This window comes from Phyllobates terribilis, unplaced genomic scaffold (assembly GCF_046119375.1).
Source record: "Phyllobates terribilis strain yellow unplaced genomic scaffold, ASM4611937v1 Scaffold_11__3_contigs__length_659146591, whole genome shotgun sequence".
In the NCBI taxonomy this organism is placed as follows: Eukaryota; Metazoa; Chordata; class Amphibia; order Anura; family Dendrobatidae; genus Phyllobates; species Phyllobates terribilis.
In genome coordinates, this window is record NW_027362771.1 from 523,078,612 (window position 1) to 523,222,790 (window position 144,179).

Here is a 144,179-nt window from a genome sequence, read left to right on the forward strand (position 1 = left end):
GTCTTATATTCTAGGTTCTTCAAAATAGCCACCTTTTGCTTTGATGACTGATTTGGACACTCTTGGCATTCTCTTGATGAGCTTCAAGTGGTAGTCACCGGAAATGGTCTTCCAACAATCTTGAAGGAGTTCCCAGAGATGCTTAGCACTTGTTGGCCCTTTTGCCTTCACTCTGCGGTCCAGCTCACCCCAAACCATCTCGATTGGGTTCAGGTCTGGTGACTGTGGAGGCCAGGTCATCTGGCGTAGCACGTCATGACTCTCCTTCTTGGTCAAATAGCCTTACACAGCCTGGAGGTCTGTTTGGGGTCATTGTCCTGTTGAAAAATAAATGATGGTCCAACTAAACTCAAACTGGATGGAATAGCATGCCGCTGCAAGATGCTGTGGTAGCCATGCAGGTTCAGTATGCCTTCAATTTTGAATAAATCCTCAACAGTGTCACCAGCAAAGCACCCCCACACCATCACACCTCCTCCTCCATGCTTCACAGTGGGAACCAGGCATGTAGAGTCCATCCGTTCACCTTTTCTGCGTCGCACAAAGACACGGTGATTGGAACCAAAGATCTCAAATTTGGACTCATCAGACCAAAGCACAGATTTCCACTGGTTTAATGTCCATTCCTTGTGTTCTTTAGCCCAAACAAGTCTCTTCTGCTTGTTGCCTGTCCTTAGCAGTGGTTTCCTAGCAGCTATTTTACCATGAAGGCCTGCTGCACAAAGTCTCCTCTTAACAGTTGTTGAAGAGATGTGTCTGCTGCTAGAACTCTGTGTGGCATTGACCTGCTCTCTAATCTGAGCTGCTGTTAACCTGCGATTTCTGAGGCTGGTGAATCGGATAAACTTATCCTCAGAAGCAGAGGTGACTCTTGGTCTTCCTTTCCTGAGGCGGTCCTCATGTGAGCCAGTTTCTTTTTAGCGCTTGATGGTTTTTGCAACTGCACTTGGGGACACTTTCAAAGTTTTCCCAATTTTTCGCACTGACTGACCTTCATTTCTTAAAGTAATGATGGCCACTCGTTTTTCTTTACTTAGCTGTTTTTTTCTTGCCATAATACAAATTCTAACAGTCTATTCAGTAGGACTATCAGCTGTGTATCCACCAGACTTCTGCACAACACAACTGATGGTCCCAACCCCATTTATAAGGCAAGAAATCCCACTTATTAAACCTGACAGGGCACACCTGTGAAGTGAAAACCATTTCCGGTGACTACCTCTTGAAGCTTATCAAGAGAATGCAAAAAGTGTGCAAAGCAGTCATCAAAGCAAAAGGTTGCTACTTTGAAGAACCTAGAATATAAGACATATTTTCAGTTGTTTCACACTTTTTTGTTAAGTATATAATTCCACATGTGTTAATTCATAGTTTTGATGCCTTCAGTGTGAATGTACAATTTTCATAGTCATGAAAATACAGAAAAATCTTCAAATGAGAAGGTGTGTCCAAACTTTTGGTCTGTACTGTATACGTTGTCAGTAAATACTGCCATTTCTGACCTCCATTAAAAATTTCCTTTAGATTGTCATTGAAGCAATTCACCGCAGTTTGCTGTTCAAGCTACTTACCTACAGGCCAGGTATTTAAAACTCTGTTTTCTCCATCACACGGATCACATATACGTTGTCAGAAAATACTGCAATTTCTGACCTCCATTAAAAATTTCTTTCAGTGTGTCAGTGAAGCAATTCACAGCAGTTTGCTGTTCAAACTAGTTACCTACAGGCCAGGTATTTAAAACTCTGTTTTCTCTATCACACGGATCACGTATAAGTTCGCTCCAAACTCAGTCATTTGTAGTGAGCGTGGAAGACACTGTCCTCTATTGAAAATGGGCAAGGCACGTGGCAAGGGATGGGGAACCGGATGTGATGTTAATTGTGCATGCAGAGGCCGAGGACAAGGCCATGGGCAAGCTGAAATTGTGCCAAACAAACACCCACATCTTCTCGCCTGACCTTCCTGTCCCAATTTCTAGGGGACCGCAGCACACCACTATTGAACCCAGAGCAGTGTCAAAAGGTTGTTGGTTGGATAGCAGATAATGCTTCCAGCCACCACGACCGCCACCACCCTGTCTTCGACATGGTCAAGTCTCAGTAGCTGTGAGTCTGGACCGCATATTCCTCACCCTGATCCTCCTTCCTCCCACCATGCCGAGTACCCAGAGACAACTGATCCCACACTTGGACACTCTGAAGAGCTGTTCACTTTTCAATTTATAGATTCGGGCCTCTCGCCCGGTCCACTTAAAGCGGGGCAGGAGGAGATCGCATGTAGCGATGCCCAAATATTGAAGCAGCCACAGTCACACAAAGGCGACAGTGGGAAAGTGTCACAAGAGGTGGACAATGATGAGACACGATTGCCAAAAGTCAGGAGGAGGACCAGTTTGCGAAAGTGGAAGAGGAGATGGTGGATGATATAGTAACTGACCCAACCTGGCAGGAGCACATGCAGAGCGAGGACAGCAGCACACAGGGCGAGGGAGGCAGAGCACCCCAACAGGCAGGAAGAAGCAGTGTGGTGGCCGCAGACAGAAGGCAGGCAACCGTTCCCCGTAACACCAACACGAAGGAAGTTGCCAGTACAACTGTTAGCTCTTCCCGAGTCTGGTTGTTTTTTAAAGACTCTGCCAATAACCCCAAAAAGGCCATTTGCACTACCTGCCAGGCCAGCATTAGCAGGGGTGGCAAAACGACCAGCCTGACCACCACCAGCATGATCAGGCACATGGCAGCAAAGCACCCGACTTTGAGGGCCGAACCCCTGGGTCCAGGAACAGTGTCTGCAGGTGGCACCATTGCGTCTTCCGCTGTTGTACATGAAAGCAATTCCACTGTCCATGGTGCATGCGAAGATGCCTCCTGCCCTGCACCTGTCGTTGCACATTCTCAGGTAACAGCATCAGGAAGCACGTCCATGTCCTTGTCCCAGCGCAGCGTTCTGTTGTCCATACCCCAGTCCTCGGAACGCAAGCGCAAATATGCAGCCAACGGCCCACAGGCCACACTACTAAATTCTCACATTTCACGACTGCTTGCGCTCAAAATGTTGCCTTTTAGGCTCGTGGAGACCGAAGCATTCCGCAACCTGATGGCGGGGCCATCCCTCGGTACTCAGTGCCCAGCCCCCACTATTTCTCCTAGTGTGCCATCCCCGCATTACACAAGCACGTGTCCCAAAACATTAGCCGTGCCCTCAACAACGCAGTTACAGCTAAAGTCCACCTAATCACGGACACGTGGACAAGTGCTTGTGGGCAGGGATGGTACATCTCGCTGACGGCACACTGGGTTAACATAGTGGAAGCCGTGACCCAGTCAGACCTTGGGATGGAACATGTCCTCCCGACACCAAGGATTGCGGGCCCTAGGTCAATCAGGGTTGCCCCCACGGTCTACAGCTCCTGCACCTCAGCCTCCTCCTCTTCAGCCTCCATCTCCGAAATGACCACATCAGTCACAAGCTGGAAGCACTGCAGCACTGCCTCGGCCAAGCGGCAACAGGCTGTGCTGAAGCTAATATGTTTAGGGGAAAAACCGCACAATGCTGAAGAGTTGTGGACAGCTCTGAAAGAGCAGGCAAATCTGTGGCTCACACCGCTGAACCTACAGCCAGGCATGGTCGTGTGTGACAATGGCCAGAACCTGGAGGCGGCTCTGAGGCGAGGCGAGCTCACACACGTACCATGCCTGGCCCATGTGCTTAACCTGGTAGTTCAGCGGTTTCTCAAAACCTACCCGGAGCTATCAGATCTGCTTGTTAAAGTACGCCGCCTGTGTGCCCATTTTAGACAGTCAGCTACAGCTTCCGCCGCCCTTGCAGTGTTTCAACAGCGTTTGCAGCTTCCGGCTCACAGACTGGTGTGTGATGTCCCCACGCGTTGGAACTCTAAACTGCAGATGTTGGGAAGGATTTGTGAGCAGAAGAGTGCAGTTGTTGAGTACCAGCATCAACAAGGCCATCGGTATTCAGTTCAGACTCCACACATAAGACCTCAGGAGTGGACATGGATGTCAGACATATGTACCATCCTCCAAAATGTTGAGGACTCCACCAAGATGGTGAGTGAAGATGACGCCATAATTAGCGTCACCATCCCGCTTCTCTGTCTTTTGAAACGCTCTCTGCTCACAATCAAAGAGGATTCATTGCAGGCGGAGCACGATGAGATGGAGTAAGGAACCATACAGGGTGATTACACACAGCCAAGCCTCATCTCATCCCAACGTGGATTGGGTGACAATGAGGAAGAGGAGGAGGAGGAAGGACAGGAGCTAGTTTCATGCACTATAGACAGTACTACCTGCACAGCTGTCATACCGTCTGTTCAGCCTGGATGGCCAGAGGACAGAGAGGAGGAGAAGAGCATGGTCAGTCATCCTCTTGGTGAGGACACGGAAGTCTTGCCTGTTAGTAGTCTGGCACGCATGGCTGAGTTTATGTTACGCTGCCTTTCCCATGACCCTCGCATTCTCAAAATTTTGGGTGACAGTCATTACTGGTTGGTGACACTTCTAGACCCACGCTACAAGGAGAACTTTATATTTCTTATTCCTGAGGCGAAGGCGGACAGGTCTACAAAAATGGGGCTGTACCAGAAGGCCCTTGTTGCGAAACTATTAAAAAAATTCCCATCTGAAAATGCTGGCGGCAGAGGGCACTCTTCATTGGACAACCAAGGAGTACAGGCGAGAGAGTCACAACTTCAATCCAGCAGAGGCAGGGGAACACTGTCAAAGTTCTGGGAGAGTTTTCTCAGACCCTCCCATCGCACAGGCACTGAGGCGCGGTGTACTCTGACAAGGAGTGCAAAGTTTGGGAAGATGCTGAGGGAGTACTTTGCCGACTGTACCAACGTCCTCCGTGATTCCGCTGTGCCTTATAATTATTGGGAATCCAAGCTGGATACGTGGAATGAACTGGCTCTCTATGCCTTGGAGGTCATGGCCTGCCCTGCCGCCAGCATTTTATCAGAGCGGTTTTTAGTGCCGCTGGTGGAATTATAACTGATAAGCACAATTCGCCTGTCAACTGAAAATGCTGACAGGCTGACTCTTATAAAAATGAACAAGGGCTGGATTGGGCCAGACTTCTCAACACCACCGAATGACAGCAGGGTAACATAAACTCAAAACCAGTGTCTTTTCTTGGGAGGTGTATTCCCATGCACCTTTTCACACCGACACATGGGTATACGCTTCCTGATTTTGTCTATTTTCTCTTGTCCTCCTCCTTCTCGTCATCCTCCACCACCATATCACCAGGGTGACCGTGGTCCGTGATGCAACACCCACATAATTTTTTTAACCAGTACAGGACCGCCCACTGTACATAAATGGCGGCGCTGCCTGGGCTCTGTGCTGCGCCGACGTTTAAAAACGGTGGGTGGTCTCGCAGCCCTCAGGACCCCCAGGGTCCTGCAAGTGCTGCGGTTCCGGCGCAGAGCGATAGCTCTGACAGGGGACATCATCGGGACCTGATTTGATCAGGTCCCAATGATGTTAACCCTTTCCTAACTTCTATATGCCGCGATCTATAGTGATCGCGACATATAGAAGATAGTGAGAGGAGAGGGAGTCGTCAACGTACCTCTCCGACGGCCCCCTGATGCCTTCCAGGACCTGCCGTTGTTATGGCAGCTGGAGGTCACATGACCGCCTCCAGATCTGCCATATATGGTGTCCTGCTAGGCTCAGCCTGCAGCTGAACTCTAGCAGGAGACAGACAGTGTAAAATTGTCAGCAAAGATCTCATCCAATGCAATACATGTCTTTTACATTGTATGAAATCAGTGATTAGAAAAATAAAAATGAATGTCCCATACAGGGACTAAGTAAAAATGTAAAAAAAAAAGTCAAAAAAATGTTTTCAAACTGTTAAAAAAAATCACTAAATAAATAAAAATAAATAAATAAATTATTAAACCAATAAATCCGTATATTTATGCAAAAACAAAAAAGTACACATATTTGGTATCGCCGCATCCGAAACAACCCGATCTATAAATCTGTCACACTAATTAACTGCTTCTGTGCACACTGTAATAAAAATAAATAAAAAACGGAGCAAAAAACTATGCTTTTTCATCATATCGCCAAACAAAAAGTGGAAAAAAATGCGATCAAAAAGCAAAATGGAAATAAAAATTGTACCGCTGAAAACGTCATCTTGTTCTGCGAAAAAAAGCCGCCAAACAGCTCCATCAGCCGAAAAATAAAAAAGTTATAGCTCTCAGAATAAAGCGATGCAAAAAAAATATTTTTTCTATAAAATTGTTTTATTGTGTAAAAGCGCCAAAACATAAAAAAAATACAGTAAGTGTAGTATCGCTGTAAACGTACTGACCCGAAGAGTAACGCTGCCCTATCACTTTTACCACACGCAGAACGGCATAAAAAAACCTCAAAAAACAATTCCTGAATTGTTGTTTTTTGTTAATTTTACCTCGCAAAATCCGGAATATAAAGCGATCAAAAAATGTCACGTACCCAAAAATGGTACCAATAAAAATGTCAACTCGTCCCGCAAAAAACAAGCCGTCACATGCCTCTGTCGGCCAAAATATGGAAAAATTATAGCTCTCAAAATGTGGCGATGCAAAAACTAGATTTTGCAAAAAAAAGCGTCTATTAGTGTGTGACAGCTGTCAATCATAAAAACCCGATATAAATCTGGTATCTCTGTAATCGCACCGACCCAAAGAATAAAGTAATCTCATCACTTAAACCGCACGAGGAACGACGTAAAAAATAAATAAAACCAATTCTTCACCTGCTACTGATTTGTTTATTATGTCTCCCAAAGATAGCAGTAAGGCTCTGCTCACATTTATCCTGCGCTCTGCGCTGAGCACTTACACCAGAGTTTCCGTGTAAATCTCTGAAATACTTGATTCAGACGGAACCCATGACGGAAGATTCCCTGTAATGAGGCAGATTTAGGCCACTGTGCATGCCGTCTGGCCTGTGATCCCACGGTGTCAGTTTTTTTAGGCGTGCATAAAAGTGCGGTTGGCCACAGTTTTGTGCACTTCTGAAAAAAAGGACACCGCTAAACAGAGGCCAGACGGAGTCCAGAGTAACTCTGCTGCCTCATTACAGTGAATGGATCCCGCAGGGGTTTCATCTGAATAACATCACTTGGAAATTTAGATGGAAACCCCGATGTAAGTGCTCAGCCTAGAGCGCCGGATAAATGTTAAGTAAAATGTTCCCAATAAAAGCTTCAACTCAGTCCTCAAAAAAAGCTAGTCCCCACTCAGGTCCGTCATCTGTTAAAAATATTCCAAGTTATTGGTAGCAGAAAGGCTCTGGAAAAGCGAAATGGCCCTTGCCCCCCAAAAGAAATACAGAAAATTTTGTGCTCCCAAATCCAAATGCCTATTCTACAATAATTTGTTCTCAAATAGCACTCCGTCCCCCCCAGATCTCGCCGTATGGCTGAGCGGTACGATACAGCCACATATGGGGTATTGCCACTTTTAGAAGAAATTGTGTGACACATTTCCGCACAATTTTTACCCATTGCCCTGTGTGAAAATGTAAAATCTGAGGGTAAAACATTTTTTGTGGTAAAAATATAATTATGTTTTCTTCACTGCCCAATGGTATAAATTTAAAAATTAAAAAATACTCACTACTTCCCTAGATGAATTCCTTGAGAGGTGTAGTTTACAAAATGGGGTCACTTGTGGGGGTTTCTGCTGTTTTGGCATGTCAGCGACTCTTCAAATGTGACATGGTTTCTGCAACCTATCCCAGCCAACATAGCGCTCCTTTCTCTTCCGAACCCTTCGGTACACCAAAGCAGTGGTTTTCCCCCACATATGGGGTATCGGCATACTCAGGAGAAATTGCACAGCAAATTTCATGGTGCAATTTATCCTGTTACCCTTATGATAATGCAAAATTAGGGAATGAAAAACATTTTTTGTGCAAAAAATGTGAAAATTTTATTCTTACGGCTCAATATTATAAACTTCTGTGAAGCACCTGGGGGTGCAAGGTGCTCACCACACATCTAGATAAGTTCCCTAAGGGGTCTAGTTTCCAAAATGGTGTCACTTGTAGGGGGTTTCCATTGTTTAGGCACATCAGGTTCTCCAAACGCAACATGGCGTCTGCTAATTATTCAAACAAATTTTGCATTCAAAAAGTCTAATGGCGCTCCTTCCCTTCTGAACCCTGCAGTGCGCCCAAACAGTGGTTTTCCCTCACATATGGGGTATCAGCGCGCTAATGAGAAATGGCACTACAAATTGTGTATTCTATTTTTTCCTGTTACCCTTGTGAAAATAAAAAAATTGGGTCTAAAGTAACATTTTTGTGAAAAAAAGTTAAATGTTCATTGTTTTCTTCCACATTCCAAAAATTCCTTGAAACACCTGAAGGGTTAATAAACTTCTTGAATGTGGTTTTGAGCACGTTGAGGGGTGCAGTTTTTAGAATGGTGTCACTTTTGGGTATTTTCTGTCATAAAGGCCCCTAAAAGTCACTTCAAATAAGATGTGGTCCCTAAAACAATGTTTTTGTAAATTTTGTTAGAAAAATGAGAAATCGCTGGTCAACTTTTAACCCTTATAGCTTCCTAACAAAAAAAAATTTTGGTTCCAAAATTGTGCTGATGTAAAGTAGACATGTGGGAAATGTTATTTATTAACTATTTTGTGTGACATATCTCTCTGATTTAAGGGCATGAAAATTCAAAGTTTGAAAATTGCAAAATTTTTGCCAAATTTCTGATTTTTTCACAAATAAACGCAAATGATATCGAAGAAATTTTACCACTATCATGAAGTACAATACGTCACGAAAAAACAGTCTGATAATCAGGGGAATCCGTTGAAGCATTCCAGAGTAATTACTTCATAAAGTGACAGTGGTCAGAATTGAAAACATTGGCCCGGTCACGAAGGCAAAAACAGGCTCTGGCGCGAAGTGGTTTAAAGGGTTTTTATGATGCCCGTAAAAAAATTTTTTATACAGTATGTTCATGTATACCCCCCAGGGGTAAATGTTTGTCAGCCCATACACCTAGTGCGTGGGCATTACAAGTATAGGAGGACGCTCCTTTTTAATGGGAACATTTTTTTATGAGGCCCTCCTCCACGTCTCTTCCAAGGGGCATTGAAGTGCATCCAAATTTTTGGCAGCCCTTGCATTCACTGCATAGGCCAACACTATAGTAACATAGTAACATAGTTTGTAAAGCCGAATAAAGACTTGCGTCCATCAAGTTCGACCTGTTAGTTCTGTAATTGCTAAAGTTGATCCAGAGGAGGGCAAAAACCCCAAATGATTTAGCCAATCTTCACCTGAGGAAAAATTCCCTCCCGACTCTGAAACCAGCAGTCAGAATAAATCCCTGTATCAACCTACTATTTTATTTTATTTTTAAGTATATGCTGAAATCTGCCTGGTATCTAGAAATGCATCCAGTCCCCGCTTGAACTGGTGTAGTAAATCTGACATTACCGTCTCCTCACTCAGTGAATTCCATATTCTCACTGCTCTTACCGTAAAGAACCCCTTCCTATGCTGGTGCTGAAACCTTTTCTCTTCCAGTCTTAGTGAGTGCCCTCTTGTTACCGTAATATCCCTCCTTTTGAAGAAATCCCGGGCAAGATCTCTATACTGTCCCCTAACATATTTGTACACATTTATTATGTCCCCCTCAACCTTCTCTTTTCCAGGCTGAATAGTCCTAGTTTTGCCAACCTCTCTGGGTATTGCAGTCCCTCCATTCCCTTTATTAATTTTGTTGCCCTCCTTTGTACCTTTTCAAGCTCATTTATATCCTTTCTATATATTGGGGCCCATAACTGAGCACAGTATTCCAAGTGTGGTCTGACCAGTGCTTTGTACAGTGGAAGAACAATGTTCTCATCCTTTGCAGCTATACCTCTTCTGATACATCCCATTACCCTGTTTGCCCTTACAGCAGCGGCCTGACTTTGGGCACTCCAATTTAGTTTGCTATCAATCAAGATGCCCAAGTCCTTCTCCATCTCTGAATTCCCCAATGATTTCCCATTCAGTGAGTACTGGTGACTTCCATTTTTCCTTCCCATATGTATGACCTTACATTTCTCCTCGTTAAACCTCATTTGCCATTTAATGCTCCACCTACCCAGCTTATCCAAATCCCTCTGTAGGTCTGCACTGTCCTCTTTTGTATTAATTGTTTTACATAACTTTGTGTCATCTGCAAATATTGATATTTTACTATTTATTCCGTTGACTATGTCGTTAATAAAGATATTAAATAACATTGGGCCTAGTACAGACCCCTGTGGTACCCCACTAGTGACGCTTACCCAATCTTAGAATATTCCATTTATAACCACCCTCTGCCTTCTTTCCTTTAGCCAGTTAGCTACTCACTTGCAGACATTTTCCCCCAGCCCCATCATTCTCATTTTGTATACCAACCTATTATGTGGCACGCTATCGAACGCTTTTGAGAAGTCGAGATACACGACATCCACTGGTTCCCCCTGATCTAATCGAGAGCTAACCTCCTCGTAGAAGTCAATCAGGTTTGTTTGGCAGGAGCGATTCCTCATGAATCCATGTTGATTCGGGATTAAAAGATTATTAGCATCAAGATGCTCCGTAATTGCCTCTTTAATGAAGCTTTCAAAAATTTTGCCCACAACGGACGTCAGACTCACCGGCCGATAGTTTCCGGCGTCACTTTTTGCTCCCTTTTTGAATATTAGCACTACATTCGCCTGTCGCCAATCAAGTGGTACAGACCCAGTCTCAACAGAGTCCTTAAATATAAGATATAACGGTCTGTCTATCACATTACTTAGTTCCCTTAGTACCCGTGGGTGTATGCCATCAGGTCCTGGTGATTTGTTTATTTTAATGTTACTGAGGCGTTTCTGTACCCCAGCTTGGGTTAGATTAGTCATACTTAGTGGAGGATTAAGCTTGTCACTTCTCATTTCTCCTGTTAGTTCTATTTCCTTTGTGAAAGTTGTCGAAAAAAAATTATTTAATAGATTAGCTTTATCCTCATCTTTCTCTATGATTTTGCCTTCCTCACTTTTTATCGGTCCAATATTATCCGATTTAATCCTTTTACTATTTATATACGTAAAGAACAGTTTGGGATTTGATCTACTTTCCCTAGCAATACGTTTCTCTGTTTCCTCCTTCGCTATTTTTATTTGTTTTTTACAGGTTCTCGTTTTTTCCTTGTAACACATTAGTGCCTCCTTACTGTTTTCCTGTTTTAATCTCTTGAATGCCTCTTTTTTGCTATTTAACGCCCCTTTTACGTTCTTGTTCAACCATATTGGTTTCCTCTTATTTCTGGCCCTTTTATTCCCATACGGTATATATCTCTTGCACTGAGTATTCAGAATTCTTTTGAAGGTTTCCCATTTACTATTCATATTCCTTTGATTAAGAACTTTGTCCCAGTCAATAAGTTGAAGGTTTTCTATCAGCTGATCAAACTTCGCCCTCCTAAAGTTTAATGTTTTTATTGTTCCCTTATTGATAACCCTACTGAAGGGCATTTTGAAGTCGATAATATTATGATCGCTATTACCTAGGTGCCCCCCTATCTGTACCTCAGTTATTCTATCAGGCCTATTAGTCAATATTAAGTCCAACACGGCCTTCCATCTCGTTGGTTCCTGCACTAGTTGGGAGAGATAATTATCCTTAATATTTGTCAAGAACCTTTTTCCTTTCTGAGATCTACAGGTTTCTGTTTCCCAGTCAATATCCGGGTAGTTGAAATCCCCCATTACAATCACTTCATTATGTTTTGCTACTTTGTCTATTTGTCTTAATAGCAGATTCTCATTCTCCTCTGTTATATTTGGTGGCTTATAGCAGACCCCCAGTAATATTTTATTATTATTTTTTGCCCCCTCTATCTCTACCCACATGGACTCGACCCCCTCTTCTCCCTATCCTATATCTTCCCTTAGTCTGGGTTTTAGACATGACTTTACATATAAGCAGACTCCTCCGCCTTTCCCCTGTTTCCGGTCCCTTCTAAATAAACTATAATCTAATAAATTTACCGCCCAGTCGTAGCTATCGTCTAGCCAAGTCTCTGTTATACCTACGATGTCATACCTCTCCTCCGATATAAGCGCCCGCAGCTCATCCGCCTTATTGGTCAGGCTTCTTGCGTTGGTCAGCATGCAAGATAAAACTTTGGGGTTATTTAGCATCCTATTCTTCTCTAACGATCTAACTGTACTATCTCCACCCCCCTCTCCACCCTCATTATATTCACTTCTCCCCTTCCCCTTTGCTTGCCTCACATCCCACCTATTTCCTTGGTTCCCCCCCCGTCTCTAGTTTAAAAACTCCTCCAACCTATTAGCCATCTTCTTCCCCAGCACCGCTGCACCCTCCCCATTGAGGTGCAGCCCGTCCCTACGGTAGAGCCTGTAGCCGACCGCGAATTCGGCCCAGTTCTCCATGAACCCAAACCCTTCTGCCTTGCACCAACTCTTTAGCCACTTATTCACCTCCCTAACTTCCCGTTGGCGCTCCTGTGTGGCTCGCGGGATTGGTAGTATTTCTGAGAAAACTACCTTGGAGGTCCTTGCCCTAAGCTTCCTACCTAGGTCCCTGAAATCATTTTTAAGGACCCTCCATCTACCACTCACTTTGTCATTGGTGCCGATGTGGACCATGACCGCTGGGTCTTCGCCAGCCCCACCCAGTAACCTGTCAACCCGATCCGCGATGTGCCGGACTCGAGCGCCAGGGAGGCAGCACACCGTTCGGCGATCCCGGTCTTTGTGACAGATTGCCCTGTCTGTCCCCCTAATAATAGAGTCACCCACTACCAGAACCTGTCTTGCCTGCCCTACACTTCCCCCCTCCCCCTCATTACTGGAGCATACACTCCCCTGGCGGTCAGAGGATCTGTCGTGCTCCAATAATGCCGGTTCTGAACCAGCCTTCCTATACTTCTTCCCTCTATCCCTCCTAACTGTTATCCAGCTCCCTGCCTGTTCAGCCTGCACTTCCCCTCTATGCTCCACCCCCAGTATTGACCCATTGAGTGTCTGCTCGGTGAGCAGCAAACTCCGTTCCATGTTGTCGATGCTCCTCAGTATCGCTATCTGAGCACTTAGATCCAGAATTTGGGCTTCCAAGTGCACGATATGCTCACTTTTCTCGCAGCAGTATGGATCCTCGAGCGGTTGCTCACGGAATGTATACATTGCGCAAGATGTACACTGCACGGCTCCGGCCAACATGGACGTCATTCTAAATATGGGGATACAGTCAGTATATATATACAAGTACAAAACACAATTATTTATATATAGGTGTATGGACGGGGATCAATTAGGGATGTGCAAGTGTATCAATTAGATATCGGCGGGGGATCAGTTAAGTATGGACGGGGGATCAATTAAATATCAAGTATGGACGGGGGAATCAGATAAGTGGGTCAGGTGGATTAATTAAGTGTAAAGTAAAGAAAGAATGAAATACAGTCAGCAATTCAGTCCTAAGTCCTCCCTTCCAAACTCCCTGAATCCAAAGTCACTGAAAAACAAGTCACATACTTACTTTCGTTCGCACTTACGCTCCGGACACACGCAGCTGGTTCACACTCGCAAACTAAGAGATTTAAAGAGTTTTTTTTTTTTTTTTTTTTCCCTTTTCCAGCAATATACCCTTCACCTCAATGCACTTCCAAAGAACTTGATGCCCAACCAGCTGCCCCTTATAAACCCTTAATTATGACCCCTTCCCCTTAATTAACCCCTTGTGAGTAAATCTACACCTCAGGATTTTAGTGCAATGTAGTTAACCCTTAAATACACAGGTAGTAAACTAAGAAACTAAAACTGTAGTGAGAAAATAGGTTTTAAAAAGCCCAATAAATCTAAACAGGTAGAAAAGCACTCAGCAGGTCACAATGCAGCACTCACCGCAATTCACACAGGTATTTTCTGCAGGATTCCCAATACCTCTTCACTGATAAACAAGTCACACATTTACTTTCGTTCGCACTTACGCTCCGGACACACGCAGCTCGTTCACACTCGCAAACTAAGAGATTTAAAGAGGTTTTTTTTTTTTTTTTCCCTTTTCCAGCAATGTACCCTTCACCTCAATGCACTTCCAACGAACTTGATGCCCAACCAGCTGCCCCTTATAAACCCTTAATTATGACCCCTTCCCCTTAATTAACCCCTTGTGAGTAAATCTACACCTCAGGATTTTAGTGCAATGTAGTTAACCCTTAAAGACACAGGTAGTAAACTAAGAAACTAAAACTGTAGTGAGAAAACTAAAACTATGGGAGACTCTCTCCATTCTAATGGGAATTTGTCATTACTGTGGCCCTGCTCTAAGTGTATTTAAATTCTTAGTAGGGTTTTTCCTAAAATTGGTCAGCCATTGGACTCACTGCATAACCTATAACTGTATAGCAGACCCTCTCCTTTCTAATGGGAACATATCGTACCCTGTTGCTGTGGCCCTGCTCTGTGTGTCTTTAAATTCATAGAGGGGTTTTTCCTAAAATTGGTCAGCCATTGGACTCACTGCATACCCTATAACTGTATAGCAGACTCTCTCCTTTGTAATGGGAACATGTCGTACTTGTTACTGTGGCCCTGCTCTGTGTGTCTTTAAATTCTTAGAGGGGTTTTTCCTAAAATTGGTCAGCCGTTGGACTCACTGCATACCCTATAACTGTATAGAAGACCCTCTCCTTTCTAATGGGAACATGTCGTACCTTGTTACTGTGGCCCTGCTCTATGTGTCTTTAAATTCTTAGTGGGGTTTTTCCTAAAATTGGTCAGCCGTTGGACTCACTGCATACCTTATAACTGTATATCAAACCCTCCCCTTTCTAATGGGAACATGTCGTACCTTGTTACTGTGGCCCTGCTCTAAGTGTCTTTAAATTCTTAGTGGGGTTTTTCCTAAAATTGGTCAGCCATTGGACTCACTGCCTACCCTATAACTGTATAGCAGACTCTCTCCTTTCTAATGGGAACACGTTCTACTTGATACTGTGGCCCTGCTCTGTGTGTCTTTAAATTCTTAGTGGGGTTTTTCCTAAAATTTGTCAGCCATTGGACTCACTGCATACTCTATAACTGTATAGCAGACCCTCTCCTTTCTAATGGGAACATGTCGTACCTTGTTACTGTGGCCCTGCTCTGTGTGTCTTTATATTCTTAGTAGGGTTTTTCCTACCTAAAATTGGTCAGCCGTTGGACTCACTGCATACCCTATAACTGTATAGCAGACTCTCTCCTTTCTAATGGGAACATGTCATACTTGTTACTGTGGCCCTGCTCTGTGTGTCTTTAAATTCTTAGTGGGTTTTTTTCTCAAATTCGTCAGCCGTTGGACTCACTGCATACCCTATAACTGTATAGCAGACCCTCTCCTTTCTAATGGGAACATGTTGTACCTTGTTACTGTGGCCCTGCTCTATGTGTCTTTAAATTCTTAGAGGATTTTTTCCTAAAATTGATCAGCCGGTGGACTCACTGCATACCCTATAACTGTATAGCAGACTCTCTCCTTTCTAATGGGAGCATGTCGTATTTGTTACTGTGGCTCTGCTCTGTGTGTCTGTAATTCTTAGTGGGGTTTTTCCCAAATTTTGGCAGCCCTTGCATTCACAGCATGGGCATTACCACTATAGGAGACCCGTTCCTTTATAATGGGAACATTTTTTTTTCTGAGACCCTCCTCTATGTCTCTTCAAAGGGGTATTGGGTTGCGTCCAAATTTTTGGCAGCCCTTGCAGTCACTGGATACGCAATAAAAGTATAGGAGACCCACTTGTTAATAATAGGAACAACAAAGCATAGCCGGCTGATGGCTCTCTAACAATAGAGAGGGCCGACTGCTTGCCTTTTAAGAATAGTAAGGGCCATCTGATGTCCCTATAACAATAGGCTTTATTACTTTCAGAGTCCCTCCATCATAAATAAAGCAGGATGTGTCTGATGATGTGTCACACACCACATTGCCAGATAAGGTTGTAAAATGTTAAAATGACATTTCCCGGTGAATGCATTTGTCTTAAAAAATAATGTAAAAAAAGCAAAACAATAGGATCTTTCTTTAGTATTAAAAACAGTGTCACCAATTTAACCTCAATGTAATCACATTGTTCAGCTCATGCACCTCCTCCTCCATCTCCGAAATGACCACATCAGTCACGAGCTGACAGCACTGCAGCACTGCCTTGGCCACGCGGCAACAGGCTGTGATGAAGATAACATGCTTAATGCTTAATTGACAAACCGCCCAGCGCTGCAGAGTTGTTGAAAGCTGTAACACAGCAGCCTGATCTGTGGCTCTCACCGCTGAACATACAGCCAGGCATAGTCGTGTGTGACAATGGGCGGAACCTGGCGACGGAGAAATGACTGCCGGAGTAGATACGGTTTCCCTCTATGCCAGTCCTTTCACCAAGCTAAATACAACTCTCAGAAAAAATGTTGTGGACTAGCTTTGTACCGTCCCTGGCCACATTCACCTGTCCACGTGTTTGTGGTTAGGCGGTCCTTCCCAGTAAGTGCACTGGGGAGGGCACGGGTAATTTTGTGGGACCCATGCTTGTGGAAGGCGGAGACGATACCGGGAAAAATAGTGGCGGCTGGGGACCGAGTATGGACACCTGGCCGCCGCCGGCATGAGGCTGTGAAAAGCTTCCGCCTCCACGAGCTTAAAAGGCCATATTTCAAGTGCAAGCAGCTGCCCAAAAATCTGGCAGTTTAGTGTGGCGGCCTGTGGGTGGGTGTCTGGCTGCAGACTTGCACTTGCATTCCAAGTAACAGAAATCTAAGCAGATGGTGGCCTCTTTCATCATCATGGCCTCACCTCGCACTATGAACTCTCCTAAAGGAGAAGCCAGGGCCTGCAGGAGGAGTCTCTGGTTCTCTGGTGGGCCCATCCAAACCTGCCGAGAAGCAGCCCTGGCTAAGAAAAGTGTGGCGAAAGGTTCCCGGACACTCTATGGCTGCTTTTTTAATGTGGATCGGCCATGCTTATGCGTGTTATTTCTTAAACCGCATTACAGATCAGGCCATTGTCCAACTCTGTATTCAAGAAATTAAATGCGCAAAGAAAGATGTGTGTGTGTCAAAGCACCACCAACAAGTGCGAGTTGATGTTGGACGGGCTGCCATTGCTTCTGCAACAAGCTGCATTAGAGGACTTCCTGGGAGAAATGACACCCAGTGTAGGTACGGTTTCCCTCTATGCCAGTCCTTTGACCGAGCTAAATACAACTCTCAGCAAAAAAAGTTGTGGACTGGCTCCGTACCGTCCCTGGCCACATTCACCTCTCCACGTGTTTGTGGTTAGGCGGTCCTTCCCAGTAAGTGCACTGGGGAGGGAACGGGTAATGTTGTGGGACCCGTGCTTGTAGAAGGCAGAGATGATACCGGTAGTATGGACACCCAGCCGCCGCCGGCATGATGTTATGAAAAGCTTCTGCCTCCACGAGTCTAAAAGGCCACATTTCAAGTGCAAGCAGCTGACAAAAATTTGGCAGTATAGTATTGCAGCCTGTGGGTGGGTGGCTGGCTGCATACTTGCGTTTGCATTCCAAGGAATAGGGTAGGGACAACTGAACGCTGCACTCGGACAAGGACGTGGATGGTGATTGTTGCAAGTCTGCAACGACAGGTGCATGGCTGGAGGCATCTTCGCATGTGCCAAGGATCACTTATGATGGGCACACTTTTAGGCAGTGACCTGGGAGTAGCTTCCAGAGGTCTTCCCCATGCTGTTCCCATGTCTTTTCAGGACTGTATGCATGTGTCTGATGATGTGTCACACACCACATGGCCAAATAAGGTTGTAAAATGTTAAAATTACATTTCCCAGTGAATGCATTTGTCTTTGTTGAAAGCAATGCAAAAGTGCAAAAACGCATCAAAAACACTACGTGTGAACATAGCCCAAGGTGTGGAGGAGTATTTTTCTTTTTGGTTATTTATTTTGCTTTATATACATTGTACATGTCGTGGAAAGGATGTTCCTTAACAAATTTCCCAGGAAAATCCATTTTGGTTTAGTTTTGGTATGTTTTATTGTGAGTCCGTAAAAGTGGCGTAATACTCTGACAATGTTGTTGACAGCAGTGACCTGGGAGTCAGAAATGCTTCCAGCGGTCTTCCCCATGCTGTCCCCATGTCATTTGAGCACTGTTCCCATCGATTTGGGCAATTTTTAGGCCCTCTGCAGACCGCCGGGGGGAGCCGCCTGAAAAATGCTCGAGTTTCCCATAGACTTACATTGGGCTCGTTGCTCGGGTCGATCATCCGAGTATTCTAATGTGCTCGACCCGAGCAATGAGTACCCGGGCATTTTAGTGCTCGCTCATCACTACTCTTAACACCTCATTTACATATTAATGAACACATTAATCACTTGGAAATGTAGCAACTGATAGAAGATATAAAGGTGTCAATTGATTTTCATGCCCATATATGTGGTTTGTGGGGGTTGAATTTACTAAAATATTCTCTTTGACAAATATTATTTGCCACGCAATAGAAGCCATGAAAAAATCCAAACAAAAGTGTTTCTTTTTTCCATTCTACACCACTTAGAATTTTGTTCCCTGTTAGTACATTGTATGGTAAATGAATTGGCACTATTAAATAATTCAAATTATCCAGTCTACAGATGGTTATGTAGATTGAAAAAAAATAAAGATATACTTCTTGTAGAGAAGGAATGAAAAAATAAAATTGAAAAGATAAAAAATCTTCAACATAGAATCTTTGTAGTTACCAATGATTAGCATTTAATCCCAAAAATTGCTCACCTTTGGCGCTCCTATTGTCAATTTATTGTACCTTTATCCATATTACAGCAATTTTATTTTTCATTTTTTCCATATCGCTATTGCTATAGAATCATGTATAAAATATTCCATGCATCTGGGTATCCCCGTACGTTAAATTTTCTTGACTCTTATTAGTAAATGAGCAATCAAAACATGTTTCATGAAATTTTTAATTGGCAAGGTACGATATAGTAATAACATAAAATAATCTGCAATAACATGTTCACAAATTATTGTTTGAAGCCACTAATATGATCCATAATATAATCACGATGATACCATTATTATTATAATTGTTGTGTACTGGTTACACATTTCACTTAAAACAGTCTCAATTCATCTCATAATTAATGGCTTCCTTGTAGATTCGTCGTGTCAAGTAAATTATAGGAATAGAATATGTATTTCTCCGGCTGGGGATATTAGTGCTTTTATACACAAGCTGTTGCCAGTTTTGATATTGATGTGGCCCATTGTTTAGTTACGTAGTGACTTAGTTATCGTTATGATAATTATCAAGATTCCAAGTATAGTGGAAGATAGGGATAATGATATTATGGAAAACATTTCGAAGCCTCTATGTGTTACCCGAGCATATGGTTGCATAATTGTATATGATAATGTGTAATAAAAATAAAGTATAAATGGAGCAATTATGTGAATTTATGTTGCTTACATTAAAATTCAGAGCAAAATATTAACTATGCAAAAAAAATGAGTTAAACCAGTAGACACCATTTTATCTAATCACTGCCAAACAAGATTGGTAAGAGCATCACTCATAGTAATCTTACTGTTTTCCTATGGAAATAAGCCAGAGCTTAGACCCAAGCATATGGATTGAGATTGTCCCCAAGATACAGAGGTATCACTACCATATGCAGCTCCAGTATGTCTCTCCTAATATCACGGTATGTTGGAAGTTTGTGACCATTAAAGTAGCAATCCCGACAAAGTTTTTATCCTCTTAATACATATTATATAGAATTTTATACTTACAATTGCTCATTTTGCCTTTCTACCCATTTATTTCCTCTCTTTTCCATTAGGTCTATAACATCACGTGATTTAAAACAGGCTCGTTGAATTCTTCTAAGCTCTATGTAGAAAAAGGGAAGTCTCTTTTCCCTGCATGAGTAGTAATTAGAATTACAATTCTATATCACTACAAAGTCACTGGCAGGTGGAGAAACAGAACAGCAGGATCAGGAGTTGAGGAGGGAGATTACTCATGCAAGGAAAAGACACTTACTGTTTCGACACTGAGCTAGTGTGATGCTGGATACCAAGACGGCTCGTAACAAATAAAGGGGTAAGGCAAAGGCATAATCAGGTCACAGTCAGAGGTCAGAATTCCAGGAAGATAGCAGATCAAGGCAAAGGGGCAAGGCAAAACCGATGATAAAAAGCAAGGTCCAAGGCCAGGCAACAAAGGTCAAAATACGGGAGCACAGAGTAAAGAGCAAGCACACATCACTACAACTGGCAGTAATTGGAGGTGGAGAGCCATCTAAATAGCCAGGTAATTACTCCTAACAGGAGACACATGGAGGAAGCTCTGACACGCGTTGGCCATGATTGGACTGTTGAAATGTCACTCAAAACATGGACAGCTCAGCACGCCCCAGTCTCTGATTGGATGGCTGAACTGTCCATCACCATACTGACAGCTCATCACATCCCTAGCCTAGATTTGATGACTGAACTGTCACTCACTGCGTCCAGACAGTCCAATAGGCGGAATCATGACAGCTGTCTTTAATCCTGTGATGTTATAGACCTAATGGAAAAGAGAAGAATTAGCTGGGTAGAAGGGCAAAATAAGCAATTGTAAGTACACAGTACTATATAATATGATGATTGCAATATATTAAGAAGTTGAAAACTATGGAAGTGCGTTTTTAAAAGTCCCCCTATCAACTTTGTATTTTAAGTACCTTGGAAAAAAGAATGCGAAGGGCAGAACAGATCAACCTCTTTTGTGTGAAGGTTAAGTGGATGTAGGAAAAGTTTTTGAGTTTGCCACAGTGAAAGTGAGGATGTGAACATACACCTCTCCTTAGTGAGAAATGCTAGAGAATGATGTCCCTCTACTTCAATCCCAGTTGAACAGTATTTTCTGAATTAATTCTTTAAATATCTGTACACTTATATATTCATTTCAATTTTAATGTTCACTATTAAATCAGCTCTGAGTTTTTCTTACTAATGATTTAGTAGACCTCAATTCTTAATCATTCTGCACTTACTGTAACAGAAATCAGTCCTCTATATAATAATGTCTCTGGTGAGCTTGGGCTGAGCTTGTGTTTTTTACACAAAAGTCATTCTGAGGAAATGGTGCTGCAGTGAGAGGAAGGAGCAGCAGCCTTAACTAATAATGACATGTTGTCAAGTCTAAGAATATCTTATATTCCCTGTAATCATAGAAAACAACTCTGCCCCATAGGGACAGAGCTAAAAATCTGTGAAACAGGAAATTTTGAAAAACATAACTAGCAGATAGGCATCACTAAATTCTAAGCTCATGACTGGATAGTCACTATAAGTATACAGTGAAATCTCTACAAAGATTAGCTCTATTGGAAACCATTTTTAATGTAGATCAGACTTCAACATTATTGTAAGAGCTGGTCATCTCCATTAGTGCTGAGCAAGCACTAAAATGCTCGGGTGCTCGAAGCTCGGGCCGAGCTCACCGTGATACTCGGGTGCTCGACCCGAGCAACGAGCCCAATGTTAGTCTATGGGAGACCCAAGCATTTTTGCAGTGGCTCCCCCGGTAGTCTGTAGAAAGCCTAATAAGTGCCCAAAACGATAGTGTGGCGCCCCTGAGGGTTCGACCGCCACAGGGATGCTGCACTTCTTTAATGGAGTGTAGTGTTCCTCCTCTGAGGTAAGAACAGTGTGATAGTCGTGACCCAATCTTTGCATCCAACACCACATTTCTCCTCTCCACCAGAGGGGGCTAGTATGCACTAGGTGCTGCTCCCCTGGTTACAGGGAGACTGGGGAACCAAGAGTTAGGGGAACCAGTTAGTGGGTGAGGGTGGAGGACTTACAAGTTAGTTACACTTTAAATTTCATATTTAATAAAAAGCCATCTTGGGTCTTGGTTCTTTGATTGCCTTCAATCGCTCTTTGACTGTCTCTATGCTGTCAATTGCTGAGTGGACTGTGATCTCCCACCCTAACGCGGATCCTGTGTGAGCCCGCATTGGATGGAGACACAGCCCTCGTGCCCTGGCCTTGGGACGAGGGGTAGGTTGTAGACAAGGAATGTCTCGACCCGGTCAAGGACCAGGACCAAGAAGGCCCGGAGCTTAAGAGGGTGGCTCCATAGCAAATGCATCCCGGGGAGGATGCAGACGGAGCGGTGTACGCCACCTGTCCTCACCACCTGATATATTCAGAGGGAGTCCGGCTGCAAGAGGGGTACCGGCCCCCAACACCCGATCTTGCTACTCCAAGTCCTAGTCGGGAAAGCTCGGTAGGCCCTGAGGATCCCACCGGGTATCGGACAGAGCGGATCTGCCACCTGTGCCCTTGTTCTGAGAGGAGCTCAGAGGGAGACCCGGCCTATTCGCACACACACGGACAGGAAAGGATTCGGTCTGTAGTTCAGGAACACTCTGGTGTAGGGTCCCGATTGAACGCTGGACTTACTCAGAGGTTGTCGGACCCCCGTTCCTGGTGACCCGTTCCTACATCATAGGACCCATCTCCGAGTCCCCCATCTCCCAGGGTAAAATAAAGGGCTTCCGAGAAGAGGCATCACAATACAGTAGTGACAGTGCTCAAATGACATGGGGACAGTATGGGGATCGCCCCAGGAAGCATTTATGACCCCCAGGTCACTGCTGTCAACAATGTGGTCAGAGGTATTAAGCCTCATGGGCTCACAATAAAACGTTCAAAAACAAAACTGAAAGTGAAAGGTTAATAAGACGGGTATTTGTACAGTCTGACTGAGGAAAAAAAAGAGGATTTAGATGAAAAAAAATGATTTTTCCTGGCCCCTGAGACATGGGGCTAAGTCTAGCAATTTGAGCAGCAGCAGCACACAGGACTGTAATGCTGTGTTTGTTGGTATAACGACTGCGTCTCCTATACAGCCTGCCTGCCTGCCTGATATCTGGGATGGATATTAGTCCTCAGAAGGACTGTTTGTTTGATTTTGCAGGCTTTAGAGACCCTACACTACCTATTTCGCAGTATAAACCTCTCCCTAGCTGAGCAGCACTCTCCCTACACTGTCTGATCCGGAGCGACTGTGTCCAAGATGGCAGCACCCGATTTTAAATACTCGAGGTGACGCTGTGCGGCCAGCCAATCACTGTAATGCCCACAACCAACATGGCGGCGGCATTACAGTGACTGGCTGGCACCTGCCCGAGTAACCCGAAAATGCTCGGTGCTCGCCGAACATCCCGAGTAGTGAGATGCTCGGGCTAGTACCGAGCAGTGTCGAGCATGCTCGCTCCAGCTTTATAATTCTCTTATTGGTTACAATTTCCATCTTCAGTGAAACTGCACCCTGCTGCCACTCCTAAATCTCTTGGAAAATTGGATGTTGAACATCAAATTCAGGGATATGGAAAATATCAATGAGTCAAAGCATGTACCACCACTCTACTTGTGACATTCTTGTAAGAGTCTGCACCCTCTCTTTCAGTTTCTGTTCCTGGGTGCCTTCACGGTGGAGACAATACTAGGTGATATAACGTTGAGTTTGTATACTCCCTTGCCATTCAAATAGGTTAAGCGTCACTCCTGTCTCTGGTTTGTATTTGCTCCCTGCTGATTAACCCTTGGCGGGGCAGATGCCATTTAAGTGTGTGTATCCGTCTTGTACACTTCCAGTTATTAAGTTCAGGTTACCTGGTACACAAAACTTGCTCCCTGCTCCTGTGTTGCTATTTAACTGGCTTTGTTTCTAACTTTGATCTCCTGGCAATAACCTTGTGTGACAACCCTTCTTGCTGCCAATTTGCTCCACTGGCTAGTAGCTTAATCCATAGCCCAACCCAGAGACCCCTATATAAATTTACATCTATGTACATGGGTAAAGGGTTAAGGCCAGGTTAAAAACCCTGGAATCTGATAGATGGTCCAAAATATGACATAAAAAGGCAGCAACATTTACCAACACCGTGTCACAACACTAATGTACTACAGGTTGCTGCTCAAATGGTAGGCGTATGAGTACTTATTTCTTCAGTATTTTGCCACTGTGTTGTCTTTGCATTTATTGTTGGGGCCTACTGCATAAATCCTGCAGTAAATAAATATTGTTATCTGGTGTTTTAGTGGAGTAGATGGAGTTACAAGTGCTAAGCCTGCCCACGAAAGCCCTATCATAAGCTGCCACGCTCCCAAAAACAGTGCCCATGTGACCATACCACACTACCATTGGGATAGCCTTTATGGAATGCATTTTATAATAGCCATCATCTACACAATGTTGTTAGAAGATGGGAGAGTTCTCTGGATTGCTATTAAGTTGAAAGACCACCTATATTATCTCTGCAACCAACCTCATCAGCTCCCACCTAATCTTCTGATAATATTGATTTTACCTGTGTCTTATACATGGATAGTCGGGACATCTAACCTTTAGTCAATGCTAATAAACATGCAATAGGTGAGAATTAAGAAGGGTACATATGAAAGAGGGAACAGCTGCAGGATCAGAGCTCCGAGGGTTTGTTTCTTCTCTCTGGGCTATTTAGAGCTGCATACACAAAACCATAGGAAATGTTTTTATTCAGATCATTTGCAAAGTTGATTCATTTTTTACATTAGTTCCACTGGACCAAAAATAGGATGGTAAAAGGCTTTACATTTAGCAATATACAAGGTTGTTCTATGACATCCTTTTAGAGAAATGCATTACATTTTCACTTTAAATGCATGTACCCATTTTGACTTGACCTGAATTACATTTTTTCTTTAGTTCTTCCCTTATATTCTCCTGCACTAAATATTTTAGAGCTGCATAAAATGACAGATACTTTATTATAAGTATCCATTGATTAAACGGTATAAAAATGTGCCATCAATTTGTCCTTATGTGGTCACTTTATAGCGTACGTGCTAACATTATATTCTTTTCATTTGCCCCATTTGCTGATATTCGGAAATATTCTTGATCTGGATTATAAGTTATGTAGAAATGAATCCGACACTCCAATATCAAAGGAAATCTTGATTTTATTATGTAAAGTCCAGTATTGTGCAAATATGTTGTGACGATTCGGTCAATCCGCCCTTCCTCAAACATGTCCTATACAAATTAACTAAAAGAAGACATACGGTCGAAAATTAACATAAATAGGTACATATCATGTATAATCATGTAGAATCACACAAGTAGTAATATATAGGATGAAAATTGAGATATAAAGAATAAATGGAAATCATTTAAGAGCACAGATTCTTAAGTAAGGGGAGTGCCTCTAGTGTATAAGAAATTAGAAATTTGTCAGTCATAAATGAGTGCATATACTGTACATAAACATACACTTGTAGACATGGTATAATAGTATAATCAGGATATAGAATGAAATATGACACAAGAAAAAAGACATATACAGTGGCATATAAGGCCAGAGTAAAGGGGTAAGGCAGGGGTGGGGAACGTCAGGCACCAGATCCATTTACGGCTCTCGATAACCTTTCCTCTGGCCCCCGGGCAGATTCCCGGGGACCGCAGTGCTTGGGCCGGCAACTGTGTTTTTAAAATTGCATTATTGTTGGAGCGCGAGTGCATTGGCTCCCATCTGCCACCCAGCCGAAATAGTGGCTAACTGATGAGTGTCCATGGCAGCCAGGAAGTGGCTGAATGCAACTGCCATCTTGGTTCTCCTGTGAAGCCAAGCCACAGGCTGATCTTCATTGGAGAGCCAAGATTTTGCTGGATGCTGCAATACTGTGGTTTTGAAGTATACAGTATATGTGATCAAATGATCGCTGCCAGGTTCAAGTCCCCTAAAGGGGACAAAAACAATTAAGTGAAAAAAAATATAAACTATCAAAAAAATAAGGAAATTAATTCCTCCCCTTTTCCCACTTAAAATAAAAAACATGTTTGGTGTTGCTGACCTGGAGCATCATATTCCCACGTTATTTTTGCAGCACACTGAAAAAGCTGTGAAAACAAAACCCAAAAAATCATTGTTGACTTGTGTTTTTTTTATTGTAATTTCACTTCACTTAGAATTTGTTTCCTGTTTTCCATTTCATTAAATGTAGTGATGAGCAAGCATGCTCGCTACTGCTCGAGATGCTCGGCGCTCGCCGAGTATTTCCGGGTTGCTCGGGCGGGAACTCGGGTCCCCTCCCTGCATGATTGGCACTCTTTAGAGAGCCAATGAACATGCAGGGATTGCCTGCCATGCACTGTAATGCCGTAGCCATGTTGGTTGTGGGCATTACAGTGATTGGCTGGCCGCACAGCGTCATCAGGTCTATATCAGACCTGGCGCCGCCATGCTCGTCACAGTCACTCCGGAATCAGACAGTGTAGGGAGAGGTGCTGCTGTGTCAGGGAGAGATTTGATCGTGTATTTGGTAGTGTAGGGAGAAAAAACGTACATTACACATATCCATCTTAACAAACAGTCCTTCTGAAGACTAATTCATCTGCAGAGATATCAGGCAGGCAGGGTGTATAGGCAGGCAGTGTACATAGCAGACTGCAGTGCATATAGCACAAGAGGCTCCATTCCAATTCTGCCTTCTGCTGCTGTTAGATATTTCTATACAAAGGCCCAGGTCTCAGGGGCCAGGAATACTTTTCTTTGGATCTTAATCCTCATTATTCACTTAAAAAGCAATCCAGAGAACACCATTTTTTCTGCGCCATTTGCTTGTAGGCACTGCAGAATACAGCCAGGTCCTTTCCATATTAGAGCGCTAGAAATCCAGCTATTTAAAACCGTGTTTTCTCTGTCAAACAGATCACATATACATTGTCAGAAAATACTGCCATTTCTGGCCTCCATTAAAAATTTCCTTTAGTGTGTCATTGAAGCAATTCACTGCAGTTTGCTGTTCAAACTACATACCTACAGGCCAGGTATTTAAAACTCTGTTTTCTCCGTCAAACGGGTCACATATACGTTGTCAGAAAATACTGCCATTTCTGGCCTCCATTAAATTTTCCTTTAGTGTGTCATTGAAGCAATTCACTGCAGTTTGCTGTTCAAACTACTTACCTACAGGCCAGATATTTAAAACTCTTTTTTCTCTATCACACGGATCACATATAAGTTCGCTCCAAACTCAGTCATTTGTAGTGAGCGTGGAAGATACTGTCCTCCATTGAAAATGGGCAAGGCACATGGCAAGGGATGGGGAACTGGACGTGATGGTAATGGTGCATGCAGAGGCCGAGGACAAGGCCGTGGGCAAGCCAAAATTGTGCCACAACAAAAACCCACATCTTCTCACCTGACCTTCCTGTCCCAATTTCTAGGGGACCGCAGCACACCACTATTGAACCCAGAGCAGTGTCAAAAGGTTGTTGGTTGGATAGTGGAAAATGCTTCCAGTCACTTAGCAACCACCACCACCCTGTCTTCCACACGGTCAAGTCTCAGTAGCCATGAGTCTGGAACGCATATTCCTCACCTTGATCCTCCTTCCTCCCACCATGCCGAGTACCCAGAGACAACTGATCCCACACTTGGACACTCTGAAGAGCTGTTCACTTTTCCATTTATAGATTCGGGCCTCACTTGTAAAGCTCCGAGTTTGTGTGTTGTAAGTAATCACCTAGGCAGATTAACGATGCAACAGTATTTTATTGATCACAGCCATGGTAATAAGCAATTCCAGGTAAATGGCCGAAAAACAGTTCTCTCAGTCCTCAAATTCCCAATCTGGGTTCAGTAGTTCCACTGGCTTTGTATAAGCCATACTCACTGTCTCCCAACTCTTGGTTGGCCCACAGATTTCGTATCTTCAGATAGTATAGTCTGTAGCCACAGTCCATGATCCTCTAGATGGCAGATAAAACGATGAAAGCACAGGTATCCAGTAGCAGCAGTTCTTTTAAGAAAGTGTAAATCCAAACGACATAATCCATAATGGTAACATGTTTATCTATTCATCCTTCCAAGTCCACGGTCTCCATCCTCTTCCTTCAATCCGTCCACACAACTCTCCTAAAACATGTCTGTCCTTTCTTCCACTGGGCTCAGTCCCCTCCCAGGTCAGAAGTGATCACACCCTCCCTCTTAAACATTCACTGTTCACTAAACAATGAAGAATATTCTAGAAGCCTTCATCTGAGACTGCATGTAAAACCCCCTGTTGTGACGGCTCCACTGTGTCTACAATCTACACACACATAACGAGATTATTGGCTATTGGAACAATGGTTAGATACTCCTGAGATACAGATTAGTGGAATGCTGGACATTTTACAAGTGAATCTAGTGCACATACTGACAAGTTAGCAGAACTATATAAAACATAACAAGTAAATCACTAATAAAACACAATAATAATATTAACAAAAATGGTGGTCCGTTGCTGGAAAAGTATCATAGTCTTTAGAAAGTGGGCCGCTCCTCACATACCTCCCCCACTTTTTCAGCACGGACACGAATGTAAGAGGTCTTGCCTTTATGAGAAAGAAACTTTGTATCATCCAGTTTCCTCAAAGCATATTCCATGTCGTCCTTGCGAATATACTCCACAGTCCTCATTCCACCCTGGTATACGTCAGTGTAATAGACATCTCCAGCTTCTCTCATATGGTCTTTCAGATCCTGCCAACTTCCTGATGGGGATGCCCGGAGACAAGGACTCTGTATTTAGTTCGCTGGATCAGGGGTCTGTCCTTTCCGCGGGGTCCTACATTCCCCCCCCCCCGATCCCCAGTTTGTCCTGGGAAACTCCAGACGTGCCCAATGAGAACAAAACTTGTATCCATTGCGACCAACCCCAGAGTGCTGACACCCAGTTAGGGGGATGGTCACTTGGCAGCCTGATAAATAGTGTTCTGGGGGGACAATACCTGGGCTGACCAGAGTGATAGTAGAACCAGTGTCCCGAAGTCCCTGGCCCTCCTCCATGATGTCATTTCCCTCCCCCAGGTCACATTCCTTCATGGTAGCAGTTATTGTATTTTGTGTATTACTCACCACAGGTGGGGGGTTAGTCTGCAGATAGTGCCGTTCCCTCTCGGCTGAAGCATTGAGAACCGGTCTTCGGCTTTGGGTTACGACATTTGCCCAGTGGCACACCAATCCTCGTCCTAGGTTGTGATGTGGGCTAGAACGTTCCCAGCATTCCCTGGCAAAATGCCCCATGCGTCCACAGTTAAGGCAGTTAAGCCTTCCTCGCCCCAACACAGGCCGTACTTGGGGGCTTGGGCAACCTCCCCCTCTTTGTGAAGTCCGAACTCCCTGACGTTCCTTCTCTAGCCAGTCCATGGGTTTCAATAGCCTCCCTGTAAGCTCCTGTTCCCGACTCACTGGGGCTGTACTTCCACGTTGCCCTGGTCGATTAGCAGACCAATCATCAGCCAATCTTGCAGCCTCATCCAGGCTGAGTGGTTTTCTATCTGCCACCCATTCTTTTAAATTAACTGGGAGCTTTGACATAAATTGTTCCAGCATGATTATATCCATTACATGTTCTGCTTCCCGAGCCCTCATTCCTTCTATCCACTGAGTACATGCCGTATGTAGTGTGTTGGCAAACTCCCGATGTGTGTGTGCTGCGGGCTTGTCAGTCTCCCGAAACTTCCTCCGGTAGGTTTCCGGTGTGACGGTATACCTCTCTAACAGTGCACTGCGAATGGTAGATTAACATCTCTAATCCACCGAAGACAAGTTATTAAAAGCTTCTCTTGCTTTTCCGGTCAGGCCAACACTCAAATATCTGGGCCAGTCACTGACTGACACCTCATGCAGCAGGCAGAGATTCTCAAATAACTGGAGATGTTCATCAATATCCAAGGTGTCCTAATTGAACTGTGGTATTTCCCGGTACCTTAAAGATGTAGGCCCTTCTCTCCTGTTATCCATTGTCCTCTGCACTGGGGCAGGTGGGGGTATCGCTACATGCACACCCAGAAATTTGTTTAACACTGCCGCCCGCTCCATCTCCGTGGCCCGCTCTCCTAGCGCGTCCAGCATCCTCCTCAACTCAGTCGGTCCATCCTCCGTCATCTCTTCTGCCAAGTCACCGCTCGGTAACTTTCCCTGGTATGTTCTCCAGAGACAGGTGCTCCCACCGCTGCCACCACTTGTAAAGATCCGAGGTTGTGGCCTGTAAGTAATCACCTGGACAGATTAACGATGCAACAATATTTTATTGATCACAGCCATAGTAATAAGCAATTCCAGGTAAATGGCCAACAAACAGTTCTCTCAGTCCTCAAATTCCCAATCTGGGTTCAGTAGTTCAACTGGCTTTGTATAATGCCATACTCACTGTCTCCCAACTTTTGGTTGGCCCACAGATTTCGTATCTCCAGCCAGTACAGACTGTAGCCACAGTCCATAATCCTGTAGACGGCAGATAAAACGATGAAAGCACAGGTATCCAGTAGCAGCAGTCCTTTTAAGAAAGTCTAAATCCAAACGACATAATCCATAATGGTAACATGTTTATCCATTCATCCTTCCAAGTCCACAGTCTCCATCCTTTTCCTTCAATCCGTCCACACAACTCTCCTAAAACATATCTGTCCTTTCTTCCACTGGGCTCAGTCCCCTCCCAGGTCAGAAGTGATCACACCCTCCCCCTTAAACATTCACTGTTCGCTAAACAATGAAGAATATTCAAGAAGCCTTCATCTGAGACTGCATGTAAGACTCCCTGTGTTGACGGCTCCACTGTGTCTACAACCTACACACACATACCGAGATTATTGGCTATAGGAACAATGGTTAGATCCTCCTGAGATACAGATTAGTGGAATGCTGGACATTTTACAAGTGAATCTAGTGCACATACTGACAAGTTAGCAGAACTATATAAAACATAACAAGTAAATCACTAATAAAACACAATAATAATAGCAAAAATGGTGGTCCGTTGCTGTAAAAGTATTATAGTCTTTAGAAAGTGGGCAGCTGCTCACAGGGCCTCTCATCCAGTCCACTTGAAGCGGGGCAAGAGGAGATCGCGTGTAGCAATGCCCAAATATTTGAGCAGCCACGGTCACACGAAGGCGACGGTGGGAAAGTGTCACAAGAGGTGGACGATGATGAGACAATTGCCAAAAGTCAGGAGGAGGACCAGTTTGCGAAAGTGGAAGAGGAGATGGTGGATGATATAGTAACTGACCCAACCTGGCTGGAGGACATGGAGAGCGAGGACAGCAGCACACAGGGGGAGGGAGGAAGAGCACCCCAACAGGCAGGAAGAAGCAGTGCTGTGGCCGCAGACAGAAGGCAGGCAACCGTTCCCCGTAACACCAACACGAAGGAAGTTGCCAGTACAACTGTTAGGTCTTCCCGAGTTTGGTTGTTTTTTAAAGACTCTGCCGATAACCCCAAAAAGGCCATTTGCACCACCTGCCAGGCCAGCATCAGCAGGGGTGGCAAAAAGACCAGCCTGACCACCACCAGCATGATCAGGCACATGGCAGCAAAGCACCCGACTTTGTGGGCCGAACCCCAGGGTCCAAGAACAGTGTCTGCGGGTGGCACCATTGCTTCTTATGCTGTTGTGCATGCAAACCAATCCCCTGTCCATGGTGAATGCGAAGACGCCTCCTGCCCTGCACCTGTCGCTGCACACTCTCAAGTAGCAGCATCAGGAAGCACGTCAATGTCCTTGTCCCAGTGCAGCGTTCAGTTTTCCATACCCCTGTCCTTGGAACGCAAGCGCAAATATGCAGCCAACGCCCCACAGGCCACACTACTAAATTCTCACATTTCACCACTGCTTGCGCTCGAAATGTTGCCTTTTAGGCTCGTGGAGACTGAAGCATTCCACAACCTGATGGCAGCGGCCGTTCCTCGGTACTCGGTCCCCAGCCGCCACTATTTCTCCCGGTGTGCTGTTCCCGCATTACACAAGCACGTGTCCCAAAACATTAGTCGTGCTCTCAACAATGCAGTTACTGGTAAAGTCCACCTAACCACGGACACGTGGACAAGTGCTTGTGGGCAGGGATGGTACATCTCGCTGATGGCACACTGGGTTAACATAGTGGAAGCCGGGACCCAGTCAGGCCTTGGGACGGAACACTTCCTCCCAACGCCAAGGATTGCGGGCCCTAGGTCAATCAGGGTTGCCCCCACGGTCTAGAGCTCCTGCACCTCATCCTACTCAACTTCCTCCTCCTCTTCAGCCTCCATCTCCGAAATGATCACATCAGTCACAAGCTGGAAGCACTGCAGCACTGCCTCGGCCAAGCGGCAACAGGCTGTGCTGAAGCTAATATGCTTAGGTGAAAAACCACACAATGCTCAAGAGTTGTGGACAGCTCTGAAAGAGCAGGCAGATCTGTGGCTCACACCGCTGAACCTACAGCCAGGCATGGTCGTGTGTGACAATGGCCGGAACCAGGTGGCGGCTCTGAGGCCAGGCAAGCTCACACACATACCATGCCTGGCCCATGTGCTTAACCCTGCGGTTCAGCGGTTTCTCAAATCCTAACCGGAGCTGCCGGATCTGCTTGTTAAAGTACGCCACCTGTGTGCCCATTTAAGAAAGTCAGCTACAGCTTCCGCCACTCTTGCAGTGTTTCAGCAGCGTTTGCAGTTTCCGGCTCACAGACTGGTGTGTGATGTCCCCACGCGTTGGAACTCTACACTGCAGAGGTTAGGAAGGATTTGTGAGCAGAAGAGGGCAGTTGTTGAGTACCAGCATCAACAAGGCCATCGGTATTCAGTTCAGACTCAACACATAAGACCTCAGGAGTGGACATGGATGTCAGTCATATGTACCATCCCCCAAAACTTTGAGGACTCCACCAAGATGGTGAGCGGCGATGACGCCATAATTAGCATCACCATCCCGCTTCTCTGTCTTCTGAAACGCTCTCTGCTGACAATCAAAGAGGATGCATTGCAGGCGGAGCACGATGAGATGGAGCAAGGAACCATACAGGGTGATTACACACAGCCAAGCCTCATCTCATCCCAATGTGGATTGGGTGACAATGAGGAAGAGGAGGAGGAGGAAAGACAGGAGCTAGTTTCATGCACTATAGACGGTACTACATGCACAGCTGTCTTACCGTCTGTTCAGCGTGGATGGCCAGAGGACAGAGAGGAGGAGGAGAAGGAGGAGGAAAGCATGGTCAGTCAACCTCTTGGTGAGGACACGGAAGTCTTGCCTATTAGTAGTCTGACACGCATGGCTGAGTTTATGTTATGCTGCCTTTCCCATGACCGTTCTCAAAATTTTGGGTGACAGTCATTACTGGTAGGTGACACTACTAGACCCACGCTACAAGGAGAACTTTATATCTCTTATTCCTGAGGCAGACAGGTCTACAAAAATGGGGCTGTACCAGAAGGCCCTTGTAGCGGAACTATTAAAAAAATTCCCATTTGAAAACGCTTTGGGCAGGGGGCACACTTCGTTGGACAACCAAGGAGTACAGGCGAGAGAGACACAACTTCAATCCAGCAGAGGCAGGGGAACACTGTCAAAGTTCTGGGAGAGTTTTCTCAGACCCTCCCATCGCACAGGCCCTGAGGCGCGGGGTACTGTCACAAGGAGTGCAAAGTTTGGGAAGATGCTGAGGGAGTACCTTGCCGACCGTATCAAAGTCCTCCGTGATTCCTCTGTGCCTTATAATTATTGGGTATCCAAGCTGGATACATGGAATGAACTGGCTCCCTATGCTTTGGAGGTCCTGGCCTGCCCTGCCGCCAGCGTTTTATCAGAGTGGGTTTTTAGTGCCGCTGGTGGAATTATAACTGATAAGTGAATCCACCTGTCAACTGAAAATGCTGACAGGCTGACTCTTATAAAAATGAACAAGGGCTGGATTGGGCCAGACTTCTCAACACCACCGAATGATAGCAGCGTAACATAAACTCAAATCCAGTGTCTTTTCTTGGGAGGTGTATTCCCATGCACCTTTTCACACCCACACATGGGTTTACGCTTTCTGATTTTGTCTATTTTCTCTTGTCCTCCTCCTTCTCCTCATCCTCCACCACCATATCACCAGGGTGACCGTGGTCCGTGATGCAACACCCACATAATTTTTTTAAAGGGTGTTTATGATGCCCGTGAAAATTTTTTTTGATACAGTATGTTCATGTATACCCCCCAGGGGTAAATGTTTGTCAGCCCATACACTTAGTGCATGGGCATTACAAGTATAGGAGGCCCGCTCCTTTCTAATGGGAACATTTTTTTATGAGGCCCTCCTCCACGTTTCCTCCAAGGGGCATTGAAGTGCCTCCAAATTTTTGGCAGCCCCTGCATTCACTGCATAGGCCAACACTATGGGAGACTCTCTCCTTTTTAATGGGAATTTGTCGTTACTGTGGCCCTGCTCTGTGTGTCTTTAAATTCTTAGTGAGGTTTTTCCTAAAATTGGTCAGCCGTTGGATACACTGCATACCATATAACTGTATAGCAAACCTTCTCCTTTCTAATGGGAACATGTCACACCTTGTTACTGTGGCCCTGCTCTATGTGTCTTTAAATTCTTAGTGGGGTTTTTCTCCTAAAATTGGTCAGCCGCTGGACTCACTGTATTCTCTATAACTGTATAGCAGACCCTCTCCTTTCTAATGGAAACATGTTGTACCTTGTTACTGTGGCCCTGCTCCATGTGTCTTTAAATTCTTAGTATGGTTTTTCCTAAAATTGGTCAGCCGTTGGACTCACTGCATACCCTATAACTGTATAGCAGACCCTCTCCTTTCTAATGGGAACATGTCATACTTGTTACTGTGGCCCTGCTCTATGTGTATTTAAATTCTTAGTGGGTTTTTCCCAAATTTTGACAGCCCTTGCAGTCACAGCATGGGCATTACCACTTTAGGAGACCCGCTCCTTTATAATGGGAACATTTTCTTTACTGAGACTGTCCTTTATGTCTCTTCAAAGGGGTATTGGGTTGCGTCCAAATTTTTGGCAGCCCTTGCAGTCACTGGATACGCAATAAAAGTATAGGAGACCCACTTGTTAATAATAGGAACAACAAAGCATAGCCGGCTGATGGCTCTCTAACAATAGCTAGGGCCGACTGCTGGCCTTTTAAGAATAGTAAGGGCCGTCTGATGTCCCTGTAAAAATAGGCTTTATGACTTTCAGAGTCCCTCCATCATAAATAAAAATGGATGTGTCTAATGATGTGTCACACACCACATTGTCAGATAAGTTTGTAAAATGTTAAAATGACATTTCCCGGTGAATGCATTTGTCTTAAAAAATAACGTAAAAAAAAACAAAACAAGAGGATCTTTCTTTAGTATAAAAAACAGCGTCACCAATTTAACCTCATTGTAATCACATTGTTCAGCTCATGCACCTCCTCCTCCATCTCCGAAATGATCACATCAGTCACAAGCTGACAGTACTGCAGCACTGTCTTGGCCAAGCGGCAACAGGCTGTGCTGAAGATAACATGCTTAATGCTTAATTGACAAACCGCCCAGCGCTGCAGAGTTGTTGAAAGCTGTAACACAGCAGCCTGATCTGTGGCTCTCACCACTGAACATACAGCCAGGCATGGTCGTGTGTGACAATGGGAGGAACCTGGTGACGAAGAAATGATAGCCGAGGTAGATACGGTTTCCCTCTATGCCAGTCCTTTCACTGAGCTAAAGAATATGGCTGTGGTGAAATACAACTCCCACTGAGAAATATTGGAAAACATTGTGCCCACCAGAGGATTTGATTCTGAGGGCTAAACCTTTCTCCTCAGCTCAAGAGCCCCATAGCAGCTGCAAAGTTGGCGCTATCGTGAACTCTCCTGAGGTAGAAGCCAAGGCACACCAGAGGATTCTCTGGTGGGACCGCCAACCCTGCCGAGAAGCAGTCCTGGCTAAGAAAAGTGTGTGGGAAGGTTCCCGGACACTCTATGGCTGCTTTTTTACTGAGGAGGAAACACACGCAAACACGGGGAGAACATGCAAAGTCAATGCAGATGTTGTCCTTGCTGGGATTTGAATCCAGGATCCCAGCGCTGCAAGGCTTCAGTGCTAACCACTGATCCAATGTGCTGCCGTTCACCCTATAATATCTAACTGGCTGGAGAAACTTGCATCTACTGCCACTCTATCTTCAGCTCCTTTGTGAGAAAATGTATTTGGGCAGTGACGCGCCCAGGGGATGGGGACGACTCGGCGCCCGGGCCTTGTTGTTGCCTGACCTCGGGGAATGTTGCTGTGGTCGGCTCCCGGGCCCGTACCGTGGGGTCACTCTTAAAAGAAAGGGGGAAAGTTATATGGGATAGGGAATGTTCGTGACTAGTGTTGAGCGATACCTTCCGATATCGGGAAATATCGGATTGGATTGGATCGGACCGATACCCAAAAAGTATCGGATATCGCCAATTCTGATACAGGAACCCAATGCAAGTCAATGGGACAGAAAAATCGGAATAAAAATAAACCCTTTCTTTCCTTGTAGGTTAATTCTACATGAAGGAAAACAACTAAGAATAATGTAGAATGTATTGGGGGAGGTGGGGGAGACAATAAAGGCATAGAGGTTTAGCCCAATCAAATGGAATAGCAGGAATTAATATTTTTTTTAAGACGTTCTGAGTTACGGAAATATTGACTATGTTAATTTTTTTTATATTTTGTCAGATATTTATGTTTCACTACTTCCATGCTCTTCACCTTCTTTTTTACTTCTCCCACGCTTTCTCCTTCATCATCCTCAGCATCAGCATCTTTTTCATCAACTTCTTCACCTTCTTCATCTTCTTCTTCTTCACCTTCTTTGTATTATTCTTTTTTTTACATTGTTCATATTCTTCTTATTCAACTATTATTCTTCTTCATATTCTACTTCTTCATCTTCTTCATATTCTTCTTCTTCATCATATTCTTATTTGTGACAGGCATTCCTGTAGTTGTTATCTATAAAAGTTTGAACATTACACCTTTCGTTCTGCCCGTCACAAAAGATTTACAACAGGATTTGTCCACGTTCAGTTTGGCCTGCAGCAGCACGTCTTTTCCAGGGGCACCACGAGGAGGAATGGACTCACCCCCATACACTGCTTAGTGTTTAGATAATATCTGTTGCTCTGATTTTTAGTCTTATGCTTAATGTTCTTCTGCATTTTGTTCTGCAGCTTCTTGTACTACTGCTTCTTGGTTTTCTGTCTCTTGTTCGTCTGTATCTTGGTGGTTGTCTTCTTGTTCTTTGTCCTCTTGGTTAACTTCTTCAGGGTCATCTTCTTGGTCTTCGGGGTGGTCTTCAGGGTCGTCGTCTTTAGGGTCGTCGTCTTTGGGGTCATCGTCTTCTTCGGGGTGGTCTCCAGGGTCGTCGTCTTCAGGGTCGTCGTCTTCAGGATCGTTATCTTCAGGGTCCTCGTCTTCTTCGGGGTGGTCTTCAGGGTCCTCGTTTTCAGCGACCTCGTCTTTGGGGTCCTCGTCTTCTTCGGGGTGGTCTTCAGGGTCCTCATCTTCAGGGTCCTCGTCTTCGGGGTCCTAGTCTTCTTCGGGGTGGTCTTCAGGGTCGTCGTCTTCAGGGTCGTCGTCTTCGGGGTCCTCGACTTCTTCGGGTTGGTCTTCAGAGTCCTCGTCTTCAGGGTCCTCGTCTTCGGGGTCCTCGTCTTCTTCGGGGTGATCTTCAGGGTCCTTGTCTTCAGGGTCCTCGTCAGGGATATCCAGAGTGATTACCAAGAACCATTTCAAAAAGCTTGAACTTGGAAATGTAGCAGAAGGTACAAGAAGGCTGAGGAACTGCCGAGAACCAGCTGATGGTACTGGAACCCGGATGGGTAGCAGAAGGTACAAGAGCCAATGGAACTACCGAGGACCAGCTGACGGTACTGGAACTCGGTTACTAAGCAGGAGGTACCTGTGCCAGAAAGCACTACCAAGGACCAGCAGGCGTTGGTGGAACTTGGATACCGAGAAGGAGGCACCTAAGCCAAAGGCACTGCCAAGAACAAGTTGACGGTACTGGAACCCGGATGAGTAGCAGAAGGTACCCATGTAAAAAAAAGTTGCAAGGCCGCGAGCCAGCAGCAGTTACCGAAACCCACAGTCCTACAGGGGGTGCTTGTCTTATTGGCACTATGGAACCAGCCTTCATTGCCAGTTCCCACAGCCCACATAGGAGTCACCTAAACTGCAGGCACCATAGAGTCGGCTAACCCGACCGCAACACGACAGGACAACGCATTGGAGGCAAAGTGACGTTGACACTACCCGGAAACAGCTGGCGTGCTGGAACCAGGCTGGGCAGGAGGGAGTACCCGTGCCAAAGACACTGGTGAGAACAAGCTGACGGTACTGGAACCCGGATGGGTAGTAGAAGGTACAAGAGCAAATGAAACTACCGAGGACCAGCTGACGGTACTAGAACCCGGATGGGTAGCAGAAGGTACAAGAGCCAATGGAACTACCGAGGACCAGCTGACGGTACTGGAACTCGGTTACTAAGCAGGAGGTACCTGTGCCAGAAAGCACTACCAAGGATCAGCAGACGTTGGTGGAACTTGGATACCGAGAAGGAGGCATCGAAGCCAAACGCACTGCCGAGAACCAGCTGACGGTACTGGAACTCGGATGGGTAGCAGAAGGTACCCATGAAAAAAAAGTTGCAAGGCCGCGAGCCGGCCGCAGTTACCAAAACCCACAGTCCTACAGGGGGTGCTTGTCCTATTGGCACTATGGAACCAGCCTTCATTGCCAAATCCCGCAGCCCACATAGGAGTCACCTAATCTGCAGGCACCATAGAGTCGGCTAACCCGACCGCAACACGACAGGACAACGCATTAGAGGCAAAGTGACGTTGACACTACCCGGAAACAGCTGGCGTGCTGGAACCAGGCTGGGCAGGAGAGAGTACCCGTGCCAAAGACACTGCCGAGAACCAGCTGACGGTACTGGAACTCTGATGGGTAGCAGAAGGTACAAGAGCCAATGGAACTACCGAGGACCAGCTGACGGTACTGGAACCCGGATGGGTAGCAGAAGGTACAAGAGCCAATGGAACTACCGAGGACCAGCTGACGGTACTGGAACCCGGATGGGTAGCAGAAGGTACAAGAGCCAATGGAACTACCGAGGACCAGCTGACGGTACTGGAACTAGGTTACAAAGCAGGAGGTACCTGTGCCAGAAAGCACTACCAAGGACCAGCAGACGTTGGTGGAACTTGGATACTGAGAAGGAGGCACCTAAGCCAAAGGCTCTGCCGAGAACCAGCTGACGGTACTGGAACCCGGATGAGTAGCAGAAGGTACAAGTGCAAATGGATCTACCGAGGACCAGCTGATGGTACTGGAACCCGGATGGGTAGTAGAAAGTACAAGAGCCAATGGAACTACCGAGGACCAGCTGACGGTACTGGAACTCGGTTACTAAGCAGGAGGTACCTGTGCCAGAAAGCACTACCAAGGACCAGCAGACGTTGGTGGAACTTGGATACCGAGAAGGAGGCACCTAAGCCAAAGGCATTGCCGAGAACCAGCTGACGGTACTGGAACCCGGATGAGTAGCAGAAGGTACCCATGTAAAAAAAAGTTGCAAGGCCGCGAGCCGGCCGCAGTTACCGAAACCCACAGTCCTACAGGGGGTTCTTGTCTTATTGGCACTATGGAAACAGTCTTCATTGCCAGATCCCGCAGCCCACATAGGAGTCACCTAAACTGAAGGTACCATAGAGTCGGCTAACCAGACCGCAACACGACAGGACAACGCATTGGAGGCAAAGTGACGTTGACACTACCCGGAAACAGCTGGCGTGCTGGAACCAGGCTGGGCAGGAGAGAGTACCCATGCCAAAGACACTGCCGAGAACCAGCTGACGGTACTGGAACCCGGATGAGTGGCAGAAGGTACAAGAGCAAATGGAACTACCGAGGACAAGCCGTCGGTACTGGAACCCGGATGGGTAACTGAAGGTACAAGAGCCAATGGAACTACCGAGGACCAGCTGACGGTACTGGAACTCGGTTACTAAGCAGGAGGTACCTGTGCCAGAAAGCACTACCAAGGACCAGCAGACGTTGGTGGAACTTGGATACCGAGATGGAGGCACCTAAGCCAAAGGCACTGCCGAGAGCAAGCTGATGGTACTGGAACCCGGATGAGTAGCAGAAGGTACCCATGTTAAAAAAAAGTTCCAAGGCTGCGAGCCGGCCGCAGTTACCAAAACTCACAGTCCTACAGGGGGTGCTTGTCTTATTGGCACTATGGAACCAGCCTTCATTGCCAGATCCCTCAGCCCACATAGGAGTCACCTAAACTGCAGGCACCATAGAGTCGGGTAACCCGAAAGCAACACGACAGGACAACGCATTGGAGGCAAAGTGACGTTGACACTACCCGGAAACAGCTGGCGTGCTGGAACCAGGCTGGGCAGGAGGGAGTACCCGTGCCAAAGACACTGGTGAGAACCAGCTGACGGTACTGGAACCCGGATGGGTAGTAGAAGGTAAAAGAGCAAATGGAACTACCGAGGACCTGCTGACGGTACTGGAACCCGGATGGGTAGCAGAAGGCACAAGAGCCAATGGAACTACCGAGGACCAGCTGACGGTGCTGGAACTAGGTTACTAAGCAGGAGATATCTGTTCCAGAATGCACTACCAAGGACCAGCAGACGTTGGTGGAACTTGGATACCGAGAAGGAGGCACCTAAGCCAAAGACTCTGCCGAGAACCAGCTGACGGTACTGGAACCCGGATGAGTAGCAGAAGGTAAAAGAGCAAATGGAACTACCGAGGACAAGCTGTCGGTACTGGAACCCGGATGGGTAGCTGAAGGTACAAGAGCCAATGGAACTACCGAGTACCAGCTGACGGTACTGGAACTCGGCTACTAAGCAGGAGGTACCTGTGCCAGAAAGCACTACCAAGGACCAGCAGACGTTGGTGGAACTTGGATACTGAGAAGGAGGCACCTAAGCCAAAGGCACTGCCGAGAGCAAGCTTACGGTACTGGAACCCGGATGAGTAGCAGAAGGTACCCATGTTAAAAAAAAGTTCCAAGGCTGCGAGCCGGCCGCAGTTACCAAAACCCACAGTCCTACAGGGGGTGCTTGTCTTATTGGCGCTATGGAACCAGCCTTCATTGCCAGATCCCTCAGCCCACATAGGAGTCACCTAAACTGCAGGCACCATAGAGTCGGGTAACCCGAAAGCAACACGACAGGACAACGCATTGGAGGCAAAGTGACGTTGACACTACCCGGAAACAGCTGGCATGCTGGAACCAGGCTGGGCAGGAGGGAGTACCCGTGCCAAAGACACTGCCGAGAACCAGCTGACGGTACTGGAACCCAGATGGGTAGTAGAAGGTAAAAGAGCAAATGGAACTACCGAGGACCAGCTGACGGTACTGGAACCCGGATGGGTAGCAGAAGGTACAAGAGCCAATGGAACTATCGAGGACCAGCTGACGGTACTGGAACTCGGTTACTAAGCAGGAGGTACCTGTACCAGAAAGCACTACCAAGGACCAGCAGACGTTGGTGGAACTTGGATACTGAGAAGGAGGCACCTAAGCCGAAGGCACTGCCGAGAGCCAGCTGACGGTACTGGAACCTGGATGGGTAGCAGAAGGTACAAGAGCCAATGGAACTACCGAGGACCAGCTGACGGTACTGGAACTCGGTTACTAACAGGAGGTACCTGTGCCAGAAAGCACTACCAAGGACCAGCAGACGTTGGTGGAACTTGGATACCGAGAAGGAGGCACCTAAGCCAAAGGCTCTGCCGAGAACCAGCTGACGGTACAGGAACCCGGATGAGTAGCAGAAGGTACCCATGTTAAAAAAAAGTTGCAAGGCTGCGAGCCGGCCGCAGTTACCAAATCCCACAGTCCTACAGGGGGTGCTTGTCTTATTGGCACTATGGAACCAGCCTTCATTGCCAGATCCCTCAGCCCACATAGGAGTCACCTAAACTGCAAGCACCATACAGTCGGGTAACGCGAAAGCAACACGACAGGACAACGCATTGGAGGCAAAGTGACGTTGACACTACCCGGAAACAGCTGGCGTGCTGGAACCAGGCTGGGCAGGAGGGAGTACCCGTGCCAAAGACACTGCCGAGAACCAGCTGACGGTACTGGAACCCGGATGGGTAGTAGAAGGTAAAAGAGCAAATGGAACTACCGAGGACCAGCTGACGGTACTGGAACCCGGATGGGTAGCACAAGGTACAAGAGCCAATGGAACTATCGAGGACCAGCTGACGGTACTGGAACTCGGTTACTAAGCAGGAGGTACCTGTGCCAGAAAGCACTACCAAGGACCAGCAGACGTTGGTGGAACTTGGATACTGAGAAGGAGGCACCTAAGCCAAAGGCACTGCCGAGAGCCAGCTGACGGTACTGGAACCCGAATGGGTAGCAGAAGGTACAAGAGCCAATGGAACTACCGAGCACCAGCTGACGGTACTGGAACTCGGTTACTAACAGGAGGTACCTGTGCCAGAAAGCACTACCAAGGTCCAGCAGACGTTGCTGGAACTTGGATACCGAGAAGAAGGCACCTAAGCCAAAGGCACTGCCGAGAACCAGCTGACGGTACTGGAACCCGGATGGGTAGCAGAAGGCACAAGAGCAAATGGAACTACCGAGGACCAGCTGACGGTACTGCAACCCGGATGGGTAGCAGAAGGTACAAGATCCAATGGAACTACCGAGGACCAGCTGACGGTACTGGAACTCGGTTACTAAGCAGGAGGTACCTGTGCCAGAAAGCACAACCAAGGACAAGCAGACATTGGTGGAACTTGGATACCGAGAAGGAGTCACCTAAGCCAAAGGCACTGCCGAGAACCAGCTGACGGTACTGGAACCCGAATGGGTAGCATAAGGTACAAGAGCAAATGGAACTACCGAGGACCAGCTGACGGTACTGGAACCCGGATGGGTAGCAGAAGGTACAAGATCCAATGAAACTACCGAGGACCAGCTGACGGTACTGGAACTAGGTTACTAAGCAGGAGGTACCTCTGCCAGAAAGCACTACCAAGGACCAGCAGACGTTGGTGGAACTTGGATACCGAGAAGGAGGCACCTAAGCCAAAGGCACTGCCGAGAGCCAGCTGACGGTACTGGAACCCGGATGGGTAGCAGAAGGTACAAGAGCAAATGGAACTACCAAGGACCAGCTGACGGTACTGGAACCCGGATGGGTAGCAGAAGGTACAAGAGCCAATGGAACTACCGAGGACGAGCTGACCGTACTGGAACTCAGCTATTAAGCAGGAGGTACCTGTGCCAGAAAGCACTACCAAGAACCAGCAGACGTTGGTGGAACTTGGATACCGAGAAGGAGGCACCTAAGCCAAAGGCTCTGCCGAGAACCAGCTGACGGTACTGGAACCCAGATGAGTAGCAGAAGGTACCCATGTAAAAAAAAGTTGCAAGGCCGCGAGCCGGCTGCAGTTACCGAAACCCACAGTCCTACAGGGGGTGCTTGTCTTATTGGCACTATGGAACCTGCCTTCATTGCCAGATCCCGCAGCCCACATAGGAGTCACCTAAACTGCAGGCACCATAGAGTCGGCTAACCCGACCGCAACACGACAGGACAACGCATTGGAGGCAAAGTGACGTTGACACTACCCGGAAACAGCTGGAGTGCTGGAACCAGGCTGGGCAGGAGGGAGTACCCGTGCCAAAGACACTGCTTGGAAACAGCTGGCGGTGCTGGAACCCAGGGTAAATCCTAAAAACAGAGTGGAGCCAGAGGCCTAATTGGAGCAACCTTAAAATCTGTAGTAGTGTGAATGTGGACAGAGCAGGAGAAATTGCCGTACGCAAAGCAGGGGAACAGCTGACGTTACTGAACCCTAATAACACGGCAGCAAGTGTTGACTGTGCAGACAGCACTTCTGAGCGCCAACTGGCGGTGTTGGAGCTCAGGGATTAAGCTGAAAACAGAGGAGCCAGAAGTGTAATTGTAGCAACTTTAAAATCTTTAGTAGTGTGAATGTGGACAGAGCAGGAGAAATTACCATATGCACAGCAGGGGAACAGCTGACGTTACTGAACCCCAATAACACGGCAGCAAGTGTTGACTGTGCAGACAGCACTTCTGAGCGCCAACTGGCGGTGTTGGAGCTCAGGGATAATACTGAAAACAGAGGAGCCAGAGGTGTAATTGGAGCAAGTTTTAAATCTGTAGTAGTGTGAATGTGGACAGAGCAGGAGAATTTGCCGGACACACAGCTGGGGAACAGCTGACGTTACTGAACCCCAATAACACTGGAGCAAGCGTTGACTGTGCAGATGGCATTTCTGAGCAGCAACTAGCGGTGTTGGAGCCCAGGGTAAATACTAAAAACAGAGGAGCCAGAGGTGTAATTGGAGCAAGTTTTAAATCTGTAGTACAGTGGATGTGGACAGAGGAGGAGAATTTGCCGGACACACAGCAGGGGATCAGCTGACGTTACTGAACCCCAATAACACGGCAGCAAGCATTGACTGTGCAGATGGCACTTCTGAGCAGCAACTAGCGGTGTTGGAGCCCAGGGTAAATACTAAAAACAGAGGAGCCAGAGGTGTAATTGGAGCAAGTTTTAAATCTGTAGTACAGTGGATGTGGACAGAGCAGGAGAATTTGCCAGACACACAGCTGGGGATCAGCTGATGTTACTGAACCCCAATAACACTGGAGCAAGCGTTGATTGTGCAGATGGCACTTCTAAGCAGCAACTAGCGGTATTGGAGCCCAGGGTAAATACTAAAAACAGAGGAGCCAGAGATGTAATTGGAGCAAGTTTTAAATCTGTAGTACAGTGGATGTGGACCGAGCAGGAGAATTTGCCGGACACACAGCTGGGGATCAGCTGACGTTACTGAACCCCATTAACACTGGAGCAAGCGTTGACTGTGCAGACGGCACTTCTGAGCAGCAACTAGCGGTATTGGAGCCCAGGGTAAATACTAAAAACAGAGGAGCCAGAGGTGTAATTGGAGCAAGTTTTAAATTAGTAGTACAGTGGATGTGGACAGAGCAGGAGAATTTGCCGGACACACAGCAGGGGAACAGCTGACGTTACTGAACCCCAATAACATGGCAGCAAGCATTGACTGTGCAGACGGCACTTCTGAGCAGCAACTGGCGGTGTTGGAGCTCAGGGATTACAGTTCAGGTGGTAGAAACATGAGCACAACAGGAGACCTGGATACTGTTGCCAACCAATTATTTATTCTGGAAGAGGACTGGCAAATTCTTGTGAGATCCAGGCCTTTTTCATTTTGAGAAAAGTAAGCCGGTCAACGTTATCAGAGGATTGTCGCATGCGACGGTCTGTTAGTACACCACCTGCGGCACTAAAGACGCGTTCAGATAATACACTAGCAGCAGGGCAAGCCAGCACCTCCAATGCATTCTGGCTAAGCTCTGGCCATGTATCCAGCTTACAGACCCAAAACTTGAAGGGGGAAGAGCCGTCTGGGAGTACACTGAGAGGGCAAGACATGTAGTCTGTCACCATCTGACAGAAACGTTGCCTCCTGCTGACTGGAGCCGTCTGTGATGGTGTAGACATTTGTGGCAGCGGGGACACAAAACTTTGCCACATTTGGGCCATACTGGTCTTGCCTTGTGCTGAGGCGCTGCTTCTGCTCCCTCTTTGTGCAGAGCTTCCTCCACTGCCTCGACGCACTGAGCTGCTTTGTAAAGCACTAGCAGCACTGCTCTCGGTTGGAATGGAGAACATGATGGAATGCACCAGTGCGTCTTGGTACTCCCACATTTTACGCTCCCGGTTCAACGGTGTTATGAGGCTTTGTAAGTTGTCCCGGTAGCGAGGATCTAGGAGGGTGGACACCCAATAATCAGCCGTGTTGAGAATGTGGGCGATGCGGCGGTCGTTTCTCAGGCACTGAAGCATGAAATCAACCATGTGCTGCAGACTGCCAACTGGCCAAGAAACGCTGTCCCCTGCTTGAGGTGTGATCTCTGCCTGCTCTGCATCACCCCACCCTCGCTCTAGATACTGACTACTAGAGCATTGTGTACCTCCCTCCTCTGGACAGATGTCTTCCTCCTCCATTGACTCCTCCTCATCCTCCTCACAAAGTGTACCCTGCCTAGGCCTTTGTGAGGAACCACGTTGCGCAGACTGTAGAGAAGCAGATGGCATTTGTGACTGCCCATCCTCCACCTCTTCCAAAACCTCCTCCCTTAGTGCTTGCAGTGTTTTTTCAAGCAGGCAGATAAGGGGGATAGTAATGCTGACTAGTGCATCATCTGCACTCGACATCCGCGTGGAATAATCGAAGGCACGCAAAACGTGGCAAATGTCCTTCATAGAGGCCCACTCAGTGGTGGTGAAGTGTGAACGGCGCGCACTGCGACTTGTTTGCGCCTGCTGCACAACCTCTCCAACATATGTAACGTTGAATTCCACCTGGTGGGTAGGTCACATATGATGCGATGTTCCGGAAGACGTAATCGGCGCTGCAGAGCGGCAATGCGCAATCTTGTGTTGCTGGAATGCCGCAAGTGAGCGCACTCTATGCGGACCTTGTGAATCAGTGCATCAAGATCCGGAAAGTCCCTCAAAAAACTCTGCATTACCAAGTTGAGCACATGTGCCAGACATGGGATGTGAGTGAGGTTGCCTAGGCCCAGAGCTGCCACCAGATTTCGGCCATTGTCACACACTACCATGCCTGGCTGGAGATTCGCTGGCACAAACCACACGTCGCTCTGCTGCTTGATGGCATTCCAGAGCTCCTGCGCTGTGTGGCTTCGATTCCCCAAAGAAATTAATTTTAATACGGCCTGTTGACTTTGGCCACGGCTGTGCTCATATCGGTCATAATAACAGGTAACCGTTCACGGGTCGATGTGGAGGTAGACCGTGACGGCTCCTGCAGCGCTGATTCAGAGGAACTGGAGTATGAGGAGGAGTCAATGTGTACAGACTGGATTCCTGCAATCCTTGCAGTTGGCAGAACACTTACAGCGCCACTCTCAAGATCTGTACCCGGCTCCACAACATTTACCCAATGGGCAGTGAGTGAAAGGTATCGTCCCTGTCCATGTTTACTGGTCCACGCGTCTGTGGTCTGGTGGACCTTGCTACTGACGGTGTTTTGTAGCGCATGTTTAATTTTTCCCTCCACATGCTGTTGCAGGGCAGGGACGGCTTGCCTGCTGAAATAAAAGCGGCTGGGCACGTTGTATTGTGGGACTGCCAATGCCATAAAGTTACGGAAGGTGTCAGTCTCCACCAGCCTGAATGATAGCATTTCAAGGGCCAGTAGTTTAGCAATGCCAGCATTCAGAGCCTGTGCTCGGGGGTGGTTTGCCGAGTATGGGCACCTTTTCTCCCATGCCTGTGCTAACGATGTCTGTAGACTGGCCTGGGAGTGAGAGGATGACAGGGAAAGTGGTGCTGTGGGTGGAATTACACTGTCTCTGTACAACAGTGCCAGAGATTCTTCCATGGCGATCCTGTGAGGAAGCCGAACCAGCTGTGTGTGAGCTGGAGGAAGAAGCTACAACACGAGCTGAAGAGGAGGTAGGTGGCGCTGTAGGTTGGCCTAGGTCTTCAGTGTGTTTTTGTAACTCCACCACGTGCTTGGTCCGCACATTTTTCCACATATTTGTGGTATTGAGGTTGCTGACACTTTTCCATCTTTTCACCTTCTGATTACACAGCTTGCATTTGACAAAGCAAATGTCATCTGCAACTGTGTCAAAAAAGGACCAGGCACTGCATGTCTTGGGAGCGCCCGCTTTGGATTTTGGAAGAGCCATGCTCCTAATGGGTGCCGAAGTGGAGGCTACAGGCAACCAAGTCTGCCCCCTCCCTCTCCCTCCTTTTTGGGCCGTTCGGGGAATCTCTTCCTCAGAGCTGCTCCCACCACCTTCCTGTCCCTCACGCCATGATGGGTCAAGGACCTCATCATCTACACCACCCTCTTCAAACAGCTGCTTCTCCTGGGTAGTCTCGACAGCACAGTACGCACCAGAAAGTGCCACATGAGTCTCATCATCAGATGCGTACTGAGGTGTGCTGCTGACCATAGGCAGTGGCCCACCCGCCTCTTCAGATTCAGAGAGACAAAACGGTTGCGCATCACTGCATACTACCTCTTCTTCAAATTCTCGAATTCTGCTTGGCTGGCCCCCTCTTTCCAAGCCAAGAGATTCAGAGAACAGAAGTAGAGATAGCTCCTGTCCAGGGCTCTCTGACTGCCTGGGCAATTTGGCAGGTGGTGAAGAGACAGATGGGTGCTCTTCAGTGCTGAGGACCTGAGAGGATCTGGAACTAATTGAAGTCGATGCGTTAGCTGCCATCCATCCGACAATAGCTTCAATTTTGTCCTCCCGCAGCAGGGGGGTACGGCTAGCTCCTACAAAGCTGCGCATAAAGGACTGTTCCCTGGTAAAACTGTGGGATGCTGAGTCACTGGTGCCCGCAGCAGGCACAGAATCCCCACGTCCTCTCCCTGCAGGCACAGAATCCTCACGTCCTCTCCCTGCAGAAACTCCACGCCCATGCCCACGACCACGACCACATGCCTTACTCACTGCCTTCTTCATCTTGGTAGACTGATAAAGATAGGCAGAAAAGTACTAAGGGCTTAATGTGCTTATTCCTGAACAGCTGCTAACAGGCATAAGAAACACTAATTTTATAAAGTGTGGACTAGACTTTAATATGAGCTAATGTGGCCTACACAACTGTAAAGTGGAGTGTTTGGTGAACTTTATTTAGGTTTTTTTGTCACAAAAAGACACTTTATGTGCCCAAAGATGTAATACCGATAGTATCACAAACTTTTTGTAGCTATTACAATGTAGGAAGGTAACCTACAATGCAATAGATGAGGCTACAAAAAATAGGCTAATACTAATCTGGCTGGGGCTGCAGGGCACAATGTTGCTGAAAGGCTCCTCTATCTACTCCTATATAGTGTGTTTGGAACCAATGTAGCTGAATATGGATGGAATCACCACACTAATAGGAGAAATCAGGAAAAATGATCAATTAGCAAAAAAGGACAATGTATGAGGCAGTGATGCACGCTGAGCGCACTACAACCAGACGTGGCTGAAGCACACATCACAGCGTGAGCTGCACTCACACACAGAGACCTTGCAGACAGGCGTGAACAGTGCAGATGCAGAGCACTGTGCACTAGCGCTGCAAGACCAAAAAAAATTCTCTATCTACTCCTATATAGTGTGTTTGGAACCAATTTAGCTGAATACGGATGGAACCACCACACTAATAGGAGATATCAGGAAAAATTATCAATTAGCAAAAAAGGATAATGTATGAGGCAGTGACGCACGTTGAGCGCACTACAACCAGACGTGGCTGAAGCACACACTACAGCGTGAGCTGCACTCACACACACACACAGACCTTGCAGACAGCAGTGAACAGTGCAGATGCAGAGCACTGTGCACTAGCGCTGCAAGACAAAAAAAAAATTCTCTATCTACTCCTATATAGTGTGTTTCGAACCAATTTAGCTGAATACGGATGGAACCACCACATTAATAGGAGAAATCAGGAAAAATTATCAATTAGCAAAAAAAGACAATGTATGAGGCAGTGACGCACACTGAGCGCACTACAACCAGACTTGGCTGAAGCACACACTACAGCGTGAGCTGCACTCACACACACAGACCTTGCAGACAGCGGTGAACAGCACAGAGAACTGGGCACTAGCGCTGCAAGGCACAGCGATTTATAAAGTAGCTTGGGTAAAGCAGAATAGAGCAAATAGGTAGCTAAAACTGTCCCTCAGAACAACAGCGTCCTATCCCTTACTGAATTCACAGCAGAGTGAGCTCAAAATGGCGGCGGCGGCTTTTATAGTGCATCATAACATCATTTCAGCAGCCAATCACAGCCATGCCATTAGTCAACATGCCTACATGCCTAACAGGATGTGCCCACACTTCTTAGGATCCTCTTTGGCTGAATAAAATGAAACTGGCTCATTGCATTATGGGAACTTCCGATTCCGGTATACGATATTCTAAAAGTATCGGAATTAAGTATCGGAATTCCGATACCGCGAATATCGGCCGATACCCAATATTTTAGTATCGGAATGCTCAACACTATTCGTGACGCCACCTGTGGTGTCTGATGAAGATCACCAGCGCTGTGACAGTCCGCTGAGGCCGGTGTTCAGGCAGCTTAGTTGGTGCTGCTCCCCACAGGTGGAGCGGGGCCTCAGGGCAGCGTAAGTGTAGGGATGCAGGACGGACGGGACCCAGCCGGGTCAGATAGAAGAATAGGCACGCACACAGGAGCTCACTTCAGTACCTTTACTGGTGGTGTTTCAGACACGATCCAGGGCACTTTAGGGTGAAGGGTGCATATCAGGACTCTCCCCAGTGAGCGGGTGTGGGGCCTCCTGTTCCTTGCCTTTCCTTGATAAGTTTCTGACCTGCCTGGAGCTAGGCCTAACTTGGTCTTTGTCTTGCACCTGCTGACCTGGTGGTAGGGCCTTCTGTTGGAAATCACACTCCCTGGTCTCTTGGGGCTCCGTGACTCCTGGCCCTGGTATAACAGTCAGCTTTTGGTGTTCCTGGGACATATAGTTCGTCAGGGGTTCCGGTTGTTTCTGCTGGGCGTAAGGAATCCCTGCAGACACGGACCCGGTGTCTGGTAAATGGTTTTTGGGGTGAGCATGTAAAGCTACTCTGCCCCTTATGTTACTCTCTTTCCACTCGCCTTCGGCCACGCTCGGGGCCCTCACTAGGCTTCACACTGCAGCAGGCACACTGCGCTTCACCGCTCTATTGGCGTCGGCACGCCCTAGGCTCACTAACCTGAGCTCACTGAGTCTGAACTGACCTGACAACCTCTCTGGCTGCAGCAGACTGACTGCCTCACTCCACCCTCCATTATATATATCCCTATCCGGGCTCCCTCTGGTGGTCTGAGGTGGTAGGGTGGAGGTGTGTGAATGCTATGAGGGCCTCTTGTGGAGAAATCCATCCATGCACCCCTCTAGGATCTGTGGCACCAATGCGCAGCAGGGCGCCACACTCCCCCCTAGCAAAGCTCAGTATTCCCGGACTGAAGTAATTTTTATAACAGGTAATAACAATAACTCTTCCCTTTATGGGAGGCACTTTGCTTGAACGTTGCATATAAAACATTAGAGATAATAAATAGATATGTGCAATACAATAAGCAACCTCATAATTCAAGTCTCTTCCGGTGAGGTCCCCTAACAGGGTGTCCATCTCACAGGTTAAAGTACAAGGTAGCTTGAGGGACCTGTCCAAAGCAAACCCTCCACGTAGGCCCTGGGGAGGCTGCAGGGCATGGTGATTCCGAGTTGGACCTCCACTTGTGCCACACCAGACAGGTTTTTGTTCTGAGGTCACCTAAGGGGGCACTCCAGGAAGTGCAATTATTTACAGCAAACAGTTTTTGGGCTGCACACAGTCCTCAGCCACAAAGTTCTTTATATACCCTTACAGGGAACTAGAGACAACCAGAAAAGTGTCCATTTCACTTAGACTGTCCATTATAAGGCAAAACAGAAGGTAAAGAATTCATACATGAAAATACACAATATAATACCCCAGGGGCAACTATCTCCACTGTCAGAGTTTCCTTCTTTATTCTCTGTATCTGACAGGGGTCTGACCTCGTGTGCTACGTGTCGACCTACGTGGTACTGGGATGCATGAGGCACTAGTATTTGCACTACCTCCCATTCTGTCAGTTCTAAGTGTTGGGGGACTGCAGGGTTGCCTTAACCTCTCTACGGGACTGGCAAGTATACCATTGGCTGGGCCTTCTTGCTCTGCTCCAACTGGGGATCCTTCTTCCGGGGATTCTTCTTGAGCAGGCTCTTCTGAAGCACTTACAGGCTCTACTTGCTGTGGAGGGTCTTCTGGCTGTTGAAAGAAGTGGATCACAGGTATTATTACTGCTCCTCCTAGTTGAGGCCAATCTGCCGGGAAATCTCCTAAGTCAGTATGGAGTACTGCTTCTTTAGGCTCCTCCGGTATGGTGAGAGGCTCTTCTTCTTGGGGCTTTAGCAGGTCTGGACACAATTTCAGATGGTCTCTAGATACCGTTGCAGTCGTTATTCCTCCGTCTTTGCTAATCAAACAGGTCTTCTTGTTATCAAATCTTGAATTTAACACAGTGTAGGGTTCTCTCTCCCACTGGTCATCAAGTTTGTGGTTTCTCCTTTTCCTCTTTAACACCACTTCTCCTGGTATAAAGGGTTCTGCGGGCGCACTTTTATTGTAGTGGGCTTCCTGCTTGTCCCTTACCCGAGTGAGACTGTCTTCGACACAGGCCTGTACTCTTCTGTACTGCTCCTGTCTGGTCGTGTCCCAATCCTCAGTGGACATATATGCTTCTGGTTCTACTACACCAAGCTCCAGGTCCATGGGCAACTTCCCGGGTCTTGCTCGCATGAGATATGCTGGAGTACAATTGGTGGAACTCACAGGTATGTGGTTGTACAGATCTACCAGGTCAGGTAGTAGGTTTGGCCACTGATTTCTCTCCTCTAGTGGTAAGGTCTTCAGCAGGTCGATGACGATGTTATTCATCTTTTCACAGAGACCGTTGGTTTGGGGGTGGTACGGTGTAGTCCAGATCTTTTTACACCCGTACAGATGGCAGAAGTCCTTGAACAATTCGGCTTCAAAGGTTGAGCCTTGATCTGTCAGCACCTGATCCGGGTATCCATGGGGCCTGCAGAAGTATGCCTGAAACGTCTTCGCCGCAGTTTCTGCCGTCAGATCCTTGACGGGGGCGACCACCAGGAACCGGGAGTAGTGATCCACCATGGTCAGGGCATAAGAATATCCTGACCTCCTTGGTGACAGCTTGACATGATCCAGGACCACGATCTCCAAAGATCGAGTTGTCTTGATGGGTTGCAGGGGTGCCTTCTAGCTGCTGTAGTCTTTTCTTCTGAGGCTACATGGTCCACAATTCCGCCACCACCTCTCAATGGAACTGCGTATTCCTACCCAATAAAACCGACACTTCAGCAGGATTTCTAGCTTCTTCCAGACAAAGTGCCCCGCCTGATCATGGTAGGCTTCCAACACCATCTGGATGTCTGTCTTGGGCACCACTATCTGCCATACCATCTCATGGGTTTTGGGGTTGACGTACCTCCGGCACAGCTTCTCTCTATAGATGAACAGCCGGCTCATCTCATTCCACAGCTGCTTTGCTTGTAGAGACGCGTCCATCTCCAGGGAGGAACCTTCCTGGGTTATCAGCTCTTTGATACGGCTGACAACCGGGTCGCTGTCCTGGGTCTCCTTCCAGCTGTGGTGAGGCAAAGGGTTTAACATCTTACCGCGATGCCTCCTGGAGGTTTGTTGCTCGTGGACCATTCCATTCCGATGAAAGGCAGGTAGTTCAATCTCCTCCAGGTCATCCACTTCTTCTTCAGTGTGAGACTGGTGAGGCATCCTGGCCAGGGCATCGGCGTTGGCGTTCTTGCGGCCCGCCCGGTACTTAAAAGTGAATTGGTAGTTTGACAGCCGAGCCATCCATCGTTGTTCCATGGCTTCTAGCTTGGCTGTTTCCAGATGAGTCAAGGGGTTATTATCAGTGAAGGCAGTGAACTTACTGGAGGCTAGGTGGTGCTTGAACTGCTCGGTGATGGCCCAGACCAGGGCCATGAACTCCAACTTGAAGCTGCTATAGTTCACTAGGTTCCTCTCGGTCGGGTGGAGCTTCCTGCTTGCATATGCGATCACCTTCTCTCGGCCATTCTGCTTCTGACTCAGTACAGCTCCTAATCCTTCATTGCTGGCATCAGTGTACAGCAGGAACGGTTGGCTGTAGTCAGGGTAGGCTAGGATCTCTTCGCCGGTCAGGATCCCCTTCATCACCTCGAAGGATTCAGCTTGCTCCTTACCCCACTGGAACGGGGGGTTTCTGCCTCTCCCAGACTGTCCTACCAGGAGATCTTGCAAAGGCGCCGCTTTCTTGGTATAGTCCTTCACAAACCTCCGGTAATACCCGACTAGTCCCAGGAACTGACGTACCTCCTTGAGACTCTTCGGCTCTGGCCATTTCTGGATGGCAGTGACCTTCTCCGGGTCTGGTGCTACTCTCTCTGGACTAACGATGTGCCCCAGGTACTGTACCTTTCGCTTGAGCAGGTGGCACTTTGAGGGCTTCACCTTCATCCCATACCGGGACAGCGACTCAAATATCTCCGCCAGGTGCTTCAACTGGTCCTCATAGGTTTTGGAGTACACTATCACGTCGTCCAGGTATAGTAGTACAGTCTCGAAGTTGCGGTGTCCCAGGCAGCACTCCATCAATCTCTGGAACATTCCTGGGGTGTTGCAGAGTCCAAACGGCATACTATTGAACTTGCAGAGTCCCATCGGGGTGGTGAAGGCAGTCTTCTCCCGATCCTCCTCAGCAACAGCTACTTGCCAGTACCCACTAGTGAGATCAAGGGTGGAGAAGTAATTTGCAGACTTTAAGGCAGCCAGGGATTCCTCTATACGTGGTAAAGGGTATGCATCTTTATGTGTAATGCGATTTACTTGTCTGTAATCTACACACATTCTCATGCTTTCGTCCTTTTTCCTGACTAGAACTAAGGGAGCTGCCCAGGGACTACAACTATCCCTTACTACCCCTGCCTTCTTCATGTCGTGCAACATCTCCTTCGCCTTCTGGTAGTGTGCTGGTGGTATAGGCCTGTAACGTTCTTTGATGGGTGGATGGTCACCTGTGAGGATATGGTGTTGAACCCCCTTAATCCTCCCAAAGTCAAGTGGGTGCTTAGTGATTACCTGCGCGTATTCCTGAACCACCCGGTGTACACCCTGCTTCTGATGGGCAGGAGTGTTGTCTGTCCCAACATGGAGCTGTTGACACCAATCCTCCACCTGGGTTGCCGGGTCATTATCCTCTACTTCGTCTGGTGAGGTTAAGGACTCCGCTGTGTGTATGGAGTTGTTATTTACTGTGTACAGTTTGGCAACAGTGGCATAGCGTGGTAATCTAACCTCATCCTCCCCATAGTTTAAGAGGCGTACGGGCACCCTCCCATTGCATACATCCACTACCCCTCTGGCAGTCAAGAGTGTAGGTCTATGCTCCGAGCTAAGGGGCTCTACTACCGCCTGGTAGCTCCGTCCTTTGAGACCTATTGCTGCTCTACACCAAATCAGCATTTCACTCATCGGGGGAATCACAATGGGTACCGGGTCTGTCACCCGTACATTACCAATTTCACCACCTGTTATCTTTACCAGTTGCTGGTACATAAGGGCTCGGATCTCTTTCTGGAGCGCCCTTCTCTGCCCTGGTCTGGCAGTGTCAGCTATCTGTTGGAGCAAGAACACCACTTCTCCCAAACAGAAACTAACAATATTTGTGCCAAGTACCACATGCAAGTCTGTATCATCAGGATTAGTCTCTACTACAATTAGTCCCCACTAAGGAAAGATGGGAAAACTGTCCCTACGATGCCGTGGGGGACCTGTTCCTTGTGAACAGACCCGCCTAAGTCCTCGGCTAGTCTGAAAGCAGACCTATAGATATAAGGGAGGGGTCCCTACAAGAACTAAGGACTGGGATATAGATGGACACCTCCTAGAAGAAATTGTAGCAGAGCAAAGACAAACAAAAAAAAGTACTAGTGGTCCAAAGACCAAGCAAACTACAGAGTTAGGTACAAGGCACCTGGCTAGCTTAAGAGTGAAAGAAACACTGAAGTCCAGTAAGGCCAGAAGGGCGGAGCTGGATTATATAGACAGAAAGTCATGTGACCAACAAAATAGAAAAAACTAACAGGAGGGTTCTAACAGTACCCCCTCTTCTATGAGGATTCTCCAGATCCTCCAGGCCCAGGTCTATCAGGAAACTTCCTGTGAAACGCTCCGACAAGTCTAGGAGCAGAGACATCATCCGCCTTTACCCAGGAGTTATCCTCGGGAACGAAACCTTGCCAAGCGACGAGATACTGCAATCTCCCTCTATGCCATCTAGAATTAAGAATGCAAGAAATTTCATACTCACCGTCTTCCACCACCGGAGGAACAGAGACAGTGGCGTCCCTATCCGAAACATCAGCTTTTTTCAATAAGGAAACATGAAACACCGCGTTAGTCTTCCAGGAGGTGGGAACCTCCAACCTAACAGCAGATTGGTTAACTACCTGAAGTACCTTAAACCGCCCTACAAATTTCGGGCCCAATTTCTTAGAAGGAATCCTAAACCGCAGATTCTTAGAGGACAACCAAAACATGTCACCAACTGAAAACAAAACCTCTTGACGTTTCCTGTCAAAGTACCTCTTAGATTTTTTGTTAGCCTCTTGAAGGTTACAACGTACATCAGTCCAAACTCTCTCCAAATCACCGGAAAAATTCTCCTCCTCCGGCACAGCCGATACCAATTTGGAGAATGACCCAAACGACGGATGCCTTCCAGTACAACAAAAAAAAGGAGAAAACCCAGCAGAAGAGGATGTATGGTTGTTAAGAGCAAATTCAGCAAGTGGCAGAAACTCAGACCACCCCTCTTGATTGTCAGCCACAAAACAACGCAAAAACTGTTCAACATCCTGGTTCTTTCTTTCTGTCTGTCCATTAGACTCAGGATGATATCCAGATGAAAATGACAAATGAATTCCCAACCTGTCACAAAAGGCACGCCAAAAACGAGCCACGAACTGAGGTCCCCTATCGGAAACAATGTCGGTAGGAAAGCCATGGAGTCTGACAATTTCCTTAACAAAAGCCTTAGCGAGTGTCTTAGCGCAGGGCAGTTTTCCATTCATCACCTTCCTTCACTCGTAACAAACTGTATGCCCCCCGGAGATCAATTTTAGAGAACCACTTGGCCCCCACTAACTGGTTGAACAAGTCAGGAATTAATTGCAGTGGGTAGGAATTGCGTACGGTAATTTTATTAATTTCGCGAAAGTCCAGACATGGACGTAAACCGCCGTCCTTTTTCTTTACAAAAAAAATCCAACAGCCACAGGAGACTTAGAAGGTCTAATGTGACCGGCGGCCAAGCTTGTCTGTATGTATTCCTCCAAAGCCTTTCTCTCAGGGATAGTCAGATTAAATAAGCGACTCTTGGGAAGAGTAGCTCCAGGGACAAACTCAATGGTGCAATCATAGTCCCTATGAGGAGGCAAAACTTGCGACTCCTCCTCAGAAAAAACCTTCCAAAAATCCTGAATAGGTACAGGTAATTCCCCTCTTTCCACAGCAGCAATGCGACCATTACAACATTTATCATGACACTTAGGACTCCAAGATTTAATTTCATGGGTAGACCAGTCCAGTACAGGATTGTGCAATTTTAACCAACGTAACCACAAAACCACTGGAGAAGGCAAGTTATTTAATACCGCCAAATCCAAATTCTCTTGGTGAATACCATTAATGGTGAGGGGAAATTCAAAAACCTTGTGAGTAATACATTTCAAAGGAGAGCCATCAACAGCAACCACAGAAATAGGAGATGACAAAAGTTTGGATTCTAATTTAAATTTTTCCAAAAATCCCTTATCAATCACATTGAGTGTAGAACCACAATACACAAATACCCGAAATTCAATCAATTCCTCCTGAAATGAGGTGCTCCCAGAAAGAAATACTCCCTGTGAGTTTAAACAATCTATACGGGCGTAACTGACCTTTTTTTTTCTTTGTTCAAAGGAAGCACACAGTTCTTAATAAAGTGGTCAGATTTACCGCAATAAAAACATAATCCCTTAGCAAACCTGCGGTCTTTTTCCTGAGAATGGGGTGACATCGCCCCAATCTCCATCGGTTCTCCACCTTCCCAGCAGACCCTCTGAAAACTAGGAGCTGCCATAGCAGTAGATTTCTCTTCATTAATCCTAGCACGCAGTCTCCTGTCCACATGTATAGCTAATTGCATTGCCTCCTGCAAGGTTCCAGGTGTTGGGAAGGCAATCAGCAGATCCTTAACCCTTTCACCTAGACCAGCAAGAAACAGACATTTTAATGCCGAGTCATTCCATTCCACTTCGGCCGACCATCTTCTGAAGTATGTACAATAATTTTCCACATCACCTGATCCCTGCTTCAAACGTCTTAATTCAGTTTCAGCAGATGAGACTCGATCAGGATCGTCATACAACAACCCCATAGCAGAAAAAAAATCTTCCACTGATCTAAAACACGGATCATTAGGTTGGAGAGAAAAGGCCCATCCCTGTGGTTCTTTGCGAAAAAGTGACATTATAAACCTAATGCGCTGTGATTCATTCCCAGAGGATCTGGGTCTTAAACGAAAATATAATAAACAAGCGTTTTTAAAAGAAAAAAAATCTTGCTGTTTACCATAAAAAAAATCTGGCAGTCCTACCTTCGGTTCCACAAAATGTGTTCCAGGACAGCTACTCACGTCTTGCTGGAGCTCGGCCACCTCCAAAGACAGTCCCTGTAGGCGATGAGCCAACGCCTGAACCGACACCATGCTGATATCTGGATTTCTTTCCTTAGAGTGTTTTATTTTTGTTTTGGGCTGGACTTACTGTTATGAACTGTTACAAGCACTAAGGAAAGATGGGAAAACTGTCCCTACAATAGGACTAAGCTGATTACCTACGATGCAGCGGGGGACCTGTTCCTTGTGAACAGACCCGCCTAAGTCCTCGGCTAGTCTGAACGCAGACCTATAGATATAAGGGAGGGGTCCCTACAAGAACTAAGGACTGGGATATAGATGGACACCTCCTAGCAGAAATTGTAGCAGAGCAAAGACAAACAAACAAAAAGAACTAGTGGTCCAAAGACCAAGCAAACTACAGAGTTAGGTACAAGGTACCTGGCTATCTTAAGAGTAAAAGAAACACTGAAGTCCAGCAAGGCCAGAAGGGCGGAGCTGGATTATATAGACAGAAAGTCATGTGACCAACAAAATAGAAAAAGAACTAACAGGAGGGTTCTAACAAGAAACTTTTGAAGAGGACATCAGGCATGATGGTTACCTGAGATCCTGTGTACAGCAAGTGGCAGAAACTCAGACCACCCCTCTTGATTGTCAGCCACAAAACAACGCAAAAACTGTTCAACATCCTGGTTCTTTCTTTCTGTCTGTCCATTAGACTCAGGATGATATCCAGATGAAAATGACAAATGAATTCCCAACCTGTCACAAAAGGCACGCCAAAAACGAGCCACGAACTGATGTCCCCTATCGGAAACAATGTCAGTAGGAACGCCATGGAGTCTGACAATTTCCTTAACAAAAGCCTTAGCGAGTGTCTTAGCGCAGAGCAGTTTTCCATTCATCACCTTCCTTCATTCGTAACAAACTGTATGCCCCCCGGAGATCAATTTTAGAGAACCACTTGGCCCCCACTAACTGGTTGAACAAGTCAGGAATTAATTGCAGTGGGTAGGAATTGCGTACGGTAAGTTTATTAATTTTGCGAAAGTCCAGACATGGACGTAAACCGCCGTCCTTTTTTTTTACAAAAAAAATCCAACAGCCACAGGAGACTTAGAAGGTCTAATGTGACCGGCGGCCAAGCTTGTCTGTATGTATTCCTCCAAAGCCTTTCTCTCAGGGATAGTCAGATTAAATAAGCGACTCTTGGGAAGAGTAGCTCCAGGGACAAACTCAATGGTGCAATCATAGTCCCTATGAGGAGGCAAAACTTGCGACTCCTCCTCAGAAAAAACCTTCCAAAAATCCTGAATAGGTACAGGTAATTCCCCTCTTTCCACAGCAGCAATGCGACCATTACAACATTTATCATGACACTTAGGACTCCAAGACTTAATTTCATGGGTAGACCAGTCCAGTACAGGATTGTGCAATTTTAACCAACGTAACCACAAAACCACTGGAGAAGGCAAGTTATTTAATACCGCCAAATCCAAATTCTCTTGGTGAATACCATTAATGGTGAGGGGAAATTCAAAAACCTTGTGAGTAATACATTTCAAAGGAGAGCCATCAACAGCAACCACAGAAATAGGAGATGACAAAAGTTTGGATTCTAATTTAAATTTTTCCAAAAATCCCTTATCAATCACATTGAGTGTAGAACCACAATCCACAAATACCCGAAATTCAATCAATTCCTCCTGAAATGAGGTGCTCCCAGAAAGAAATACTCCCTGTGAGTTTAAACAATCTATACGGGCGTAACTGACCTTTTTTTTTCTTTGTTCAAAGGAAGCACACAGTTCTTAATAAAGTGGTCAGATTTACCGCAATAAAAACATAATCCCTTAGCAAACCTGCGGTCTTTTTCCTGAGAATGGGGTGACATCGCCCCAATCTCCATCGGTTCTCCACCTTCCCAGCAGACCCTCTGAAAACTAGGAGCTGCCATAGCAGTAGATTTCTCTTCATTAATCCTAGCACGCAGTCTCCTGTCCACATGTATAGCTAATTGCATTGCCTCCTGCAAGGTTCCAGGTGTTGGGAAGGCAATCAGCAGATCCTTAACCCTTTCACCTAGACCAGCAAGAAACAGACATTTTAATGCTGAGTCATTCCATTCCACTTCGGCCGACCATCTTCTGAAGTATGTACAATAATTTTCCACATCACCTGATCCCTGCTTCAAACGTCTTAATTCAGTTTCAGCAGATGAGACTCGATCAGGATCGTCATACAACAACCCCATAGCAGAAAAAAAATCTTCCACTGATCTAAAACACGGATCATTAGGTTGGAGAGAAAAGGCCCATCCCTGTGGTTCTTTGCGAAAAAGTGACATTATAAACCTAATGCGCTGTGATTCATTCCCAGAGGATCTGGGTCTTAAACGAAAATATAATAAACAAGCGTTTTTAAAAGAAAAAAAATCTTGCTGTTTACCATAAAAAAATCTGGCAGTCCTACCTTCGGTTCCACAAAATGTGTTCCAGGACAGCTACTCACGTCTTGCTGGAGCTCGGCCACCTCCAAAGACAGTCCCTGTAGGCGATGAGCCAACGCCTGAACCGACACCATGCTTATATCTGGATTTCTTTCCTTAGAGTGTTTTATTTTTGTTTTGGGCTGGACTTACTGTTATGAATTGTTACAAGCACTAAGGAAAGATGGGAAAACTGTCCCTACAATAGGACTAAGCTGATTCCCTATGATGCAGCGGGGGACCTGTTCCTTGTGAACAGACCCGCCTAAGTCCTCGGCTAGTCTGAACGCAGACCTATAGATATAAGGGAGGGGTCCCTACAAGAACTAAGGACTGGGATATAGATGGACACCTCCTAGCAGAAATTGTAGCAGAGCAAAGACAAACAAACAAAAAGAACTAGTGGTCCAAAGACCAAGCAAACTACAGAGTTAGGTACAAGGTACCTGGCTAGCTTAAGAGTAAAAGAAACACTGAAGTTCAGCAAGGCCAGAAGGGCGGAGCTGGATTATATAGACAGAAAGTCATGTGACCAACAAAATAGAAAAAGAACTAACAGGGGGGTTCTAACAAGAAACTTTTGAAGAGGACATCAGGCATGATGGTTACCTGAGATCCTGTGTCCAGCAGAGCAGGTGTCGCAATGCCGTCCAGCACGATGGACAGGAAAGGTCTTCCTCCCACGAACCTGCGGTACCAGTTTGATGGGCCTGAGGGGTCTACTCCTGGGTTTCGGCCCTCGGCCCCAGGGTTTGCTCGTTTAAAGGACAGCTCTGGACGGCGAGACCTGTCTTGTGGCAGTGGGGGCAGACAGGGTCCTTCCGCAGGCGGCATTGGTCACTGGTCCTCCCAGGGGGTGGCGTTGTCCTCCTCCTACTTCTCATCCAGGGGACATCCTCAGGGCTGACGGCTAGCAGGATCCTTCCTTCTGCCTCGGGCTCCGTACGCAGCTGCAGGGCACTCAGTACAGTGGTCAGGGTTTTGCTCAACTGACGCACTTCAGAGCACAGGATGTCTAGCTCACTAGGGGACGTTGCTGGAACCTTGGCTTCAGCAGCCACCGGGGAAAAGGTGGATGCTGCAGGCACTGGGGTGGCCCCACCCTGGTAACATTGGATAGCAGTTGTTTCCAGGGGCTGCAGTCCTTTTTTAGCCATGTCCTTAAGGGTGTCAAAGGTGGCATCTGGATGATCCAGGGACCACCAACGCACAGTCCTGCTCTCCTCTTGAGACCTCAGTCCCCGGATAAACTGTTCCTTCAGCATTTTATTTTCATTATTTATGCTAGTTGGGCTAACCTGTTTCAGAGCTCGCAGGGCCCCTTGTAAACGCCAGGCATAGTCCCGAACACTGTCCTCCGGTTGCTGAGAGCAGTTGTAGAACCTCATCCGGAGGTTTGTCTCAGTACGATCCTCAAAGACAGTCTGTAACTTTTTAAAGATTGCGGATACTGACTCCTGGTCTGCGGCCGACCAGGTTTCTACTTCTCGCTCCGCAGCACCAGTCAATTGTCCCAATACAACAGCGGCTCTTTGCTTGCCTGTCATAGAGTGTACATGTCCAGTATACTGCATATTTTCCTTTTGAATCCAGACAGGGTATCTGGTTTGCCGCTGTACTGGGGGAGCCACTTCGCTCCAGTAATGTACTGTAGGGCCATGGGTATGACTGTGGTTACAAGCCCTGCTGGTGGAGCGGCTGCTTCGGCCTGCTCGGCGCCGAGCGCGGGTTGATCATCAGGACCGTTAACCGGTACTCCGGCGTTGTGCTGTTCTTCGGACATTCTGGCGCCCCCCTAGCAAACCGTGGCCTACCTTATTTTCTTTTCTTATGGCAGGCCGCAGCTCCGCAGGTGACGGTCTTCCTTCAGGACCATGCGTCGCTTGCGTCCTACGTCAGAGAGCTCACCGGGGCTCCTTCCAGGACCTGGCGCTTCCTGGTTTGACGTCGAGGCATGGGCCGTGTCCGGGGCTTCGCTCGCTTCAGCAGGTACGCCTCTCAGTTTCCCGGGGTTACGCCCTTCTTCCCGCTCGGCGGCACAACAATGGCGGCGATCTTCGCCACATTTAAATACACAGTTCTGATTAAAGGCGCACAGTACCCGGTGGCAACCGGCACAACACTCCGTCGTTGCAGCGGGCACGGAATCCTGTTTGTGACGCCAGGAAGAGATGATGCGCCCTGGGGATGGGGACGACTCGGCGCCCGGGCCTTGTTGTTGCCTGATCTTTGGGGATGTCGCGGTGGTCGGCTCCTGGGCCCGTACCCTGTGGTCACTCTTAAAAGAAGGGGGGAAGTTGTATGGGATATGGATGTTCGTGACGCCACCTGTGGTGTCTGGTGAGGATCACCAGCGCTGCGACAGTCCTCTGAGGCTGGTGTTTAGGCAGCTTAGTTGGTACAACTCCCCACAGGTGGAGCGGGGCCTCAGGGCAATGTAGGAGAAGGGATGCAGGACAGAGGGGACCCAGCCGGGTCAGAGGAAGAATAGGCACACACACAACAGTTCACTTCAGTACCTTTACTGGTGGTGTTTCTGGCACGGTCCAGGGTACTTCAGGGTGAAGGGTGCATATCAGGACTCTCCCCAGTGAGTGGGTGTGGGGCCTCCTTTTCCTTGCCTTTCCTTGATAAGTTTCTGACCTGCCTGGAGCTAGGCCTAACTTGGTCTCTGTCTTGCACCTGCTGACCTGGTGGTAGGGCCTTCTGTTGGAGATCACACTCCCTGGTCTCTTGGGCCTCCGTGACTACTAACCCTGGTATGACAGTCAGCTTTTGTTGTTCCTGGGACATATAGTTCGCCAGGGGTTCCGGTGGTTGTTTCTGCTGGATGTAAGGAATCCCTGCAGACGCGGACCCGGTGTCCGGTAAATGGTTTTGGGGTGAGCTGGTTAAGCTCCTCTGCCCCTATGTTGCTTGCTTACTCCACTCGCCTTCGGCCACGCTCGGGGCCCTCACTAGGCTTCACACGGGCAGTGGGCCTCGCTACTCTTCACCGCTCTTTTGCGTCGGCACGCCCTAGGCTCACTAACTCGAGCTCTCTGAGTCTGGACTGAACTGACTGAGCTCCACTGCAGGATAGCTTCTGCAGGAGCTCCTCTCAACAGACAGACCTTCTTACAGACTGTAGACTCTAGACTGTAGACTCCAGACTGACTTTCTCACAGACTGAGCTGCCTAGTTCCACCTTCCCTTTTTATATCCCTAACGGGCTCCCTCTGCTGGTCTGAGATGGAAGGTGGAGGTGTGTGAATGCTATGAGGGCCTCTTGTGGAGAAATCCATCCATGCACCCCTCTGGGACCTGTGGCACCAATGTGCAGCAGAAGGCCACAGCAGCCACTCAGTCTACCAAACAAAGTTCCTGAGAAGGAAATTGGGGATGGCTTCACTACTGGTACTGGGGGCAGAGCTAATACAATGGCGTTATACCATAGTTTGCTGGAAATATTCCAGGCTGGTAGCAGGCAAGCAAATTCCCACAGAAAAGTACCAGCAGTAATGTTCAGGCCACATTTCAAGTGCAAGCAGCTTTAGAGGACTTCCTGGGAGAAATGACATGCAGGGTAGATACGGTTTCCCACTATGCCAGTCCTTTCACCGAGCTAAATACAACTCTTAGCAAAAAAAGTTGTGGATTGACTCCGTACCATCCCTGGCCACATTCACCAGTCCACGTGTTTGTGATTAGGCGGTCCTTCCCAGTAAGTGCACTGGGGAGGGCACTGGTAATGTTGTGGGACCCGTGCTTGTGGAAGGCGGAGGCGATACCGGGAATTATAGTGGCGGCTGTGGACCGAGTATGGACACCTGGCCGCCGCCGGCATGAGGTTGTGAAAAGCTTCTGCCTCCACGAGCCTAAAAGGCCACATTTCAAGTGCAAACAGCTGTCAAAAATTTGGCAGTATAGTATTGCAGCCTGTGGGTGGGTGGGTGGCTGCCTGCATACTTGCGCTTGCATTCCAAGGAATGGGGTAGGGACAACTGAACGCTGCAGTGGGACAAGGACGTGAACGGTGATTGTTGCAAGTCTGCAGCGACAGGTGCATGGCGGGAGGCATCTTCGCATGCGCCAAGGATCACTTATGATGGGCACACTTTTAGGCAGTGACCTGGGAGTCAGAGATGCTTCCAGAGATCTTTCCCATGCTGTTCCCATGTCTTTTCAGCACTGTATGCACGTGTCTGATGATGTGTCACACAGCACATGGCCAGATAAGGTTGTAAAATGTTAAAATGACATTTCCTGGTGAATGCATTTGTCTTGGTTGAAAGCAATTCAAAAGTGCAAAACGCATCAAAAACGCTACGTGTGAACATAGCCTAAGTTGTGGAGGAGTATTTTTGTTTTTGGTTATTCATTTTGCCTTATATACAAGTCATTACCCTGGAAAGGATGTTCCTTAACATTGACATGAGAAATGGATTTTCCTGGGAAATTTTGAGCACTGTTCCCATCGATTTGGGCAATTTTTAGGCCCTCTGACGACCGCCGGGTGGAGCCGCCTGAAAAATGCTCGAGTTACTCTCCACAAGAAGAAACATTATTCTTTGGACCCCAAAATTAATCATGTCATTCACAGCTACAACTGGTCCCCCAAAAAAACAAGCTCTTATATGGCTATGTCTACAGGAAAATTAAAAACTTATGACTCTGAAGAAAAGGAGGAAAAAATGAAGGTAGAAAAATGGAAAATCGGAAGAGGTTAATCCTTCTATAACATAGAACTCTTAATATCAGGCATAAACAGCCCTATGCAGCAGTGTACATCTCAGATTTTAAAAAAAATGAAAAGGGAAAGGATCAGAAAAACAAGCAATAATTTCAACATTCCAAACCAACTTTTATAAAAGTACCTTAGTGACTATCTTCCATTACCGCATGGGCTGAAGTTGAAATCCCAGCAGGCTTCTATCAGTAGGGAATTATAGGGCATACTTCACTTCCTCTTCATGTATAAGTACTGTGGAAATATTGAAACCAAAGAAAAGTAGCAGCAGAAAAAGTACATAGTGAATTATTGTAATTTTCTCCCAAATAGACATTTTGGTTGTGCGGAGTTTATGGATGCTGGTGAAGTAAAAAATGCTTCCAGGCTTGTCTGGATCAATGGGCAAATCACATTTGTAAGTCAGCAACAGGCAAAGGAATGATTTCATTTTTGTAGACTTTTTTTTTTTGCAGTAAATATCACTTCACATGCTGTACTTTATAGTTATTTAACAACACAATGGTTCAGTACATTTTCTAATAGATACTAGGTTTTGGAATCAAGTGACAAGTTTATATTGAATATAAAGGGTATGGACTAGTGGTGATCGAACATGCTCGTTGCTCGAGATTTACGAGCATGCTCAGGCGAGCACCTATTATCTTCAGCGTGCTCGGGCTTTAAGTTTTCGTCGCTCCATGAACATGATTTGCGATTGTTTGACAGCTTCAATACATGTGAGGAATGCCTGTTTTTCCAGCATTCCTCACATGTATTAAAGCTGTCAAACAGTCGCAAATCATGTTCACGGAGCGACGAAATCTTAAAGCCCGAGCACGCTGAAGATAATAGGTGCTCGCCCGAGCATGCTCGTAAATCTCGAGCAATGAGCATGCTCGATCCTCACTAATATGGACACTTTTAAAAATATTTAATTATTGTTAGAAAGTATCTATAATGAAAAATGAAGCAATATTTTTATTAAAAATATCCCACAGCTTTGTGTACACAGCCCCAGTGCAAACTTACGTATGTGTCCTCATAGTTAAAGAAAAGGGCGAAATGGCCCAACAAAGAATCCAAAGATCCTACAGTAGCCTTGTAAGGTGGAATATTGCTCGAGAAAGGCAGTTCACATCTATTAAAAACTGTAGAGAGTTGTTTTTTTTGTTTGTTTTTCATAGTACATTATACCTTTACAGTTTGTTGACTGTTCACAGTTTTATTGTGTGAGGTGCAGTGATGGCTAGCATCGGGCTATAAGGTTGTATCATACAGATGTCTTAACAAGAGGCACACTGCTACTTATGAGAGGAGGAGCAGAGACTTTAAAAGAGCATGGTCTAAAATTTGAATCAGAGTCGGTGGTGGAGTCGTTGAGTAGGGTATAAACAGAAATTTGCAGAACAGACGTGGAAATATGATAAGGCGTACAGATGAGCAGAGGATGGAGTTTGAGTTGAATTTCCTGGAATTTGCGGTTTCAAACAAATTCAAACATTTGGAGATTCAATTTTCAGTTTAAAAGAAACTTGCTGAAGCATGAAAGAGGGGCTAATTTTATGCTGTTCAGGTGTTACACGCACGCCGCCTAAGTTCAGATAGGGGCGAGACCGGTTACATGAATTCGTTGGAATCCTGGGGGAACCGTTACTCAGGGGGACCATAGGCTGCAGCTTCTCTCAGGCACACGATAGATTCAGTTGCTGACCAGACACATCTTACAAGAGTCTTCATAAACCTTCATAAACAGTAGAACAGTAACATTTAATGAGACACGGCCAGTGCAATGCAAATGTCTTTTTGAGCAACAGGCTCCAGTAATAACAGTACAGTCTCCTTTGCAGCACAGCAGTACACAGTCTATTATCCAGTAGCACAGTACAGCACAGTTTTAATGTATACACAACCACAGTCATTTCCTTCACAAATGCTCAAATATACACAGCATTCTTTATCCTGCATAGAGATGGAGGTGGGGAGGGGTTGGTGAGAGAGATCATCTCTGTGACACAATTCCTTCCAGTCCTTATCTTCCTGCCCGATGATAGACTTCCTGAACTAACAGTGCAGGGTATCTGACCTGTGTTGAGCTTCACCCTGGACTTGAATCCTGTTCTCTTTCCTGCACTTCTGTGAGATACAGATCACACACACCACTTCTCCCTTTGGCTGAAGCCAGACAGTAAACAACTTCCCCACAATCCCCCTGGGGCTCTGCTAAAACACTCCACTTCTCCTGTGACTGTGTTAACCCCTCTAGTTGCTGGATGCTTCTGGAGCACAACACTTCCTGTCTCCTGTGCTTGTGTTACTTCTAATAGTTGCTGGATGCTTTTAAAGCAACAGCACTACTTCTGTATGTCACACTCTGTAACAGCACTACTTCTGCATGTCACACTCTGCAACAGCACTACTTCTGCATGTCACACTCTGCAACAGCACTACTTCTGCATGTCACACAGGCCTCTCTCCCTATAATACCGTTCGGCATTGACATCTAGTGGATTGTCATACCTTTTACAGTGGTGGTCAGTACCTGGGCCATCACAGATCACAATTTGTACAACAGAGTCGTATTCCATCTCCAATGTCACTTGGAAAGTCTCTTTTCCCTGTAAGAGTGTAAGTTCTTATGATCAGTGGGGTCCACTCTCTTTCTCCTGTAGAGTGTAAGTTTATATGGTCAGTGGAATCTTCTATCTCTCTCACCTGTAAAGTGTAAGCTCCTATTATCAGTGAGGTCCTCTCTCTCTCCTCTTCCATACATGAATTTTACAAGCAGTTACAAGCTTTCCAGTATTGAGATTCACACAACTGTATTTGCCACAAATCAAATTTATTTAGAAAATATGACAAAGTCATCAAATTCAAATTTCACAAGATCCGCTCATCTCTAGACAATACTGGACAGATCTCAAGCTATTAGTTACTTAGTGAGTGCCAGGCAGGTAACGAGCTGGACAGTAAATTACTACCAGAGACTATAATTTACATGTGGAATTTCTTTGGATGGAAAAATCATTCCCCCACAACGTAAGCAAGTAACCATTGACTTGCCATCATGGTGTCCCTGTGAAGCTCAGCTGTGCTTGGTCTCACAAATCCTAGAAGGGTGTATTGAAGGATTCCTCCACAAGAGGCCCCCATATACATTCACACATCTCCACCTTCCACCTCAGACCACCAGAGGGAGCCCGTTAGGGAGATATAAAAGGGAAGGTGGAGCCAGGAAGCAGTCAGTTCAGAGTCTAGTTCAGTCTGGTTTAGCAGTAAGTCCAGTACAGCCTGAGAGGAGTTACCTCAGAGGACAAAAGCCTGTTCTAGCTCATGCAATTGCTATCCTGCAGTGGAGCTTATCCAGATCAAGACTCGGTGTGGCTCAGTGAGGTGAGCTTTAGGTGTGCCGGCGCCATAAGATCGGTGAAGAGTGGCACGCTGCCGTTAGTGTGAGTAGCCTATTGAGGGTCCGAGTAGGCCGAAAGCGAAAGAGTAGAGAGAGTTAGTTCATAGGGGGCAGAGGAGCTTAACTAGCTCACCCCGAAGAAGCAGTTACCGGACACCGGGTCCGAAGCTTACCGGGATCTCCACGACCCAGTAAGATAAACCGGAATCCCTGGAGAACTACAGGTCCCAGGATCGCTAAAGTGCTGATGCGTACCAGAGCCAGGAGACACATAGGCCCCGTAGGTCGGGAGCGTGCACTCCAAGAGAAGGCCCTACCACAAGGTCAGCCAGCGCAGGACAGAGACAAAGTTAGGCCTAGCTCCAGGCAGGTCAGAAACTTATTACGCAGCAGCAAGAACCAGGAGGCCCAAAACCTGCTCATTGGGGAGGATCCGGACATACACCCTTCACCCTACAGTGCTCCGGGGAGTGCCTGAATTTCCATCAGTAAAAGGTACTGAAGTGACTATTGTGTCCGTCCCTGTTCTTGCTCTGACCCGGCAGAGTCTCTCCGTCCTGCATACCCCGTCCGTACCCTGCCCTGAGGCCTAGCTCCACCTGTGGGGAGCCATACCATCTAGCTGCCTTATCACCGGCCTCAGTGGACTGCGCAGCGCTGGTGAATATGATCAGAAACCATAGGTGGCGTCACAAACTTTTATAAACTTAACATCTATCAACGCCTTTTTAAAGAGAGACCCCAGAGTACGGGCCCGGGAGCCGACCACCGCGACCTCCTTAAGGCTAAAGGCCCGGGTAACCGAGTCATCCCCCATCCCCTGGGCTGGTCATCTCTTCCTGGCGTCACGAACAGGATTGCGTGCCCGCTGCAACGACGAAGTGTTTTGCCCATTGCCACCGGGTACTGTGCGCCTTTATTTTGAACTGTGTACTTGAAGATGTGGTGAAGATAGCCGCCATTGTTGGGCCGCTGAGCGAGAAGAAGGGCGTAACCGCGGGAAAATAAGGGGCGTACCTGCAAAAGAGCGCGAAGTCCCAGACACGCCCCACGCCTCGACGTCAAATCAGGAAGCGCCAGGTCCTGTACGGAGCGTCGCTGAACGCTCTGACGTAGGACGCAAGCGACGCATGGTCCTGAAGATAACCGTCACCTGCGGAGCTGCGGCCTACCGGAAGAAAAACCAGAAGGTAGGCCACGGTTAACTAGGGGGGCACTAAGATGTCCGTCGAACAGCAGAACGCCGACCTGCTCCAGGCCGAAGCCGCAGCTCCACCGGCAGCTCCTGTAGCACCTATGACTTTACCGTACATTCCTGGAGCAAAGTGGCTCCCCCAGTACAACGGCAAACCAGATATCCTGTCTGGATTCAAGCGTAAGATATGTGGTATCTTAGACATGTACTCTATGACCGGCAAACAAAGAGCTGCCGTTGTATTAGGACAACTGACCGGTGCTGCGGAGCGGGAAGTGGAAACATGGTCAGCCGCAGACCAAGAGTCAGTGTCCGCAATATTCCAAAAACTACAGACTGTATTTGAGGACCTTACTGAGGCGGACCTCCGGATGAGGTTCTACAGCTGCTCCCAACAACCAGAGGACAATGTTCGGGACTACGCCTGGCGTCTCCAAGGGGCCCTGCGGCCTCTGAACCAGGTTAGTCCAACCAGCGTTGAGAATGAGAACAAAATGCTGAAGGAACAGTTTGTCCGGGGACTGAAGTCTCCAGAGGAGAGCAGGACTGTGCGTTGGTGGTCCCTGGATCATCCGGATGCCACCTTTGACAATCTTAAGGACATGGCTATAAAAGGACTGCAGCCCCTGGAAACAAATGCCATCCAACGTTACCAGGGTGGGGCTACTCCAGTGCCTGCTACACCCACCTTATCCCCAGTGGCTGCTGAAGTTAAAGTCCCAGCAATGTCCCCTAAAGAACTGGACAGTCTGCGCTCTGAGGTGCGTCAGTTGAGCAAAACTCTGACCACCGTGCTGAGTGCTCTGCAGCTGCGGACGGAGCCCGAGGAAGGAGGGAAGATCCTGCTAGCTGATAGCCCTGAGGATGTCCCCTGGATGCGCAGGAGGAGGAGGCCAACACCACCCTCACCAAGGACCAGTGACCAGCGCCGCCCACCGAGGGAACCAACTTGCTACCGATGCCGTAAGACTGGACACCTCGCCCAGAAGTGTCCTTTAAACGAGAAAACCCTGGGTCCGAGGGCCGACACCCAGGAGTAGACTCACCAGGCCCATCAGACTGGTACAACAGGTTTGTCGGAGGAAGACCTTTCCTGTCCATTGTACTGGACGGGATCCCGATGCATGCCTTGCTGGACACAGGATCTCAGGTAACCATCATGCCTGAAGTCCTCTACAAGAGGTTCTGGTCCATGGACGATCTACGTCCGCCAGCTCCAAATTTGTCTGTATATGCTTCAAATGGACTCCCCCTTAACCTACTCGGGGTTAAGAATGTGACTGTAAAGGTGGGGAGAGTGGAGCTGAAGGACCAGGGACTAATTGTAGTAGAGACCAATCCTGATGACACTAATCCGTATATGGTACTTGGCACTAACATTGTTGGTAACTGTTTGGGAGAGGTTGTGTTCTTGCTCCAACAGATCGCCGACACTGCCAAACCAGGACAGAGAAGGGCACTGCAAAGGGAGATCCGAGTCCTGATGTATCAACAGCAAGTAAGGCTAACAGATGGTGAAATCGGTAACGTGAGGGTAACAGACCCCATACCCATTGACCCATTGTCATCCCCCCAATGAGTGAAATGCTCATCTGGTGTAGGTCTTAGAGGACAGAGCTACCAGGCGGTAGTAGAACCCCTTTGCTCCGAGCATAGATCCACGCTCTTAACCGCCAGGGGAGTGGTAGATGTACGTAATGGGAGGGTGCCTGTCCGTCTCCTCAATTTAGGGGAAGATGAGGTCAAACTGCCACGTTATGCCACTGTTGCCAAATTACATGCTGTCAATAACAACTGCATCCATGAGGCGGAGTCCTTAACCTCACCAGATGAAGTAGAGGACAATGACCCTGCAACCCAGGTGGAGGATTGGTGTCAACAGCTCCATGTTGGGACGGACACCACTCCTGCCCATCAAAAACAGGGTGTACACCGGGTGGTTCAAGAGTACTCGCAGGTGTTCAGTAGAGATGAGCGGTGTTCGACTAGAACTGTTCGCCAATCTCAAATTCGAGCTGTTTTGGGCGGTGTTCGAGTTGTTCGACGAACCCGAACGATTTGCAAAAAATTCAGCTGTTCGAGGTTATGTTCGATAACTGTTCGTGCACCAAAAGCGTGTCCTGCATGTCTGGCGCTATTTAGAGCACCAATCATGCAGGGATTGTCTGCCACTCACTGTAATGCCACAGTCATGGTGGTTGTGGCATTAGAGTGATTGCCCAAATCGATGGGAACTGTGCTCACAGTGAAACATGAAAAGCCGGCAATTCAGCAGCGGCGTACACCGGTACCCGACAAATTAGAACCGAAAGAATAGAGCTTCACACATAGATTAGATAGATAGAAACATGTCAGTCACATATATAAGAAGTACAGTGACAGTGTTGCTTACTGTACTTGTCATTTAGTGTAAAGGATTTATTAAAAAAATATATTAGTGTTTTCATGCACCGTCTCTTTAAAAAAGCCGGCCGGCAATTCAGCAGCGGTACCCGACAATTTAGAATGGAAGGAATAGAGAATCACACATAGATTAGATAGATAGAAACATGTCAGTCACATATATAAGAAGTACAGTGACAGTGTTGATTACTGTACTTGCCATTTAGTGTAAAGGATTTATAAAAAAAAATAATAGTGTTTTCATGCACCGTCTCTTTAAAAAAGCTGGCCGGCAATTCAGCAGCGGTACCCGACAATTTAGAATGGAAGGAATAGAGCATCACACATAGATTAGATAGATAGAAACATGTCAGTCACATATATATGAAGTACAGTGACAGTGTTGATTACTGTACTTGTCATTTAGTGTTAAAATAAAGGATTTATTTAAAAAAAAAGTGGCGTGGGGTTCCCTGTAATTTTAGGCTCTAGCGGAGGTTAAGCAGACAGCTGGGGCAGATGTTTGAAGCCTGGGAAGGGATAATACCCACGGAGCTTCCCAGGCTACTAATATCAGCCCCCAGCTGAATGCCTAGCCTTTACTAGCTATTAAAATGGGGGACCCCCCAAAAAATTGACGTGGGGTCCCCCCTATTTTAATAGCTAGCAAAGGCCAGGCAGACAGCTGGGGGCTGATATTAATAGCCCAGGAAGGGTGCCATGAATATTGGCCCCCTCCCAGGCTAGAAACACCAGCCGTCAGCCGTCCCAGAAATGGCACATCCATAGGATGCGCCAATTCTGGCACTTAGCCTCACTCTTCCCACTGCCCTGTAGCGGTGGCAGTGGGGTAATAGGGCTGGGGTTGATGTCAGCTTATAATGCCAGCTGACATCAAGCCCAGGTTAGTAATGGAGAGGCGTCTATAAGACACCCCCATTACTAACCCCATAGTCAAAGTTAAAAAAAAACACAAACACCCAGAATAAAGTCCTTTAATTGAAATAAAGACACAATTCTTTAATGTTCTAAATTAAACCATACTTACAATCACGCCCATTCCAGCTGAAGCCAACTATCCCCTGCAATAAAAGAAAAATAATAAAGCAACATAATCCTCACCTTTCCATGGTTCCCACGACAGCTTCAGCTCTGTCGAGATGACAGGCTGGACCGCAGCAGAAAGCTGCCATCCAGCCTGTCATCCCGCAGACACTGAGAAGCGCAGGCTTGCTTGCGCTCCTCAGCGTCTCTCTGTGACGGCATCCAGATGAGCCGAGTTCATGTCCAATGAACTCGGATCACCTCATGCACATCACTGACAGCGTGGGAAAATTCTCACGCTGAAGCGCTGAGTGCAGGAGAATTCTCCCACGCTGTCAGTGACGTGCATGAGGTGAGCTCATGTCCAATGAACTCAGCTCACCTCATGCACGTCACTGACAGCGTGGGAAAATTCTCCTGCACTCAGCGCTTCAGCGTGAGAATTCTCCCACGCTGAAGCGCTGAGTGCAGGAGAATTTTCCCACGCTGTCAGTGACGTGCATGAGGTGAGCCGAGTTCATTGGACATGACCTCGGCTCATCTGGATGCCGTCACAGCGAGACACTGAGGAGCGCAAGCAAGCCTGCTCTTCTCAGTGTCTGCGGGTTGACAGGCTGGATGGCACCGTTCTGCTGCGGTCCAGCCTGTCATCTCGATGTAGCAGAGCTGGAGCTGTCCTCGGAACCATCGAAAGGTAAGGATGATGTTGGTTTTTATTTTATTTTTATTGCAGGAGATCGTTGGCTTCAGCTGGAATGGGCGTGACGGTAAGTATGGTTTAATTTAGAACAATAAAGAATTGTGTGTTTATTTCAATTAAAGGACTTTATTCTGGGTGTTTGTGTTTTTTTTAACTTTCACTATGGGGTTAGTAATGGGGGTGTCTTATAGACGCCTATCCATTACTAACCTGGGCTTGATGTCAGCTGGCATTATAAGCTGACATCAACCCCAGCCCTATTATCCCACTGCCACCGCTACAGGGCAGTGGGAAGAGCGAGGCTAAGTGCCAGAATTGGCGCATCCTATGGATGCGCCATTTCTGGGGCGGCTGACGGCTGGTGTTTCTAGCCTGGGAGGGGGCCAATATTCATGGCACCCTTCCTGAGCTATTAATATCAGCCCCCAGCTGTCTGCCTAGCCTTTGCTAGCTATTAAAATAGGGGGGACCGCACGTCATTTTTTTGGGGGGTCCCCCATTTTAATAGCTAGTAAAGGCTAGGTATTCAGCTGGGGGCTGATATGGGTAGCTCCGTGGGTATTACCCCCTTCCCAGGCTTCAAACATCTGCCCCAGCGGTCTGCTTAACCTCCTCTAGAGACTAAAATTACGGGGAACCCCACGCTAATTTTTTTTTTAATAAATCCTTTATTTTAACACTAAATGACAAGTACAGTAACCAACACTATCACTGTACTTATTATATATCTGACTGACATGTTTCTATCTATCTAATCTATGTGTGATGCTCTATCTTTCTGTTCTAAATTGTCGGGTACAGATGCTGAATTGCCGGCCGGCTTTTTTAAAGAGACGGTGCATGAAAACACTATTATTTTTTTAAATAAATCCTTTACACTAAATGACAAGTACAGTAAGCAACACTGTCACTGTACTTATTATATATGTGACTGACATGTTTCTATCTATCTAATCTATGTGTGAAGCTCTATTCTTTCTGTTCTAAATTGTCGGGTACCGCTGCTGAATTGCCGGCCGGCTTTTTTAAAGAGACGGTGCATGAAAACACTAATATTTTTTTTAATAAATCCTTTACACTAAATGACAAGTGCAGTAACCAACACTGTCACTGTGCTTCTTATATGTGTGACTGACATGTTTCTATCTATCTAATCTATGTGTGATGCTCTATTCCTTCTTGTCTAAATTTTCGGGTACCGGTGTATGCCGCTGCTGAATTTGTCGGCCGGCTTTTTTAAAGAGATTGTCTTCTGAGCAGTTTGTCAGCTTTTGGACACCTTTGAAGTTGTTTTCTATGTGTTTTTGTTTGCCTGCCATTGGTTTTAACGGTGTTCGACGGTGTTCTAAGGTGTTCCACGAACAGTTCGACGAACAGTTCCTCGAACATCCCGGTGTTCGACGAACCGAACCCGAACACTACGGAGGTGGCTCAACACTAGTGTTCAGTAAACATCCACTAGACTTCGGGAGGGTTAAGGGGGTTCAACATCATATCCCCACAGGCAACCATTCCCCAATCAAAGAACGTTATAGGCCTATACCCCCAGCTCACTACCAGAAGGCGAAAGAAATGCTACATGACATGAGGAAGGCGGGAGTGATAAGAGATAGTTGTAGTCCCTGGGCCGCTCCCCTAGTGCTGGTTAGGAAAAAGGACGGGAGCATGAGAATGTGTGTAGATTACCGTCAAGTAAATCGCATTACACATAAGGATGCATACCCTTTACCACGCATAGAGGAGTCCCTAGCTGCCTTAAAGTCTGCAAATTACTTTTCCACCCTTGACCTCACTAGTGGGTACTGGCAAGTAGCTGTGGCTGAGGAGGATCGGGAGAAGACGGCCTTCACCACCCCGATGGGACTCTGCGAGTTCAACAGCATGCCGTTTGGACTCTGCAATGCCCCCGGAACGTTCCAGAGATTGATGGAATGCTGCCTGCGACACCGCAACTTCGAGACTGTGTTACTTTACCTGGATGACGTAATTGTGCACTCCAGAACGTACGAGGACCACTTGAAACACTTGGCAGAGATATTTGAGTCACTGTCCCGGTACGGGATGAATTTGAAACCCTCAAAGTGCCATCTGCTCAAGAAGAAGGTACAGTACCTGGGACACATTGTCAGTCCGGAAGGCGTAGCACCAGACCCGGAGAAAGTCACAGCCATCCAGAAGTGGCCAGAGCCGAAGAACCTCAAGGAGGTGCGTCAGTTCTTGGGACTAGTAGGATACTACCGGAGGTTCGTAAAGGACTACTCAAAGAAAGCAGCTCCTCTGCAAGACCTCCTGGTAGGGCAGTCCCCCAAAGGCAAAAACCCTCCATTCCACTGGGGTAAGGAGCAAGCAGAGTCGTTTCAGGAGATGAAGGAGATCCTGACAGGTGATGAGATCCTAGCCTACCCTGACTACAGCCAACCGTTCCTGCTGTATACGGATGCCAGCAACGAAGGCCTGGGCACTGTCTTAAGTCAGAAGCAGAATGGGCAAGAGAAAGTCATCGCATACGCAAGCAGGAAGCTCCGTCCGACAGAGAGGAACCCAGAGAACTATAGCAGCTTCACGTTGGAGTTCCTGGGCTTGGTCTGGGCCATCACTGAAAGATTCAAGCACTATCTGGCTTCCAACAAATTCACTGCCTTTACTGATAACAACCCCTTGACCCATCTTGAAACAGCTAAGTTGGGGGCTCTGGAACAACGATGGATGGCTCGGCTGTCAAACTACCAATTTACAATTAAATACCGGGCGGGCCGCAAGAATGCCAACGCCGATGCCCTGTCTAGGATGCCTCACCAGTCAGACACAGAAGAAGAAGTGGATGACCTGGAAGAGATAGAGCTACCTGCCTTTCACCGGAGTGGGATGATCCATGAGCAACGAGCCTCCAGGAAGCCGCGTGAAAAGACGTTAAAACCCCTTCCTCACCACAGCTGGAAAGAGACCCAGGACAGCGACCTGGTTGTCAGCCGCATCAAACAGCTGATAACCCAAGAAGGTGCCTCCCTGGAGAAAGATGCGTCTCTGCAAGCAAAGCAGCTGTGGAACGAGAGAAGCCGGCTGTTTATCTACCGTGAGAAGCTGTGCCGGAGGTACGTTAATCCAAGAACCCATGAGATGGTATGGCAGATAGTGGTCCCGAAGACAGACATCCGGATGGTATTAGAGGCTTACCACGATCAAGCGGGGCACTTTGGCTGGAAAAAGCTAGAGACCCTGCTGAAATGTCGATTCTACTGAGTAGGAATGCGCAGTTCCATTGAAAGGTGGTGCCGGGACAGTGGACCCTGCGGCCTAAGAAGGAAAGACTTCAGCAGCCAGAAGGCACCCCTGCAACCCATCAAGACGACTCGACCCCTGGAGATCGTGACCCTGGACCATGTCAAGCTGTCCCCCAGCACGTCAGGGTACTCCTATGCTCTGACCATGGTAGATCACTACTCACGTTTCCTGGTGGTCGCCCCTGTCAAAGACCTGACAGCAGAGACAGCAGCAAAGACGTTCCAAGCGTACTTCTGCAGATCCCATGGATATCCTGAGCAGGTGCTGACGGACCAAGGCCCGGCCTTTGAGGCTGAGTTGTTCAAGGAGTTCTGCCATCTCTACGGGTGTAAAAAGATAAGAACTACACCTTACCAACCACAAACAAACGGTCTTTGCGAAAAGATGAACAAAATCATCATCGACCTGCTAAAGACCATACCACTTGAGGAAAGAAACCAGTGGCCAGACCTACTACCTGACCTAGTGGATCTGTACAATCATATACCAGTCAGTTCCACCAATTGCACTCCGGCATATCTCATGCGGGCAAGGCCAGAAAAGCTGCCCATGGATTTGGAGCTTGGTGTTGTTGAACCTGAAGCTGATATGACCACTGAGGACTGGGACACCACCAGACAAGAGCAGTACAGAAGGGTACAAGCTTGTGTCAAGGACAGTCTTACTCGGGTGAGAGAAAAGCAGGAAATCCACTACAACAAAAATGCACCAGCAGAACTTTTCACACCAGGTGAAACAGTATTGAAAAGGAAAAGACGCAACCACAAACTTGATGACCAGTGGGAAAAAGACCCCTACACTGTGTTACCGTCAAGATTTGACAACAGAAAGACTTGTATAATCAGTCGAGATGGAGGAAAAACATCTGCTACAGTGTCCAGGGACCATCTAAAATTGTGTCCACATCTACTAAAGACTCAGGAAGAAGTGTCTCTCACAACCCAGGAAGAACCTAAAGAAACAGTGATACACACTGACCTTGGAGACTTCCCAGCGGATTGGCCTCAGATAGGAGGTGCAGTAATCAGAAAACCCTCCACAGCAAGTTGTACCTGTAAGTGCTGCAGAAGAGCCAGCTCAAGAAGTATCCCCGGATGAAGGATCCCCGGCAGGAGCAGAGCAAGAGGGCCCAGCCAATGGTAGACTTGCCAGTCCAAGAGAGAGGTTAAGGCAGTTTTACAACATGGTTACACGTAGAACTGGTAGAGTAGCTGAGGATATAGACACTGACACCCCACCACCTATTGCACTACGTAGATCAGTACGCAGCACAAGAGGTAAACCTCCTGCTAGGTACACACAGTAGATGATCAAAATTTCTGAGAGTGTAGATAGTTTCCCCTGGGGTATTGTGTATTAAAATGTAATGTACTGCATAATTGTGTATTTCTCATGCAAATGTACATTATTTTGTGTTTTGCTTATTTTTGAACAGTTTAAGTATATGGACACTTTGCCTAATTACTGTCTTATTTACCAAAGGTCTTCGTGGCTGAGGACTGTGTGCAGCCCCAAAACAGCTTTGTATATAATTGCGCTCCCTGGAGTGCCCTTTAGGTGACCTCAGAAGGAAAACCTGTCTGGAGTGGCACGTGTGGAGGTCCAACACGGGATCTTCATGCCCTGCAGCCACCCCAGGGCCTACGTAGAGGGTTTAGGACAGTTCCCTCAAACCACCAAGTACTCTACCTTGTGAGATGGACATCCTTTTTGGGAACCTCACCACCAGAGACTTGGATTCTGAGGACACTCTGTAATTGTTATGCAACGTTTAAGATTCGTGCCTCCCATAAAGGGAAGATAGTCCTTATTGTTTTAGTATTGCTTAAGTTACTATTGTTACTGTTATATAAAATGTACTTCAGCCCGGGAGTGCTGAGTTTAACTAGGGGGGAATGTGAAGCCCAGCTGTGCTTGGTCTCACAAATCCTAGAAGGGTGTATTGAAGGATTCCTCCACAAGTGGCCCCCATATCCATTCACACATCTCCACCTTCCACCTCAGACCACCAGAGGGAGCCCGTTAGGGAGATATAAAAGGGAAGGTGGAGCCAGGCAGCAGTCAGTTCAGAGTCTAGTTCAGTCTGGTTTAGCAGTGAGTCCAGTACAGCCTGAGAGGAGTTACCTCAGAGGACAAAAGCCTGTTCTAGCTCCTGCAATTGCTATCCTGCAGTGGAGCTTATCCAGATCAAGACTCAGTGTGGCTCAGTGAGGTGAGCTTTAGGTGTGCTGGCGCCATAAGATCGGTGAAGAGCGGCACGCTGCCGTTAGTGTGAGTAGCCTATTGAGGGTCCGAGTAGGCCGAAGGCGAAAGAGTAGAGAGAGTTAGTTCATAGGGGGCAGAGGAGCTTAACTAGCTCACCCCGAAGAAGCAGTTACCGGACACCAGGTCCGAAGCTTACCGGGATCTCCACGACCCAGTAAGATAAACCGGAATCCCTGGAGAACTACAGGTCCCAGGATCGCTAAAGTGCTGATACGTACCAGAGCCAGGAGATACATAGGCCCCGTAGGTCGGGAGCGTGCACTCCAAGAGAAGGCCTTACCTCAAGGTCAGCCAGCGCAGGACAGAGACAAAGTTAAGCCTAGCTCCAGGCAGGTCAGAAACTTATTACGCAGCAGCAAGAACCAGGAGGCCCAAAACCTGCTCATTGGGGAGGATCCGGACATACACCCTTCACCCGACAGTGCTCCGGGGAGTGCCTGAATTTCCATCAGTAAAAGGTACTGAAGTGACTATTGTGTCCGTCCCTGTTCTTGCTCTGACCCTGCAGAGTCTCTCCGTCCTGCATACCTCGTCCGTACCCTGCCCTGAGGCCTAGCTCCACCTGTGGGGAGCCATACCATCTAGCTGCCTTATCACCGGCCTCAGTGGACTGCGCAGCGCTGGTGAATATCATCAGAAACCATAGGTGGCGTCACGAACTTTTATAAACTTAACATCGATCAACGCCTTTTTAAAGAGAGACCCCAGAGTACGGGCCCGGGAGCCGACCACCGCGACCTCCTTAAGGCTAAAGGCCCGGGTAACTGAGTCATCCCCCATCCCCTGGGCTAGTCATCCCTATTTTGCCTATTGAAATATATTTGCCAATGAACTGTGCCTTTTTTGCAACCGTGAAGACTGTTTGCCTCTAAGGCTATGTGCCCACGTAGCGTTTTTGTAGCGTTTTTGTAGCGTATTTACGGCCGCGAAAACGCCACGAAAACGCTTGTAAAACAGTCTGCCATGCAAACCAATGTGAATTCGGATGTGCTGTGCACATGATGCGCTAATATGCGCGCCGAATTCGCATTGCTTTGCAAAACGCAGCATGACCATTTCTACCGCGATTATGTAGCGCCCCGAGGGTTCGGCCGCTACAGGGGTATTGCACCTCTGCCAGAAGTGTGGTATTCCACTCCCGGGTAAGGATGGAGTGTGGACCAGGGCTCAGTTAGCTGCATACAGCACACACACCCCATTTCCGAGGGACAGCTCAACGGTGCTCCCACTAGACAGAAGTGCAGGCACGACCGACTATGTCCCTGTCTGGAGTGGGGAGGGGGGTGGAACACCCAGTGCTGTAGGGGCAGATAGGGGTTGGTTCCTGAGCATAGGAAGGAGCCCATTGGTTGCTGGTCACCTGGGCTCATGGTCAGAGGGAGGTATAAAAGGTGGGCACCATCTTAGAACAGTGTTCAGTCTGTGAGGAGAGGAGAGCTGACAGGGAGCAGCAGCTCAGGCTGAGTGCTGCTCCAGAGGCAGGCCTAGAGAAGAGGCCAGAGCCTGAGAGGAGAAGGAGAAGTGGGCCTGGAGAAGAGGCCAAGGGAAGGAGGAGAAGACAGAACAGGAAAGAAGAAGAGAGAGAGAGAAACAGAAGGGCTCAGGAACAAGAAGGTGGAAGGGACCCTAAGAACCCACGAGAATCCAGGGTGAAGGGTCGGGCAGATTAAGGGTACCGGATCCCAAGTTGGTGGAGGAGAAACTACCCTCAGCCAAAGACCGGTCGTCGTGATCATTTATTGGTGCGACACCTCATCAAACCTGCTAGGAAGGCACCATATAGGACAGCGGAGGACGGGGCCCACGTTTACCCGCACAAGTCCGCGGCAGCTGGACAAAAGTGGGTCACTGGTGAGGCAGACCAGAGAAAGGATTAAAGGGGGTCCTGTGCCATGCTCCTGAACTGCCTGGGAGTTGACCGAGCCCCTCACCTGGTGGACGCAGCACGGCTCGGGCAGTCATTCCCTGCAGAAGTGACTTGGATATTAACCGTGAGTAAAGACCCTGGACTGCAGTACGTTGTCTGTGTGCTTTTTCGCTCCTCCGGCACTACCGGTACTGGGACTCTCACCACCATCACTCCCACCATCCACTACACTGCCCTGGGGCCGCACTCTTCCCGTGGGGAGTCACACTACCCCAGCTGCACACCTCATCAGCCCCAGCGGTCTGCATGCAGCGGCAGTTCCTAATAACCGCAATCCACGGGTGGCGTAGTCGGACATTATCTAAAGTACAGTAGCAGACTACCACTGGTCTGACCACCCTGAGCCGCGGGACCGGGCCGCCACTACTACTCCCAGCGTCTCCTTATTGCCCGGTTCCGCGTGCCCCACGGCCCAGGGGGCGAGTCAATTACGCTGCAGCGTAATCGTGGTGCGTGTGGTACCTGGGATGAAGAGGAGACTACAACTCCTCTTCATGCCGGCTACCACGCGGTGAAGAAAAGAAATAAAAAAGTTAAAAATAAACAAAACCTGTATATTCACCTCTCCGGTGGCCCCCGGTCTCCTCCAGTCTGCTCCCGGCCGCGTCTTCTCTCTTCAGCGTTCCGCAGTGTACTGTCAGGACCTGCGGTGACGTCATTTAGTCGGCGGTCAGGTGATGGTCGCGGGACGCTGAAGAGAGAAGACGCGGCCAGGAGCAGACCGGAGAGCAGACCGGGGACCGCGGGAGAGGTGAATATACAGGTTTTTTTTATTTTTAACGTTTTAATTCTTTTTTTTTTTTACTATAGATGCTGCATTTAAAGCATCAGTTGTTCACACATTTTAAATCCATGCCGGTTGCATGGATTTATATTGTGTGATCAACTTGTCAAGCACTTTTCCAAGTGATGCTCAAAATCGCTTGGAAAAGTGCTTGAAAAAACGCATGTGAAAACGCATGTAAAAACGCTTCTCTCTGGCAGAAAAAACGCATGTAAATCTGCATACGTTTTTTCTGCCAGAGAGAGGCAAAAACGATCTGCATCAAATCTGCTACGTGGGCACATAGCCTAAAGAGTAGAAGTTTTGTTGCATCAGCTTGTTCATCTAGTGAGTCATTGCTGTGACATAATGTTGTGGTAGCGATTGACCAAAGCCCCATTTCTTACTTGTCAGCCAATCGAATCATAGACTCAGGCAAAATAATGATCGATTTCTGCAAAAGACAACTTCATTTGGAGTCAATCACTCCTATGGTTTATTTCTTATGTGTTGGATTATAAGTAACCTATGTATACACAACAGTGTTTACAATGTGATTAAAGGGGTTGTCCTCTACAATATTTAAATGTACAAATCAGTCCATTGTGCTTCTAACATTAAAAAAAGCAGACAGATAGCTATCAGATCCCTGCTATTCCTCTGTTATGTTGCCCGCAAGTCTTCTCATTTCAGTTTGACACCATAGCGGCCACTGAGTCGACTTGATTAGGTGCTGCTTCTTGTAGCCCTCTCTTTCATCTCAGACAGAATGTGCCAACTGCAGCCAATCACTGGCTGCTTCATCTGCGGCAGCGGTAACTTGACCCTGTCCACCAGAAATGGAAACGGGGAGATGGTCATAAAACAGTGGTGAGGAGAACTGAAGGGGTCTGGTAGGTATCTATTTTGAGATCCCAACGGGACCATTTGTTCAATAAAATGTATTGTAATGGACAATACAACAATCCTTTACGTCTAGACTCTAGAGTACTGAAGGTTTCACCATCATTGCAGACAGCGATTCTTTACTGTAAGAGCAGTGAGATTATGGACCTCTTTGCCACATGATGTAGCAATCGTTGATTCACTAAACAAATTCAAGGAGCGCCTGGATGCCTTTCTTGAAAAATATAATATTACAGGTTTTGGGTATTAGATTCTGTGATGGGGAGTTAATTCAGGGAACTAGTCTGATTGCTGTATGTGGAGTCAGGAAGGAATTTTTCTCCTAACATAGGGCAATTAGCATCTGCCTCATTGGATCTTTGCTTTCCTCTGGATCAACATATTCGGTTATAAGTTGAATGCAATGGACTTATGTCTAGTGTTGAGCCACCCCAGTAGTGTTCGGGTTCGGTTCGGTTCGTTGAACACCGGGATGTTCGAGGAACTGTTCGTCGAACTGTTCGTCGAACACCTTAGAACACCGTGGAACACCGTTAAAACCAATGGCAGGCAAACAAAAACACATAGGAACACATAGAAAACACCTTCAAAGGTGTCCAAAAGCTCACAAACTGCTCAGAAGACGCTTTCTTTAAAAAAGCCGGCCGGCAATTCAGCAGCGGCATACACCGGTACCCGACAATTTAGAATAGAAGGAATAGAGAATCACACATAGATTAGATAGATAGAAACATGTCAGCCACATATATATGAAGTACAGTGACAGTGTTGATTACTGTACTTGTCATTTAGTGTAAAGGATTTATCAAAAAAAATAATAGTGTTTTCATGCACCGTCTCTTTAAAAAAGCCGGCCGGCAATTCAGCATCTGTACCCGACAATTTAGAATAGAAGGAATAGAGAATCACACATAGATTAGATAGATAGAAACATGTCAGTCACATATATAATAAGTATAGTGATAGTGTTGGTTACTGTACTTGTCATTTAGTATTAAAATAAAGGATTTATTATTAAAAAAAATTGGCGTGGGGTTCCCCGTAATTTTAGGCTCTAGCGGAGGTTAAGCAGACAGCTGGGGCAGATGTTTGAAGCCTGGGAAGGGGGTAATACCCACGGAGCTTCCCAGGCTACTAATATCAGCCCCCAGCTGAATACCTAGCCTTTACATAGTTACATAGTTACATAGTTAGTAAAGCCGAATAAAGACTTGCGTCCATCAAGTTCGACCTGTTAGTTCTGTAATTGCTAAAGTTGATCCAGAGGAGGGCAAAAACCCCAAATGATTTAGCCAATCTTCACCTGAGGAAAAATTCCCTCCCGACTCTGAAACCAGCAGTCAGAATAAATCCCTGTATCAACCTACTATTTTATTTTATTTTTAAGTATATGCTGAAATCTGCCCGGTATCTAGAAAAGCATCCAGTCCCCGCTTGAACTGGTTTAGTGAATCCGACATTACCGTCTCCTCACTCAGTGAATTCCATATTCTCACTGCTCTTACCGTAAAGAACCCCTTCCTATGCTGGTGCTGAAACCTTTTCTCTTCCAGTCTTAGTGAGTGCCCTCTTGTTACCGTAATATCCCTCCTTTTGAACAAATCCCGGGCAAGGTCTCTATACTGTCCCCTAACATATTTGTACACATTTATTATGTCCCCCCTCAACCTTCTCTTTTCCAGGCTGAATAGTCCTAGTTTTGCCAACCTCTCTGGGTATTGCAGTCCCTCCATTCCCCTTATTAATTTTGTTGCCCTCCTTTGTACCTTTTCAAGCTCATTTATATCCTTTCTATATATTGGGGCCCATAACTGAGCACAGTATTCCAAGTGTGGTCTGAACAGTGCTTTGTACAGTGGAAGAACAATGTTCTCATCCTTTGCAGCTATACCTCTTCTGATACATCCCATTACCCTGTTTGCCCTTACAGCAGCGGCCTGACTTTGGGCACTCCAATTTAGTTTGCTATCAATCAAGATGCCCAAGTCCTTCTCCATCTCTGAATTCCCCAATGATTTCCCATTCAGTGAGTACTGGTGACTTCCATTTTTCCTTCCCATATGTATGACCTTACATTTCTCCTCGTTAAACCTCATTTGCCATTTAATGCTCCACCTACCCAGCTTATCCAAATCCCTCTGTAGGTCTTCACTATCCTCTTTTGTATTAATTGTTTTACATAACTTTGTGTCATCTGCAAATATTGATATTTTACTATTTATCCCGTTGACTATGTCGTTAATAAAGATATTAAATAACATTGGGCCTAGTACAGACCCCTGTGGTACCCCACTAGTGACGCTTACCCAATCTGAGTATATTCCATTTATAACCACCCTCTGCCTTCTATCCTTTAGCCAGTTAGCTACCCACTTGCAGACATTTTCCCCCAGCCCCATCATTCTCATTTTGTATACCAACCTATTATGTGGCACGCTATCAGACGCTTTTGAGAAGTCGAGATACACGACATCCACTGGTTCCCCCTGATCTACTCGAGAGCTAACCTCCTCGTAGAAGTCAATCAGGTTTGTTTGGCAGGAGCGATTCCTCATGAATCCATGTTGGGTCGGGGTTAATAGATTATTAGCATCAAGATGCTCCATGATTGCCTCATTAATAAAGCCTTCAAAAATTTTGCCCACAACGGACGTCAGACTCACCGGCCGATAGTTTCCGGTGTTACTTTTTGCTCCCTTTTTGAATATTGGCACTACATTCGCCTGTCGCCAATCAAGTGGTACAGACCCAGTCTCAACAGAGTCCTTAAATATAAGATATAACGGTCTGTCTATCACATTACTTAGTTCCCTTAGTACCCGTGGGTGTATGCCATCAGGTCCTGGTGATTTGTTTATTTTAATGTTACTGAGGCGTTTCTGTACCCCAGCTTGGGTTAGATTTGTCATACTTAGTGGAGGATTAAGTTTGTCACTTCTCATTTCGCCTGTTAGTTCTTTTTCCTTTGTGAAAGTTGACGAAAAAAATTTATTTAATAGATTAGCTTTATCCTCATCTTTCTCTATGATTTTGCCTTCATCACTTTTTATCGGTCCAATATTATTAGATTTAATCCTTTTACTATTTATATACGTAAAGAACAGTTTGGGATTTGATCTACTTTCCCTAGCAATACGTCTCTCTGTTTCCTCCTTTGCTATTTTCATTTGTTTTTTGCAGGTTCTCGTTTTTTCCTTGTAACACATTAGTGCCTCCTTGCTGTTTTCCTGTTTTAATCTCTTGAATGCCTCTTTTTTGCTATTTAACGCCCCTTTTACGTTCTTATTCAACCATATTGGTTTCCTCTTATTTCTGGCCCTTTTATTCCCATACGGTATATACCTCTCGCACTGAGTATTCAGAATTCTTTTGAAGGTTTCCCATTTACTATTCGTATTTCCTTGATTAAGAACTTTGTCCCAGTCAATAAGTTGAAGGTTTTCTTTCAGCTGATCAAACTTCGCCCTCCTAAAGTTTAATGTTTTAGTTGTTCCCTTATTGATAACCCTACTGAAGGGCATTTTGAAATTGATAATATTATGATCGCTATTACCTAGGTGCCCCCCTATCTGTACCTCAGTTATTCTATCAGGCCTATTAGTCAATATTAAGTCCAACACTGCCTTCCCTCTCGTTGGTTCCTGCACTAGTTGGGAGAGATAATTATCCTTGATATTTGTCAAGAACCTTTTTCCTTTCTGCGATCTACAGGTTTCTGTTTCCCAGTCAATATCCGGGTAGTTGAAGTCCCCCATTACAATCACCTCATTATGTTTTGCTACTTTGTCTATTTGTCCTAATAGCAGTTTCTCATTCTCCTCTGTTATATTAGGTGGCTTATAGCAGACCCCCAGTAATATTTTATTATTATTTTTTGCCCCCTCTATCTCTACCCACATGGACTCGACCCCCTCTTCTCCCTCTCCTATATCTTCCCTTAGTCTGGGCTTTAGACGTGACCTTACATATAAGCAGACTCCTCCGCCCTTCCCCTGTTTCCGGTTCCTTCTAAATAAACTATAATCTGTTAAATTTACCGCCCAGTCGTAGCTATCGTCTAGCCAATTCTCTGTTATACCTACGATGTCATACCTCTCCTCCGATATAAGCGCCCGCAGCTCATCCGCCTTATTGGTCAGGCTTCTTGCGTTGGTCAGCATGCAAGATAAAACTTTGGGGTTATTTAGCATCCTATTCTTCTCTAACGATCTAACTGTACTATCCCCACCCCCCTCTCCACCCTCATTATATTCACTTCTCCCCTTCCCCCTTGCTTGCCTCACATCCCACCTATTTCCTTGGTTTCCCCCCCCCGTCTCTAGTTTAAAAACTCCTCCAACCTATTAGCCATCTTCTTCCCCAGCACCGCTGCACCCTCCCCATTGAGGTGCAGCCCGTCCCTACGGTAGAGCCTGTAGCCGACAGCGAAGTCGGCCCAGTTCTCCATGAACCCAAACCCTTCTGCCTTGCACCAACTCTTTAGCCACTTATTCACCTCCCTAACCTCCCGTTTACTAGCTATTAAAATGGAGGACCCCCCCAAAAAAAATGACGTGGGGTCCCCCCTAATTTAATAGCTAGCAAAGGCTAGGCAAACAGCTGGGGGCTGATATTAATAGCCCAGGAAGGGAGCCATGAATATTGGCCCCCTCCCAGGCTAGAAACACCAGCCGTCAGCCGCCCCAGAAATGGCGCATCCATACGATGCGCCAATTCTGGCACTTAGCCTCGCTCTTCCACGCTGCCCTGGTGCGGTGGCAGGGGGTAATAGGGTTGGGGTTGATGTCAGCTTATAATGCCAGCTGACATCAAGCCCAGGTTAGTAATGGAGAGGCGTCTATAAGACACCCCCATTACTAACCCCATAGTCAAAGTTAAAAAAAAAACACAAACACCCAGAATAAAGTCCTTTAATTGAAATAAAGACACAATTCTTTATTGTTCTAAATTAAACCATACTTACCATCACGCCCATTCCAGCTGAAGCCAACGATCTCCTGCAATAAAAGAAAAATAATAAAGCAACCTCATCCTTACCTTTCCATGGTTCCCAGGACAGCTTCAGCTCTGCTACATCGAGATGACAGGCTGGACCTGCAGAACGCTGCCATCCAGCCTGTCATCCCGCAGACACTGAGAAGCGCAGGCATGCTTGCGCTCCTCAGTGTCTGACTGTGACGGCATCCAGATGAGCCGACAATGAACTCGGCGCACCTCATGCACGTCACTGACAGCGTGGGAAAATTCTCCTGCACTCAGCGCTTCAGCGTGAGAATTTTCCCACGCTGTCAGTGACGTGCATGAGGTGAGCCGAGTTCATTGGACATGACCTCGGCTCATCTGGATGCCGTCACAGCCAGACACTGAGGAGCGCAAGCATGCCTGCGCTTCTCAGTGTCTGCGGGATGACAGGCTGGATGGCAGCGTTTTGCTGCGGTCCAGCCTGTCATCTCGATGTAGCAGAGCTGAAGCTGTCGTGGGAGCCATGGAAAGGTAAGGATGATGTTGCTTTATTATTTTACTTTTATTGCAGGAGATCATTGGCTTCAGCTGGAATGGGCGTGATGGTAAGTATGGTTTAATTTAGAACAATAAAGAATTGTGTGTTTATTTCAATTAAAGGACTTTTTTCTGGGTGTTGTGTTTTTTTTAAATACTTTACTAGAAATTCATGGTGGTCATGTCTAATATTGGCGTGACCCCATGAATTTCGGGCTTAGGGCCAGCTGATAATGCCAAGCTGGCCTTAACCCCTTTATTACCCAGTAAGCCACCGCACCAGGGCCCTGGATGAGTTGGGTACAGCGCCAGAAGATGGCGCTTCTATGAACGCGCCATTTTCCGGGGCGGCTGCGGACTGCAATTTGCAGCGGGTGGGGCCCAGAAAGCTTGGGCCTCCCTGCGCTGCAGATTCCAGCCCCCAGCTGCCTAGTTGTACCTGGCTGGACACAAAAATAGGGCGAAGCTCCACGTATTTTTTTTTTAAATTCATGAAATTCATGGAATAATTAAGAAAAAAAGGGCTTCCCTATATTGTTGTGTCCGGCTAGGTACAAATAGGCAGCTGGTGGTTGGGAGCAGCCCGTTCCTGCCTGCTGTACCTGACTGGACACAAATATAGGGCGAAGCCCCACATCAATTTTTTTTTCATTATTTCATGAATTTCCTGAAATAATTTAAAAAAAATTGACGTGCGGCTTCGCCCTATATTTGTGTCCAGTCAGGTACAGCAGGCAGGAACGGGCTGCCCCCAACCACCAGCTGCCTATTTGTACCTGGCCAGACACAACAATATAGGGAAGCCGTTTTTTAAAAAAATTATTTCATGAAATAATTAAAAAAAAATTGACGTGGGGCTTCGCACTATATTTGTGTCCAGCCAGGTACAGCAGGCAGGGACGGGCTGCCCCCAACCACCAGCTGCCTATTTGTACCTGGTTGGACACAACAATATAGGGAAGCCCTTTTTTTTCTTAATTATTCCATGAATTTCATGAAATAATTTAAAAAAAAAATGCGTGGGGCTTCGCCCTATTTTTGTGCCCAGCCAGGTACAACTAGGCAGCTGGGAGCTGGAATCCGCAGCGCAGGGAGGCCCAAGCTTTCTGGGCCCCACCCGCTGCAAATTGCAGTCCGCAGCCGCCCCAGAAAATGGCGCGTTCATAGAAGCGCCATCTTCTGGCGCTGTACCCAACTCATCCAGGGCCCTGGTGCGGTGGCTCACTGGGTAATAAAGGGGTTAAGGCCAGCTTGGCATTATCAGCTGGCCCTAAGCCCGAAATTCATGGGGTCACGCCAATATTAGACATGACCACCATGAATTTCTAGTAAAGTATTTAAAAAAACACAAACACCCAGAAAAAAGTCCTTTAATTGAAATAAACACACAATTCTTTATTGTTCTAAATTAAACCATACTTACCGTCACGCCCATTCCAGCTGAAGCCAATGTCTTCTGCAATAAAAGTAAAATAATTAAGCAACCTCATCCTTACCTTTCCATGGTTCCCACGACAGCTTCAGCTCTGCTACATCGAGATGACAGGCTGGACCGCAGCAGAAAGCTGCCATCCAGCCTGTCATCCCGCAGACACTGAGAAGCGCAGGCATGCTTGCGCTCCTCAGGGTCTGGCTGTGACGGCATCCAGATGAGCCGAGGTCATGTCCAATGAACTCGGCTCACCTCATGCACGTCACTGACAGCGTGGGAAAATTCTCCTGCACTCAGCACTTCAGCGTGAAAATTCTCCCACGCTGTCAGTGACGTACATGAGGTCAGCTGAGTTCATTGGACATGAATGAGCTCACCTCATGCACGTCACTGACAGCGTGGGAAAATTCTCACGCTGAAGCGCTGAGTGCAGGAGAATTTTCCCACGCTGTCAGTGACATGCATGAGGTGAGCTCATTCATGTCCAATGATCTCAGCTCACCTCATGCACGTCACTGACAGCGTGGGAAAATTCTCCTGCACTCAGCGCTACAGCGTGAGAATTCTCCCACGCTGTCAGTGACGTGCATGAGGTGAGCTCATTCATGTCCAATGAACTCAGCTGACCTGATGTACGTCACTGACAGCGTGGGAGAATTCTCACGCTGAAGTGCTGAGTGCAGGAGAATTCTCCCACGCTGTCAGTGACGTGCATGAGGTGAGCTGAGATCATTGGACATGAATGAGCTCACTTCATGCACGTCACTGACAGCGTGGGAGAATTCTCACGCTGTAGCGCTGAGTGCAGGAGAATTTTCCCACGCTGTCAGTGACGTGCATGAGGTGAGCTGAGATCATTGGACATGACCTCGGCTCATCTGGATGCCGTCACAGCCAGACACTGCAGAGCGCAAGCATGCCTGCGCTTCTCAGTGTCTGCGGGATGACAGGCTGGATGGCAGCTTTCTGCTGCGGTCCAGCCTGTTATCTCGATGTAGCAGAGCTGAAGCTGTCGTGGGAACCATGGAAAGGTAAGGATGAGGTTGCTTTATTATTTTTCTTTTATTGCAGGAGATCGTTGGCTTCAGCTGGAATGGGCGTGACGGTAAGTATGGTTTAATTTAGAACAATAAAGGAATGTGTCTTTATTTCAATTAAAGGACTTTATTCTGGGTGTTTGTGTTTTTTTGTAACTTTGACTATGGGGTTAGTAATGGGGGTGTCTTATAGACGCCTCTCCATTACTAACCTGGGCTTGATGTCAGCTGGCATTATAAGCTGACATCAACCCCAACCCTATTACCCCACTGCCACCGCTACAGGGCAGTGGGAAGAGCGAGGCTAAGTGCCAGAATTGGCGCATCTTAAGGATGCGCCATTTCTGGGGCGGCTGACGGCTGGTGTTTCTAGCCTGGGAGGGGGCCAATATTCATGGAACCCTTCCTGGGCTATTAATATCAGCACCCAGCTGTCTGCCTAGCCTTTGCTAGCTATTAAAATAGGGGGGACCCCACGTCATTTTTTTGGGGGGTCCCCCATTTTAATAGCTAGTAAAGGCTAAGTATACAGCTGGGGGCTGATATTAGTAGCCTGGGAAGCTCCGTGGGTATTACCCCCTTCCCAGGCTTCAAACATCTGCCCCAGCTGTCTGGTTAACCTCCGCTAGAGCCTAAAATTATGGGGATCCCCACGCCAATTTTTTTTTAAATAAATCCTTTATTTTAACACTAAATGACAAGTACAGTAATCAACACTGTCACTGTACTTCATATATATGTGACTGACATGTTTCTATCTACCTAATCTATGTGTGATTCTCTATTCCTTCTATTCTAAATTGTCGGGTACAGATGCTGAATTGCCGGCCGGCTTTTTTAAAGAGACGGTGCATGAAAACACTATTATTTTTTTTAATAAATCCTTTACACTAAATGACAAGTACAGTAATCAACACTGTCACTGTACTTCATATATATGTGACTGACATGTTTCTATCTATCTAATCTATGTGTGATGCTCTATTCTGTCTGTTATAAATTGTCGGGTACCGCTGCTGAATTGCCGGCCGGCTTTTTTAAAGAGACGGTGCATGAAAACACTATTATATTTTTTGATAAATCCTTTACACTAAATGACAAGTACAGTAAGCAACACTGTCACTGTGCTTCTTATATATGTGACTGACATGTTTCTATCTATTTAATCTATGTGTGAAGCTCTATTCTTTCGGTTCTAAATTGTCGGGTACCGGTGTATGCCGCTGATGAATTGCCGGCTTTTCATGTTTCACTGTTGGCACTGTTCCCATCGATTTGGGCAATCACTGTAATGCCACAACCACCATGGCTGTGGCATTACAGTGAGTGGCAGACAATCCCTGCATGATTGGTGCTCTAAATAGCGCCAGACATGCAGGACACGCTTTTGGTGCACGAATAGTTATCGAACATAACCTCGAACAGCCGAATTTTTTGCAAATCGTTCGGGTTCGTCGAACAACTCGAACACCGCCCAAAACAGCTCGAATTTGAGATTGGCGAACAGTTCTAGTCAAACACCGCTCATCTCTACTTATGTCTTCTTTCAAACTTAAGCTATGAAAATATGAACCCCCTTTAAAAGTGGATGTGGTCATGTTATGTTTAGATAGACGCTTAGAATCATTTACCCTGATTGGCCCAAGGAACCGCAGTCTGATACTCGTCACAGACTACAAATGAACCTTAGGTGAAGCTCACTCCTTTGTACATGTGGGAAACTGTCAACACGTAATAAATCAAAGTTGGCAAACCTAACAATTTTGGAGGTATCTGCCCAGCATCTATCACATATTGGGATAGTCGGACAATCCACTGACTGCAGATGCTGTGATGAAAAGTGAATCAAGTTGGATTTCAGATAGGCTGGATTCACAGGCAATGTTTTGCAGCATATTCCAATGTGGGTTTTTTTGTCTTTTTTTACAACTTTTGTACATAAAAAATACTACTTTTAAATATCACTTTGGAGGGACTGTAGAAATGTATGTCCAACCCCGAAAATTATTTAAGTGTATTGCAAATTACTAAAAGGTCTAGATAGAGAGTGATTTATGTTAGTGATGTTATTATAGCCTTTTCAGGGTTTATGGAGTTTTTCTTTTATCTTGCACAATGCTTCAAGTATGGTTGTTTCCATGTAACATAAAGTCACACAAAGCCAGTATTAGCAAACAAAAAAATACACAATTGCATCCTGGCACTCATTTTTTTTTTGATTGGTAATCTTATTCTTTGGGAAATCAGGAATCAGGATAAGCAGCTAACAGCTGAATGACAGATATCTAATACTAATGTAACACGATGTTTCACACTCCTTTGCTTTCTCCATCAGGGGCTTCTGTCTAATGCTCAGCAAAACAGGAGTCAGATGAGACTTCATTAACTAAAGGTTAATAAGGGCCAAAGTCTGCAGCTTTGGGCTCTTTGACCTTGTTTTCCTGTTGTGACGCATTATATTGTGTGAAGGACCATGAGAGATGCATTATACTTGTATAGAGGACCATGGGGGGTACATTATATTGTGTGGAGGACCATGGAGATTGCATTATATTCTATGGAGGACCATGGGGAGTGCATTATACTATATGGAGGATTATGGGGGGTGCATTATACTATATGCAAGGGTATGTGGGGCCATTATAATATGTGGGGGTCCATTATACTGTATGCAAGCAATTATACAGTGTAACTGTTTGTGTGGAGTCCTTCATACTGTGTGGGGGCCATTATACTGTTTGGAGGGCTAGTGCGGGCCATTATACCGTATGTAGGCACCCATTATACTGCATGGAGAGCTGTGTGGTGGTCACAGTTGGGGGATCATACTGTGTTGGGGTCACCAAACTTTGCCTTGGGAGTTGAGGTGGGGTACAGTAGGGTCATCATACTGTGCATGTAGAGGCTAATGTGGAGGAATTCAACATGGAGGTATCATACTGTGTTTGGGGGGTATAAACAAAAATTTGCAGAACAGATGTGGAAATATGATAAGGCATACAGATGAGCAGAGGATGGAGTTTGAGTTGAATTTCCTGGAATTTGCGGTTTCAAACAAATTCAAATATTTGGAGATTCAATTTTCAGTTTAAAAGAAACTTGCTGAAGCATGAAAGAGGGGCTAATTTTATGCTGTTTGTTTGCATAATATTGTATGGGGGCAATGAAAAAGGAATCTAGGACTTCAGCAGGAGGAAAATTACTATGTAAAGGCTGGAATGTTGTCAGATATACTCCTCTGTGGCACAAACAATTATTATTTTTTTTCTTTTTTTTTGGGGGGGGGGGGGACCAATTAGAACTTCCTCTATGGGGTCCCATGATTCCTATGTACACACCTGCTCCTTCCCCTCAGATCCCTGATATGAGTAATCAGTGTTCTCAGGAGAAATTGCAATATACATTGTTTGCTCCATTTTCTTCGGAAAACCTTGTGAAAATGAAAAATTTGCGCAAAACTCTTTCTGGTGCATTTTCTCTTATCACAGCTTGTAAAAATTAAAAAAAAATTGCAGCTAAAACATTTTAGTTGAAAGAATGTATTTTTTTCACTTTTCATACCCCTTTGCATTAATTCTTGTAAAGCACCTGAAGGATTAACAAACTTCGAGAATGGAGTTTTGAATACTTCAAAGGATGCAGTTTGGAAACTGGAATTTTGTTTTAAAGTTTTTTGACACATAGACCCCTCAGAATCATAGGTTTTGTAAATTTTGTTGAAAAATTTAAATTGCTAAAATTTTAAGCCTTCAGGCATCCTAGCCAAATATAAGGATGTTTGAAAAATGATAAAGTAGACGTATGGTAAATGATCTTTATTTACTATTATGCGTGGCATGACTATTAGTGTTGAGCGAGCACTAAAATGCTCGGGTGCTCGAAGCTCGGGCCGAGCTCGCCGTGATACTCGGGTGCTCAACCTGAGCAACGAGCCCAATGTTAGTCTATGGGAGACTCGAGCATTTTTGCGGTGGCACCCCCGGCAGTCTTTTAAAAGCCTAACAAGTGCCCAAAACAATAGTGACAGTGCTCAAATGACATGGGGATAGCATGGGGATCGCCCCAGGAAGCATTTCTAACCCCCAGGTCACTGCTGTCAACAACGTGGTCAGAGGTATTAAGCCACTTTTACGGGCTCACAATAAAACGTTCAAAAACGAAAGTGAAACTTTTTTCCTGTGAAATATGTTAAGGAACATCCTTTCCAGGGAAAAGACTTGTGTATAAGTTAAAATAAATGACCAAAAAAAAAATACTCCTCCACACCTTCGGCTATGTTCACAAGTAGCATTTTTTATGCGTTTTTGCACTTTTGTATTGCTTTCAACTATGACAAATGCATTCACCGGGAAATGTCATTTTAACATTTTACAACCTTATCTGGCCATGTGTTGTGTGACACATGCATAAAGTGCTGAAAAGACATGGGAACAGCATGGGGAAGACCCCTGGAAGCATCTCTGACTCCCAGGTCACTGTCTAAAAGTGTGCCCATCATAAGTGATCCTTGCCGCATCAGAAGATGCAGACTTGCAACTATCCCCATGCAAGTTCTAGTCCCAGGGCAGTGTTCAATTGTACCACCCCCATTCCTTGCAATACAAGCGCAAGTATGCAGCCTGCCACCCACCCACCCGCAGGCTGCAATACCAAACTGCTTGCTTGCTTCAACTTGAAATTGGGCCTTTTCGGCATGTGGAGGCGGAATCTGGCCACCACGCCATGGCTGTGTCAGCGGCCTGGTATCCATACTCAGTCCCCAGCCGCCTGGTGGCCGGGTGTCCCCGCTTGCTCCCCAGCCTCCAGGGGGTGGCCGGGTGTCCATACTCGGTCCCCAGGCACCCCTATTTGTCCCGGTAACCTTTCCCACACTTTTCTTAGCCTGGCCTGCTTTAGGGCAGCATTGGCCGAGCCCACCGGACTATCAGACTCCTCCGGTGGGCCCTGGCTTCTCCATAAGGGGAGTTGAGAGTGCCAAGGTGAGGAGCATGATGAGGATGATAGAAGTTAGCATCTGCTTTGTTGTGTTGTAATGCAAGCGCATGTATGTAGTAGCGGCTAGGCCTGAGGTGGTCAGCGTTTTGGCACATATCCTACCTCCTCCGAGGATTGCTGGATGTTTTCCGGCTACTATCCAAGTTCTATGACTCCCGTTAAAACAAAGCTTCAGGTGATAAATGATGGATGAGGTAGTGGCAAAGGAGAAAGAGCAGGAGGAACAGGGACCATTCACATCAATATCAGGCCAGTCAACCAGATATGTCTTGTAGGATATGTTTCTGTAACAAAAGGAGCGGTTCGGCTACACAGTTATAGGGCATACAGTGAGTGCAATGCCTACCAAAAATTTCGAGGCACTCCAAAGCCCCTTGGAAATGACATGGAGGTCCGAGGGTGTTAACTAAACCTTTTTTTCCATTTATAGCAACTGGGTCTCCTGTGCACTGTTGGCCTAAGCAGTGAATGGAAGGCTTTCCAAAAATTGATATGAAAATATGATATGGGGCGGGGTTGAGTGAGTCAGAGAACAGAGAACAGTCAGAGTCAGAGTGAGAGCAAGGGAAAGTAACAGCAAGGAGCTCTGTAGGAGCTAGGAGCTAAAGACCAAGACAATAGGAACCGGACACAGGAGTCCGAGGCTGTGAGGACTTATATATCCAGCAGCAGAAACCAGCCGGCAGGGGATTTCAGGTCCACTGGCCATAGAAGCCCGGAGGCTCAGTCACAAGCAAGGGACCAGCACCGCCATCGTGGAGCGGATGCTAACAGAAGGCCCCAAGTCACCAGCCATACGGGTGAGCACTACACGGTACACTCAGTGACGTGGGCTACTTCTACCCGCTTACAGCAAGGTAGCCAGGAAGAGTGCAGACAGACGGGGAGGCCTACAACTCCACCTTGCCAGGGGAACTCCTGCTTGTTCACAGACTGACCAGGCCTCTTACGCTAGCCAGTACTCCCGGGAGGGTCTACCTTATAATCATCAGTAAAGACCCTGAACTGCACTGCAAAGACTCTGAGTGTTCCTGCTGCGCTCGTGCACCATCACCCCCATCATCCACACTCACTGCCCTGAGGCTATACTCCTCCCGTGAGGAGTTATTCCATTCTCTGCTGCGCACACAACACCAGCCTCAGCGGTCTGCCTCGCAGCGGTGGTACTCCCTGACCGCAATCCACGGGTGGCGCAGTAGGACAATTAACCTCAAAACCTAAGAAAGACTGCCACTGGTTTGACCAGCTTGAGCCACGGGACCGGGTCACCGCCACGGAGACTACAGACCCCAGAGACCCGGCACCGGGTATCCTACACACGTGTACACACGGCCCAGGGGGCGCGTCACATGCAGTACAGCATATTACAAACATAAGTCCCATTATTGGGGAGTGGGTCTCCCATAGTATTTGCTTATGCCTTGCAAGCAAAAGCTGCCAAAAATTAGGACGGAGCAACTTGCAATGCCCCTTACAAGAGCCATGCAGTACAGCATATTACAAACATAGGTCCCATTATTGGGGAGTGGGTCTCCCATAGTATTTGCTTATGCCTTGCAAGCAAAAGCTGCCAAAAATTAGGACGGAGCAACTTGCAATGCCCCTTACAAGAGCCATGCAGTACAGCATATTACAAACATAAGTCCCATTATTGGGGAGTGGGTCTCCCATAGTATTTGCTTATGCCTTACAAGCAAAAGCTGCCAAAAATTAGGACGGAGCAACTTGCAATGCCCCTTACAAGACCCATGCAGTACAGCATATTACAAACATAGGTCCCATTATTGGGGAGTGGGTCTCCCATAGTATTTGCTTATGCCTTGCAAGCAAAAGCTGCCAAAAATTAGGACGGAGCAACTTGCAATGCCCCTTACAAGAGCCATGCAGTACAGCATATTACAAACATAAGTCCCATTATTGGGGAGTGGGTCTCCCATAGTATTTGCTTATGCCTTGCAAGCAAAAGCTGCCAAAAATTAGGACGGAGCAACTTGCAATGCCCCTTACAAGAGCCATGCAGTACAGCATATTACAATCATAAGTCCCGTTATTGGGGAGTGGGTCTCCCATAGTATTTGCTTATGCTTTCCAAGCAAAAGCTGCCAAAAATTAGGACGGAGCAACTTGCAATGCCCCTTACAAGAGCCATGCAGTACAGCATATTACAAACATAAGTCCCATTATTGGGGAGTGGGTGTCCCATAGTATTTGCTTATGCCTTGCAAGCAAAAGCTGCCAAAAATAAGGACAGAGGAACTTGCAATGCTCGCACCCTGGTGGTATAGTGGTGGTGGAGGCTGAGGATAAGGAGAAGAAGATAAAACAGCCGAAACGAGGAAGCGTTTACCCATGTGTGGGTGTGAAGCGGTGCATGTGAATACACCTCCCGAAATAACACAGTGGATTTGACTTTATGTTACTCTGCTGTCATTTGGTGGTGATGAGAAGTCTGGCCCAATCCAGCCCTTGCTCATTTTGATAAGGGTCAGCTTGTCAGCATTGTCAGTTGACAGGCGAGTGCGCTTATCAGTTATAATTCCCCCAGCGGCACTAAAAACATGCTCCGATAACACGCTAGCGGCAGGGCAGGCCAGGACCTCCAAGGCGTACAGAGCAAGTTCATTCCAAGTGTCCAGCTTGGATACCCAATAATTAAAAGGCACAGAGGAATCACGGAGGACGCTGGTACAGTCGGCAAGGTACTCCCTCACCATCTTTTGAAACTTTCCACTCCTTGTGAGAGTACCCCGCGCCTCAGGGCCTGTAAGCTGGGCGGGTGTCAGAAAACTGTCCCAGAACGTTGACAGTGTTCCCCTGCCTCTGCCGGATTGGAGTTGCATCTCTCTTGCCTGTACACCTTGGTTGGGCAACGAACTGTGACCTCTGCCGCTAGCGTGTTCAGATGGGAATTTTTTTAACCGTTCTGCAGCAAGGGCCTTCTGGTACTGCCCCATTTTTGTAGACCTCTCCACCTCAGGAATAAGAGAGTGAAAGTTCTCCTTGTAGCGGGGGTCTACAAGTGTCACCAACCAGTAATGACTGTCACCCAACATTTTGACAACACGAGGGTCACGGTTAAGGCAGCGTAACATAAAGTCAGCCATGCGTGCCAGACTGGTAACGGGCAAGAATTCCGTGTCCTCACCACTATGACGACTGACCATGCTCTCCTCCTCCTCCTCCGCTTCCTCCTCCCCCCTGTCCTCAGGCCACCCACGCCGAACCGACGGTATGACACTTGTACAGGTACTACCGTCTACAATGCATGATAGCAGCTCCTGTTCTTCCTCCTCCTCCTCCTCCTCCTCTCCCTCATTGTCCCCCAATGCACGTTGGGATGAGATGAGGCTGGGCTGTGTGTAATCGCCCGCTACGGCTTCTTGATCCATCTCATCATACTCTGGCTGCAATGCCTCCTCTTTAATTCTCTGCAGAGAGCGTTGCAAAAGACAGACAAGTGGGATGCTGACACTAATGATGGCGTCATCGCCACTCACCATCTTGGTGGCCTCCTCAAAGTTTGTCAGGATGGTACATATGTCAGACATCCTGGTCCACTCCTGAGGTCTTATGTGTGGAGTCTGACCTGAATATCGACGGCCTTGTTGCAGCTGGTACTCCACAACTGCTCTCTTCTGCTCATAAATCCTTTGCAACATGTGGAGGGTAGAGTTCCAACGTGTGGGGACATCACACACCAGTCGGTGTGCCGGAAGCTGCTAACGCTGCTGCAACACAGCAAGGGCGGCAGAAGCTGTAGCCGACTTGCGAAAATGAGCTGACAGGCGGCGTACTTTCACGAGCAGATCTGGCAACTCGGGGTACGATTTAAGAAACCGCTGAACCACGAGGTTAAGCACATGAGCCAGGCATGGTACGTGTGTGATCTCACCTCGCCTCAGAGCCGCCACCAGGTTACGGCCATTGTCACACACGACCATGCCGGGATGTAGGTTCAGCGGTCTCAGCCACAGATCTGCCTGCTCTTTCACAGCTGTCCACAACTCACAAGCAGTGTGAGGTTTATCACCTAAGATTATGAGTTTCAGCACAGCCTGTTGCCGCTTGGCGGAGGCAGTACTGCAATGCTTCCAGCTTGTAACTGATGTGGTGATATCTGAGATGGAGGCTGAACATGAGGAGGAGGATGCGCAGGAGCTGTACACTGTGGGGGCAACTCTGACTGACATAGGGCCCGCAATCCTCAGTGTGGGGAGGATGTATTCCGTCCCAAGGACCGACTGGGTCCCGGCTTCCACTATGTTTACCCAGTGTGCCGTCAGAGAGATGTACCATCCCTGGCCACAAGCACTTGTCCACGTGTCCGTTGTCAGGTGGACTCTCCCAGTAACTGCGTTGTTGAGGGCACGGCAGATGCTTTGGGACACGTGCTTGTGTAGTGCGGGTATGGCACACTGGGCAAAATAGTGTTGGCTGGGGACCGAGTACCGAGGGACGGCCACTGCCATAAGATTGCGGAAGGATTCCGTCTCTACCAGCCTAAAAGGCAGCATTTCCAACGCAAGCAGTCGTGAAATGTGCGAATTTAGGACTGTGGCCTGTGGGGCGTTAGCTGCGAATTTCCGCTTTCGTTCAAATGTCTGGGATATGGACAATTGAACACTGCGGTGGAACGTGGACGTGGACGTTGATGCTGTTTCTTGAGAAACTGCCATAACAAGTGAAGACTCAGAGGAGAGGGCATCTTTACATGCAGTATGGACAGGGGATTGCCTTGCACACACAACAGTGGAAGAAGCAGTGGTGACACCCGCTGACACTGGTCGTGGACCCTGGGTTTCGCCCCACAAAGTCGGGTGCTTTGCTGCTATGTGCCTGATCATGCTGGTGGTGGTCAGGCTGGTAGTTATGTCACCCCTGCTGATGCTGGCATGGCAGGTGGAACATATGGCCTTTTTGGGGTTATCAGCAGAGTCTTTAAAAAAATTCCAGACTCTGGAAGACCTACCGCTTGTACTGGCAACGTCCCTCGTGTTGGTGTTACGGGGAACGGTTGCCTGCCTTCTGTCTGCGGCCACCACACTGCTTCTTCCTGCCTGTTGGGGTACTCTGCCTCCCTCCCCCTGTGTGCTGCTGGCCTCATTCTGCATGTCCTCCTTCCACGTTGGGTCAGTTACTAGATCATCCACCACCTCCTCCTCTTCCACTTGCGCACCACGATCCTCCTCCTCACTTCCTGGCAATTGTGTCTCGTCATCGTCCACCTCTTGTGACAGATTGCCAACGTCGACTTCCTGTGGCCGTGGCTGTTCAAATATTTGGGCATCGCAACATGGGATCTCCTCTTCCACCACTTCAAGCGTATCAGGCGAGGGGCCCAAATATGGAAATGGACCAGTGAACAGCTCTTCAGAGTGTCCAAGTGTGGGATTACTTGCTATCTGACGACACTCGGCATGGTGGGAGGAAGGAGCATCAGGGTGAGGAGGAGTATGCGGTCGAGACTCACGGCTACTAAGAGTTGACCGTGTGGAAGACAGACCGGAGGTGGTGGTGCCCAGGTAACTGGAAGTATTATCTGCTATCCAATTAATAACCTGTTCACACTGATCAGTTCTCAATACTGGTGTTGTTCTGTGCTTCCCTAGTAATTCGGTCAAGAAGTGGGAGCGAGAAGATGTGGCTGTTGGTTGTGGCACATTTTCACCTTGGCCACGGCCCCGTCCTCTGCACGAACCATCACCAGAAAGTCCACTTCCACGTCCCTTGCCACGCACCTTGCCCATTGTAAATGAAGTAAAATAGCTTACACTTGCACTATCAATGGAAAAAGGGTAATAAAGAGTAGATTAGAACCGTGGAAGAGGAAAGCCACAGTTATTGTTTACTGGGGTATACCACACTTTTTTAAATAGAGATATTTGTGGCTGAACAGTGAGCGACACACATTAAAACTGCTTTTTTTTTAGATACCAAAGGTCCAAAACTGGATAGTACAGCGATTTGACCCGTGGAACTGCGAAACCACACTGGGATGTCGGGCCTACACAAGACTATTTTCAACAGATATATTTTTGTGTCACAACAGTTAGGAGACACTACTGTTTTTCTTTACGGAAAATATACCAAAACCTGAATAATAGAGATTTTTTACCGTGGGATGGCAAAACCACAGTTATTGTTTACTGGGGTATACCACACTTTTTTAAATAGAGATATTTGCGGCTGAACAGTGAGCGACACACTCAAACTGCTTTTTTTTTAGATACCGAAGGCCCAAAACTGGATAGTACAGCGATTTGACCCATGGAACTGTGAAACCACACTGGGATGTCGGGCCTACACCAGACTATTTTAAACAGATTTATTTTTGTGTCACAACAGTCAGGAGACACTACTGTTTTTCTTTATGGAAAATATAAGAAAACCTGAATAATAGAGATTTTTTACCGTGGGATGGCAAAACCACAGCTATTGTTTACTGGGGTATACCAGACTTTTTTAAATATATAGATTTGCGGCTGAACAGTGAGCGACACACTCAAACTGTTTTTTTTTTTAGATACAAATGGCCCAAAATGGATAATACAGAGGTTTGAACCGTGGAAGTGCAAAACAACACTTCTGTTTCTCTAGCCTACACCAGACTATTTTCAACAGTTATATTTGTGTCTGAAAAATCTAAGACACGCTTTTTTTTGGGGCGGGACACACCAAAAGGTTAATAAGACGGGTATTTGTACAGTGTGAAGGAGGAAAAAAAAGGAGGATTTAGATGAAAAAAAAAGGATTTTTCCTGGCCCCCGACACCTGGTGCTAAGTCCAGCAATTTCAGCAACAGGAGCACACAGGACTGTAATGCAGCGTTTGCTGGTATAACCACTGTGTCTCCTATACAGCCTGCCTGCCTGGTATCTGGGATGGATATTAGTCCTGAAAAGGACTGTTTGTTCTGGCAGCCTTTACAGACCCTACACTAACTATTTTGCAGTTTATATCTCTCCCTAAATCAGCAGCGCTGTCCCTACACTGTCTAATCCGGAGCGACTGTGTCCAAGATGGCGGCGCCTGGTTTTAAATACTCGAGGTGACGCTGTGCGGCCAGCCAATCACTGTAATGCCCACAACCAACATGGCTGCAGCATTACAGTGACTGGCTGGCAATCCCTGCATGTTCATTGGCTCTGTAAAGAGCGCCAAACATGCAGGGCGGAGACCCGAGCTCCCGCCCGAGTAACCCGGAAATGCTCGGAGCTCGCCGAACATCCCGAGTAGCGTGATGCTCGGGCGAGTACCGAGCAGTGTCGAGCATGTTCGCTCAATACTAATGACTATCTGTTTAAAGGGCATAACAATTAAAAGCTTAAAAATTGTTACATTTGTAACATTTTCAGCAAATTATAGGTGTTTTCATAATTATATGCAAATCACATTGTCCTAAATTTACCATTAACATAAAGTGCAATGTAATATCTAATTTTCACTATTGAAGATTAAATGGCCTAAGAAAAGTAGGAATATATTAAAAATTAACCCTAAAAGGAACAAAGCCCAACTAGATATAAACTCTTCTCTACCAGGTGAATGAAACTTAAACTTTAATCCATTTTATTAAAATCAATTCATTTCAATGGGGTAATAAGTTAAAAAAGTCCATATTTGCCAATATTATTTAATAAGTATATTCCAAGTAGAAAATGTTTAGTAGCAGCATTATGAGAAAATTTTAATAATGCAAATGCTTTTTAGGCATTTCCTAACCAAAGTGTTCTAAGTGATCCACAACCTCCTCTGAACTCTTGAGTGACAGCTGTAAAGTCCAACCAGGAGCCCTCTACTTTCTTCTCTCAAGAGCAGACGTTAATGTGAAGAGTCGCAGACAGTTCAGCACTTGGGAACACATCGAAGGCATCTTTGCAGCAAATCTTTGCATGGTAATTATAATCTTCAAGTGTAGAAAATAAAAGTTTCTCTATTTTAAAGAATAGGTACAATATTAAAAAGAAAAGTCCAATTTCCTCTCTATAAAGTCTGCAAACTTCCCTACTTTCTAGCCCCCTCCTCATCATTCCCTCCCTCTTCATCATGGTGATAAATATTCCTGGAGAGTTCCCGGCAGTTTATAATGTTTGCAGCTGGTGTAAATTTTCATCTTGGGTCTCAGCATTTGGTAATCCGTCCTGGGAGATGGATGTGTTTTGTAATGCAATGCTGTCCAATCAATAACTTATTATTATATTAAAATAAAGCGTAGAGTACAGAACAAATATTTCTTTACTGTGGTGCAAAGAGATGACCGAAGATTTCTGATTAACCCTGTAATAATCCACAGTTGTGGATTATTAATGAATATTTCAATACAATAAACACCCCCAGGCTATAATCCGTGATTAGTTGACTGTACCTACAAATTACTCCCATTATGAGGTAGAGAACATTATGCCATGGAAATAACTAGCTACTACAAGTCTAGCTACAGTAAAAGGTGAGAGACAGAAACACAGATGCAAACAACACAGTGAAGATAAATCTAATCCCAATGGACCCATGTTATTGCATATAGGACTAATAAAGAGAACGGGCCATCATTTTGTAACAGTAAAGGAAAGGGGGGATTGTCCCTCTGTGAAGCAGAGAAACAAAAAGATGGCCACACAAGTTCAAAATTGTAAAGAAGTAAGAAAATTCCTTTATTAACCCATGTAGTAAACACAAATTACAAAGATAAATGCGGACGACAGAGTAGACACAGAGTGCTGGATCCACATGAATAAAACAATGTTAAAAACTGTGACACAGCGCCCGAAAGGTCAGCCTATATAGCAAGTGGAAATATAAGGGGGACAGCGACAGGGTCACATGTATTAATAAATATATACCACCCATCAAGAATACCTTTTCCAAATAGTACCCCCAAAACAATAATATCCCATCACAATCAAAATACCCAGAAACAAAAGGGTTAAAACCCTTATATAGATGGAAGAATACAACCAATTGGTCATAAATAAGCTAAAATAGCTATGTACCTGGGTAAGGCCACCAGACAGGCTCTGCTACCGTCACCCCGACGCACGTTTCGGTACAAAAACCTTTTTCAAGGGGTAATACTGCACACCAACCATTCACCTTTTATACCCCCACATCCATATCTGCAGCGTGCACATGTTGCACAGTAAAGCGGAAGTGCCGTGTAACTGACTTCCTGTTTCACTCACTGCATGTAACTGACTTCCTGCCTCACTCACAGCGTCTCCATGGAGAGGCGTCAACAGCCCTGTCATGTGGCTCCAGGCTCCACCCCCTCGCTTCACATGATCAAGCCCAAGTAACTGACTTCCTGTCTCACTCACTGCTTGTAACTGACTTCCTGCCACATTCACAACGTCTCCATGGCGAGGCATAAACAGCCCTATCATGTGGCTCCAAGTTCCACCCCCTTTCTTCACATGATCAAGCCCAAGGTGCCACCCCCATGATCATGGGATATAAACACCACTGCTGCCCGGCCAAAAATGACGCGGAAACCCCGCCGCACCACAGGCGCACAGCGGCGTCGGCATCACAAGGACGTCGAGAGCCACTGGGCGCATGCGCGAAGCGGAGGGACCGCGTACCGGCCGGACAGCGATGGCGTGCACCGGAGCCACCACCAAGGCACCTGACAGCTGGCAGAAGACAAAGAAAGGGAACGAAAGAAGAAAGATTTAAAGGAGAAGGAGGAGAGGACAAAATTGACTCAGGTGGAACATAGGAGGCAGACAAGAAAGGGAGCAAATAGGAAATGTGTATACAAATAAGTACTGCAATCAAAAGTATTACCATAATAGGTGGAAGACATATATATATCCAAAACTGTTAACCTATATCCATATCAGTACATACAATATAGAGTACATAAATATCAATCCCATTAGAGCATTGTACAATACAATCTTCTGCAGATTCGTCTCATTAGAAGAAAAAAAAAAAAAAAATACATTGATGTAACAGCAAAAACCACACATATCTCTCAATATATGCTATATCGGTGGATTATGCAATCATCTTCTCATGGTGTCTGCAAGACTACATCATCACCATCCTCCATGGAATCCAGGTAGATAGCTGCATGATGTCAAACAATGGAGAACCGGCAGGTAAGGGCAACTCACTCATCACTGGTAACAGGGCAGACAATATGTCACGGGCAACAATCTAGTGGAGAGTCAATGTGCAGCATTAAAATAAGAACAATGATAAAATATGAAATGCAAAAAAGAATATAAAAACAACTGAGGACATCACATGCAGACCGGAAATTAAAGAAATGGGACGAAGCTAATACTCTCGTTCAACCCCTTCGGTTGCAGGGTTTTAAGTGCCCATATCCATTTAGACTCCAGCTGGGCCAACCTCTGGGTCACTCGACCACCACGGATACCTACAACTATATTGTCTATACCTCTCACTCTCAGCCCAGTGGAGTCACATCCATGGTATAATTTGAAGTGGCGTGGGATGGTCTTGAGGGTGGATGCATCAGTGTGGCCAAGTGCCGCCTCTATGCCCAGTACGTGTTCCCTTACCCGTGTTTTAAAATGACGAGTAGTCATGCCCACATAGATGAGACCACACGGGCAGGTTGCATGGTATATCACGTACCGTGTTTGGCAGGTGATGTAACTAGTGATCGGAAATCTATTACCGTCAGAGTCCCAAAATTCATTACTTCGATCAATGTTGGGACAGGCGACACACCGGCCACACGGACTACATCCATGCCGTACACCACCCACACCACTCAAAAAAGTCTGTCGGGGTACCCCCTCATAATGACTCCGCACGAGATGATCCCTTAAATTTTTAGCGCGTCTGAAAGTTATGCATGGTTTTTCAGACACATATCTCGTTAGAATCGGGTCATTCATGAGCACCGGCCATGCTTTCTCCAGTGCTCTCCTCATAGCCGGTGCTTGAGTGTGGTACTTAGTGATGAACCTAACGATCTCAGTGTTGGTATCTGTAACATACCTGGCGGCGTCCTTGCATAGTGGTCCATCTCCCACTGTGCAAGAGCGCGCACTTGATCTCCAGTCCAGGGTGTCTCTCTGGCTTCCCTCCATGCTGTCTGTTTGCTTCTGTGTCTGCTGCTTAAGGGCGGCGCCCGATCACTTCCTGCTTTTTGTACCTGCTGCAGGCACACCCCTTGTGCGTCCTCAGCCTATTGCTATCTGTCACCTGGTATTTAAACCAGCTGCCCCAATTAACCCATGCCTGAGCATCTTGCCCTGTCAGTTGGCTTTTGTCTCTGACATGCCAGGTCCTGTCTATGTTACCTGTCTTGCAGTATCTGTTCCCATGTCTGTACTGTGTCCTATCTGTGTACCTTAACCTGCAGTCTGTACTCGTTCCTTGCCTGTTCGTTCCGCCTTCCTGGAGGCTGTATTTCCAGGCCAGTCTGAACACGCTCCTTGCCTGTTCGTCCTGCCTCTCTGGGGGCCGTATTCCCAGACCCGCTCCTGTACCCCGCTGCAGTGTCGGTCTCCTCCATACACTCAGTTCCAGTCTGAACTCTCTCCTATCTTTTACCTGTTTTTTCTCTATGTCCGTTCCATTCCTTTTTCTGCAAAGTCTGAACTCGTACCTAACTCCTGCTCGTTGTCACTGTACTTCCGTTTGTGAGTTTGTGGTCCACTCGCTACTTCTCTGCAAGTACCCTGTGGGTATCTGGTTCTGCCTTTCCCTTCTAGTCTGTTCCGTGTGAACAGAGCCCTGTTCCCACCGCGTCTGCGGTTTTCGCTTTGCTCAGCTCTGTCCGCCGCGTCTGCGGTTTTCGCTTTGCTCAGCTCTGTCCGCCGCGTCTGCGGTTTTCGCTTTGCTCAGCTCTGTCCGCCGCGTCTCCGGTTTTCGCTTTGCTCAGCTCTGTCCGCCGCGTCTGCGGTTTTCGCTTTGCTCGGCTCTGTCCGCCGCGTCTGCGGTTTTCGCTTTGCTCGGCTCTGTCCGCCGCATCTGCGGTTTTCGCTTTGCTCGGCTCTGTCCGCCGCGTCTGCGGTTTTCGCTTTGCTCGGCTCTGTCCGCCGCGTCTGCGGTTTTCGCTTTGCTCGGCTCTGTCCGCCGCGTCTGCGGTTTTCGCTTTGCTCGGCTCTGTCCGCCGCGTCTGCGGTTTTCGCTTTGCTCGGCTCTGTCCGCCGCGTCTGCGGTTTTCGCTTTGCTCGGCTCTGTCCGCCGCGTCTGCGGTTTTCGCTTTGCTCGGCTCTGTCCGCCGCGTCTGCGGTTTTCGCTTTGCTCGGCTCTGTCCGCCGCGTCTGCGGTTTTCGCTTTGCTCGGCTCTGTCCGCCGCGTCTGCGGTTTTCGCTTTGCTCGGCTCTGTCCGCCGCGTCGGCGGTTTTCGCTTTGCTCGGCCCTGTCCGCCGCGTCTGCGGTTTCGAATTTGTCTCCCAGTCTGTACTGGACCCTACCCAGCCTGCGCTCTAGTCTGCCTGTTCCAGTATTCCCCGGTGTGGGTCAACAGCCGTGTCCGGAGTCTGACCTGGAGTAGACCCTGGTTCCTCTGCACGGTTCCTCCCTGGTGCACTGGCATCGTATGCCGTCGTGCGACCTTGGTCGGATCGGGCAGATACTTAGTTATGCCCCTCCAGGCACTCTCCGGTTCATGGCACAGTGGAATCACTACATAAACACGCACACGCCAGTCAGTCCGGGCGTGTGCATTACAGCATGCTCAGGCCATGGTTCCCGTTGAGCCCCACGGCCTTCGCTCTCTGAGACTTTTTCCAGCGACTACGTGCATTAAAAATAAATAAATTTTTTTTTTTTTTCTCTAGCTGAGTTCCAGGCGAATTACGCACCCGTCCAGATGGATCTATCCGCTCTCGTTCCTGCTGATCCGCCACGTTACTATGGGGATCCAAGACAGAGTCGTGCATTTGTGGAGCAATGCATGCTACACTTCAAGTTCTACCCTCTTTGTTTTCCCACCGATCGGGTTAAGGTGGGATTCATTATGTCTAACCTAGCGGGTGATGCCTTGGAATGGATCAACCCCCTATGGGAAACACAGGATCCTATTGTCCTGGACATAATGGCCTTCCTGGTGGCCTTTCTAATGGTCTTCGATGATCCTAACCCGGAGGCTCCTGCTGAAGCTTCACTTCCCAGTATCCCGGAGCAGCCCCGATGGGTAATGTGTGTGGGTAGCGCAATCCTCACCCAGAATCCTCACAGGGTGACTACACTCTCCGGAATACTTCTCCCAACCTCAAGAGGCAGTCCAGATGTGCTAGACGTAGAGGCAAGCCGTCACGCCAGGGTCTGTCCTCCCTGAGACCTCCTGACCCCAACCTTGAAGTCCCTACTGAAGCTTCATCTCCCTGTATCCCGGAGAAGCCCCAACGGGTAATGTGCGTGGGTAGTGCACCAGTTCTCCTGCCCGAAGAGACTGCTGCCCACCCAGAATTCACACCGGAGGACCCCCTGTTGCCTCCTGAATCCCCCGGGATACCACTTGAGGACAATTGGAGAGAGACTTCCCTATACCCTGCACTTGATACCTCGCCAGCTTCGTCCAGTGAGTCCAACCTAGTGTTCTCCGAAGCAGAGGTTACCCCTGAGTCTCTACACCCCTCCGATCAGGCGGAGGATCTCCAGTTGTCTCCTGAACCCTTCGGGGTGCTACCTGGTAGCGAATGGACAGAGACTTTCCTATACTCGGTACCTGATATCTCGGTTGCTTCATCCAGTGAGTCCAACCTAGTGTACTCTGAAGCAGAGGTTACCCATGAGTCTCTTCACCCCTCCGACCTGGCGGAGGACCTCCAGTTGTCTCCTGAGCCCTTCGGGGTGCTACCTGGTAGCGAAAGGACAGAGACTCTCCTATACTCTGTACCTGATACCTTGCTCGCTTCGTCCAGTGAGTCCCACCTAGTGTACTCCGAAGCAGAGGTTACTCCCGAGTCTCTACACCCCTCCGACCAGGCGGAGGACCTCCAGTTGTCTCTAGAACCCTTCGGGGTGCCACCTGGTGGTGAATGGACAGAGACTTTCCTATATCCTGGATCTGATACCTCGCTTGCTTCGTCCAGTGAGTCCGACCTAGTGTACTCTGAAGCAGAGGTTACCCATGAGTCTCTACACCCCTCTGACCAGGCGGAGAACCTCCAGATGTCTCCAGAACCCTTCGGGGTGCCACCTGGTGGTGAATGGACAGAGACTTTCCAATACTCGGTACCCGATACCTCGCCTGCTTCGTCCAGTGAGTCCGACCTAGTGTACTCTGAAGCAGATGTTTTCCCCAAGCCTCTGCACTCTTCTGACCCGGCAGAGGACCTCCAGTTGTTTCCTGACTCCTCCGGGGTACCACCAGATAACAAAAAGACAGTGACTTTTTCTCACCCTGTACCTGATAACCCGTCTATTTCTTCCTGTGAATTTGACAAGATGTACCTCGAAGCAGAGGTTATCCCCGAGTCTCTACACCCCTCCGACCAGGCGGAGGACCTCCAGTTGTCTCCTGAACCCTTCGGGGTGCTACCTGATAACGAATGGACAGGAACTCTTCTATATTCGGTACCTGATACCTCGCCTGCTTCATCCAGCGAGTCCGACCTAGTGTACTCCGAAGCAGAGGTTACCCCCGAGTCTCTGCACTATTCCGACCCGGCGGAGGACCCCCAGTTGTTTTCTGAATCATAGAATCATAGAATCATAGAATGGTAGAGTTGGAAGGGACCTCCTGGGTCATCTGGTCCAACCCCCTGCTCAAAGCAGGATTCACTAGATCATCTCAGACAGATGTCTGTCCAGCCTCTGTTTGAAGACGTCCATTGAAGGGGAACTCACCACCTCTCGTGGCAGCCTGTTCCACTCATTAATCACCCTAACTGTCAAAAAGTTTTTTCTAATATCTAATCTGTGTCTCCTCCCATTTAGTTTCATCCCATTGCTTCTAGTCTTTCCTTGTGCAAATGAGAATAAAGATGATCCTTCTACAATGTGACAGCCCTTGACATATTTGTAGACAGCTATTAAGTCTCCTCTCAGTCTTCTTTTTTGCAAGCTAAACATTCCCAAATCCTGCAACCGTTCCTCATAGGACATGGTTTGCAGACCAGTCACCATTCTGGTCGCTCTTCTCTGAACTTGCTCCAGTTTGTCGATGTCTTTTTTAAAATGTGGTGCCCAAAACTGTACACAGTATTCCAGATGAGGTCTGACCAAAGAGGAGTAAAGACCGATAATGACTTCACGTGATCTAGACTGTATGCTTCTGTTAATACATCCCAGAATTGTATTTGCCTTTTTTGCTGCTGCATCACACTGTTGACTCATGTTCAGTCTATGATCTATTAGTATACCTAAGTCTTTTTCACATGTACTGTTGCTTAGCTCTATTCCTCCCATTCTGTATATGCTTTTTTCATTTTTATTGCCCAGATGTAGTACTTTGCATTTTTCCCGGTTAAAAACCATTCTGTTGGTTGCTGCTCACTGCTCCAGTTTATTTAGGTCTTTTTGAATCCTCTCTCTCTCTTCTCTAGTATTAGCTATCCCTCCTAGCTTTGTGTCATCAGCAAATTTAATCAGTTTACCCTCAATTCCTTCATCTAAATCATTGATAAAGATGTTGAACAATACAGGTCCCAGGACGGAGCCCTGTGGTACCCCACTTGAGACATTCATCCAGCTGGATGTGAAGCCATTTACAACCACCCTTTGAGTCCGATCACTAAGCCAGTTATGAATCCACCTAACAGTTGCCTGGTCCATTGCATACTTGGTCATTTTTTCAATAAGGATGATGTGAGATACTTTGTCAAATGCTTTGCTGAAGTCAAGATATACTATATCTACAGCATTTCCCTGATCCACCCAGTCAGTGATTCTGTCATAGAAGGAAATTAAGTTAGTCTGACATGACTTGTTAGTTACAAACCCATGCTGACTCTGGTTAATCACTTCATTCTTATCCATGTACTTACATACATGTTGTTTAATAATTTGTTCAAAGATCTTTCCTGGTATAGAAGTCAGACTCACCGGCCTATAGTTCCCTGGGTCCACCTTCTTCCCCTTTTTGAAGATAGGAACAACATTTGCTCTTCTCCAGTCTTCTGGGACTTCTCCTGTTCTCCAAGAATTTTCAAAGATTATGGAGAGTGGTTCTAAAATTTCTTCTACAATCTCCTTCAGTACTCTGGGGTGTAATTCATCTGGACCTGGAGACTTGAACTCATTTATGTTAGCTAAATATTCCCTCACAATCTTTCTGTTTACTGATAACTTGGATTCCTCTATTCCTTTAAAAGGACAGTGAAGATCAGTTGATGTTACATTTTCTTTCTGAGAGAAAACAGATGCAAAATAGGAATTAAAAAGTTCGGCCTTCTCAACATCCTCTCTTACCATTTCTCCATTTTCATCCTGTAAAAATCCTATAGCATCTTTGACTTTTCTTTTACTTTTGACATACCCCCAAAATCCTTTTTTATTGCTTTTGACATCTCTTGCAAGCCTTAATCCTCCTGGGTACCACCAGATAACAAGGTAACAGGGACTTTTCTACACCTTGTACCTGATACCTCGCCCATTTCATCCTGTGAGTTTGACAAGATGTACCCCGAAGCAGAGGTTACCCCTGAGTCTCTGCACTCCTCCAACCTGGCGGAGGACTTCTAGTTGTCTCCTGAACCCTCTGGGGTGCTACCTGATAATAAGTGGAGAGAGACTTCCCTGTGTGCTGTTCCTGGTACTCCACCTGTTTCGTCTGTTGCTGAGGATGGCTGGATAGGAGGTAGCATCCTAGCTACCCAGATGAGACCAGTTTCTCCAGTGGACAGTGGAAGTGATCTCCTTGAAGTAAAGGATTAGCCCTCGAATTCCCTGCGGAACATTCTGGCAGGCCTGAAGAAGAGGGGGCGTAAGGGGGGGGGTACTCTAACATACCTGGCGGCGTCCTTGCATAGTGGTCCATCTCCCACTGTGCAAGAGCGTGCACTTGATCTCCAGTCCAGGGTGTCTCTCTGGCTTCCCTCCATGCTGTCTGTTTGCTTCTGTGTCTGCTGCTTAAGGGCGGCGCCCGATCACTTCCTGCTTTTTGTACCTGCTGCAGGCACACCCCTTGTGCGTCCTCAGCCTATTGCTGTCTGTCACCTGGTATTTAAACCAGCTGCCCCAATTAACCCATGCCTGAGCATCTTGCCCTGTCAGTTGGCTTTTGTCTCTGACATGCCAGGTCCTGTCTATGTTACCTGTCTTGCAGTATCTGTTCCCATGTCTGTACTGTGTCCTATCTGTGTACCTTAACCTGCAGTCTGTACTCGTTCCTTGCCTGTTCGTTCCGCCTTCCTGGAGGCTGTATTTCCAGGCCAGTCTGAACAAGCTCCTTGCCTGTTCGTCCTGCCTCTCTGGGGGCCGTATTCCCAGACCCGCTCCTGTATCCCGCTGCAGTGTCGGTCTCCTCCGTACAATCAGTTCCAGTCTGAACTCTCTCCTATCTTTTACCTGTTTTTTCTCTATGTCCGTTCCATTCCTTTTTCTGCAGAGTCTGAACTCGTACCTAACTCCTGCTCGTTGTCACTGTACTTCCGTTTGTGAGTTTGTGGCCCACTCGCTACTTCTCTGCAAGTACCCTGTGGGAATCTGGTTCTGCCTTTCCCTTCTAGTCTGTTCCGTGTGAACAGAGCCCTGTTCCCACCACGTCTGCGGTTTTCGCTTTGCTCAGCTCTGTCCGCCGCGTCTGCGGTTTTCGCTTTGCTCAGCTCTGTCCGCCGCGTCTGCGGTTTTCGCTTTGCTCAGCTCTGTCCGCCGCGTCTGCGGTTTTCGCTTTGCTCAGCTCTGTCCGCCGCGTCTGCGGTTTTCGCTTTGCTCGGCTCTGTCCGCCGCGTCTGCGGTTTTCGCTTTGCTCGGCTCTGTCCGCCGAGTCTGCGGTTTTCGCTTTGCTCGGCTCTGTCCGCCGTGTCTGCGGTTTTCGCTTTGCTCGGCTCTGTCCGCCGCGCCTGCGGTTTTCGCTTTGCCCGGCTCTGTCCGCCGCGTCTGCGATTTTCGCTTTGCTCGGCTCTGTCCGCCGCGTCTGTGGTTTTCGCTTTGCTCGGCTCTGTCCGCCGCGTCTGCGGTTTTCGCTTTGCTCGGCTCTGTCCGCCGCGTCTGCGGTTTTTGCTTTGCTCGGCCCTGTCCGCCGCGTCTGCAGTTTCGAATTTGTCTCCCAGTCTGTACTGGACCCTACCCAGCCTGCGCTCTAGTCTGCCTGTTCCAGTATTCCCCGGTGTGGGTCAACATCCGTGTCCGGAGTCTGACCTGGAGTAGACCCTGGTTCCTCTGCTCGGTTCCTCCCTGGTGCACTGGCGTCGTATGCCGTCGTGCGACCTTGGTCGGATCGGGCAGATACTTAGTTACGCCCCTCCAGGCACTCTCCGGTTCATGGCACAGTGGAATCACTACATAAACACGCACACGCCAGTCAGTCCGGGCGTGTGCATTACAGTATCATCTCTTGACCCATATAAGAGATCATCTCGTGCAGAGTATTTAGCCCTATTAAAGGCCTTTTTCACAGATCTACGGCTATAACCACGGGCATAAAACCTCTCCATTAACTCCCTGGACTGAGCGAGAAAATCACTGTCCGTTGAGCAGAGCCGTCTTAAACGCAGAAATTGGCCCACCGGAACCGACCTTATCATGTGTTGTGGGTGGGATGACGATGCATGCAGCAATGTATTGGTGGATGTGGGTTTCCTGAATATATTGGTCTTAATGCTCTGATTCGCTTCTCTATTAAGAGTCACGTCCAGAAATTCAGCCCTGTTGGGATCACACTGATATGTAACGTGGATATTTACGTTATTGCAATTGAGTTTGTCCATAAATTCAATTAAGCATTGCTGTGAGCCCTGCCAGATCAGGAAGATGTCGTCGATGTAGCGTGCCCAAAAGAGGACACGGTCCATCGACGACCCTAGATCTGACAGGGAGAGATCTCTCTCCCACAGCCCCAGGAAGAGGTTAGCTTATGAAGGGGCGAAAGTAAAAGGTGAATAACTTTAATTTTTGGAAAAAATGTTTAGTGTCATAATTCATGGTAATTTTGTAAAAATTATTGCAAAACATGATTGAAATGCACAGAAAGTGTAAGGGTTAACTGTACATTGAAAACTGGTAGCTCTTAATTGGGCTTTTTACTAGCCACTTTGCTAAGTAGATACAAGGGAAAGCTTGGCCTTTTTACCCTTTAACCGCTATACAGGGATCTGGACTTACAGCAGGGTACTCTGGGTTCAGTACACGGAGTAGCTAGCTGACAGTGGAGTAAGCTGACAGAGGAGTGTTGACAATTTTTCTGATCCGATGTGCTGCGGCGTTCTAACGCAGTTGACATAGCTGCAGCACGATGAGATCACCTCACCACACTGCAGACGTCACAGCAGAGCGCCACAAAGGAGGAGAAACAATGGTGTCAGGGCAGGTAAGCGGTAATAGAGCTAAAGATTCAGGGGGGCTATTACTTTAGACTGGGGGTTAGGAGGGCTGTTACTGTAAACTGGGTGTTAGGTGGCAATTAGAGATGAGCGTTGTTCTACTCGAACTGTTCGCCAATCTCAAATTCGAGCTGTTTTGGGCGGTGTTCGAGCCGTTCGGCGAACACGAACAATTTGAGAAAAATTCGGCTGTTCGAGGTTATGTTCGATAACTGTTCGTGCACCAAAATCATAACTGGATTTTTTCTCAGTAATGATGAAAATTAATGTTAATACGCAGTTTGAGTGTACAGCGGGGTGGGGGGAGGGGCAGGGGATGGATCTCTGCAGGAACAATGAAGATCTCCATTTTTTTTTTCTCTTTCCCGCATTTACAGTGGGGAGGTGCAATCTGTCAGCCTATCAGCAGCGCACACACGGAGCAAAGTGCTTTTTTTCACACAAGCAAGGGCATGTGTCATTGGCAGTGTATGTCACATGTCCTTGCCCTATAAGACCAAGCCATTTTCCCCGTCGCCACCATTTTCTCACTGCTGCAGCTGCGTGTTAGACGGCACCGCTGTTGCTGTGTGCGCTATACCTTGTTAATTTCAAGCCAATTTTCGCACAAATCTACAGATAGCTTGGGAGTAGGGAATAGTTGTGATTGCAGTCCTTTTAAGGACTAGGTTACAGCATTTCCTATGACTTTTATCAGGCAGGTCTGTGCTCTTAAATAGATAGGTTGTGGGAGTAAAGACTAATTGTAATTGGAGTCCTTTTCAGGACTAGGTTACATCAGTTCCTATCAGTTTTTGCCAGGCAGGTCTGTGCAAGTGCTGTGCAAGTTTTTTTCACAGCATTTGGCTGAATCTAGCAAAGCTAATCCTTTTTGGCCTATTGCAGAGTGTGTTAGTCAGTGGAGTAGCCTATCTGTGTTGCAAGAAATACCACCTGTGTATAGAATACCAATTTTTTTACTGCACCTAGTGAAGTAAAATCTTTTGGGCATAGCATCATTCTATTAGTCCATCTATACTGACCTCCATCAGGTTGCAAATTGAATATAATTTTTTTCTGCATCTAGCTCTGAAAAAATATTGGGCTTCTAGCTGTGTGTGGGACTTGTTGTATTAGTCCATCTATACTGACCTCCATCAGGTTGCAAACTGAATATATTTTTTTCTGCATCTACCTCTGAAAAAATATTGGGCTTCTAGCTGTGTGTGGGACTTGTTCTATTAATCCATCTATATAGACCTCCATCAGGTTGCAAACTGAATATATTTTTTTCTGCATCTACCTCTGAAAAAATATTGGGCTTCTAGCTGTGTGTGGGACTTGTTGTATTAGTCCATCTATACTGACCTCCATCAGGTTGCAAATTAAAAATAATTTTTATCTGCATCTACAGTACCTCTGAAAAAATATTTGGGCTTCTAGCTGTGTGTGGGACTCGTTCTATTAGTCCATCTATACTGACCTCCATCAGGTTGCAAATTGAATATAATTTTTATCTGCATCTAGCTCTGAAAAAATATTTGGCCTTCTAGCAGTATGTGGGACTTTCTCTATTAGTCCATCTATACTGACCTCCATCAGGTTGCAAATTAAAAATAATTTTTATCTGCATCTACCTCTGAAAAAATATTTGGGCTTCTAGCTGTGTGTGGGACTTGTTCTATTAATCCATCTATACAGACCTCCATCAGGTTGCAAACTGAATATATTTTTTTCTGCATCTACCTCTGAAAAAATATTGGGCTTCTAGCTGTGTGTGGGACTTGTTGTATTAGTCCATCTATACTGACCTCCATCAGGTTGCAAACTGAATATATTTTTTTCTGCATCTACCTCTGAAAAAATATTGGGCATCTAGCTGTGTGTGGGACTTGTTCTATTAATCCATCTATACAGACCTCCATCAGGTTGCAAACTGAATATATTTTTTTCTGCATCTACCTCTGAAAAAATATTGGGCTTCTAGCTGTGTGTGGGACTTGTTCTATTAATCCATCTATACAGACCTCCATCAGGTTGCAAACTGAATATATTTTTTTCTGCATCTACCTCTGAAAAAATATTGGGCTTCTAGCTGTGTGTGGGACTTGTTCTATTAATCCATCTATACAGACCTCCATCAGGTTGCAAACTGAATATATTTTTTTCTGCATCTACCTCTGAAAAAATATTGGGCTTCTAGCTGTGTGTGGGACTTGTTCTATTAATCCATCTATACAGACCTCCATGAGGTTGCAAGCTGAATATATTTTTTTCTGCATCTACCTCTGAAAAAATATTGGGCTTCTAGCTGTGTGTGGGACTTGTTGTATTAGTCCATCTATACTGACCTCCATCAGGTTGCAAACTGAATATATTTTTTTCTGCATCTACCTCTGAAAAAATATTGGGCCTTCTAGCAGTGTGTGGGACTTTCTCTATTAGTCCATCTATACTGACCTCCATCAGGTTGCAAATTCAAAATAATTTTTTGTCTGCATCTAGCTCTGAAAAAATATTGGGCTTCTAGCTGTGTGTGGGACTTGTTGTATTAGTCCATCTATACTGACCTCCATCAGGTTGCAAATTAAAAATCATTTTTATCTGCATCTACAGTACCTCTGAAAAAATATTTGGGCTTCTAGCTGTGTGTGGGACTTGTTCTATTAGTCCATCTATACTGACCTCCATCAGGTTGCAAATTGAATATAATTTTTATCTGCATCTAGCTCTGAAAAAATATTTGGCCTTCTAGCAGTGTGTGGGACTTTCTCTATTAGTCCATCTATACTGACCTCCATCAGGTTGCAAATTGAATATAATTTTTATCTGCATCTAGCTCTGAAAAAATATTTGGCCTTCTAGCAGTGTGTGGGACTTTCTCTGTTAGTCCATCTATACTGACCTCCATCAGGTTGCAAATTAAAAATAATTTTTATCTGCATCTACCTCTGAAAAAATATTTGTGTGGGACTCATTGTATTAGGCCATCTATACCAAGCTCCACCAGCTTTGAAATTAATAATAATTTTTAGCTGCATCTAGCCCTGAAAATAATTTTTCCCAATAGTGGTAGCAATAGAAATATGGGGTCGCGCGCCTGGCTAACAAAAATATACGCTTCATAACACAAAACACCAGCCTAGCGCACTGCATTAATAAGATGGCATCATCGTCTCTCCCAGTGCTAGGCCTACTACGCAGGCTAGTATTCCTGTGCCTAAAACACAATGTATGGGTCCGCGCTAGCCACTATGCTGAGGGGTATAAAGCTGCTGCTAACGCTTTATAACAATTCAATTGGCAGATTTTCACAGAGCTCTTCCACAACGCCCACCCATCGGGCAACAGTTGCCCACCCTCCCTATGGGATCTAGTGGCGAATAGTTGATGCCATTAATCAGAGCGTCAGTTGCCCCGTCAACGTGGCAAGCATACAGTAAGGCATGGGAAGAGTGGACACGACTTGTAGCAGGCAGACGGGTTGACCAATGTGAACAAGCCAGATCACAAGTCACCATATAATTTCTCTACCAGCTAATGATGAGGGGCATATCAGGGGCGTCAGCGCAGTGGTGTCTGACCGGAGTAGCATTTCACTTCCAACTACTGAATTGGGGAGATGTGACAAAGATTCATCATCAGACAATCCATAAAAGGGTGGAAAAGGGGTCAGCCAAGTCAGGAATATAGACGTCCCGTCCCGTGTCACTAAAACTGATTTCTCACATCTTATCCCTAACACCATTAACATGACACTCACAATTTGAAGCAACACTAATGTCTACTGCATTTGTGATCGCCTTCTTCGGGGCGATATGTATAAGCAAATTAGTCCCTCAATCCAAAATTACCACCAGTGGACGCTTATTACACCAGGAAGTAGTCATAGCCAATAATGCAATACGTGTACGCATACACCAATCGAAAACGGTTCCAGCGGGCAGAGGTACTTGGGTACTTCTACAACCCACAAACGGTACACTGAGTCGGGTAACAATAGTAAAAACATATCTAACCATCAGATCACAAAGTAATTTCTTCGTATCACACATTGATGGAACGCCATTATCAAGATACCTGTTCCAAGCTATATTTAATAAATGCATAACATCGGCAGGGAACCACCCCAAAGATTACGGGACACACTCATTCCGCATAGGTGCAGCCACGGAAGCAGCAAGAGCAGGACTGTCAGAAACGGAAGTTCAGAGGATAGGGAGATGGCGATCCACGTGTTTGGCGAGATACATAAGACCAGACTTGTTATCCTAACGTGGTTTGTTTCTTTTACAGGTGACGCTAAGCCAACAGTGTGAGTGATAGGCCACTCGTATATATATTGGGCACAAAAAAGGGCAAAAGTCCGCCCAGGCGGGAGGAAATTAGAGTTTCATAACACATATTTCAACTGGAGAGGTATTAGAGGCCTGCTATGGGCACAGGTACTAATGGAGGTAATCAAGGTAGGGAGAGAGGCAAGAGGTCCGGTCATCTTAGTTATACAGGCCGGGGGAAACAACCTAGGTCATCACAAGAGCGCATAACTAATGGCAATAATGAAACTAGACACTGAGCGCTTCAGAGAATTTTTCACAAAATTAGCTATAGTATGGTCAGAGATTGTGCCGATAGCGGTATGGCAAGGTGCGCGAGACATCACGGCCATCGAATGGACAAGGTGGGTAATAAATATTCGGATGGCAAAATTTAGAAGAGACAGAGGCGGTGTAGTGATACGACACCGACAACTGGAAGGAGATAAAGCAGGCCTCATACGGCCAGACGGTGTTCACTTAATAGATATTGGACTGGACATATTCCTGTCAGGACTCCAGGACGGAGTGGAACAGGCGTTAAGAGTGATGGGTGGGGGTCAGAGTCCTGCATACGAGTATGCTGGATCCTCCGTGGCCTGGAAATAGAAAGGACATGTTGGAGAGTTACACTTGTTGGCCAACTTGCCGGAGTGGGGACCCAGGGCATGCTGCAACAAGCTGAATTATTTTAGAAATAAAATGCCTTTCTAATGAAATGAGTATAAAGAGTTAATAAAGCTGTGACCGATCCTCACCCATCCAGTTGTAAGAGTTACATTATTGGGTTGTCCATGAAAGGGGGGCAGTAGGGGGGCTGAGCATCTGGGTTTGGTTGGGGGTCCCCACAGTCTGCCTAGGCTAGATTAATTTAAAAATTCTTATTAGATACACAGGCGGTGCAGCTTGCTTCGCAGCTGGGCTACTACGCCCAAAGTATTGCCTAGGCTAGATGCAGTTAAAAATTCTACGCTGACTAGCAGACACTGAAGATTTGGAGCAGACCTCTGAGTAAACAGCTCTTCAGACTCAACCATCTGTGTTACCCCAAGCCATAGTGTATGTAGTTTCTTACAGTTAAAAGGGAGGGGTGCGACCCAACCCACCTGGAATTGACGATGCCAATGTCACGTAAGACACAGCAAGGGGACTCCCAAAATTGTGGCACAGACACCACTTAACCCTAGAACGCATACCTGTGGCCTTGCAGGCCCGCCCAGTTAATTGTTTTCTATTTTCTGCAAGATTGCTTTAGTTAGAATTTTGAAACTCTAGGTATTCTTCATGTATATAGTTGTTTGTCATTTGAGTTTGAGTTATTCCATGTTATTTGCACACGGGCCTAAAGGGCCCCAGGTATGTGAAAGTGTAGATTTTTATGGTCATGCGTTCTAGGGTTAAGTGGCATCAATTGCCCCACTGTTGCTTAAAACGGTTGGTGAGGTGATTTTACCAAATCCCCAAGCTTTTAGTCTCCCAAGGATGACACAGGGGTAGAAATGTCCTTGCGAATCCATGATTTGATCATCTTTATGAACGTGAGTCTGTCTACATTCTCAGTGGACAGCCGCGTGCGCTTATCTGTCAGCACACCACCAGCAGCCCTGAACACACGTTCAGAGAGAACGCTGGCTGCATGGCATGACAAGATCTCCAAGGCGTGAGTGGCGAGCTCCGGAGATTTTTCAAGATTGGAATACCAAAATGAGCAAGGGTCCAGTGACACAGTCATGGCTTCGATGTTCACTTGGAGATTCTCCTGTACCATCCTCTCTAGGCATTGACTATGTGTCAGACTTCTTGTCTCCTGTGGCCTTGCAAAGGATGGTCTAAAAAAGTGGTGAAACGATTCCACAAAATTGCTGTTACCAGCAGATACTGTGTTACTGTTACTGTTTGAGTGATGAAGACTCGACAGTCCCACCGTTGGCAAGTTAGAACTGTGAGATTCACTACGTGCACCACTGGTGTTTTGTGGAAAAGCACATGTAAGATTCTGCAACAGATACTCCTGCATTCGTTAATACCTTTTTATGGCAGGAATTATTTCGGCAAATATACTTTTGTACCGGGGATCTAAGAGTGTGGCAACCCAGTAGTCGGGATTACTTCGAATTCTGACAAGCCGGGGGTCATGTTGCAGGTAGTGCAGCAAGAAGGCACTCATGTGTCTTGCGCATCCAGAAGGACCAAGTCCTTGTTGTGTTGGTAGCGAGGTAAGAATCATGCTTCCTTCCTCTGCCCTCTCCCTCCAACCTCGCACAACAGAAATGTGATCAAGGTCTCCCTCATCTGATGAGTCTTCCATGCCCATTGCCAGTTCGTCCTCCACTTCTTCCTCGGCTCCTGCACCTTCCTCAACAGTTTGGCTGCTACCATGCGCCCTGGTTAATCCCTCTCCCCCACCCTCCCATGCCTGCCGCCTTGGTGCTGCCAACCGTCTGGACCTTGGAGATGTTATCCCTTCCGCATACGACTCCTCCTCTACTTCCTCCACCTCCTCTTGTCCCACCACCTGACTCCGAATTCTGTTTAACATGTGCTCCAGCATGTAAATCACCGTAATAGTCATGCTGATAATTGCATCGTCAGCACTAAACATCTTCGTCGCCATTTCAAGACTGTGCAGTAGGGTGCATAGGTCCCTGATCTGAGACCACTCCTCCAGCGTGATTTGCCCCACCTCTGGATCTCGTTGGCCCAGGCTATACGTCAGAACGTATTGCACCAGGGCTTGTCGGTGCTGCCACAGTCGCTGCAACATGTGCAGAGTTGAATTCCACCGTGTCGGCACATCGCATTTCAGCCGGTGAACTGGCAGGCCCAACGACTTCTGTAGAGATGTAAGTCGTTGAACTGCGGGATGCGAACGGCGGAAGTGAGCACCCAGCGACCGTGCACTCTGCAGAAGGCCATCTAGTCCGGGATAGTGGGCTAAAAATTGCTGGACAACCAGGTTCAACACGTGAGCCATACAAGGCACGTGTGTGACATTGCCCCGGCGAAGTGCCGCACCCAGGTTTGCAGCATTGTCGCACATGGCCTTCCCTGGTTGCAGGTCCAGTGGAGACAACCTTTCATGAAACTGGGTCTCCAGAGCTGACCAAAACTCCTCAGCTGTGTGACTCACATTTCCCAGACATTTCAAAGTAAACACTGATGCGTTGAGCCCTGCTGCCAGCATAGTAAGGAGGTGTGCAGGATTCCTTCTGCGCAGTTAGAAAGCAGGTGGCATTACCAGACAGGCTTTGGGTGCAGGTGGAGGACTGAGAGGAGGTTGAGGAGGCAGAAGCAGTGGAGGAAGTTCGAGATAAAGAGGATTAACACACAACTCGTGGGGACGGTAAGACTTGGACAGCAGCCCCTTGTCCTGCTGTCACCATAGTTACCCAGTGCCCAGTCAGCGACAGGTAACGCCCCTGTCCATGCCTTCTCGTCCAAGTGTCTGTGGTGAAGTGCACCCTGTCACACACAGAGTTTCTCAAAGAAGCGGTGATGTTGTGTGCGACATGCTAGTGGAGCGCAGGCACACCTTTCTTTGAGAAGTAGTGCCGACTGGGCATCTGGTACTGGGGCACTGTGACGGACATAAGGTCTTGAAAATCCTCTGTGTCCTCCAGGTGGAAAGGCAGCATTTCTGTAGCCAACAGCTTGCAGATGGTGAAATTCAACCTCTTAGCTTTCTCATGCATAGGAGGAAATGGTCTTTTACTTTTCCACATCTGAGGGACCGAGGGCTGGCTGTTGTGATTAGACGGTGTTGAGTAGGGTGTCCCCGGCAACTGCCGGTCTGTGAGGAAGATGCAGGCGGACATGTTAGGTTGCCTTGATCCAAAGGTGGTGCTCTCGATGTCGGAGAGCGCTCAACACTAGCAGGTGTTTCCACTTCCCAATGAACTGACGACCTGCCAATCACACTGGCTGTTGCGGGTAAAGAGGTGGCAGGTCTGCGTCTAAAAACATGTGTGACTGCTGTCCCCCCAGTCACAGAGGATGAAGAGGCTGCGGATAATAATAATAATAATAATAGTTTATTTTTATAGCGCCAACATATTCCGCAGCACTTTACAAATTTTAGGGGGGACTTATACAGACAATACAGAATAAGCATATCTCATATCGAACGGAGTGAGGGCCCTGCTCGCGAGCTTACAGTCTATGAGGAAGTGGGGGAGACACAAAAGGTAAAAAGTACATATATTGTATAATGCAGCCTTAATATACTGAATAGGATAAATAATAATACATGGACTGGTCGCCAGCCAGTATGTGTGCAGTCCTGACAGAGGCTTTTATGTGCATGGTTGGTTTGAACCCGAAGTTGAAGAAGATTTTAATATGGGGGAAAGCTGGGATGGACAGAGTGTGTTTAGGTGATACGCCAGTCTAAAGAAATGTGTTTTTAGGGTTCACTTGAAACTGTGGGTATTGGGAATTAATCGAACTGTCCTGGGTAGTGCATTCCAGAGAATTGGCGCAGCACGCGAGAAATCTTGGAGACGGGAGTGGGAAGTTCGGATTATGGAGGATTTTAGTTTCAAGTCATTTGCAGAACGGAGGGCACGTGTAGGGTGGTAGACTGAGACAAGGGAGGAGATGTAGGGGGGTACTGAAGCATGGAGCGCTTTGTGGGTAAGCGTGATAAGTTTAAAACGAACTCTATATTGGATGGGCAACCAATGCAATGACTGGCACAGGGAAGAGGCATCTGAGTAGCGGTTGGCGAGGAATATGATCCTGGCTGCTGCGTTCAGGACGGATTGGAGAGGGGAGAGTTTAGTAAGAGGGAGACCGATTAGTAGAGCGTTGCAATAGTCAAGACGAGAATGAATAAGAGCGACAGTAAGAGTTTTTGCCGAGTCAAAGGTGAGAAAAGTCCTGATTCTTGAGATGTTTTTGAGGTGTAGATGACATGAACGAGCGAGTGATTTGATGTGAGGAGTGAAAGAAAGATCTGAATCAAAAATGACCCCAAGACAGCGGGCTTGTAGCTGGGGAGTAATGGTTGAGCCACAAACGGAGATGGCAATATCGGTCACAGGTAGATTAATGGAGGGAGGAAAGACGAGTAGTTCAGTTTTTGACAGATTCAGTTTTAGGTAGAGGGAGGACATAATGTTAGACACAGCAGAAAGACAATCACTGGTCTTTTGTAGTAATGCAGGGGTGATGTCCGGAGCAGAGGTGTATAATTGGGTGTCATCAGCATAGAGATGGTACTGAAAACCGAATCTACTGATTGTTTGTCCAATAGGAGCGGTGTATAAGGAGAAAAGAAGGGGGCCTAGGACTGATCCTTGAGGAACCCCGACAGTAAGAGGAAGTAGGGAGGAGGAGGAGCCGGCAAAAGACACAGAGAAGGAGCGGTCAGAGAGATAAGAGGAGAACCAGGAGAGAACCGTGTCATTGAGGCCAATAGTGCGGAGCATAGTGAGGAGGAGCTGGTGATCCACAGTGTCAAATGCTGCAGAGAGATCCAGGAGAATCAGCAGGGAGTAGTGACCATTAGATTTAGCTGTTAGTAGATCATTAGAGACTTTAGTGAGGGCAGTTTCAGTAGAATGTAAAGAGCGGAAACCAGATTGTAAAGGGTCAAGAAGAGAGTTGTCTGAGAGATAGCGGATTAGACGGGAGTGGACCAGGCGTTCCAGGAGTTTAGAGATAAAGGGAAGATTGGAAACAGGTCTGTAGTTGGCCGTGCAGTTCTGGTCGAGGGATGGTTTTTTAAGTAATGGTTGTATGCTGGCGTGTTTAAAAGAAGAGGGAAAGATACCAGATGAGAGGGAAAGGTTGAAAATTTTAGTTAGGTGAGAGGTGACAGCTGGAGCAAGGGACTGAAGGAGATGTGAGGGAATAGGGTCGCTGGTGCAGGTGGTAGGGCGAGAAGATGCAAGGAGCCTGATCACTTCATCTTCCGTGACTGGTTCGAAGTCAGAAAATGAGCAAGGTACAATGTGGCGGGGGGGAGCATGCATAACATTTGGGGATTGGGAGAAAATTTCCTGTCGGATATGGTCAATTTTTTCTTTGAAATAGTTAGCCAGATCGTCAGCGCTGAGGTCGGTGGTCGGGGCCTGTGCTGTTTGATTGAGGAGAGAATGAAACGTGTCAAAGAGTCGTTTAGGATTATTGGACAGTGAGATGATGAGGTTGTTAAAGTAGGTTTGTTTGGAGAGGTGAAGGGCAGAGTTATATGTTTTCAGCATAAATTTATAGTGGAGGAAATCTTCGGGCAGATTTGATTTTCTCCACAGCCGTTCAGCGCACCTGGAGTACCTCTGGAGAAGACGTGTTTGAGGCGTGTGCCAGGGTTGTCGCCGTCTATGCCGAATTGTTCTTTGTGTAGGAGGTGCGGCTTCATCCAGGGCGCATAGCATTATTTTGTTATAATGCTTCAATGCAGATTCAGGACATGAGAGGGAGGAGATTGGGGCCAATGATGATTGCAACCTTTTTATAAATTTCTGGGTGTTAATGGCGCGTAAATTTCTATAAGTGTGGACGGTGGGAGTGTCTTGAGTAGAGTCACAGTTCTTGACAGAGAATGAAAGAAGATTATGGTCAGAGAGTGGAAGGGGAGAGTTAGTAAAGTCATGTACTGAGCAAAGCCGGGAGAAAATCAGGTCCAATGTGTTCCCGTCCTCATGTGTAGGAGAATTAGCAAGCTGTGAAAGGCCGAAGGAGGAGGTTAATGATAAAAGATGCGTGGCAGATGGGGAAAGAGGATCGCCAATTGGGATGTTAAAGTCTCCCATGATTATCGTGGGGATGTCGCAGGATAGAAAATTTGTAAGCCAGGCAGCAAAGTGATCCAGGAATTGATGGGGGGGACCTGGGGGGCGATAGACAACCGCCACTCGCAGGGAGAAGGGCCGGTAGAGTCTGACTGTGTGGGCCTCAAAGGACGGGAAGATAAGGGAGGGTACAGGGGGGATAACCTGAAAAGTACATTTTGTTGAAAGAAGCAGACCAACACCTCCACCTGATCTGTTGTCAGGTCGCGGGGTATGAGAGAAATGTAGGCCACCATAGGAGAGAGCTGCAGCGGCGGTGGTGTCCGACTGCTGGATCCAGGTTTCAGTGAGAGCCAGAAGGTTGAGGGAATTAGAGAGGAAAAAGTCATGGATGTAAGAGAGTTTATTACAAGCTGAGCGTGCATTCCAAAGGGCACAGTTGAATGAGACAGAAGATATGCAGGGAATATTAATGAGATTAGCAGGGTTTCTGAATGTAACAGGGAAAGAGTTAGTGTTATTATTACTGGAGGGTCCTGGGTTGGGAGAAATATCACCTGCGACTAATAGAAGGAAGATACAGAGAGTGAGCAGATGATTGAGTGATTTGTGAGAGCGTTTCCTGCGTTGTATGGTGGGAATGAATGGATCTGCGTGGTATAACATTGTGAAGAGAGCATGACAACTGTACATAGGAGAAGAGAGGAGTGAGGGATTAATATGGATGAAGTGTGCCGCATTTGTGGGTGAACGGTGAATGTGGATGATTGTAGCAACCAGAGTATAAATGGCACAGATACAAATGGTGAATACTGTTTGCCAAAAAGATGACCTGGAAGCAAGTTTGTTTAATTGTCTTGCATGTCTTACCTGTCTCCTGCCCTGTCCAACTGCCATTTTCTAACTGCCAGGGCACTTTGCTAAATTATGGCACTTCGATAAAGTATGCATAAATGCTATATGCATAAATGCCCCCGCATAAATGCCTCCCCTTAACTAAGTCTCAATATATAGGGACGTATCTGCTTAGATCTGCACAGATTTAACTCATTAACAATCAATCACTAGCTTAAAAGACAACAGGAGACCATAAAGTGCAGGGAAAAAAAAAAAAAAAAAAAAACAGACTAGTAAACTCGGCATGGATCATAAACTCTTAAAGTAAGTGTGATGACCTTTAAGTATCATGGAATAAAAAAGCTAGAGGAGTGAAAAAATATATACCAGAAATTGATAGGCTGCAGAGCATTGCATGGAGATATAATGCAGTTTTCAGGACAGATCACACAAGCAGTGAAAAATATATACCAGAAATTGATAGGCTGCAGAGCATTGCATGGAGATATAATGCAGTTTTCAGGACAGATCACACAAGCAGTGAAAAATATATACCAGAAATTGATAGGCTGCAGAGCATTGCATGGAGATATAATGCAGTTTTCAGGACAGATCACACAAGCAGTGAAAAATATATACCAGAAATTGATAGGCTGCAGAGCATTGCATGGAGATATAATGCAGTTTTCAGGACAGATCACACAAGCAGTGAAAAATATATACCAGAAATTGATAGGCTGCAGAGCATTGCATGGAGATATAATGCAGTTTTCAGGACAGATCACACAAGCAGTGAAAAATATATACCAGAAATTGATAGGCTGCAGAGCATTGCATGGAGATATAATGCAGTTTTCAGGACAGATCACACAAGCAGTGAAAAATATATACCAGAAATTGATAGGCTGCAGAGCATTGCATGGAGATATAATGCAGTTTTCAGGACAGATCACACAAGCAGTGAAAAATATATACCAGAAATTGATAGGCTGCAGAGCATTGCATGGAGATATAATGCAGTTTTCAGGACAGATCACACAAGCAGTGAAAAATATATACCAGAAATTGATAGGCTGCAGAGCATTGCATGGAGATATAATGCAGTTTTCAGGACAGATCACACAAGCAGTGAAAAATATATACCTGTAAGAAGAGAAGAAAGATGAATATTAGCAATGCCATTTTCTAACTGCCAGGGCACTTTGCTAAATTATGGCACTTCGATAAAGTATGCATAAATGCTATATGCATAAATGCCCCCGCATTGTGCGGATGCACAAGATGGGGCAGACGGTGGTTGGCCCAGCCGGCTAGGCCGCATTGTAGCACAGTGAGCTTCCCACTGCAACTTATGCTTCATATCCATGTGACGGTACATGCATGAAGTACTCAAACTATGTATTTTTTGGCCTCTACTTAGCTTTTGCTGACAAATATTACAGATAACACGAGTTGGGTCATCCTTATCGATCTGAATAAATGCCCAGGCTATGCAAGGCTTAGAGCCCATGTGACCTGAAGAGCCACTACGACTTGTGGTCAGAGGCAGAGTTGTGGTTGAGGATGCAGTTGTTGACGTGCTTCCAGTACTCCGTCTCTGTTCAGGAAGGCGCAACCTAACCTCGTCATCAATAGCATCTGTGATGCCCCGCTGCGCTTGGTATCACAGATCCTACAAGAGTACATTGATGGAATCCTCCACAAGAGGCCAGCATAAACATTCACACATCTCCACCTTCCACCTCAGACCAGCAGAGGGAGCCCATTAGGGATATAAATAGGGAAGGTGGAGCTAGGCAGTTCAGTTCCTCTGAAGAGTTCCTGCAGTAGAGAAGCCTAAGAGAGGTCAGTCTGCAGTGGAGCTCAGTCTAGTCTAGAGAACGCAGTTAATAGTTCAGCAGTGGAGCACGAGGCTCCTGCTTGCTAGATTCAGGGAGCCCAGATAGAGCTTAAGGTGTGCCGGTGCCGTAAGATCAGTGAAGCGCGGCAAGCTGCCGTTAGTGTGTATAGCCTAGTGAGGGCCCGAGTAGGCCGAAGGCGAGTGGCGAGTTAGTACATAAGGGGCAGAGGAGCTTAACCAGCTCACCCCGAAGCATTTACCGGACACAGGATCCGAGCTTACCGGTATCTCTATGACCCAGTAAGGCATAACCGGAATCCCTGGAGAACTACAAGTCCCAGGATCGCTAAGGTGCTGATATGTAACAGAGCCAGGAGACGCTTAGGCCCCGCATACTGGGAGCGTGAACTCCAAGAGAAGGCCCTACCACAAGGTCAGCCAGCGCAGGACAGAGACAAAGTTAGGCCTAGCTCCAGGCAGGTCAGAAACTTACTACGCAGAGGCAAGAAACAGGAGGCCCTACACCCGCTCATTGGGGAGGATCCTGATATGCACCCTTCACCCTACAGTGCTCCGGGATGTGCCTGAATTTCCACCAGTAAAAGGTACTGAAGTGACTACCGTGTCCGTTCCCGTTCTTGCTCTGACCCAGCTGGGTCTCGCCTGTCCTGCATTCCCCCTGCATACGCTGCCCTGAGACCTAGCTCCACCTGTGGGGAGCTATACCATCAAGCTGCCTTATCACCGGCCTCATTGGACTGCTGCAGCGCTGGTGCTTGTCACCAGATACCACAGGTGGCGTCATGAACTCTTATAAAATTAACAATTATCCACCCTTTTAAAGAGAGACCCCAGGGTACGGGCCAGGGAGCCGACCACCGCGACACCCCCAAGGCCAGGCAAATGCCCGGCTACCGAGTCATCCCCATCCCCAGGGCTAGTCACATCCTCCTCCACCTCCTCTGCTGACCTCATCGACTGTCTGACTGTGGGTTGACAGTAAGTGGGATCTCCAACCTCGTCATCATCACCCTGTGTGTTATCACACCCGTCGCCCTCAGAGCCAACCTCTTCCTGCCCTGACCGAAAAGTCAAGTTGTCGCTCCAATCAGGTATTTGAGTCTCATCATCGTCTTCATCATTGTCTCCACCAACAGGAGTTACAGTTTGGGAACAAGGGTCTACATTATGCTCAGAACCTTCTTCATCTGGTCCTGGATCCAACTTATAAAGATTCTGGGCATCGGATTAGATCATTTCCTCATCTGGATTAACAGAAGCTCTGGAGCAGACCTCCGTTTCCCAGGCTATAGTATGAGTAAACAGCTGGGCAGACTCAGCCATCTGTGTTACCCCATACTCAGACGGGCAGCTGGAGACTTGGGAGCTGTGAGGAAGCAATTGCGATTGGGGTGACACCTCTGAGGACTGGAGTATTTGTGATGTTGAAATTGAGGTGATGGAGAGCCCACTTGAAGGAGCACTTGATATCCGTTGAAGCACCTGCTGTTTTTGTGCCTCATCTAGAATTTGTAGCGATGGGCGTGTCCGTAAGAATGGGATCGTATCACATTGTCCACGAAAAGAAGTCGACATCTTAGTTTGGCTGGAAGATGGTCTTTCTTCTGCAGATGTTACTCCCCCCCCCACCGTGGGGGGCCTCGACCCACCGTCGGACAGGCACCAGTATTGGGATAGGGGGGCAGGCCGTCAGGGTCCACCGCGGCTCTGGCACAAACCCGGCGACACAGAGGTGGCACAGGCAGGAACGGACTGGCCGTGTCGGCTTCTCACTTTTTGGATTTTAGAAGGGCATGACATGCCTATATCTGTGTCTCCCCCTCCTTTTACTCCTCCACCTCTTTTCTTTTCGCATGACTATATGTACTTGTCACTTTTCTATGTGTTAGTTGTGTCTTCTGAGCAGTTTGTCAGCTTTTGGACACCTTTGAAGGTGTTTTCTATGTGTTTCTATGTGTTTTTGTTTGCCTGCCATTGGTTTTAACGGTGTTCGAAGGTGTTCGACGAACAGTTCGGCGAACACACGGGTATTCGACGAACCGAACCGAACTCGAACACTACGGGGGTGGCTCAACACTAGTGGCAATTACTATGGAATAAGTGTTAGGGGTACTATTCCTGTAGACTGGGGGTTAAGCCATACCATTCAGCTCAGAATTGGACCTAAAACATATAAGCTATCTCTTCATGTACTGATGGTGGTTCTGGTGCTATATTCATGTACTAATGGTGATTCTGATGATGTAGTCATGTACTGATGGTGGTTCTGGTGATGTAGCTGTGTACTTACAGTGGTTCTGGTGATGTCGTATACTGACAGTGGTTCTGGTGTTGTAGTCATGTACTGATGGTGGTTATAGTGATGAAGTTGTGTATTTATGGTGATTCAATTGTGTAGTGACCGTGACTCACATGGTTATGTAGTTGTGTTCTCACTGGTGTTCTGGTGTTGTATTCGTGTACTGATGGTGGTTCTGTTGATGTGTTCATGTACTAACAATGGTCTAGGGGATGTATTCCTGTACTTATGGTGGTTTTGGTGATGTATTAATTTAGATGTTGCAATCCTTAATTTATTAGACTTGATACTAGAGCATTAGATTGTCACTGTACTGGACTAAAAATACAGCCGTTTGAATGAGGTAATATATTTCATCCAAAGAAGTATTTGACTAAAACCTCCATGTATGGGTGCCTTAACTACTATCTAAAGGTTATGTCTTTTAGATGTCTGCAAACCATGTGGGTTTTTCAAGCGGAATACACACTGCTGTCTTTTTTGTCCTGAAGCAACTTTTTTTTTGCTTATTAGACATGTCTTCTGACAACTTTTGGCCATAGTTTTTAATTTGAATTATGTTAAATACCTGTGGAAACCTTCAAAAGGAATCTGAAGACCTACCTGTTCTGACAAGCCTACAACCTGCAGTAACCCTCACTCCACTACACCACTGCACAACCAGCTGTACCTCCACCTACTGTGTCCTCTGCCATCCTTTGTAGACTGTGAGCCCTCGTGGGCAGGGTCCTCTCTCATCCTGTACCAGTCTGTGACTTGTATTGTTCATGACTATTGTACTTGTTTTTTATTATGTATACCCCTTTTCAAATATAAAGCGCCATGGAATGGATATCGCTATAATAATAAATAATAATAATAATGAGCGGTTTCCAAGTGGAAGCCACCTGAAAAATGGTCAGGTTACTTCTTGTCACTTCATCATGACGTCTTTGAAAACCTGAAGAAGTTAAAAGAAGTAAAATATCAAAAGACTGAACTTTCAATCAGAAAGCTTGCAATGAAATGAAGTATTCTTGTGGGGAAGGGGTTCTCGAAGATGGCTAGTATTCATAATACAGTATATGATGGTGCGGAAAATCTGTCACAGTAAATCCAGTCTGAATAAGAATGGAGTTTTTTTCATATGGGTTTGAAGCACATTCCTTATTTCACAGTCTGAGTACAGACCACAATGTATGGACCAGCCACGGGTCTTCAGTCTTCAGCTTAAACAATGTGTAAATCTGACCCAAAACCTACATAAAACACATACTCTATTAAATAAGCTTCTTTATTAAATTCAGTGGAAAAACATGCCTATAATTCCAAAAGTACTTTATTTAGTATGGGAAAAAAGCATCATGTCAACTTTTTGCTTGAAAATTACTCAATCTGGAAGAAGAAAAAAAAAATCCTCCAACGGCATCAAAAAGGGCACTAAAAACCATTTGTCAGATTTTTATGACAGGAAAATATATGTAAAAAAATCTGTGTGAACATTCGCTATGGGGTTGATCTGTTCAAAGAGATGGTCTTTTAGATAATTTCATTGTATATCCCTCTGTTCCTAAGAAGAAGAAAAGAGAAGGTTGTTCTACCAGTCAAAAATACCCCTATCGGTGTCAGTTTCAGTTGTTCCGCAAAGGATCAGTCACTGATGGTCCCAGAGCACTGAATCTGTGGCACATGTCCCCCAAAGTGCTAGCCACAACCACAGATATCCTCTTGTCTGTGTATCAAGGAATCAGTCATTAGCATTTACCTTAATTTTATGCATGCTTACTCAATTGTAGACTTCTCGTTTAAGAGGTGCCAGGATTTTTTATACAGGCTGCCTGAATTTATTACTCTGTACAATACACAATGTATTGTCATGTTTCAAATGAACTTTACAAAAGCCTAATGATACCATGATTATGATCGCTATAGCTCATCTTTTGTATTAGGGTCCACATAATGGACCCTAACATGAACATTGCCTTAAAGCGAATCTGTCAGCAGGATTTCATCTTCCAAACTATTTGTATGCTCATGTAGCTCTTTCAAAGAAAAGTTAAGCAATATCTTTACTTGACCAGTTTCTTTCACCATTACTGAGAAATCAGTGTTTAATTGATATGCAAATGAGGTTATAGATCGGAAGCCTCTGTCACTGCAGGTCTATTACCCACACAGCTCCACATGCTCCTGCATGACAGTCAGACTCTATGCTGTGTGACTTCAGGCAAAGGATCAGCCAATCAAGTAGGAGGAGATGGCGCTGGGTGGAGGAATAGAGCTGGAGTGGCAGAGGCTTCAGATCTAATCATTTGCATATCAATTAAAATGCTGATTTCTCAGGAATGGAGGAACAAACTGGCCATGTAAAGGTATTGCTGGACTTGTCTTTGAAAGAGCTGACATATTCACTTTAAAGTGTCTGTCTGGTGAAAACCTCAAGATAGCTGATAACCTACTAATCAGTAGGGGTCTCATTGTTGGGATCCACACTGATCAGCAGAATGGGGAATTTTTTTACACGGGGTACAGAGGCAAGTTGGATGCCCAACTAAAGATCCATTCATTCTAAATCAGCTGCTAAAAAAGTCGATTGCAGCACTCGGCAGCCTGATAGAAAATGAATGGAGCAGTGGTGCTCCATTGTAACTGGAATACAAAGTGTCTCATTCTACTGGTCCCAGTGATCGGACTCCCACTGATCAATGAGTTAACCTATCCTGTGAATAGGTGATAGATTGTTTTCAACAGACAACCCCGTTAAGTTCCCTTTACATATTAGAGAAAGATAGGCAAAACCCACTAATTTTAGTAGGACCTGCATACCATCCATTTTTTGGAGATGTCCGGCAGTGCCTTACTCCCCTCTTCCCATTGTAATTACATTCAACCATGGCCGACTGAACATGTATGTATATAGGGTGGTTGGTAGGACTTCAGTGGTTTGAACAAGCATTCAGCTGACAGCTATTGAAGGTGTATGGGCATCTTTAAGGTACACAGGATATGAAGCCAAAAAAAGTTATAAGACAGTTTTACAAATTGTCAGTGGTTGAAAACTAACTTTAGTGAAAAAAACTCTCAGTACTTCTACATCAATCTGTGAGATTTTGTAGAGTTCTAATTACCATTTTAGAAATTTCTGCTCCTCTGTAGTTATTGCTTCTGCTGTCAGATCTGGACAGTTTTAACAAAGCGAAGCAAAATGTCAGTAAAATGCTACATTGTCAGTAACATTTTGTCAAAAAATTGACAAAAAGACTTTTGACGAGTTGACAACACAGTTCCGAATTAGCCAGAGAACCTTGAAGCACATTTGTATAAGTAACCTCTGCAATTTTCTTTTATATACTTTATTAATTTTATTTTGGGTAGTGACTAGTGACATTTGAAAACGCACGTTTTAAATAATGATTTTAGCTGTAAAATCTGAAAAATCTGTTATTCAGGCTTTTACAAAAAAAGGAAGGGCATGTAAGGTCATTAAACCGTAGGGAAAGAAAACATTTCTTAACTTTTCTATTAATTGTAGAGTTACCATAAAGGGCAAGGACAAACTGCAAATTTTAAAGGAGATTTTATTTTATTAACATGTTATTTTTCTCATAACTTGTCATTTTTACTGTTTTTTTTATTTTCTAATGTAAATCTCTATTTAAAGAGATATTATTGCAAAAAAATGTATTTTGCTTAAAAAATACATGTCAAAAATTGAGCAAATAAATTCTCAGGACCCTGGTCCGGCAGCCATGACGGTAATCCATGGCTGCCACACTAGAGTTCGTACTAATTGCTGGCATTCCTAACTCATCGTCTGATTAGTAATTCTATTGCAACGTCATTGTTGTTGTATAAAAAATATAAACAGCTAAAGAGAAAAGATGGCACAAAAAATGTGATCTTATCTGGTAATAATTATCAAGGATGGTACTAATATATGCTGACTTCATCCCAGGTTGTGTGGTTGCTGCAGATCAATGGGTGATTGCACCAGAAAAAGATAAAAAGCAAGTGGAAAGTTTGTGGTCTGCCAAACGTCAACGTCAAATGCCAGAGATAATGTAAAACAACATTTTTTTTATTTTTCTACGCATTTCGAAATGTAACCCACTTCTTCTTCAGGAAACAAAAACCATATCTGTATATTTTTGCAGTTTTCTAGGCCTACATATAACTCCTTGCATTCATTTTTCATTCCCTCCCTCCTCCGTACTCTCATTCTCTCCCACATGTACGTATATTCTTTTCAGTACAATATTATTTGTATTTGATATTTATACATAACTGTTTTTGTTTTCTTAAGAAGAAGTGGGCTACACTTCGAAACTCATAGAAAAATAAAGAAAAACACTATTTTACATTGTCTCTGGCATTTGACGTTTCTTCATCATCTGGCAGAGCAGATACAGAGCACAAACTTTCCACTTTCTTTATATTGTTGTGGTGTGATGCATGCATGACTTTGCCCTGGGCCTACGGAACACAGAAAAATTGAAATCATCCCACTCTACAAGAAGAACACCTGGCATCAAGAGACCAGATTTTCCTGCATGCCGGGAATTCTTCTTACAGTGCACACTGACAGTGCACTCTCTTGCAGGCTTGTTACTTCTGATCAGAGCCTGGGAGCAAGTGCACTGCCACTGTGCCTATTGCCTTGTGACAAGAATCTACTGAGCAAACTTCAGAATTGACAACCGACACATGCTCTGTACATATGCCCAGCCCCTGAAACGGATGTTACTGATGATGCTTCATTTCAGGGAGGGGCAGAGGCTTCTCCCTGAGAGATTCTCAAACAAAGCCTCATCAAAAAGGAAGAAGTAAAAAGAAGCAGTGAGAACGAGTAGGGACACTTTTATTTAGTGTATTAGAAAAGAGATTAAATTGTTGCATTAGATAGATAGGCATTTGGGATTAAAATACATTTTGATTCCGGACCACTCCTTTAATGTTCACCCTTTATCAGTTTATGCCCTATGTACTGTTTTTTTTCGCTTCTGCACCCTCTTAGTCTAGTTTTTTGACCACATATTTGCCTCATCCTTTGGTGCTGAGTTTTCTAATTTGACATGGCTGCTTAACTATTGTTTGACAGCCCCTTCTCTGATGAAGCTGGGGGAAACGCGTGCTTTGGCGCATGGCTACACACCTAACAGGGCTCAACATTATTCCTATGTACGTTTGCCTCCTATACTTTTCTATCTGATGTACTGTATATGTTAACCATTTGAGAATGTTTCTTGTGCATTAGATATGTGGGTATACTAATTATATACTGTTTATAGGCTGGGGAGGTTTGTTGTTAGCCCTCCATTGTGATACTCTGTTTTTTAACTAAATGTGTTATATATTAAATTTAAAAAGGTTGATACATTTTAATTTTTCTCTTGGTTGATGTAATTTCTAATAGAAACATCTTCCGTTTCTAAATTTTCATCTATTTTCCTCAACCTTGTTTGTCATATAACCAACTTGGTGCTAGCAGAGTATCTAGATCTTAATCAAGGTGACAGGAACAGGGGGAGCTATAGATTAAATCAGAAATCCTATTTAAAGGTTTGAAGGACTGTATTATACTTCCTCTTTTTTATTTTACAATTCAGACTAGCAGCATTGTCATGACATTGACCCAAAGTGTGTGCTCTCCATTGAATAAAAGCAGGAACATCTTTGCCTCTGCAGCAATTGAGGAGCATGGCGATCCATCCAGCTTTAGAACAGCTCTATTGGAAAGAGCTTGTAAGTGCTGCGCTCCATACTTAGGATTTAGACTAAGACTGATAGACTGCAGAGGTGGCTGGTAACCCAGGCAATGAACAGTAAACTATAACATTTGTTCTTATTTTTTCTTTTTACAAGCATTTTGCAATTTTAACTGTTTATGATTATGATAATCCTTTAATTAATACTTTGTGTATCCTAAAGAATGATCCATACATTTGACTTTCACAGATTACTTGATCTTTTCTCCCTCCACTTTTTATGTTTTTGATGTACTCAACACAAATCCCCAGCACAGGAGATGAAAGAGGAAAATCAGTGACATTCAATCTGTAAGCTTTTATTATATCTTGCAATATAATAATCAGATATAGAAAAGCGTTTGGGCCTGTACAAATGTCTTTGTCAAGGACATCTGTAGAGCAAATAATTAATGATATAAACACATATACCGTATTTTTCGGACCATAAGAAGCACTTTTTTTCACCCACATTTGGGAGGAAAATGGGTGGTGCGTCTTATGGTCCGAATACAGGCTTACCGGGGAGTTTCAGTGGTGGTGGAGTGGGATCACAAGGAAGCAGGGTCCCTCCACATTGAAGCCAGCAGGTGCAGAAGCTGTGCGATGCTGTGGGTTCAGTATCAGCAGCATGCCCGGCGTCAGCACCCGGTGCACCCGGGCAAGTGTCGGGGCCCTGAGCAGGCAGGGGGGCCCACTCACCGTTGGTCACCCAGTCGTGCTTTCGGACTCGTGAGCAGTGAGGTGTGGTGTCAGCGCCCTCCACTCCCCACTTGATCAGGGCCCCGGCAGCCGGTGGCACAATACTTATCTCTCCCCATGCCTCTGCAGCAGCTCCAGTCTCTTCCGCGGCTGCTGTACTGTGACGTCTCAGGTCAGAGGGCGCGGTGACGTCTTTACACCCCGCTCTCTCCTGAGCCGTCACAGCGCAGAGCGGGAAGACGCCGGCGACTCTGAGAAGTCCGGAGCAGCGGCAGCAGGTGAGAAGGGAGGTGAGTATTTTAGCTTTTTTTTATATCTATGTGGCATGTGGCATTATATGGGGCTGGGGACAAGTGACATCCTGCATGGGGCATTATATGGGGGGGTAACAAGTGACATCCTGCATGTGGCATTATATGGAGGGGGGACAAGTGACATCCTGCATGGGGCATTATATGGGGGGGGACAAGTGACATCTTGCATGGGGCATTATTTGAGGGGGGAACAAGTGACATCCTGCATGGGGCATTATATGGGGGGAGTGACATCCTGCATGGGGCATTATATGGGGGGGATGACATCCTGAATGGGGCATTATATGGGGGGAGAGGTGACATCTTGCATGGGGCATTATATGGGTGGGGGAAGTGACATCCTGCATGGGGCATTATATGGGGGGAACTGACATCCTGCATGGGGCATTATGTGGGGGCACAGCCTGCATGGGGAATTATGTGGGGGCCAGTATTCTGTATGGAGCATTATAATTGGGCCAGTATCCTGTATGGAGCGTTATATGGGGCCAGTATCCTGTATGGAGCATTATATGAGGACCAGTATCATGCATGGAGCGTTATATGGGGACCAGTATCCTGTATGGAGTGTTATATAGGGACCAGTATCCTGTATGGAGCGTTATATGGGTCCATTATTCTGTATGGAGCAATATATGGGGCCCATAATACTGTATGGAGGACTATGTGGTGCCAATAATACTGTACGGAGGACTATGTGGGGTCATTATTCTGTTTGGAGCAACATATGGGGCACATAATACTGTATGGAGGACTATACTGTCCGGTCTGCACTGTGCGCAGCGAGGATTCGCCGGTTTCTGAGCTATTGTAGAATTTACAATAAATATCACTCATGCAATATAAGAAGTGAAATCTTTGGCATTGTACTATATATATATTTTTGTGCATCATGAATCGTGGTATGTGTTAAAGGGGCACACTGAGACTCTTTCGCCCAGGGCCCACAAAAACCTGAAGCCGGCCCTGATCAGCTGTCAGGCAGAGCTTTACTGGTGGCCGCATGCGCAGACTGGGATCTCGACTCAGCCAAGATCTCATCTGCGCATGCGCTGCCTCCGGCAGCAAACATCCTGAAGCTGTGGGCCTCCGGGAAATGGCTGCCTAGATCCTATACTGCGCATGCGCAGGCTCGGGCAGCCATTTTCCTGTAGACGCAGAGAAAAATGGCCGCCGGAAAATAAGTGCACTGCGCTCTGCTTCACCGCTGACACCAGGCCCACAGCATCTCAACTCTCCTACCACCGCTGGCTTCCTGAGGGAGGGACCCTGCTTCCTGTTATGCTGCTCCAGCACCACCGCAACCACCTGCTGCTGGGGCACCATGTTCTCCCACCCAGGGCCCTCTGCAATGCTACACTTCTGTCGGCTTCCTGAGGGACCATGCCTCCTGTGACCCCCACTCCATCGCCCCCCAGGTAAGATACCTATTTGGACTATAAGATGGACCCCCATCTTATAAAAAAATAATTTTTCCCATTTTCCATACCAAAATTTGCGGTGCGTCTTATGGTTCGATGCATCTTATAGTCCGAAAAAATATGGTATCTGCAGAGTGAACAGTAAAAAGATACAAAAAAATAATATTATACAGAAGGGAAGAAATGAAAAAAAGAATACAAGGAGTTAGGCCTAGAAAACTACAAAAAGCAAAAATTTACAAAACACATACGGATCCAAGAGAAGAATATATACTGAGATGAATAATCCTCATGATATAGTCTTCTAGAGAGCTCCAAGGGTTAAGTTGAGTATACAAAAAGTATATAGTGGTCAAGAAAAGGCCTGGAGGGAAAAGAATTGAAAATAATTGATGACGCGCCCCCAGGGCCGTGGGGTACTCGGCAGCCGGGCCTATGGATGCTGCTGGTGGGGGATATCACGGTGGCTGGCCCGGTCCATGGCCCAGGGCGGTCAACAAAAATGGGAAATATTTATAGGGGATTTGTAAAGTTCGTGACGCCACCTGTGGAATGTGGCCAAAGGGAGCCGCCGCTGCAGAGCAGTCCTCTGAAGCTGATGTTACGGCAGCAGGGATGGTGTGTCTCTCCACAGGAAGAGCTAGCTCCAGGGCAGTGTAGGGGTTGTTGGTTGTGCTGGGTGTTGTAGTTCAGGGGGAAAGATGGTGCAGCTGAAATAATGGACGGAGGCAGTGCGGTGCAGTCATCCGAGTCTTTCCTCACAGTTGTTAAGTTCCTCAGGTTGCACTGTCGAGCTTACAGCCTCCCACGTCGCGCTGCGTTCACCAGAATGGGGGTTCAGCTCTTCCTCAGGTAGTTTAGGAGCACCTGACGGAACCCCGCTTTCTTGTGTTCCTCTCTAGACCATCTTCACGCTTGGTCTTCTCCCTCCTGCCCTGCGCTTCCCCACTCTCAGTCCTGCTTGGGTGCTCTGAAGTCCCTCCTGTCTAACTGCAGTTCTCGGACCTGCTTGACCCTCATGGAGATTAGAATGAGGCTTTGGCAACTGGACTATGAAAGCCAGAAGCCTCCGGTTTTTCCAGCCGAGACCTGAAGTAACAGGGCTGGTCCAGGGGCCGGTCCCCTTCTTGCGGCCTACGATCCCTCTGTCTTCTGACAGATTCGGGGCGTACGGGTGCCGACCTGCACTCACCGTACCCCCTGGGATCCCTTTACTAGAATGGAGCCTACTCCTCTGCTCCCTTCCTGGGCCTCTAGGACTGGGCCCTACTTGTGGAGCAGAGCTCCTAAAGAGACTCTGCTCCCAGACTGTCTGTCCTCTCTACTCCACTCACTCCTCTGACCTGCCACCCTAAGATGGCTTCCCTTTTTATACCTACTGTCAAAGTGCTCCCCTAAACTTCTTCCTCCACCCACACCTACTACTGCTTCCCCCTACCTTTGGGTTCCCCCCACTCCAGCCAGGGACAGGGCTCAGCACTGCGCATGCTTCTTGCCCCTCCTGCCGGCCTGGAGCAGTGTAGTGTTGGATGCAGGTGTTGGGGTTCCGGGCAGCACTCCCTCCTTACCTGAGAGAAGGAGACACCCCACCTCTGGGTGAGGTGCAGTACCTCTGTGGCGACTGAACCCTCAGGGGCGCCACAATTGACATAAAAGATAAAAATAACAAATTCCATATAATACAAATTAGAACAAGGTGCATCATAAATGCGAGGGTTCAAGAGGAGTAGACGAAGCAAGAGCAGAAGAAGTGACTGGATGGGGGAGGAGGTAGTAAAGAGGTATGCAGAAGTATTGAGAACTGAGAACTGATGAGAACTGTGAAATTTTGTGACTATTGGATATGGTTTAGTGTATGTGGATACCAGTATTGGGGTAGGGTGTATAAGTATGAAAGTATGAAATGTAAATATGAAATTAGTGTGTGGAACTTGGTATGTAAATATGATTGTTCACTGAAATATTTGAAACTGACAAAAGTCATTTCCAATTTAAATTTACTGATTATCAACTAATGAAAATCAGACAGAGCTATTGAATTGTGGTTCAACAGAAGAATTTAAAAATATATACAGTTGAAACCAGAAGCTTCCATACACTATATAAAAAGACACATATGCAGGTTTTTCTCAATATCTGACATGAAATCAGAATAAACCTTTCCTGTTTTAGGACAATTAGCATTACCATAATTTTTAATATTTGCCAAATGCCAGAATAATGAGAGCGAGAGAATGTTTTAAGGCATTTTTATTACTTACTGCAAAGTCAAAAGTTTACATGCATTTCATTAGTATTTGGTACCATTGCCCTTAAACTGAATGACTTCGGTCAAATGTTTGGGATATCCTTCCACAAGCTTCTCACAATAGTTGGTCGGAATTTGGGCCCATTCCTCCTGACAAAACTGGTGTAACTGATCCAGGTTTGTAGGTCATCTAGCTCGCTCCTGCCTTTCCAGCTTTGCCCATACATTTTCTATAGGATTGAGATCAGGGCTTTGTGATGGCCACTCCAAAACATTGACTTTGTTATCCTTAAGCCACTTTGTTACCATTTTTGCAGTATGCTTCGGGTCATTCATTATCCATTTGGAAGACCCATTTCCACCCAAGCTTTAACTTCCTGGCTGATGTCTTGAGATGTTGCTTCAGCATTGCCACATAATCTTCTTCTCTCATAATGCCATCTATTTTGTGAAGTGCACCAGTCCCTTCTGCAGCAAAACAACCCCACAACATGATGCTGCCACCCCCGTGTTTCAGAAGTTGGGATGGTGTTCTTAGGCTTCCAAGCTTCTCCCTTTTTCCTCCTAACGTAAAGATGGTCATTAGGCCCAAAAAGTTAAATTTTAGTTTCATCAGACCACAGGACATGTCTCCAAAAATTAAGTTATTTGTTCCTGTGTGCATTTGAAAACATTAATCTGGCTTTTTTATGTTTCTTTTGGAGTAATGGCTTCTTCCTAGAAGAGTGGCCTTTCAGCCTATGTTGATACAGTACTCGTTTCACTGTGATTATTGACACAATCTTACCAGCTTCCACCATCATCTTCACAAGGTCTTTTGCTTTTGTCCTTGGGTTGATATGCACATGTCAGACCAAAGCACATTCATCTCTGGGACACAGAACCCGTCTCCTTCCTGAGTGGTATGATGGCTGGACATTCCCATCTTGTGTGTATTTGCGTATAATTGTTTGTACAGATGAACGAGGCACCTTCAGGTATCTTGAAATTGTACCCAAGGATGAGGCAGACTTGTGCAAGTCCCTAATTCCCTTCCTGATATCTTAGCTGATTTCTTTAGACTTTCCCATGATGCTACACAAAGAAGCAGTGTGTTTCAGGTGTGCATTAAAATACATCCACATACATCCATAGGTGTGTCTCTACTTAACTCAGATGTGGCCAAAAAACCTATTAGAAGCTTCCAAACACATGACATCATCATATTGGCAGTCCAGAATTATTTAAAGGCATAGTAATCTTAGTGTATGTAAACTTTTGACTTCGCAGTAAGTAATAAAAATGCCTTAAAACATTCTCTCTCTCTCATTATTCTGGTATTTGGCAAATATTAAAAATTATGGTAATCCTAATTGACCTAAAACAGGAAAGGTTTATTCTGATTTCATGTCAGATATTGAGAAAAACATGCATATGTGTCTTTTCATATAGTGTAAACTTGTGGTTTCAACTGTATGTTATCGTAAATAAAAATGATACAGAAAGTAATCAGTAGCATAGCTACTGATGGTGTGGGGAGCAGAGGGTACGGTCGCCCAGAGCCCCGCGCTACCCAGAGCTAAGCAACCCTTAACTGTATCGGCATGCGGTCAACAGAATGGCCGAGGGGCTGACACATGCTCAGAATGTCAAGGTCCTGGTGCGGTGATGTCATCACACTGCGCCGGGAATTTGATGTCCAGTAGCACGTTGGTCCACCTGAGCTTCGCCGGTGGAGTCCTCAGGATCCTAGATTAGGTGAGTATATGATGTTTTTTTATTTTAATTAAAACTTGTGGGAGCGTCATAAACAAAGGGGGACCCTGAAACATAAATAATAGAGAACACTGTGGGGGCCCTGATTATTTAGTTTACAGTCTAATGTTGGGCCCATTATACAGTATAGGAGCTAATGTGGGGCCATTATACATTGTGGAAGCTAATGTGGGGGCCGCTATACAGTTTGAGGGTTAAAGAGAACCTGTCATCAGGGTTATGCATATTAAACT